This window comes from Stegodyphus dumicola, chromosome 3 (assembly GCF_044657685.1).
Source record: "Stegodyphus dumicola isolate Sdum_Otavi_A_Nest chromosome 3, ASM4465768v1".
NCBI classification, from domain to species: domain Eukaryota; kingdom Metazoa; phylum Arthropoda; class Arachnida; order Araneae; family Eresidae; genus Stegodyphus; species Stegodyphus dumicola.
Window position 1 is genome coordinate 252,923,414 of NC_140770.1, and position 144,179 is coordinate 253,067,592.

Consider the following 144,179-nt stretch of genomic DNA (forward strand, 5'->3'; position numbering starts at 1 on the left):
GTGTGAAGAACTTTTAAGTTAGTATTACGCAAGTTAGAATCCTGCAAAGCTCCACATGTGGATAACCAGCATCATCTCTAAAATAAGCGGATAGCCAGCAATGAATATTGTCACATATAAAGATTTTGCCTTTTCTAAATGCATCGATGATTCTTAGCAGTTATCTTCTAAGAGCCAAAATTCTGCCGTAATTCTAACCATATCGCTAAGAAAATGCTGACAGATGAGTTCTGTTTGTTCCTTTTGCATTAATTGAGGATACAAGAGAGAATATTATTTTGACAAAGTATTTCTAAATGAAATTATTTGATACATAAAAGAAATGGCAGAACAGGACTTTTCAACCATCAAGTACTGGTGGTGACGAATTATCGTCAACCACCTTTTTAGTTCGGGCGCTACTCTAGATTTGTTAGAAGTTTTTCGATGTCATGAAATTGAAGAAATTCGCTGTGCACTTCCACGGGATTCGAACTCCGAACTTCCCAGATACGCGTAGAGCCTGCTTCCAGTTACACCACGCATGTCTGCAAAAACGAGGGAGAAAGTGCCTTATAAATTCATACGGTGAATCCTTTCAACTTATTTTTAAAATAAGTAACTATAATCCGAAGTTTTTTTCCCTAGAAAACCGTTGAATTTCAGTAATTTAAGAAGTAATTCGTACTATCTCATTGAGCTACACAGAGGTAAAATGATAACCCGCTTAGTAGAATTGAACTTAATGACCTTCACTGAATTAACGAGACTTTTATATCAAGGATTACAATTTCAAAAACACTGAGTCATGATGTCTAGTCTATAAATTTCCTTATCTGGTTTTGGTGGAAAATCTTAATGCATTTGTGTTTTAATGATAAAAGAATATTCATCTGATGCCAATGATACTTCAGATGAATAATGGACATTCTGTTGCTCTGCTGAAGTAAAGAGAAACTGACCTGAAACGGTATTTTATAAAGAAATTTCCATTATAAAATAATTTCGCTGCCAAGTCAGCAAGAGGAACTTGAATACTTAAAAACTGAAATATAAATATAAGTATTTTATATATAATAAAGGAAGAAAATGCATTAATGAGAAGGAGAGTTTGAAAAATGATCCATGCAGGTATAGCGTCGTGTATGCTTGACTATCATAAAATGTATTCAACAGCTGTTTGGTGAATCATAACCAAGTCCTTAAAGTACTACAAAGTCAGGAGAAGGGTATAAATTTTAACTCAAATAAAGTTCATAGTCGGCACTAACATGTGCTTACAAAAGCCAACACTTTTGGCTTAACTCAAAAGGTAATGAATAACCTAAAAGTAATGAAATTAAGCATAGCTTAACGACTGCACAGGTTAACTATCGATCAAATTGGCTGTGACTCTTGAAGTCGGCGTAAACAAGCTTAATGGCATGAATAGCTCAATGCCACAGAATTCTAATCTCTAGAAAATCGAAATTAGAAACGTGTCCTTCAGGCAGAACACGCTCTAATTTCACCTTCCCAAACCTTCCCTTAAATATTAATCTCTTCCTGCCTAATTTGAGCACACGGATGCTAGTCAATTTGCCTTCTGGCAAGAAAATTTGAATTGGAAGCAAGAGTGATAAGAAAGCTGCTTAAACATAAAATAACTGTTAAGTAAATTAAATATATCTCAGCTTAGTAATTTTTCATATTATGATTAGATAATTTATAAGGTATTTCTTTCACTTTCCTAGCGTACCTTCGTGGTGTAACTGTAGCACGCTGGGCCGGTATTCCAGAGGTTCGTGGTTCAATTCCCGGCGAAGGCCGGTTTCTAATTTTCTAATTTTTCATCTGTCCGGCCTCCAACAAAATCCTAATGACTCTACAAGTGGCGCCCGAACTAAAAGGGTTGTGGATGATGATTTTCCGCACCCAGGATTTGGCGACTAGGCCTCCTAAAACCCTAGTCGCCCTTTAAAAAGGGGAGTATATAAGATATTTCTCCCACTTTCCTAGCGTACCTTCGTGGTGTAACGGTAGCACGCTGAGCCGGTATTCCAGAGGTCTGTGGTTCGATTCCCGGCGAAGAATTTTTCATTTTTTTGCGAATTTTTTGCTAATTTTTCATCTCTCCGGTCTCCAACAAAATCTTAATGACTCTACAAATTTACTGGGAAATAATATCTAAATTTCTGTAATATTATTTATTGTATGCATATCAGTTAGAAGTCAGATGTTTGATGCCAAAATGTACCGAAATTCACAACACTTAGAAACTTGACAGTGAGTGTTATTATCTATATTGTTGCAGGAATATGTCTGTTATCGAGAATACTGCCGAATGTTTCTAGAACGGGGGCTTGAAAAACTACAAATACGAAAGTCGCAGTAACTAAAAATTTAACTTTTTGAAGATAAATTATAATCGACTTGAGTATTGCATGCTTTGAAATAAAACAATCATTTCTGTGAACTTTGAACTGTAGATTGCTTTGAGGTAAATCAATCGTTTCTATCAGTTTAAGATTATATTGTTTAGACGTTATATGATTCCTGGGAAAAAGAATCTACAGTAAAAAATAATAACTCAGATTTCGAACATAAGGTGAATAGATGGCGCGTAAGGACCAGGAAACACAACTAGGAATCATAAAACTCTATTTATTCACACCATTGGTTCTATATCTATTTCATCTGCGTCAATCTCATGTCCAAAATGCGCTATAGCATATTCAACAGTAGAAAGAAGGTTTTTAATAGTGCTGCAGCAAAACGGTGCGTTATGCTTACTTTCAATTTAGGGAAAGTCTGCATGCTTCCTCCATAAACACTATCTTCTAGAAATCACTACAACTTGAAATTACAGGGATTCAGCTCCCGAGAACGAAGAAGACAGGCAATTGGAAAACTTCTCTAAATTACCCGATCTTCAAGATGAGCGGAAAACAATTCCTTAGCTTTTTGACCAATATGGAGTGTTGCACCATCTTTCATGAAGACAGTAGTCTCTACAAGATAATATTCTCATTCTTGTAAGACAGGAATGACTTGATGTTGTAGTAGCTCACAGTTACGGGCACTCGCGATGGTGTACCTTTTAAGGTTTCATTTTAAATATTTATTTGCGTCCCCTTCCTGGAGCATGTGAAACTGTCCAGCCTCTTCAAATTTAGCAGAGGCGTAGCTAGAGGGGGTCAAGAGGGGGTATCTGTCCCCGGGCGCAGAATTCAAGGGGCGCCAAACTGATGTTACGACATTTTAGAATTAAATGTTGTCCATCCTTGGCAAGCAGTAGGGGCGCTAAATCTTCAGTTGTCCCTGGGCGCTGAAAACCCTAGCTACGACTCTGAAATTTAGAAATCATCTTTTTCAAACCATCCTCCCACATTAGGCTCTTTTCGCAAGCCTTGCAAACGTCGATGTTCTCGCAGTGCAGCTAAATTTATTGCAGCTCTGTTGAAACAACTTAACTTGTGAAGATGATTCTTTCTTTTCTAGTGGCGTGGTTGAAGAATGATTTTATGCATTGACTGCTACCGTTTTCAAGAGTTATTAATAACATAGTGTTCTTTCTACACCGCCTGCAAAGCGCCATCTGGGGATTGAAATTTGAATCATTATTACAGTTTTCTTTTTTCCATGATCTGTATAACGTATACACCAAGTTTCAACTATATACGTGCCAGAACGGGTTCTGTTTATGTCTGAGCAAGCTCGTTTTAATTATAACCACGCTGTTCGACTCTCTAACTTTGAGAATTTGTTGTCTCATTATTTACATATTATGAGACAATATTAATTCATTTCCAGTTTTTGAAATTCAAAATGTGTTTAGTAAATATTACATACGATAAGAATTGCTATTATTGAAATATCATTTGATAATGCTTACATAGCAAAATCAATTATTCTTTAAAATATCTAAATTTGGTATTCCATCTGTAATGCTAAATTTTAGGAACAATATATTGCAAAATGCATTTTGTCTAAAACTGGATGCAAACTATTTGAAATACATTTTATTACACATTTTATGCAACAAAACATTTCAAATACTGGAATATTTTTATATGAAATTTACAAATGAACAATCTTAGTTCAAAACTACTTTCAAAAGAAAACAAATCCTGGAAAAAAGGAAGATATGTCAACATTTCAGTCTAATTTTAGAATAAGAAACAACTTTGCCATGCAAGTTTTTATTAATTCTCTCAAAGGGTAAGAAAGGTCTTTCTTATGAAAATTGTCGTTGGAAAATATATATAAGATAAGGAATGCAAAATCTTTCCATCTTGTGGTGAATTCGAAAATGCAGACAAGCAATTTAGGACTCAAAAGGTTTATATTAATGTTTCTTTAAACATTCCTTGAAATTTTCATGTATTTCAAAACTCAGAATTAATTCCTATAAGAAATTTGTAAGAATCTGTTGAAGAATCTCTGGATGACATGCTTCTAATCTTCAAACAAATTTTTGCCAATTTTATTAAAGGAAGCATTCTTTTTAATGCTCATGAAATGGCATTGTAGTTTTGACTGGAATAGGTATCGTATCGGCAAACAGGCACCTCCCCTTCATTTCAAAAAAAAAAAAAAAAAAAAAAAAAAAAAAAAAAAAAAAAAAGACAGTTATCCATAAGTCCCAAAGGCTAATATTTCTATAACATGGTATTTGTTTTTCAAAGAATCAGTGTTTTCGTACAGAAAGTTTCATGGCCTCTTTGCCAGAACTAGAAATTTGAAAGGAAAAGTAGAAATTTTGGAAAGTTTTTCAGAAGATGATACTGAACGGAACCATTTACCAACAAAAACATTTGTTGCCATGAAAAAGAAATTGTTTGCCAAGAATTGTTTTGTGAAAATAAAAAATAAATCAATGATATTAATTCTGGATGAAAGATTTCTTTTTTTAATTCTCCTTCCTCATTTTGAAGATCACTGTAATAGTTTTCCCATTCTAATAAATAGTAGTTCAAATATACACCGGATTAAACGTCATATTCGATAAGTAACTATTTTTTCTAAACTTATTATTCTTTGATTTTTCAATGAGAAATCCGCAACAAATGATCAATCATTTTATTATTATGTATCTGTGTTTTTTATTATGTCTCTGTGGAGGAATTGGCTTTAAAAATTCTGAAAATGTATTGTAAAATTATGAGAAGACATATGTAATATAGAGCATAATATGTTGTTCATTAAGCTTTCGTTTAATAGTTATTATTGAAAATATTAAATAATTAAAATGTGAATTAAATCATAACAATTTTTTAAGTAAATTCAAGATATAAATTCTTGTTATAAGATATAAATTCCTATTAAATTCATTAAAAAATTAGATATTATAACATAATCTCTCTCTCTCTCTATATATATATATATGTATATATTGCAATATAGAAAATACAACTAGCAATTTTCGCTGCCAACTGCCTAAAAAATGCAATAGGTTTTATAAAAAAGAGAAAATATATAATAAATTTAATGAATCCAGCTACTGCAATTTCACAAGTTCAATTAATAATAAGAGACAAAGAACTGAGTTTATTGGCTTTAAATCGTTCATTTGGTAATTAGTAATAGAATAAATTTGAAAGACAAACTAATTATATTACGCTTTCCTGAACGGCAACATATATATTTCGTTCCGTAAAGATGTAAGAAGGAGAAGATGAAAATATTTAAATTTAGGCGCGAGTATATATCGCTGAGTATCTATAATAATAAAAGCAAGTGTAATGTGTCTGTCTGTCTGTCTGACCGAGCTCTCCAGCCAAATCTATCGCACGCAGGGACCTGGAATTTTTTATACGGAAGCACAAAGGGGCTGGCCACCAGACCTCGAAGCCCGATTTTCGATTTTTGAATTAGAAAAATTTTAAAAAAATTATTTATAATTAATTAATCACGGTTTTTTTGACTCACTGATATTATTATTTGTTTTCAAATAACGTTCGATTGTAATAATTGATTTCTTTATTCTAGCGTTAGTTTGCTGTTTTGACGATACATTAAATCGATTAATTACAATTCATTTCTTTTTTGTAGCTTGTGGGGGGGGGAAGAGAGAGAGAGACAGTCTACATGTCCTACACTACTATTCCTGCATTTTCACACTTACCTGCATTTTCTAAATGCACGGGCAACGCCGGGCGGGTACAGCTAGTCCTAAATAAATTTGAAACACAACTATTTTACGCTGAGGGACAACGTCTTTTATATCGCTGAGTTTTCTGATTAAATTTGAAACACGTATCTTACATTTTGTAAAGTGGCAACACAAAGCCGATGATATTGCTGATTTTTTTAATCAAAATTCCTCAAATCGGCCTAAAATACGAAATAAATAAAAACAAATTTGAAATTTAAAATTCCATATTTGATGTGCAATTATTCTGGTGAAGAATTACTTGTTTTCAAAATTTGTTGGCTCCGTGCCGCTGTTTTTTCGCAATGTGAGGAACATACACACACACACACATATATATATATATATAGATTCTTCATTAGTTATTAACAGAGGTAATAGCTTTATTAATGATTGAAATAACAAATCAGTTTTAAAATAGAAATGGATTATTGAAATCTTAATGAAATAAGTCAATAAATGATAACATATTTCTTAACAAATGCTAATGTCGTTAAGTTTAAATATTTGCTCTCTTTGTGGCACGACAGTTCTCTAAACGAGATATGCCGATAGCCTGGATCTGTTTTTTACTTAGATGGATCTGTTCTTCACTTTTTAGGATCTTTTTCTCATACACAGTGTAGCAATCATTGTTACAACTTTAAAATAAAGCTGCTTTAGTAGACTAAGTAAGATATGTTTCCCAGGTCAGGTGACCTGAATTGGCAACACTTTCGATCCAGGCGCTAGAGGTCTGCTATATATTTCAACCCACCATCAGCCGAAACCTATGTTATTCTGCCACATTTTAGTATTTGAACCTTTTGAACCGGTATAATAGTTTTTAAATAATATGTTTCTGTGGTCTTGGCTTTTTATATGACTTGCTATCTTTCATTCTTGGAATTAGAATAAAGCATAAAATTATCTTTTCTAAGCTACAGGGAATCTACTTACTGAACCTGGGGAGTCGTTAGGTTGTTTTGAAGCAGGAGAGGTGAAAAATGAGCATTGCTCTCACCAAGATCGAGCCTGGACATCTTGGATACGCTCCGAGTGTGCTGGCCATTACACCACGAAGGCATGCTGAAATGGGGGGAGAAAATACCTTATAAACTAAACTTGGGTTTTCTTGTCAGACTATCCAGTAAGACTTATTTCCCCGTCTATTAAAACAACTTCAACTAAGAAGAAAGTTTAAACAAACATTTTATTAAAACTTTAAGCTGAATAATTTGCACAGCTGACGCTTGCAATTCAATCTCCGCTACCTTCGAAATGTTATAACAAATGTAAATTAAAATTTAAAGTAATTAACTCTGAACATCAAAATTTAAACTCCTAGCAAGCTTTGGCTCAAGATTCTACAAGCGCGAGCAAACATGGCTCTGAAAAGGCTAACGTCTCTCAAAGTATGAAGCGAACGCCAACATCGCTGCCAAAGCTTTCTCTTTAACTTTCAAGAGGAGCTCTGTTCTTGTATACAAACAGCTAATTTACACCCTGGAGAAATCTGACGAAAGCAGAACTTATATTATAGATAAAATAATAAGATAATAGGCTCATGAGCATAAATCTTACAAAGTAACCAGTTTTAGGATTGCTATATTTCTCAATCTCACTGTCTCTGGAAAAACCTCAAGATAAAGATCGATTGTTTCTCTAAAGCAGTTAGTCGATTCCAAAGCAGACATCCAGGCTGTAGTTATAAATCATGACACAGATACCCAGATTATCTCAGAAATAAGACAAACTTTGTTTTTGACAACACAAGAACACTATTGTTTTTCAATGGATCGCTTTACACGTAGCTATCGACGATAACGAAAAGGCAGACTCACTAGCCAAGACAGGAACACTTGAGCCACAAGACAGAAAACCACTTCCTCCAGAGTCACTTAAAAAGCATATTGAGAAATTAATGGATACTCTTAAATCTGACCAGGCAGTAAAATCAACAGGCAAATCCTGAGTTAACATTCAAGACACATGGAAAAGTTTTGTTAAAAATCCCGTGAAGAGGCTGTAGCAAACTTAGACTGCAAATAGACCACGATTGCATGGCACATCATCTTAATAAAATTGGCATCCTCCCATCTGGTTATATAAAAAATTTGTCATTCGGGCAGCATGAATACAGAGCATCTTCTTATATGCCCAGAAGTAGATAAAGAGTCTCAGAAACGTGGTGAGATAAGTAAACTATACTGGAATGCCAGAGCTTTCAAGAACTCCTTGTAAAGACTACATCTCTTATGTTCTTTTCCATGCTGTTTAAATGCTTAACTTTTTACTTTTGTTTCTGTGTTCATTTATTCTGATTCTTACTTTAAATGCTTGTTCTTTTTTATATATATGTAATTGTTTTTGTATGATACTTGAGCTGTTCATACGTTTGAATTGATCTTTCCAATAAAGCCATATGTAACAACAACAGGATTACGATATTTCAGGCATAATTAACAAGTATGGGTCCACATGTGGAGCTTATTTTAAAAGTATAGGGTTTGAAAACAATTTACAGAAAATTGTTATTATCGTCCTTCTCCTTTCGAATAAAACAGTTGTAGAGTTGCGCGCCTCCAACTTGCACGCAACCAAGAGGTGACTGTTGAAACTGGAAAACAGACAGAGTCTTGCTAAGGGTTTAAGTCCCTTTTTATTCAACTTTAAGAAATTACAATTGCGTGCTCTTGACGCTCACAAACTACGCCGACCCGGCGGTAAAATAAAAATAAGAACCTGAAAAGAAAATAATAACAAGACTCTAACTACGAGGCTCTCTAAAAGTAACTAACCTCACCGCGTTTTACAATACCGCTGCTAATTCAGCAAACTTTGAATATCACGTTGAACGATTAACAATTCTCCGAGTCAAGCACACAGGCCGAAACGCGGGGTTCTTCAATTTCTGTCTAACTACCTCCGCGCTCGTGAAGTAAGAACGGCACACCTCGAACTCGTTTCCTTTCTATTTAACTCAGAATACTTCCGCTGATAATTTGAATCCTTGCGCGTTCTACTAAAATTTACATACTCTGGCATTGGCAGTTCCAGGGGAAAGTAAGGCTTGACAGGAAAGATAGTTTAAACTTAAAATAAATGTTAGTTAAAATAAATATAAGCCCTACACAGTAATTGAATCAAACACCTAAACTTTAATAAATCAAGAAAGAAAAAAAAATCTACGTAAACATAAAAGACAATTTTTGCTTATGAGGAGGAAAAATCAAATTATTATTTAAATGGTAAATTTTTTTTTAAATTAAAGTTAAATGCAGACTAAATTTATCGAGGAAATAAATTTCAAACGGAAATGTAATTCTTGCATCTGTTATTGCGAAAATAACTTATGACATATTTATCTTACTCTTTTTTTTATTTTCTGTATTAAACTTTGATTCTGAAACTTTGAGAAAATACATAGTTTTCTTATGTTTAAAAGAGTTTTGGAACATTATTTATTGGAAGTATTTCTTGTTGAAATGAAAGATAAAAAAATAGATCATTCTTCGTTTTTGTGGCACGTTAGAAGCAGAGAATAAATAGATTAGATTTAGAAAAAATAATAATCTTCCCCAACCCCAGAGAAGCGCAACTTATGTACATATTGAAATATTGAATAAAAATAAAACGAAAAATAAAACGTCTATATTCGTTCCGGTAACCATGGTAACTACAAGATGATTTTCTTTGAATGTTAGAAGAACAGGCTCTCCCGAAAAATCATAAAAAAAGGCAACAAAAACTATCTATTCATAAAAACAGTTTTTTATTCGATAGAACTTTCCTTTTTTTATCATTCTTTTCCCTTTGACGGATGATGTGATGGTCATTTGGGAAATGGAAAATAGAAAAGTAAATATTGATTGAAAAAGTATGAAATCTTTGGGGACCCCAAAGTAGCATCCTGAAATTCCAGTGGGATTTGGATCAATGGTTAAGAAATCTGCTTTCCAGGACGTATGGTATAAGTCAATAATGTTGTATTGCTTTTCCAGTTGTTAGGAGCTCAAGATTCGTTTAACCATAAAAGGGATTTTCTGCAGTTGCTTTGAATTATAAAACAAACTGGACATTATTGTAATACCCAAAAAAAAAAAAAAAAAAAAAAAAAAAAAAAAAAAAAAAAAAAAAAAAAATGCTATGACTCAAAAAGATATTAAAAATATTTAAAAATATTTATAAATTTCCAGTTAATTTACGTGTTTTGGATATTAGAACTTTTATGGAAGTTTCTAGTGACTATTCGCTGGTCTTCCTACAACAGGAAAGCCTCCACCTGGGCTTAAGATCGAAAATAAGAAACTAATCTACTTCTAACTAGCTAAATTTTACCCGGAGGCGTATAAATGTGATAACTGATTTAGCCCGTAAGTGAACCTCTAACTAACAGACTACGACCGTACGTAATAAGCAACGATGTGACCCGAAGGCAGAACAAGCTGTACTGAGAACTTAGCTCTTCTCAGGAAGTTACTGAACTTCCCGATAAATACTGGTTCTACTTCATTTACATACAAAGCGATACTGAAATCTCATTCCAGTAGGGAGCTGTAGGTGGAAAACAAGAATTTAAAGGAAAGGGTTTCAAAATTAAAAATAACTATTAAAAAATTAAAATAATCCTTACATTATTAAATTAAAGTTTTTACTGTTTGGCAATCACAAAGCATCAGGCAGCTATTGTTCTAAGAATGAGGTAGAATAAGTGGTTAAAACTCACTCATAATAATAATTTGGCAAGGATTAGAGTGAAAATATATCAGACTAACTAGATGAAAATGTTCATGCTTTGTTGTGTATTTAATGCAAAGAGAAGATAGTTAAAATAATTTTCAAAGTAGTTTTCTGCCGGCTACAAATCGTGGTCCTAACTAACGTTGGGAAATGAGCATTTGTGTTGACATGTCTACAAGAATATGACTTTGCATACGTACCCTCGGATACTACTATCCAAGAAAATGCCAATTATACATACATATAAATATTTCAGAGGTTAAACTATACTTTTGAACCTAATATTCTATTTTCATTCACTACTACGAAGATAATGGCCCAATGTGAGAGTTGAAGGTTTTTCTTGGATTATACCAAAACGTGCGAGGGATATCTGCCTAAGAAAAAAGAGACCATAGGGAAGTTTTCCACTGTAGTCCAGTTGATCAATGTTAACGAATGCGTATTGCATGTGCTTCCGTTTCATTTCCTTCTGGTTTATTTTGTTCATAAACATTACATTTAATATCAGTTATTTGACTTCAATTCAGTAATTTAAACTGAATTTATTCCTTAATTTGTGAAAGTATATACGAATGAAACGTATGGTAAATACGAATTGCTTTTATTCCTCAGAAGTATAATCAATAAACATTTAGCTAAAATATCTTGTAGCATTTCCTCTTTTGTAATCCTTCTTAAATGAAAGTTTGCGTAGTTTACAATCGATATTTACACTGTATGTAATGAAGCAAATTACAACCTAACAAATTTTAAAATCCCGAACTGCTTACGCCCAGATAACACATTATCAACAATATTTCGTATTTATCTTCTGTTAAAACTGCGCCAAAGTTGTAATTGCGCTAAATTCTATTCTGGGCATGCACAGTAAACGAAATTCGTAATACATTGATCAACTCAATGTGCGGTTTGCCATTACGCATCCAAGGTCGAAGTACAGCGAAGGGTACTGGGTCGAAGTTCGGCGATTTTGATGTTCGATCGGTGATGGATCTTTATGGTCAATTTTGAAGTTAATTACTAATAGTTAGTATATGGAATTAAGCAATTTATTTCATCTTCAGAATTATTTTTCGTTTAATATCAGCCTTTGCTCCAAAGTGTTATTGAAAAATGCTCAAAATTTACTGCAATAAAAAGAATGACTGGCATGGTATTTTTAATTTTAAGAACGTGTTGTAGAGTCATTAATTACTTGTACAGCTATTAGTTTAAGCATAGGGGAATAATTTAGTTTGGAGCAGGAAACATGAAAAATCAGCAATTCCGCAGCAGGGACTCATACTCCGAATCTCCCGATGACTAGACGGATATGATTTCCAATTATATGATTTACTTAAGACAACTTTATATAGACTTACTTTCTGGAAGTCACCTAGCTTTTTGTAAGCAGTAATTTTTTAATAATAAAATTTTGTAGTTAATTAAATCTAAATACCAAAAGTGAATAATAATCGACAAAAGCGTTCAGTATCAAATAACTCTTTCGTTCAATTTAAAATTTCATTAAAAGTTTGTTACTAGGTGGCAGGAATTGTTCTTGAAATACGTATGTGTAAATCTGATAGCTATTGATAAATCATACAACTAGTTTTGGTAAGTGCTTTTTAAGCAAACAAGACTAGATAAAAAATTTCATACAAATGCACTGTGCAGAAAAGAGTTAATTGCTTGATAACTTTTAATTGACTGAATGATTAGATAGAATCCAATTCGTCTCTTTCTTTAGTCTGTAGTGTATCATATTTTGAACACTTATACAATTTTGGGGCTGTGAAATCATACTCAAACGGGTTAGTATGCAACATAAAAGCTTACGCAAGTAACAGCAGTGCTTTCAGCAGTGGCTAGGATACTTCCCCTACGTTTTCAGCTTTTAGAGAACCATCAGTTGTTCTCTCATATGCCTTATATTTAGCAATACTTGCAACATGAACGACTGACTAAGAAACCTAAGTTCAACCTATGGGTTCCTCGCTTATGGCAGCAAAAATATGATCAAAGTCATTGGGCTTTTATCAATGAAAAATACTAGTAACTGACTGTAACAAAAGAATGATCGGCATGGCATTTAAAATTTTAAGAACATCTTGTGTAGTTACATGGCAAAGATGTATTCTTGGCTTATCGTATTCCAAGATAAAAATATCCTTAACAAATTCATGTAAATACTCCTTAAATGATAATGCTTCTTTCACTCACTTATACATCTGTAATGTTATCTTATCTAATTCCTGTAATCTCTTGTTAATGTTACAGCAAACCGATGGGAAACTAGAATTAATGAGACTTGACGACATATTTCTAATCTCATATGATTCAGGTGCAATTTGCTTTTGTGAACTACAAACTAAACTAAGAAAATGTAACTAATAAAAATGCACTCACTTAACTTTTATGTTTCCTTTCCGTACTGTTGGAGAATATGACATTTTTGTGTTTATTGAAAAGTAAACATATTCAAAATGACATTATTTTATCAAGAATTTTGGATTATGCGTATATTTAGATTCATATTAGAATTGTTTTTTTTTTTTTTTATGAAGATCAGGAAAACAGTATTTTCACATATCAGTATGTTAAAACTCGATTAGGCAATAACCCTTCATAATAAACAGCAGAAAACTTTTGAAATACTTCTGGGACATTTTTAGTTAATTGTGGTTTGAGCCTTTATTAAGAAGATTTCGAAAATCAGGAAGGTAGTTACGAGGAGTGATAAAATATTTTTTATATTGCAACCATTATTTCAAAATTAAATAACAAATTTTAAGTTACGGTGAAAATCACTCGTTTCAAAATTTAATCACAAGTGACGAACAGCAAATAGGCACGTAATTATGAATAGAAATATTAAAACCATGGATAAAATGTCAGATAAATAAATATACTTCTAAGCTTTAAAGGTCTGCGTTTGGATATTACTTTAAAAATGACTAGGTAATTAGTTGCTACTTACGAAATAAAATGCTTGTAATGCAGTTTTATTTCGTAGGTAACAAATAATTATTTAGTCATTTTTAAAGTAATATCCATACAAATATTTATCTCTTATCCCAGTGCTTCTGCCATTTCTAGAAGTATTAGAAGGATGCCTCTTTTAGTATCTGTTACAATCTGCATTTTATCACGTTTTGATATCTTGAATTATCGGAAAACGTTGATTCCACAGAATGATCTCCTTAAGACAGAACGGTATCAGACGACAGAAACCCGTCACATAAGGATGCTGTGGCATGGTAATGATCTGTTTCTGATTAAATAAAGTTTTATTGTTCAAGCTCAAATCGCTCAAAATAGAACGTTACGTGACGAATACTTGAAAGATGTTTTAAACGTGTTGGTGTTGCAATAAACTCTTTCTAAAAAACATATCACTTTGTGCATTTTTACATCATTGGTCGTACAGGTAGGGTCCCACTGCTTTAACTGAGCAGCTTTGTCCCAATTTTGATGGAGAATGGCTGTTATCTTACCTGCTGTGAATCGCGGACACTATATACTTAGAAATATTCATGCCTTCCACGGGATTTGAATCCAAGTCCATTGGATACGACAGCCAGCGTCACTAACCACTATACTGACTACGGAAGCTTCCGCTCCCAATAGGTACAGGTACAGGTAAAAGTATGGGGAACACCGGCGATGCACCACGAACCAACTGTTAAAGCCTTCCCATACTAACTTTAAAATAAATTTACAAGCTTTATAAAAATTTACAAAGAAATGTTGAGGAAATGAGCAACTGAAGCTTTCCAAAGGATCTAAAGGTTACCCGTTACGGTAATCTCTTTATGTCCTAAATTATTATTTTTAATAAATACTGGATGCGGGGTGTATGATGGGATTGCATGATATATCACAATAGGCAACCTCTAGATCATTTGGAAATCTTCAGTTGTTCATTTCCTCAACCTTTCTTTGTAAATTCTTATAAAATTTGCAAATGTTTTATAGTTAGTTAGTATGAGAGAACATTACCAGTTGACCTACGGTACATCGCTGGTGTTCCCTATGCTTCTACCTGTACCTGTACCTACTCGTAGCAGAAGCTGCCAAGGTCTAGTGGCTAGCGATGCTGGATGTCGTACCAGTGGCCTTGGGTTTAGATCTCAAAGAAGGTATGGATATTTGTAAGTACATAGTGTGCGTTAGGCATAAGGGCCAAGTACTTGCAAGCCAACTGTCCTCTCGAGTACTTTAGTAGTAGGCAGAAGGGATGGGAAACCCTACCTAGCTGTCTCCATCAAAACGAGGGTAAAGCTGTACAATTAATGGGGTAGGATCATATCTGTGCAACCAATGATGAAATTCTGATGTGTCATCCTTTTTTATCTATAATTATCGAAACCTTATATTATATAAGCTTATGTCGAAAGCTCATTTGAAAAACAAATTGAAGTATTGCAAATTTCATACACATGACATGACTTTTCGCGCGCGTTTTGAAAAAAGGAATATTTATACACTTGGAAGCTAATAGATTTGTGAAATTCTCCTAGAATATATATATATATGTACAGATATAATAAAACTTTGTAAGTATATACCAGACGAATCGGTTTTGACGGGAACTGTATCGGTATTGGTGATGTGGTCCCTGCGTTTCGGCCAGTATGGTATAATTTCTAAAAGTGCCGAATATACAATAAGTAAAAATAGTGCAACCTTAGGTCAAATGACGATTTTGGCTGCTAAAATATCCTTTCTGTTAGACTCACCGTTGCGAACTAGATATAAATAATTTTAATGTTTAGATAATTCAGTTGAAAGAATTAATGAAATTTTTACAAATAATGGAATAAAGATAAATAATCGTTTTGATGAAGTAGATAATTTTGATTTCAAAAACTCTTTGGTCAGTTAACTATGAAATTCGGAAATACAAAAGCTTTGAAGGAAAAGGGATATAACTTTTAAGTTATTTCAAAGGAAAAAACATTTTATTGCCCAGTCTTGTGCAAATTACAGAATACATATATTCAGGATGTCAGGAATATCTGTACCAATCAAAAAAGCATTCTCATTTATGAATGTCATACGGTCTGAAGAATTATAAATGCCATATTGTCTGCTTTCTTTTTGTTTGCTGAGCGAAGTGAGTGTTAATTTGTATTATATGTTTAAAACTTAGGATCTTTCTGTGACTAAACTTTTGACTAAAGGTCTTATTCCTAAAGAAATAAAACAACGATTCTATCATGTGTAGGAGGATTCATCTCTTTGTTATTCTACAATAAGAAAATGGATAAAACAGCTTTACCTAGACTGTGATTCCGTACAAGAATCTCGTGAAGGTCTATTATTAGAAGCACTAGAATAAAAAATGTTCGTGCCCAGGAGGAAATATTGAGTCCACCAAGACTGGATCTATTGGAAATCTGTTGGATCTACTAAATCTACTGGCTATATTTGGATGTATTGGATCTAAGGAAATTGCAGCAAAACCAGATCTATCCAAAACAATATCTAAAACAATTGTTTTGGCCGCTATATATGTACATCTTCACATGAAAAAAGTCTCTGCAAGATGTTCTCAGTTCCTTTCAGAAATTCAGAAACAGTTGCATGTCTCTGCCATTAGCAAGTCTCGCATCTTTACAGTACAAATCAGCGAAACTTTTACTGTCGATCGTAACTGGGAATCAAACAATGGTCTTATGATAAGATGGATTTTAGAAAATTGGGTGAAACACCTTCAAGAAAAGCAAAGGTGCGACAATCAAGATAAAGGGTCTCCAATTTTTGGGGACTGTCAAGAGATCTTTCTAATAGACTTTGCAGAAAGAAACATTATTATTAAGGGATAAAGTTATGAAAGACGTTTAGATAAAATGCACCATGAAATCAGACAGAAGAGGCGTGGAATGCTGAGAGAAGTTTTTCTCTCTATAATAATGCTCCTGTGCATCTAGCTGTCATTGCTAAAGAAGTAGTAAAGAAATGAGGTTTAAGAATCTTGACCAGACTTCCTTACAGCCCAGCTTTATAGCCAGGTGATTATTATGTGTTCTCTAAACTAAAATCTATCCTTCATAGAAGAAAATTTAATGATGATGATGACATGGAAACAATAGTTATGCAGCATTTTAAGGACAAACCTTCATATTATTTTTTCAAGGCACATAGTCGCTCATTAAACGACATGAAAAATTTTCGAAGTGCAAGGCGATCATATGGAAAGTAATTATTAAAATACTGTCTATTTGTTTTACATATATATCAGACCAGACATGTTTCGATGCACCGACGTACATCTGATAATTAATTTCTGTGTACATCAGATAATGCAGTAGAATATGTTATTCGAATCATCCAAGGAAAGAAAACAAAAGAATTTAGCCTGTTTTCAAGGAACTACCGAAAAATTTCATCTTCTATATTATTTCAAGATTTCGGGTCATATTAACCTACACCACTTTCGTTACAAACGGAAGATACCTATTTGTAGCTTTTTTATACCGTTGGTATCGAAGAGCAAGTGTGTAATAGAAAGAAGGAAAAAAATATATCTCCAAATCTCGATACTACACGCAATGCGTTATGTTCAAAAGCGCACCGAGAATACAGCTTTCTTTTCAAGAGAGTTTTCGTTTTTCAATAATTCTCTCGACCGTTCTTTTCCATCCCCCTCGAGTTTTCTATTTTGATTTTATCAGAATTCAATGGAACAGAGTTTCTTTTTTTTCAGCTTTGTTTTATTCTTTGTTTACAATCGTACGGAAATATCATTTTTCAAAAGGAAAGAACTAAAAAATCTTTTGTTACGACGGTCGTTTATTGTCGTGACTTATATGTTTTCTTTGTTTGCGAACAAATATTTGGGAAAATTTTTCTCAAGGGGTTTAAAGAAATGCGAATATTTCGCATTTTATTGATAGAACATTTACGCAGTTATTTAAAAAAATCAATGAATGCAAATATGAACAAGTCCTATTTTAAATATTGAATAAAAATCTTTCAACTGAATTTTTCGGAATGTTACTGTTTTAATTCAATTCACGCAGAGTATATTGTTTACATTGCTCTTGAGAGTTTCCATCTCCGGCTGTAACATAAGGTTTTGGCCGTGTTGTAAATATTCAAGCAACAGAGTCTCATTCTATGAAAAGACTAGAATTCTTTGAAAAGACTCTAGTTCTCTTTTAATATGATACTTATCATCATGCAAATTTATGAGTAAACAAATTCGATCAACAAGTTTTACATAATTGGAGAGGCAGTACTGGAATGAGATATTTATAGATTTTGGATATTAACTTTCTTTTTTAATAGGTATTTGCCGATGAATGATGATCAAGCTTTACTAACTGGCAATCTGATACAGACAGGAATGGGACTTATTCGCCGTGGCCGTTTCGCCGTTGGGACGTTTCGCCGTCAAGACATATTTTTCTTTACACGACTGTATAATATCTTGCCGCATTATATTAAGTTGATTTAAATTAATAACTATATTTAGTTTTATAATTTAATTTAATTTAATAAACATTTTATATAAAATAATATATAAAATGTTTTTGTGTTACAGTTTTATTCAAATACTCCTTTACACATATGAATTTTAAGAGAGTAACTTACTGACGAAATTCCAAAGTAATTCCGTTCTGTATTCAGATTTCACAAAAAATGTGAATTTCCTGCTTGTGTGAGTGATTTCTCTGAACTAGCTGATTAAAATTTCAAGAAAGTTTGGAAAATTAAGTAAACATTGTTTCCACATAATTTTAAAATCGATAATATATTTTCTGTTATATCAGAAGTTTAGCCCCAGTTCTCTTTGATACTGACATAATTTTCCAACTATGTGTAATTTCTTTGTATCTCATACTTGTAAATAACTATAGTTATTACAAGCAACCTTTATTAAGTATACATAAGGTAAACAGATTTATTAAACTAAATTTTAATACGTGTATAACACGGCAAGATATAATACAACCGAATGAAACAAACGAATGAAAAGATATAATACAACCGAATTCGGTGAAAAACCGAAATCTGGAGAATGTCGACTTTTACCGGCTGAATGCCAACATTCACATAGTCGCTTGGTGTATGGCCGAAATGTTTTCCAAATACTCTTATTTCTGACTTACACCGGTAAATGACGACATTCACCATGTACTAATGGCGAATGTTGAACATATAAGAATATTATATTTTCTTCTCCGTAATTCAGTTGCGAAAAAACGCACTGGAGACTTAAAATAAGAACTTAAGAACATAAGAACTTAAAACACACAGTCATTCAAAATGAGAAAGGAAAATAATAGAAGTTAAAAATTTACTAAATTATGTGATTCAAATCTTATTTATTGCAGCAACTTAAACTATTATGACACTTTAATTGCAAAAGATGCCTTTGCTTTTACAACTGCATTTATTTGTCGAAGACTTCCTTTTGCATTGAGAACGTGTACATATACTCCTCTCTTTTCGACCTACACCAGAGAATATCTGTGATTGTCGACATACACCGGTAAGAGTCCGAATGTACAAGAATGTAATGCAATATTCTATCTTTCACCGACGTATTTGGTGAATGTTGACATTCTCCGGTGAAAGTCGACATTCTCCAATTTCGGTCTTTCACGGTAACACAGTCATGTAAAGAAAAATATGTCTTGACGGCGAAACATCCCGACGGCGAAACTTCCCGACGGCGAAATATCTCGACAGCGAAACGTCTCGACGGCGAAACGGCCACGGTGAAATGGTGACGGCGAAAAGTCCTAGACCCGATGATGACTGTTAAAAATTCACTTCCTCCCCAATCGCTTGAAGTAAGGGAAGAATGTAAAATATTATTGCTCTCTCCCCATGCATGCTTTCATTGCGTAAGTGGCTGATGCGTCAAGCTAACAGTTGAAAGATCAGTGGTTGAAACACTGGTTTTGATTTCTCACATTTCCTTCAGAAATGAAAAGTAAATATTTGGCTCAGAGGAAAGTTATAGTATAAGGACACAATGGTTGAAACATTAAAACTTTATAATTTGTATTTCATGAACATATAAGAATAAAAATCAATTTAAATTAATTAAAAACACTTTAAATTTCCCAATGTTAAAAAAAATGCTGTTTGTTATTCCTGCTATCATTTTTGTTAATCTTTGTAAAGACAAATGAGTGGATAATGTATTTTAAATAATATTAGATTCTATATACACTGTTTAACAAGGATAAAATTTGCAAAAATAAAATAAAATAAAGGGAAAAAAGAAAACTGAAAACTTTCAGATTTTATAATTAGGCTCAAATGGGGGGGGGGGTTATTCATTTACACACACATACACATTTCGAGAGCATATGGGCTAAAAATGTTAAAAAACAGCATATCTTTAGAATTTCCGATAGATAGTCTGTCAAGCTAGAGATACAAACGTTTTTTTCCATACAGTGTTACCACTGATCGCTTTGAAATCGTTGAGTTTGTTAATCGAAAATTCGTTAATCAAAAAGGCGCACCTTCGAGACATGAAAAACGCAAGTTAAATTTCGTCAGGTATAGAACTGTCACTTTTTTTTTTGTGTGCAAGGTTTACATGTTTAACATGTACTCATTCACGGCATTTGATGCCATTTGCTCAAAGTTTTACCGGAACTCTTGTAGTTACGATGCATTCTTTAGATGGAGGGATTCTAAAGTTTGCTACTGCTTCCGAAATGCTGTGAGTCATCTCACAGACCTCCAACTTCTACCAGCACTGAAAATCGCTTGGATGGCTATAATCTCCCGACTTGAGCAATAATACTGAGCTAAAACTGTTCTAAAAGTTTCCACAGATAAGCTGTAACTTTATAAACGCAATGGCAGATGTAACCAATGACATGGATAAGTACATTATTACGCAATCTGCGTTAAACTAGCATTTTTCTGACATTTGAGAGCCCGTCATGTAAACAGTACAAACATTTATAAGTGTTGAAAAGTGCTGCAAATATATGTTTAATACGTAATTAATATTATATTATAAAATATGATGATAATAAAAATTAACCACTTTGCATATTTCCTCATATATTGTAATATCACATTTAGAAATGCGGAAATTTCTGGACAAATCTGAAGACTAACTATTTTGGGGGTTATGGATACCTCTGTTTGCAACCTTTTATCGAACTGTATGGTATCTATACCTTCTATCGATATGTCGCTTGTAACCAAGGTCTATAATTTTATGGAAAAAGTTGCATTATTATGTTTGAAACATTATGAAACTGAAATATGAATGGAATTTGTTTCCACTGAATTTTTAGCAAGAGTGTAGAGTTAAGTATCGGTTTTGTATTTTGAGTTTCAGTAAGCTTGGTTACATTTTAGATATATTCAAAGCTGTAATAAGATAATATCAAGTAAGTATGAGAGCCTTACGCATTTAACTGGACTTGATTCCAAAAGAAAAAGACGTAAAGCATTTCGAAATGCAAAAGATATTGCTTTTTGTTTTTTCCAAGAGCGGTAATATTATAAGATCTTGTCTTCTTAGTTATCATGCAAAGTGTCTAGATATAAAAGTTCAACCTGGCGACTGCCAAGCCTGAAGAACAACATAACAGATAAAAGATGTGAAAAGACCTTTTTATTTATCATAACTCTTTAACGGAAAGACACGGTCTTAGAATAACACTTACAATAACAGGAAAATAATAACATGAAATAGAGGATTCAGAAAAGATACCAAAATTAAAATAACTTGTTAGTGAACTAAGGGGAACTCTACAATATTTTCAGTTAAATTCCAGTGGGAAATAGGTGACTTTAAAGCTACGAATGGCAGTTCAAAACATAAAGTTGGTGCATTTAGAAGTATGTACTACTGTGGAAGGAGAATGTATCTTTTTATCCTTTGAAATGCTACATTTAACTCTTACATCACTTACTCAGTTAGTATCTTAAATTGATATCATGAATGTTCTGGATTGCGTGAGGAAGAAAGAATTTCGCTTTTTTAAACTTTACAATTGCTTTTTTACGGGCAGAAAAGAAATGAATTTTGAGTTAATTCTAGTTTCCATTTAGCTTCTCTTCTATTGAAGTATTCGACGCAGCGCATCTTTTAAATGCTTATGCTGTACCTTTCTATATTTTCAGCTTACTTCATTCTCTCATGTTCGCACTTCAATAAACTGGTTGTATAACAATAAGTAATAATAATATCTGCAACAAGACGGTGTGAGAACCACTCCTTATTAAACCTCTTGAGCCACTCCAGAAGTCTCAGTAAGAACTTGACCTTAGCTCTGGGAGTCGCACATGTCTTGCATGCAAGATATCAGTTTTCTGTTAAATGCGAATAGAAGATGAGTCAGTGAATGAAACGAGGTTTATATATATATATATATATATACGTATATATGTAAATACATATATGGCTGTAGTTGCTGAGAAATATATTCTTGTGTTTGATGCTTTCTTCAGAAAGTGCCATATGCCTGCCAGACTTCCCACAGATATTTTTATTCATAAAAATTTCATGCTATAATGTTTCGCTATTTTCTAAATGTTCGTACTAAACCTACCTCTTGTGGTAAGAAAAACAATATTCTTTTAACTAAACAAGTAAAGTAAAATATAAATTAAAGTAAAATATTTAAGTTTTCTATGTATTTTGAAGCTATAATTTTATATTGCTCTGTAACACATGTTTAGCATCCTAAATTGTTAATCCTGTGTTAAAAGTCGTTAACTTTGTCGTTGAGTCTGCTTTTGTATTTGTTATGACATTTTTTAATTTGGAGAAAAATCTCTTAGAATATTTTATACGCAGAGTGGCACAAAATGCTAAAGTTATTCTATACTTGGGTTTTATATCTACTTAAATATTTTAATTAAGAATGCACAAAGTCAAAATTAATTCTAAGAAGATTTTTTTTTTATTTATAAGAAAATGATTTCTAAGAATCTATTTTGATTTAAATTTTTTCTTCTTCTTTTTTTTTTTTTTTTTTCCTTTCTTTTTTTTTTATTTAAGAATTTATTTCATAAACACACATTTGAGTTTTACATAAACATTTTGAAAAAATTTCATAGCACTATAAATAATTAATTTTTAATATTTTTTTAATTAATTAACTTTTTTACCTAAGCACAGTTCGAAAATGATAGAAATTTGAGTAAACTACTTGTTACCTGCATTGAGAATTATTACTGTCATTTATTGGACAGTTTACACTAAAAGACGCGAAAGAAATAAATATGATTTATTAATTTAAATTTTATTTTCAGTTTCCTTTCCAATTTTTAAATGTGAGTTTGATACGCTATGGAAAATGAGATTGATAAGTAATAACGAAATTTTGATAAATTATAATTTTCAATGATAAATAATTATAAACAACAACTGAAACTTCAAGATATTTCGAGGCTCCAAATTTGCCGTTTCTAAATATTTAAAAATTTTTTCGAATAAAGATTTCTAAATATTTAATTGAATAATTATAAGGCATTCATCAAATATATTTGCCATCCTTGAGTGCTGACACTACATCAAATGAGAAAGATTTGATATTGAATGAGCGAATCAGCTGAAAGCGTAAGGCAACTTAGATGTTCAGCAAGTATATACTACTAATAATTCGGCGAGTACATAAAGCTCTAAATCTACAATGCATTAGAATCTGGAAAACAGTAGATGTTGCATTTCAAGAGTATTCTTCACAGGTAAATGAAACACTCGATTTTTGTTTAATTTTATGTAATATTTCTTACTTTATGTTTGGAAATTTCAAAAATAAAATCGTTTGAATTCAGGACAATCTTTGTGACTAATACTGTACTTGTAACCATGGAGGTTAGAATAGGTGGAATAAGTCTTCGCCGCATGTCCCGTACAATGAAATTGAAGCCATGAAACGTCACTTCTTATCATGGCCGCTGCCATAAGCTGACATTGTTTGCATTCTAATCGACGTTGTTTGCATGTTAGCTATTCAATACTGAACGTTTAAGTCTCTCGTTCTACTTTTAATATTTAACATAAAAGATTTTCTACTCAGTATATAGAAAAATCCTAAGGATTGACAAGGACGTTTTTAAGTATATTAAAATCTAAGTACATGAAAATGTGTAAATGGTAATGAAAATGTGTAAATGGTAATGAAAATGTGTAAATGGTAAATAAAACAAATGTATACATGGTAAAACCTGAAAGAACACTGGAAGTTTCAATGGTACAAGTATTTTATGCAAATTATGTCTAAAAACACTTTTTTGAACTTCCGGACGTTGATATTTTCTGTCAAAACCTAGTGTAATTTTTATTTAGCAGTATGTTTCGTAGTTTTACCCGTATGCTGCATGGCGGCCATGATAAGACTGACGTTACGCTGCTAACCCTTCCTTGGCTTGAATTTTGTGCCATTTTAGTCATGCTTATTCCGTCTATTCTAGCCTCCGTGGTTGTAATATTATCATGTATTACAGTTACGCTACATCCATTAATTTAAAAAGATTTTAACAAAGAAATTCTATAGTGGCAAAAATGCGTTCTGCATGAGAAAGAAAAGGTACAGTAATATTACTGCTAACTGCCACATAAGAAGTTGTGGTAACTCATGTTGTTTTTAAAGTAGATATTTAATATTCAGTTGCACATGTGATATGCAAAGAAAATCGAAATGCCATCTTGAGATATTTTAAAACTTTTGCTGTTGCTACCTACTCTTTTTTGAATAAATGTGCTGTAAATAATACTTCCGAAATCCATTTGAGAAGTCAAAACGAGGCAATCAAAATATCTCATTGGTCTAATTTACACAAATAGCAGATGTTTTGCATCGTAATTTAGTTTCGAAAATGTTCACAACTGAGGTATTTAATTATTTTACGATACACATATTAGATTAGAAAAAGAGCCCACACAAATAAAAGACAGAAGCTAATAAAAATACTCACCTGCGACACCTCATCTTATTTTTTCATCTCTCGTCGAAATATTCATTTAATGCTGAGTGATGCCGATTCTCTTTTCAGCTGTTACTGACACATCATTCCATCGTTAAGCCTGTCACGTGATGTCGTAAACATACTTATTAAGAAACTTGATTTTGACACCGAGATGGAAACCAAGTTTTCATTTCAGGTTTTGCAGTATGTCTGTAATTCTAGGGTTGTACTCGAAACGTTTTCATTCCTGAGTCGCTTGATGTCTTTATTGAATTTTTGTTTCTTGTGCTTGTTTTACTTTCAGTAGCCTTGCTGAAGGAAATACAAAGGTGTCAAACTCATTTGTTGCAATGAGATGTTCAGAGCGCTTTCCGTCATATGAGCTATATTATTCACCCTCTTATTTTCTCCTCAAATGCCAGATTACCGTATAATTTTTTTTCTACTTTGTAAAGTAACGCATGGCGTTAGTCACTTCCATGTTTACTATTCTACCCAACCGTACAGGAATGTCTATACTTAAGAGTTCTTGCATTGCTAAATTATCAGACAAAAGATCTTTTAGAAAAAAAGTGTCTTCGTTAGAAATAACCAAAAACTTCCTGCAGAGTTATGCGTCGCAGTTAAGCCAATACAGGCATGCGATATTCGTATGCTTGTCAGTATTGGAGAATGTTTTTCAGCTTCTTTCCCTTTGGAATTCTTTTACTATATTTTTACTAATATTGTAAAAACTTGGCACGATCTGGCAAGAAATAGCAGCTCATATACCAATGGCAAAGAAAGATGGGATAATTGGACATAAAGAGAGAAGAACAGCGCCAATCTACGAGACACTTAACGTCAACAGGGCATTTAGCCGACACGGACATTTAATCAACAAGACATTTAGGCGCAACGGACATTGAGTCAACAGCCCATTTAACCGACAATCCATTTAACCGACTGCACGTTTAGGTGACAACGCGTAAGACAAAAGATTTAGTAAAATTAAAAATTTTTTCATATTTATCAGGCAAAATGTCGCTTCCAGGTTACAGAACGTGATAGTTTATGGGCAACTGCCACCTTTTTGCCTTTATTTAATACTAGGAAAAGTATAGATTTTTAAAACAGACAGATGATTAAACTTAGATAAGCATAGACTTTAAAATTAATTTCTAGAACGACCAGACACAGATCTCTGTATTTCAGGAGGGAGCAAAACTTCTGCAGTGGGAGGAGAAAAACTATTTTATATGGAAAGCAATGGGAGGAGTAAAGTGAAAACGAAAGTAGCGTGAGATATGGAGGAAAATAGTAAAAATATATGAAGTTAAGATCTTAAAACTTTTAAAGAGTTGAAAAGATCTGGATTGGGAAATTAATGCCATTAAAAAGGAAGAAACATATTTGTTAATCTGAAGCGATTCTGTCATATTTGTTAATCTGTATTTGATAATCTGAAGTGAATCTGGGGTCAAAGAAATCTAGTTCACTAACTGAAGAGACTTTATCGATAATTTTTGAAGATCCAAAGTTAAAATTATGATTAAGAGTCCAGTTGTGATTAGCTATCAAATATTATTTTTTTATTTCTCTTTTTCGAACGAAAGATTTACGTTCTCTTCTCAGAAATTTCATCGCTCATTCTGTTTGGCTGATATTTGTTAAACCACACTGGCATGGTAAGCTAAAATTCTACAAGAGTTAAAAATCAGAGATGGGATCTTTAAGAACAGAAAAATAAATTTTACTGATAGGCGAGAAAATGACTTCAAAATTGTTGAAATATACTCGTTAACAGCTAAACGTGTTCTCGATTAAATGTTCTGTTGGCTTAATATCTATGTCGGCTGAATGAAAGTGGGAAGTAAATGCCCTATCGACTGGTCCCTGTCACGTAATGGAATAAGAGGGGATTCTTGACATCTCATTTGCATTAGGAATGAAGAATTAACAATGGCAACAGTTAATAAGAGCAAACAGTGAATAATCTGCATATGAGCTTCAGCAGTGTGAATTGATAGCATAATTCTGGCACCTAATCTACAGATAACACCTGCATTAAAATGAGTAGTAGATGAAGCAGATGGTTTGATTATTAAATCTCATGACAAACTTTGATTCTTATTGCCCATGTAATTGAAAATATTTTGTTGTAGTTTACATTACCCTTTTGCTAATCTCAAAAACATGGTATTTCCTAAAAAGCTCCTTCAGTTATGATCAGACTGAAATCACATTACAGTAAAATATAATTATTTGTTATTAAAAATTTGGATCGCGTTTTTTCGAAATTTGAAAGTAATTCAGCTATTAATTTATGTATTTTAAAATTTTCCTTTACTTCAATAATACAGAAGGTAAAACAACTTAATTTAAGTCATACGAATGCAAAAGAAATTCATAATATCTTGTGCAGTCATTAGGTTTTTAGTCCAAAGGGGCAATTTGCTCAGAAGGGATATTAATTTCGTTTAGGCATTTTATGTCGGTTCACTATCAAGGTCAGTTCACTTTTCAAATTCATACCACCAAATATTACAGCCTTGCATTATATTTAAAAAAATTAAATCATGAAGAATCTGTATGAATGTATGAATATTTCTCGCATTGTGTAAAAACAACAATACCTAGAGACATAAAATTTTGAATGACCTAGTCCTCCACTCGAATATGGGTATCTGGAAGCCCAAATTTAGAATTTGGAGTTTGTTTTATCATCTATTTTTTCACGTTTTATAAAACGTGAACGAAACGTTTAACGAATTTTTGATTAACGAAGTCAACGATTTCAAAGCGAACAATTGCAACAATGTAAGAGAGAGAGAAAAAAAAAAAAAAATTATCTCCAGCGCCCGAGATTCTGATCGGAAATTCTAAAGATGTGCTCTTTTAAATATTTTGTGATACTGCTGTTGAATTGAATTTTAATGGTTTAAATACGAAGAACATGATATTTAATAAAGGTAATATACAAAACGTTAAAACGTTCAAAAATGCCTCTTTCAGATTTTTATTTTACAAATATATTTTTTCTTTTCCCCGAAATGATATGCGAAGACATCTGCAATGATTTTTCAAGGAAAACATCATTGACGTTAAAATACTTGCACATCCATTGCAGTCCTAACAGATTTTGCATAATTACGCTGGCTGAATTGATTGCATTAAAAGCTGCACTTGTCTATGTACTGGAAAATAACTATTCCAGTATTTATTCAGACTCGGCCTCTAGCCTTCAGGCAATCCAAAGCATATGCAGTAAAAATCCACTTGTCATGGCCATACAAAAACACTCAATAAAGACACCAAAATATTATAGGCCCGAACTCCAATAAATATGTACTTGCCCACACCGGTATACTGGGTAATGAAATTGCACATGTAACTGTCAAAAGAGCAGCAACTGACCCCTACGTTCGCACACTTGTTGTGCCTCTCCTGGGCTTGTTCTTAAAAGTCGAGCTCGAGAGAGAATTATTAAAGCGTTGGCAACATCTGTGGGAGACAGAGACTACTGGAAGAAGAGTTCACACATTTTTGCCAAAAGTCTGCCGGCTTCTAAGAATTGGCTTGCCGCGCTTTACAGAATACCTAACAGGGCACGGTCCCTTCACGACTTATATTTCGGTATTATTTTTAATGTTTTGCCTTATTTTATTTATGCAATATTTCGCTTTTTAGTATTTTTAGTACTGCTATTTAGTATTTTACCTTATTTTATGTATTTTTACTGTTTTATCAGTCACTCTGTTAATTGTGTTAACTCTATTCATAATTAATGCACTATTCGGCTGATTATAACTCAGTATACCTGTATTTGACAATCCACAGTACTCATTTATTGCTCACCTTGTCGATGCCTATTGTAACCATCTATCTATAACTCTGTAAATGTGAAACTGAAATTGTTTTCCTCACCCACAATGCACCCTTCTTCCATCACTGTACCGTTGACTCGCCCAGCATTTGTTTGCACCGCTCCCAGCACTCGTCTTGAGCACAATATGTGTTATGTGGATTAAGTTAATCCCGTCAGCGGGACTATCTGGCCGATATACTAACTGACCCGTGGATCGGCTGCCTCGCTGTCGGTGGAAGGAAAGAAAGTAGTGCAACAATTGTAAGAAAAGATCAATTTATGCTCACGTTTATCCTAATGTGCTCGAAAATGCGTTGTTGTTGTCTTGTCCATGTACGAGGGCATTTCGAAAAGTAAAGATACAATGGCTCACATTCCTTAAAAAAACATTTATTTAAAAAACGTCAGTTACATCTTATTAACTGGATTATTTATTATTTTTCCACATAATCACTCCCGTTATCCAAACATTTGTTAAGTCGGTGCACAAGCTTTTGTATCCCACAGTCATAGAAGGTTGCCGCCTGTCGGAACCCAGTGCGCACACAATTTCCTGTACCCTAACTTGACAGTTACAACTTCATAAAGAGTTGTCATTGACACTTCCGGTAGGATCTGATGCAATTCTTTCAATTTGAGACATCTATTCGCACGAATTGCTTCCTCTGTTTTCTGAAGAAGGGCGTCAGAAGTGACAGATGGCCGACCTGTTCTTTGTTCGTCATGAACATCGGTCCTACCTTCAAAGAAATGACGACACCGCTTCGTTATATTTTGTCGATTCATAATGTTCCCATAAACAGAAACAATTTCTTTGTGAATATCCGCTGGTCGCTGACCTTTTGCATGAAGAAAACATATGACGGAACGCACTTCGCATTTGGCGGGATTCTGAATCGGCGCAGCCATTTTAAACAAGACCTACTCCAACCAGAATCAACGTTGAAATGCCGAACGACCGCGAGGAGAAAGCTAACGGTTAACACCTGTGTTGCCAACTTGCTCACCAAAACTTTTCTTTTCCTCTGGCGTACGGTGTATCTTTACTTTTCGAAATGCCCTCGTATTTCATCCTAGAATGGTTGCCAGAGCTTCAAGGAGGTTCAGCTTCAAGGATTCTGGACTTCAACTTCCACCCTAGTTTTGATAAACAGCACTCTGGGAGGACGTGTCCAAGGGTCTCCCATCCCTCTCCCTCAACCACCCAACCACACTAGAGGACTTTCGGTTCGCCATATATTTAGAGTACCACGAACATCTACGTTTTCTTCGGGATTCGAACCCGGCCCTGCGTTTAGGAGGCTTCCCTAAACGCTATACTGTTTGAGTAATACCAGCTACAACTCAACTCTGTTTTAGGTTTTATGTTTTAAAAATAAGCTCTATCGTTTCTGTAAGAATAACTGCTTTGTAAATATCTGCAATTAAAGTCTTTTTTCATATTAAATCCATAGTTATTTTCGAATCCTTTAAAACTATACCGTCTGGGTAGAAGAAAATGTATTGCGAGAGTGAAAACATTCAATGAATCTGTATATTAATAAAAAAAATTTAAACATGTTCTGAAAAGTTGCTTACATTGCTTGACTTATGAACCACCGCTATGAAAGTATTATTTCCCTTTTATCACGTGCATACAATTTGTTGTAATTTTGCTACATTTTTCTGATGTTTTTTATTAGTCAATACTCAAACACAGAAATTCTCAGATCATAGCATTTCACATTGTTATTTTATATAGTGCATAGTATTCCTTAATTCACAAGAAAACATTTGACTTTCGGAAACGGTACAAATGTAAGTCCATTATTTCATTAAGGAAACTTAATATTCATCGAACTTTCAACTGACCAGCAGGCTACATGGTTTAATCTCCATTAAATATTCGTGACCCTAAGTCACGCGTGGCAATGAGAGAGAAATATTAATTCACTAGTGATCGTTAATCGTGAGATAGGAATGCCCAAACATTTTTTATTTCGTTTTTTTATCTTTTCCCCATCTTTCATCTGATAACATAATAATTGCTAAAATGGAATCGGGAGTCCAGTTAAGACATTGCAAGAAAGATTTCATGAGCTGATAAATACTGGAGTGATGAGAAAATTACTCTGAGTTAGATATTTCTACTTCTGTCCATTTTTTATTTTTCTTCCCTCTCTTTGTGAGATAATGAATTTTCAGAGAAAATGAATTTTCTGCATGCTTGATATCAATTAAATTAGATGGGTTTAATTTTTTATTGGGTCAGCTAGAGATTCGTCATCACTTTAATTAAAAAAACACAAGGTTTTATTTTAATTTAGGCACTGACATCTGAATTAATAAAATTTTCTTTTAATTTAAAAAAAAAAAAAATCTTATTTTTTTGTCATACTGTATAAAACTTTTTCACCCTTTTTTTACGACATTTTCCTTTGCCATTACTCATTATTAACGATTTTCCAAGTAATTGTTTCAAAGAGAATTTTTAGCCCACAGGCGTTAGCCCAAAAAGGCTATTAAGCCTTTTTGGCAAGCTACCTTTCCGGCAAGCTACCTTTTAAAATCAGAGTCGGAGGGGACCAAAAAAAAAAAAAAAAAAAAAAAAAAAAAAAAAAAAAAAAAAAAAAAAAAAGTTAGGCAGTCTAATTAGGCCTAGAGTACACAAGTAAAATTTTGTGAAGATAGCACTTATCTTTTAATTCTGTGGGTGTGCCCAAAGTGGGTGCACTGATCGAATAGAGTTTCAAAAAGAGTGCTTAAATGAGCACTGTTGTCAATGAACTAACCGATGAGATGCGGAGAAACAAAGAATACAGACTCTCAGTTGTTCTAGATTATCGGTGAGCCCGGTTTGAGCACACCTAGGGTTCGCCGTTTGATTTTAGGCAAGATTTCAAGGTACAAATTTAAACTAATATAGAATAAGGAGATTAGCATACAGCGAAAATAAATAACGTAGAAATTTCTCTTGAAACAATTCCTTTTATACCCTAAAAAAATCTGAAAGATTTCTTTGAAAAACGACGGTCTTAAAAAACTAAACATGGCTAAAATATATGACTGGTTTGTGTTGAGCTGCCATCTACTATAAATAAAGAAGGTTCAGAGTAATCTATAGTAACCTATAAATCCTTTTACATTCAATTTTTCTGTGCGTACAGAAGGAAATTTTTAGGTGTGTCCAGACCGGACACACTGTGCCGCAAAGGGTTAATTTCGTTTTGGCATTTTGCGTCGGAAACTTTAAATGTCCATTTCACTTTTCAAGTTGTAGCCACCAAATATTATCGCCCTGTGTTATATAGAAAGAAATTAAATAATGAAGAATCTGCATAAATGTATGTATGTTTCTAGCATTGTGAAAAAACGACGGTACCTAGAGCCACCAAATTTTGAATAACGTAATCTTTCAACGAATATGGGCATGTGGAAGCCCTAATTTGGAATTTGTTTTATTGTAGTTTTCCTATTTTGTAACACTTTAACAAATTTTTGATTACCAAATTCAACGATTTCAAAGCGAGCCATGACAACACTGTGCGGAAAAGAAAAGAAAAAAAAAAAATATCTTTCAGCTCGCGAGACTGTATATCAGACATTCTACAGATATGATATTTTTAAAATTATTTTGCGATATTGCTGTTCTGTTGAATTTTATGTTTTAAGAGAGAAGAACATGATATTTAATAAATAAAGGTAACACACAAAACTTTAAAAAACGTCCTTTTGGACGCAATGTAAAATCTGAAAGCTCTCAGATTACCATTATTTTTTTATTTGTTGTTGTTTCTTAGTCTCATTTTAGGAAATCAATCCATTTACATCAGGTCAATGCCCCCCCCCCCGAAAAAAAAACATTAAATTCAAAATTACATCAGAAAAATATTAAAAAACACTGAAAAATTACAACACTGAAATTCCAATGAATTTATAATTGAACAATGGATTGTTTACAATACCAATGAACTAAGACATAAACATTTCACAATTAAAATCTTAAAACTCTTCACTGGTTAGGTGAGAAACAATCAAATGCTCAGAACATAAGATCCCTGTCTAACCAATACAGCAGGAGAACCTCAGTACTATGTTGTAACTTCGGGTCAATGTCCCTACAGACGAGCAAGTTCGGCTTATTCATAGTGTCTATTTTATAAATAGGGAATTGGTTATTAGTCAATATGCCTTTTCTGCTTGGGATATTCGGCTAAGCAGTCATACCCTGTACCCAGTCTGGTATTAGCCATAGCCTTTCCAAGTGGTTTGTGACTGAACTCGTTCATGTCATTCCTGATATTCTCTCAGAGTTGACCTTTCGATTTAATTGATAGCTCTGTATTGTAAGCTGACATAAGATTCTCTCGAATACTTCTTCCAAGGAAATCCAAAGGAATGGAACTCTGTTCAATAAATAATTTCGTAATCGTTTTTGCTAAGAGATCTGCTTTTTCATTACCATCCATATCTACATGAAATTGTATCCACTGAAAAAAGAGAGAGAGAAACTTTTAATATTTGTAACTTAGTTTCCAAAATATATTTAGAAGTAATATGGGCAAATATATAAAGGCATATATTAATTAACAGATTTATGAGAATAATGCACTTTTCAGTTCAGCTAAACAACTACCAATAGCGTTTCTTTCGCATTGAGAAAATGATAACCTATCAGCAACTCTTCTTGACTTTATTGTCCAGTCGGAGCAAGAAATCTATCACTTGCCAGATCCAACCAGTGCAAAGGAGATGGGATCCTTTATTGGTACCGGAGTCCAAAATTTACAGTAACATAGGAAAATTGCAACGTACCTCAAAAGGTATTTAGTGGATTTAAGTGCAGTTTGGAACATAGAGTGATCTCAAGCCATGAAAGCAATGCAAAATAGAAACAGAATAAATTAATTAGACATGCAAACTTGGGAAAGGTATTCAAAACAAAATGTAGCAGGTCTTTTAGAAAGATAACACTCGTAGCAAGTATGTTCTCCTAATGATGGTTATTGAGATGTATTTGTAGCAATTAATACCGCTCTTACCATCCGCTCAGAATTTAACTTTGAAGAGAGAGAGAGAGGCAGAACTGCTAAAGCAACTAGCAAAAAGCAATATGAATCACTGCAACGGGAGCAAATTTACAGGAATACATACAAATTGATTCATGTTGCGTATTATTTAATTGCTTTATAGTTCTTCAATGTGTTGTTTCGCAGACAGAAGAAACATCTTTGTATGTTCACTTGTTGGAGAATCTGAGGTGATTATGGTGTTCTAATGGCATTCTTTATCTACTCTAGTTTAAGATTTTGAATATATCTACTTTTATTTCGAATCTATATACTTGAGTCAGCTTTTCTATGTTTACAGTTCACATGACTAAACACTGTTTCACACTTATGGATTTCTATATTGAAGATTCATTCTCATTAGTTTGTCTGGATGCACATCAAATTATAAACTCTTGGTTGGTGACAGGCAGACGCAGATTTCTTATTAATGACAACATAACAAAATTAATAAAATTGACGCACAAAATGTTAAAAGAGAAAATCTGAAAGCTTTTAGGTTTTATAATTACGCCCAAAGGGGCTTCTTCTCATTTGCATACTCATACACGCTTCAACAGCATTTAGCATAATGCTCCTTAGGTTAAAAATATTTAAAAACAGCATATGACAGGCAGTTTCGTGCCCTGGAGATAATTTTTTTTTTCTGTACCGTGTTGTTACTCCTCGCTTTGAAATCCTTGAGTATGTTAATCAAAAATTCGTTAAATTTTTACAAAATATGAAACAGACAATAAAACAAATGCCAAATTTGGGTTTTCAGGTGCTCATATTCGGGTAGAGTACTACATTATTCAAAATCTGATGGCTCCAAGTCCCGTTGTTTTTTCCCAATGCGAGAAACATGCATACATTACTGCAGATTATTTATTATTTAATAACTTTAAATATAATATAGAGCGACAATATTTGGTAGCAACAATTTGAAAAGTGATACAGCGCTTTTAGTGATTCCACGCAAAATGCTGTTTCAAGATTAATTGTCCTTCTGGACTAAAAATTTATTCTGAATATATTTCTCTGGCTACTTTTCAATTCGTAAATATTATCAATAAAATATGTTGAGTTAATGCACTCTACCCAACTGTCACGTATTAAAACACAAGACATATGTTTGAGTATGTTAAATATGCTAAATATCAAATTTTAATAGGTAGATGTTACACATTTTTAAGAAAACAATCAATCCTATATATATAAAAAAATGGCGTTCTCTGCCCGGTGTCCTCCGAAAACATCGCGGCAAAACGTCGCAGACGAAACGACGTGGAAAAAACAGTGCAAGGCCGAAAACGTAGTCCTACAAAACATTGTGGAAAAAAGAAAACAAAAGGAAAATATCGCACTTCTAGAGCACCATGGTATAAAAAGTCGTTGTCGAAAATAATGCAATTAAAAATATAGCAATTTTGAAACATCGTGGTAAAAAAATATTTTGGTCAAAAATAAAGCACCTACAAATCATCGCGTGATGATAATATCGCAGACGTATATATTACAGTCTTTAAATGTTGTAAATGTATATTCACATAAAGATTTGTGAGCGACGCGCAAGAAGAAATGAATAATATTTTAACCTCTATATTTCATATTTTTGGATTACTCAATAACTTTTCACTAAATTGGCACAAAGGAAGCTTAAGTATTCAAAATTAAATTGAGTGGAAAATTAATACTACATATAGCTGCCAAGGGAATTTTAAATATATGTACTTAATTGTTAAATGGCAGTGTACTTAATTGTTAAATGGCATTATTTAATTAGTGTTTTTATGATTTTGTATTGGGAGTTTTTCATGAAAAATGCAGTAAAAAAAAAAAAAAAAAAAAAAAAAAAAACTAGAAAAGGGATGTTGATTAACTAAATGAGATTACCTACGATGCGGAGAAAGAGAATTTTCTATCAAAAGTTATGTTAAACGTGGCATATTTAATTTAGAAAACAGTTTATTAATTAAAAATTTCTTTCCTCCTTATTCATTTATAATTTTACAGGAAAAGAAAGTATATTTTTTTAAGGATGCCCCACCACCATGTCGAAATCTTTAACAATACGAACAGCAAAAAAAGTGAAGATATATTTCCTATCACCTTGGTAACTGTTATATTTCTTCTATTTTTATTGTAATTTAAAAGATAAAAGAAGGCATTGACATCTTCATCCACGCTCTTGCATCTTTTTAAATCACGATGAAGTCATTATAAACAGTCATAAAAACACCGCAATTATAATTGCAAACTAAATGGCTCAATTTTATTTTGCAATAATAATAATTTCCTCACCCTTCGGAATGGATTGTTTGAAGATGAAGGATCAGAGCAATAGTGGTGCGAAAGAAAGGCTTAACTGGAATCAGAGGCAAATTAAAAAAGGCCACTGCTCATTCAGCTATTCTTCATTTTGAATCATGCATTTATTAAATACTATATTTTACTTTTGCTAAGTTTATAAAAATACTCCTATGCGTAAATGTACCGTTTATAGGAGAAATATTTAAACCCTGCTGAAAATGTGATAAAAACAGTAAGGCATAGTATGATTTCTAATTATACATTTTTATGCTGCTTAAAAACTAGGAATCAGTACAAATAATTTCTTATAGTTTGGTATTAAGAAATAACAAGCTGTCCTGGCTTTAAGACATATTATGTGTAAGCTTTATCGTAATTAAATTTTTACCATAAAGAGACAATTATAATGTTCTAAATTTTCAACACCTAAAATTTGTTTCGAGGTACGCTGTCGGAGGTAGCTGTCGTTCTGGAAACTAAAGTTAAGTGTTGCAGTCCTACACAAAAAGTTAGAGAGTTAATGTAACGTCTGCGAAAGACAAAGTCCTGAGCGTAAGTATTAAGTATTCATACACCAGCCATATAAAAACGATAGTAGTAGTAATTAAAATAATTAAAAAAATCTGAAAGGTTTCAGATTTTAAATTACGTCCAAAGGGGCGTTTCTTTTTAAACTTTTTGTACTTTACCCTTATTTATTAAATATCACGTTCTTCGCACTTAAACCATAAAATTCATTTCAACAGCAATATCGCAAAATAATTTTAAAATGAACATATCTTTAAAACTTCGGATACACAGTCTCACGCGCTGGAGATAAAAATGTTTCTTCCGTACAACATTGCCATTGCTCGCTTTGAGATCCTTGAGTTTGTTAATCAAATATTCGTTAAAAGTTTACAAAATATGAAATAGTTAATAAAATAAACTATAATTAAAATATGGGCTACCAGATACCCATATTCGCAGGAGGATTACGTTATTCAAAATTCGATGGATATCACTTATTGCATTATAAGTATTATACTCCTTATTACAAAAGGATGAATATCACTGCTGGATTTAACAAGATTGTGCCAAATGTGATACAATAGATTCAATTTAAAATGCTAGTTAGAGAGGATTTTTGGCAACAAAATAATATTTAAAGACTATGACCACTGAGTTATTCAGGTTTTACAATTTATAAGTACAATTAAAGCGCACTGTGTTCATAAACAATACTCACATTTTGGAAGAATGGAAAATCTTACTGCTGCCATCTAGAGTACAGGGAATGAAAAATTTCATGATATCGTTAGGGATGTAGTAAAACGTATATACAAATGCATTGAAAAGGATATACTAGAAAATGTACAGAGATGTATTGAATTAGAACTTATAAAATTCCAACATAAGCTGTAAGCAAGGTATGGGTTATAAATATGCACACTTATTGTTTCGGCAACGTCCAGTTTTAAATTAAAGGAATAACAAAAAGAAAAATTCTTCTGCAATTTTAGTAATTAAGTTTCATAATCAACCCTTTAAATCGTCAACAAATACGGAAGAATTTTTCTTCTTTTAATTAGCCCAAAGGAGAGTTATCCCAGAAGGGGTGTAAGTCTCAAAACAGCACTTGCGTCGGTCACTATAAATGGCGTATCTCTTTTCAAATGGTTGCCACCAAATATTATCGCCTTGCATTGAATTTAAAGAAATTAAATTTCAAAGAATCTGCTTGAATGTATGCATGTTTCTAGCAGTGTGAAAAAAACAACGGTACCTAGAGACATCAAATTTTGAATAACGTAGTGGCACCCGAAGATGGGCACCTGAAAGCCAGATTTGGAATTTATAATTTGCTTTATTATCCACTTTATATTTTGTAAAATTTTAATGAGTTTCTGACTGATTAACAAGCTCAACGATTTCAAAGCGAAGACTGTACGGGGGAAAAATTATCTACAGCCCGCTAGAATGTCTGTCTGAAATTCTAAAGATATGCTGTTTTTCAAATATTTTGCGATATTGCTGTTGAATTAAATTTTAATAAATGTAACATATCAAAAAGTGAAAAAACTCCCCTTTGGGAGTAATATAAAATATGAAAGCTTTATGATTTTTTTAATTTTTTCCTTATTTTTTTAATTTCGGGGCATTTCAGGGATAGCATTTAATCCTATGATTTGATAATTAATAAATCCTGAATTTATTGTTTAAGTTAACGATTTCCAATTGATTTACATATTTATCTGATTCAAAGATTAGAAAAAAGGCTCCTTAAGATTAAGCCCAACCTCTTGAGAAAGAGCTTAGCTGAAAGAATCTTACATTGTTCCTTTACTTTTGGATTTATGCTTACCTATTGAAAACTTTTATTTTTATTGCTCTGTATAAAAATGTTCAAGTTAATTTTATTAAATTAATTCTTTTGTTAGTACCTTCAGATATTTGTTTTTTAGATGTATTAATGAAGTATTAAAAATTATAATTATTTGTAAAATTTTATATTGAGAATGCTGTTTACACTTGCGTAAAATTAAAGCATTTATTTTAGGAATTTCCTAAGAACTTTTATTTCTGTAATATGTGTATGTATATACAGGTTGTTCATAATTAAACTTGAAATTTGAGAGCAGTCTGTAGCAAAAACTATGCAGTGGAATTGCATGAAAATTGGGTAATGCAGAATGAAATGATTGGAGTTTTATCGCGGAAAAAAAAAAAAAAAAAAAAACAAGGAGTTTTAAAAGCCACTTCTAGGTGGCGTAGCATAGCCTTATTGAGAACATATAAATAATCTACAAAAGTTTACAAAACATGCTCGATAGGATGTCCACCATCGTCTGCCACCATCTGGAAGCGTAAAATCGCATGTTCGACTGTTGAAAGTAGCATTAACTGGGGAATGTTATGCACATGGCGTTCTATGCTTTCTTTAAGATCGGATAGAGACGTGATCGGATCACGGTAGACCATGACCTTGAGGTATTCCCACCGCCAAAAGTCACAAGGATTCAAGTCGGGGGATCTAGGAGGCCAAGCTGTAGGAAATTGTCGGCTGATTATTCTGTCGTCATCGAAATGGCTGCGAATGTTGTTTTCATACAACGGGCGATGTGTGGAGGAGCACCATCCTGCATAAACACTGTGGTTGTATCACATCGCCTTGTCTGAACAGCCGGAATAATGGATTGCTTCATTAATGAAGCGTATAGTTGATCGATGACAGTGCATGTTCCAGGCCCTGTGCTCTTCGGAAAAACACGGACCCACAATGAAAATTGCAATAAAGCCGCACCAAACCATTACATACGATGAGTGTAATGGAATTTGTAGAAACTGATGTGGGTTCGTAGCAGCCCAAATGCGGCAATTGTGCGTGTTAACCGCACCTTCCATCTGAAAATAGGCCTCGTTGGTCCACAAAAGTTCCATGGCCATTCATCTTGGAGCTCAACTCGCGCAATAAACCGCAACGCAAAAGTTTGTCGACTATCCAGATCAGCTGGTAATAGCTGCTGCACTCGCCACAGTTTATAGGGATAGAAAGCGTAAGACCGTTTGAAGAATCTTATGGTCAACAGATGTTGCAATACGCCAAACGCTAGTGATACCGATGGTTTGCGATCTGTCTTCCTCCACTTGCGTCGCTACATCATGCACTACCTGTGTTGTAACACACTTTCGTCCCCTTCCTGGCTGAATCATCAATGTTCCCGTTGCTTCGATTTCCTAATCATGTTTGTAAGCACTTGACTAGTGAGTGAAGCTATTCGTAATCGCTTCAAAGACCAAAATTTCCGCAAAGCTTCAGCAGCAGAGTCTCCGTTTTGGTAAAACAATTTCATCAGTAAAGCATATTCCTGGAGAGTCAACGTCTTTATAAGATAGCTGTGCTAGCACAGGATTGCTATGATTACGACATTTGCATATGACAATAGTTTACATTGCGCAACGCTATCTAGTGGTGGTTTTTGAAACTCATTTTTCTTTTTTTACCTCGATAAAATTACCATCATTTCATTCTGCCATTACCCAATTTTCATGCAATTCTGCTGCATAATTTTTGCTACAGACTGCTCGCAAATTTCAAGGTTAATTATGGATACCCTGTATATCGAGTTTTAACGAAAGTTTTCCGCCACCGCAAATATCGTCTGCGCAAAACAGTTCGCGTTTGCATGTTTTATCATATTTTTTCAAACAGTTTTTGGAATTTGAAAGAAAGGGACTTATGTTACAACACTGTATTGTGAAATTTGTAAAAAAAATATCGTTATCGTTAAGTACAAGGTGTCTGAAATGGAACTATCACGCTACCAAATTAAAACCATCATTGACTTACTATTCTGTTGCAAAAAGTCAGTTACAGAATGTTATCAAATCATGTGTACAGCTTTAGGTACTAATGCTGCTTCATATGACACTGTGAAGGTTTGGTACGAAAGTTCAAAAACAAGTACTATGACTTTCAAGAAGCTGAGCGCTCTGGCCAGCCTACTTATTGATGAGGCCCGCCTGCGAGAACTTGTGGAAGATCAGCATGCAACCATTCAAGAGCTTGCTTAGGAGTTAAACGTTAGTGCCATGCCCATGAGTCGTGCTATGCATCTCATAAACGTGATGTGCTAGTTCAATCGCTGGGTGCCGTATGACCTGACTCAAGCAGATAAGGATAGACGTGTTCAGGCTGCACTAATTTGCTCGAATTTCAACTCAAAGACAAAATTCTGGACGGATCATTTCTTGTGATGAAATGTGGATTTACTTCAATAACACAAACGGAAAAGGGGGTTGATCTGCTCCCATTCAGCCCGTCAGCAGTGTCGGAAAGCACAACTTGATTAACAAAAAGAACATGCTTTTATCTGGTGGACCTGCCATGGTATTATTCACGAAGAGTATCTGGAAAAGGATAAAACCCTCGACAGTAAGGTGCACAGTGAGATGATAATCCGTGCTGACGTTCTTATCAAGGAAAAACTTCGAACTGCGTTCCGGCGCAAAAAGGTAATGTTTCATCAAGGTAATGCAAGACCACATATGTCTGCATTCACCGGCTGGACTCTGTACTAACTAGAATGCCACACCAACAATATAGCCCTGACATCGCTCCTTCGGACTTCTACCTTTTTTCACACCTGCAGCTGCATCTTGCTGGTGCTATCTTCCATTCTGCCCAGGACGTCCGAAATGAGGTTGATCTGTTTTTGGACTTGCGACTACCAAGTTTCTAGGCTGAAGGGCTTGAAAAACTTACCAAAACATTCATAGATTTGAGTGGTGATTACTACTCTCACTAAAGGTACTGCTTTCATGTTTTTGTTTTTCTAACTTTATTAAGAACTTTTTTGGTGGAAAAACTTTGGGTTACAACCAGATATATTGGTATACACACATACACATAAAAAATGCATTACTTGTTCTTTTTTAGCAGAACAATTAGAAATACTTAGAGGTTATAGCACTAAGAGTTTGCAAGTCTAGGTCAAAATAAAAGCACACTTTTAGAATAAATGATGATACAATATACTTAGATACAGAATACTCCACACTAAGATTTTTTTATCTAGGTCTTCAAAATGACAGACGGCGAAAGATAGATAATAAACCAATGGTGAAAAGATAATTTAAAATTTCGAATACGTTATTCCACTGGAGAAAATTTCATTGATAAGCAACAAATTTGCTGTTTTTTGCTTCACAAGAGACTTGGGATAATAAACATAGTATAGTAAAATATTACAAGCTGCTGAAGCCTAAGATTAAATTATCAAGATATATTTTCTAGCTTAAAGAAAATTTTTCAGCAGCTTCTCAGACTTAAATACCGAAATTACGAAGCGCTTTAAAGTTTCAGTGGATTTATCTTTTCTAGCATGATTTCAACAATATCATTAAGTATTAGGAGGAAACATATTCAAATTTGAGAATTTAACTCTGAAAGTACGAACTATTTTTACAAAGACTATTTCAAATATATTGAAGTAACAAGTACCTACTTTATAAGACGAGAGAAATCTTCGATATTAATCATTCCGCTTTTGGCATTATTTCATCCTTATTTTTTTCTTCACTGTTTTATATTTTGAATACTAAAGTAGCAATTTATTGTCTCAAACTGTGAAACAGCCTAAACTCTATTCAGATATGTTTTAAATGCTATTATTATTGTCTGAAATATGACATTACATTTTAGAAGTTTAAAGTTTTTATGTGACACATAAAGTAGTCTTAAATATTCTCAGAAAATATAAAAATATTTTTATGCTGTTAGATCTAGAGATGAGCTAATTAATTTACACTGTGTTGTAAACCTCATTCAAAGATTTTCAGATACAAATTTAATTAAATTGTATTGGTACTTGTCAAAAGATAAATATTTCAAGTTACGAATTTTTACAATAAATATACTGGATTTGTTTTTTAGCTGCATTGACATGAGAACAGTTTCTTTTTCATTGCAAAAAATTACTAAGTCTACGAAAATAACTAGACTGCCGATGAATATCTACAATTTGTAATGATACTTTTTAGTAATTTCCCTCCAAGATTAGAAAATTAATGAAATTCGAAACTTCATGAGGTGGTGCAGTTAGAAGGTGTAGTAAAAAACAAAGAGGTTTACAATATTTTACATACAGATATTATTTTTCCTATTTTGTGTCATAGAAAAATCTAATAAATAAACGAAAGAGAATAGGTTGTCATTATTTATTCTTAAGTTTTGTCCCTCTTCGGAAGCTTTTGTATATTTTAGTTTAAATTAAAAGTAAGTTACTTATTATTTCAATATATTACAATCAGTTGAATAAATGACGATCTGAAAATTTTAGTATTTAGCTGTCTGTTTGAATTAAAATTGGGAACAACGGAAATTTTTGCAGCTACCAAATTTTAGATTTCAGGAAAAATAAAAGTAAATTTGATATTTAGCTTTGCGTTATTTTCATCGTATGTTTTTACAAATATGTAGTAAAACGTTTTTAATTTGATGAAAAAATGTTGCTTTGTTAAAAAAAATTTCTCCTTTTTATTAGCCCAAAGGAGCGTTAGCTCAGAAGCTGTCTATTAATTTCGTTTTATGCCGATTCATTATAGACGGCGGCCCACCAGCGGCCGAGCGGTAAAGTCGCTGAACACTGGTAGTTCGGTCCGAGGTTCGAATCCCGCGAACGGGCTGGCTGCATGGGCGTTTTCGTGGTTTTCCCCATGCGTAACGTGTATACGAGCCAGTTTCCCTTAGAAAGTCCTCCACGAAGGCATCCCTCTCCTTAAGCAGATAGCCCTCGAGGCTTTGTCATAATCACACACACACATTATAAACGGGGAATCATTTTTAAATCGTTGCCACCAAATATTATCACCCTGTATTATATTTAAAGAAATTAAATAATGAAGAATCTGTAAAAATGTACAAATATTTCTCCCATTGGGATAAAACAACGGTACCTAGAGTCACCCAGATTTGAATGACGTAATACAACTGCGAATATGGGCATCTGGAAGTCCAAATTTAAAATTTGGAATTCGTTTTATTATCGATTTCGTATTTCGTAAGACTACGAATTTTTGATTAGCAAACTCAAGAATTTCAAAGCGATCAATGGCAACAGTGTACAGAGAAAACATTTTTATCTCCAGTGCGTGAGACTGTGTATCGATATTCTAAAGATATACTCAATTTAAAGTCATTTTGCAATATTGATCTTGAACTGAATTTTATGCTTTAAGTGCGAAGAACGTGATATTTAATAAATAAAGGTAACACACAAAATGTTAAAAAACGCCCCTTTGGACGTAATTTAAAATCTGAAACCTTTCAGATTTTCTTTTTTTACTGAACTTAATTTTTGTTTTGTTTTGTTTTTAAATGCTATTGTATGAACTGCTACAGTATATTTATAAGGTTAAATTAAAGAATGCATACTCTGAAATTTTCTCAGTTTCATTTGAAATTGAAACTGAGCCAATCGAGTGGGCAAACAAATTTCTTTTATTTGTTTGCCCACTCGATTATACTACACGTTAGCTACTTTCAAATTATGCCTTGGCCCCTGTGCAATGTAAGTTTGAGACCACTCTTGTATGCTTTATGTAATATGCTTTCTTGCGTTCTACCAAAGAGCCATAAAATTCATAGAAGTGACAAAGTTAGTGATATTGTATTTCATATTTTTCCAAAGAACAATTTGCTTTTACCTTTCTTTAATAGAAATTAAATTTTTTATGGAAATAAAACGATTAATTGAACTGCATCACGAGAAAATTTTCCGCGGGCTGCGAAAGTTCGAATTTGATTGTTATATAATTGTAAATTAAATAATTATAAATATCTACCTAAAACTACGTATTGATTTCACGTCTTTTACTAAATACAGTAAATATATTATTTATCCTACAAAAAAAGACAACCTAATTATTCGAATTTTTAGAATATCCGAATAGGCTGTAGGGCCTTATTATTCCCGATATTTGGAGCTGTACAGTAATTCTTAGAAATGACTCAATTCTGATGACAATTACAAATCAGCAAAAATCCCGTTCGTCAGAACCCAAAAATTAAACGGCTGCTGGGGTTATTACTCTGTCTGTATGAATGATTGAAATGATTTTAATTTTTCATTTTTGTTCTGAAAAGCGCAGCGATGATGGAAATTGAATGAGCTCTTTTGATTACCTCCCATTTTTAAGATTTGAAATCACAACATGATTAAGGAATGATTGATAACTACGATAATCATTTTCCTGTTGATGATGACAACGGAAGTTCTGCTCAGCTGTGGAAGTTGAATTATTTGTTATCGCTTATTTTCTCAAGCAATCTTTTTTTTTGTTTTTTTTTGTAATATAAAATAGAATTTGATAAGACGAGATAGGGTTCTAATATTTAGTGGTATTTTATCTGATTTATTTCCGCACCTTTGGTTCCAAGAAAAGTTCTCAAAAAATAAAAAAATAAAAACAATAAAATAATTATAGAAAAAGAATATTGCCTTAAAATCCTACAAATCCCCCCCTCCTAATGTTTTCACGATGCGTAAAATTTATCTTATACTGAAGACAATACCTGAGAACGGAAAAGTTTAACAATGCGAGAAGCATTTATGGATTCATGCAGATTATTCAATATTTAGTTTCTTTAAATATAATATAAGGCGATAATATTCGGCGGCAACAATTTGCAAAGTGAACCAGCGCAGAAAGTGAAATGAGGTAAAATGCTGTTTTGAAACTAATAGCTCTTTGGATGTTATGCCCCTTTGGGCAAAAAATAATTTGTGCAGCAATTTATAGCGGTGTGGTTGAAATATGTTCTAAATAAACCTGTATTTAATTTACTCTAGGCAAATAATTTTAAGTTTAGATGATGCAAGTAGTATGTTTTTAACAACTTGCAAAATCAAAATCAAAAATTATATTTCGATATACAGTTTTGATTTTGCAGCTAGTGAAACGTTTTACGCTTTGTAGCTAATTTATTTATTGGTAAAATTATTCCGTTAAAAAATAATTAATCCTTTCAAGCCAAGAATATTTAACTTCCAAAAAAATTATGATGAAGGTATATTGTAAGGTATTTTCTCCCTCCCTTCCGTATGCCTTCGTGGTGTAATAGGAAGCATATTCAACGAGTTTTCGAGAGGTTCAGGGTTCGAGTCCGAGCGAGGGCACTGCACATATTTCCGTTTTCCTGCTTTTAAAAAAAACCTAATGATTCTACATCTCGCACCTGAACTAAAAGGGGCTAGACTATAATTTGTTACCACCAAGGTTTGGCAACTAGGTCAGCTAATCCTCAGTCGACCTTTAAAAGGGGGAGTATATAAGGTATTTTCTTCCTCCTTTCCTCTTGACCCCTGAGGAGGGCATTCAAGTCTTCAGCATTAAAAAAAAAAAAAAAAAAAAAAAAAAAAAATCCTAATGACTCTACAATATTTTTGAACGATTTTAAATCTACTTGATCTACTACTTTAAATCTACTCGAATTTAAATCTTTTTTTAACTAAGAACTTTACATAATTCTGTCTTTATTTTAAGAAGTTAACTTAGAAAATTTTAAGAAGTTAGTTTTCAGTATTGTAAAATAGAATACATTTTTCTTATGCTTTCCCCGGTTATTTAAACACTGCTCGTAGTTGCCATTTGCCAAGCTTCAGCTTGCCTAAGATATAAAAATAGTGCTTTTATTTATGAACTGCTACAGTATATTTATAAGGTTAAATTAAAGAATGCATACTCTGAAATTTTCTCAGTTTCATTTGAAATTGAAACTGAGCCAATCGAGTGGGCAAACAAATTTCTTTTATTAGAAATTCAATACATGTTATTCAGTAAATAATTCTATGTAAAAAAAAAAAAAAAAAAAAAAAAAAAAATCATTATGTTCATATTTAAACTTTAAGAATTATGGCATAGTCTAAATGATGTTCTTAATTCAGATCTAAGGAGTGGATGAAATTATTTTCTAATCATTTATGGCATATGAAGAATAATTATTCGATAAAAAAATCGGTCTACGAAGACTCTTTCTTCTTCACTTCTGACGACATTGCAAAAGAAAGAATGTCAAGAGATTTCTAGGTAAAGTTCTTCCGTATAAACTGTTTTTGAAAATTTTAATAATTAGTTGATTAAGTCTAAATCTAACTTAAATCTTTTATACATGTCTAATCTCGAAGTATCCGTAGCATTCTTAGACTGCGCAGTTTTGTACAGTCTAAGAAACAATGATCACCAGTAAGTTTTGATTAATTTCAAATGTTGTTAAAATGCAAATCTGGAATAAATTAAAAGAGAAATGTATTAAAATGGAAACATTCCACATAAATTGCGCCCCTTTTTTTCACTTTAAAGAACAAAATAACCGATGACTTTATGGTTATGAATTCTGTTCTTCCAAATTAGAAGCCTTCGAAAGGTATGTTATTAGTGACATCATTAACAATCCCAAAAATTTCTTATTATTATTCTTTTCAGAATACCGTGTTTGCGAAATAAATTTCGATCATTTTAATTCCTAAGGGGGAATTAAAAGTCAAGATTAAATTTTCATATGTTATTATACCTTTTTCATATGTTGAATTGCTTGTATTTAACATGGTTCGTATCTTGGACTCGGTCTGCCCAAAATAAAAAATTTTTAAAAACAACTTTTTAAACTCTTTTAAGCTTGTATATGATTTTGATGTTATAATTTTGCAATTTTTTGTACCACTTACTACAGCCTGTAGGGCTTGGGCTGATAAAGAAACAGACTACTTTAATTAAAAATTTCTGAAATTATTTTAAATATTAAACTTTGTGTCTTTTTTGGTTCAGAAACAGGCTGATGTCTGATTAACAATGCAGCGAAAGTTGTAAATTTCTCTTTTTCCTTTTGGTTTTGCGACTATTATGCAGTTTGCGACTGAATTTCCATTTTTTGTGTGTGTGTGTGGGGGGGGGCATATGTTATGACCGGTTCGATAACCAAGCGAACGGGGTGCCTACATGGTTGGTTTCATGGTTTCAGTTGTTTTCTACTACGTAACTACGCACGTAGTTTAGGTAAATACGAGACAATTTCCCCTAGAAACTATTCTAAGAAGGCATTCCTTCCCTTAGACAGAGAGCCTTCGTGAGCTTTGTCATATTCAACTGACCTAATCAAATCACACATATCGTGCTCATAAAAGTTCTTTTTTGGGGGGCACAATGTTAGTAGTATTTAAATACTTCCAATTACCAAAATGGTTTGAATAAGGAAAACATTCACTATTACAGTGTTTTTAAATTAAACGAATCAGTTTGTTAAAATTACGAAATCAACCGCTTCATACGGTACCCCAGTCCGTACATTTACATATAGCAAAATTTTATAACTATTCTAAAAAATAAAACGGAGAAAGTTTGACCGAGATATTTAATTTTAAAGATTATGTTTTTGAAATTGGTATATAAATCAACTGAGGTATGAAATTTAAATTTTAAATTTATACCAAACTAAAAATAAAACATCAGTTTAGATAAAGGCAGATAATAATAGATTAAATGACTAGTGCTAGTATGCAGACTGTCGGGAAACTTATGATCAATAAATTTAAAAAAAAGCAGAATTTATAACCTCATATAATTCATGCGTAGAAAATTGTGGCAGGCTTTAGTAGTGACTCATTGAGAATTCCTAATATTATTTGTATAAATTTAAGGTGAAAAATATTTCTAGTCGGATTTTTTTTAATGGCTTTTATAGATTATAATTGCAAAGTAAGAAAAAGCCCACCAGCGGCCCAGCGTGTATAAAGCCGCTGAATACTGGTAGTTCGGCCCAGGCTTCGAGTCCCGGCGAACGGACTGGCTACATGGGTGCTTTCGTGGTTTTCCCCATGTGTAACGTGGATGCGAGCCAGTTTCCCTTAAGAAAACCTCCTAGAGGCATCCCTCCCTTTCCGTATAGTACCTAAGGGACAGCACGTAATAAGTACAAAAATGTAATAAAAAAATCGGAAAGGTTTCAGATTTTAAATTACGTCGAAAGGGCCCCTTTTTTAACGTTTTGTATGCTACCTTTATTTATTAAATATCATGTTCTTTGCTCTTAAACCATAAAATTCAGTTCAACAGCAATGTCGCAAAATAATTTTAAAATGAGCATATCTTTAGAATTTACGATACACAGTTCCGCGCGCTGGAGACAGATTTTTTTCCCCGTAGAGTGTTGCTATTGCTCGCTTTTAAATCGTTGAGTCTGTTAATCAAAAATTCGTTCAAGTTTTACAAAATATGAAATCGATAATAAAACAAATTTCAGATTTCAGCTTCCAGATGCCCATATTCGCAGGAAGATTCCGTTATTCAAAATTTGATGACTCTAGGTGCCGTTGTTTTATCACAATGCGAGAAACATACATACGTTCATGCAGATTCTTCATTATTTAATTTCTTCAAATATAATGCAGGACTCTAACATTTGGTGGCAACAATTTGAAAAGTAATACGCCGTTTATAGTGATTTCACGCAAAATCGCAAAACGAAAACACTAATCCTTCAAGGACAAAGCCCTTTTGGACTAAAAATTGCCTCCGAATAGTATTTATGAAATTTTGGCATTTAAAAATTTAGAAAATATTTGCATGAAAATATTGCATTTTGGACTTATGAAATGCTTAAAGACAGTTACGTGTTAGGAAATCGCAAAAGAATGTCATTAAACGATATCAAAGGGAGAAAAAATCGGCCTCGAATTATTGTAATTTATTTTTGTAAGTGATTCATCAAGGGAAAAAATATAAGATGTAATCTTAGATTCTGAAATTAAATATATCGATCAATTTTCGGCGAACGATAATCAAACGTTTTGTATTTTATTTCTTGAAGAAAATATGAAGTTTTACTTGATGTAACTTAATGTAATATTTTAAAATACCATAACTTTAATTTTTTTGCTATTTAAAACACTTTTGAAAAACAGGGATTACGAAAGTGAAAGCCGCAGAAGAGTTTTACGAATTCAGTGTGTAAATGTAGGTATATAGATAAATTTACAACACATATTTCGTAACATTTACTAGAAACTGAACCTTAAGATTAGTAGCCTAGAAATTTAGTATGTAAAATTAAATATGATTTTGTTAATTGTTTTAAAATGATATAACTGCTTCTAACTGCCTGGGGGGGGAGAGAAATTTATCCGAAAACTTTGTACAAGTCTTTTTCGAAAATGAAGAGCACTTGTTTTCTTTCTATGAATAGATTTGAGCGTATTCTAAGGAGCTTCGTTGAATTGTTTAAAAATGACTGGTATAACAATTCCCATGTTGCCACCCATATGGTATAGTGGTAAGAGGAGTAAACTGCATGAAATGGTAAGAGGAGTAAACTGAGTTGGCTTCTGACCCAGGTATAGATATATCCATGCAGAATTGGTTACCAATTCAGCGCGAGTTAACCACTAGCTGCTAGGCCGCAGCCCTGGGCAGCTCTGGTTGAGCAGACGACATTTATAAAATGCAAAAAAGAAATATACATGCTCATACAAGGCACTTGAAGAAGAGTACAATCAAAATATATGTATATACATATAAATACCAACTCAGATACAGATATATACACACTTACATACATATATATTCCGAAGCAAATAAAAGTATACATACTCTCACTCATATTCTCATATTCATATATGCATCTATACATATACGTCTATACATATACATGCTTCAAAATATCGCAATGGTTCTACAACAGTTCAGTGACAGCATAATTTATATTTCATATTTCTCTCAACGAAAAGACAGACGACGAAAAGTATACAAAATACAATAATCAACTAATGAATTAAAAAATGACTCTTTCATAATATCTGAAACAGATAAATAAATATCAGATGTTAGTTTAGCCAATGATCAAACACTTGTCATAGCGGGTGACCAGTTTTTGTATACCATCGTCAAAGAAACTTCCCGCCAGTTTCAATAACCACGACTCCACAGCATTTTTCGTGTCATCGTCAAATCCAAACTCCTTCATGTGCAGGAACAAGTGATAGTCGGACGTCGCCAAGTCCGGGTTGTACGGCGGGTGATCGAACTGCTCCCAATTTAACTGTCGAATTAACGATTGAGTGACACCAGCAGTATGGGGCCGAGCATTGTCATGGAGCAACACAATTCCTTTACTGAGCATTCCTTCTTCGTTTGTTTTGAATGGCACGCCTTAGTTTTGTTAAAGTCTCACAATATCGTGCCGCATTAATGGTTTCACCTCTGGGAAGAAATTCAGTAAGCAAAACTTCTGGCTTTCCTATGCCAGAAGACAGTGCACATGATTTTTTGTGATGACATTGTCACTTTGAGCTTTTGTTTTTTCGGAGAAGGAGTGTGTCTCTACTCCATCGATTGTTGTTTCGATTCTGGTGTGAAATGACACACCCAAGTTTCATCACCTATCACAATTTGGTTTAAAAAGTTTTCTCCCTCATCACTGTACCGCGTGAGAAATGTCAGGGCACTACCAAGTCGCTTTGTTTTGTGAACATCAGTGAGCATTTTTGGAACCCTTCGGGAACACAGTTTGCGATAATTCAAGCGGTCAGACACAATTTCGAACAAAACAGTACGTGGAATTTCTGGAAATGCCTCTGAAAGAGTTGTCATTGTGAAGCGTCTGTTCTAATGAATTGCTTCATCAACTTTCCTTACCAAATCATCGATGACAACAGAAAGCCGACCACTCCGAGCCTCGGCGTGGACATTTGTTCGACCTGCATTAAACATTCTTACCCACTTTCTCACCATTCCATCACTTATCGCGTATTCACCGTAAACTTCTGTCACTTGACGATAAATTTCGGCCGGTTTAACATTCCTCGCGTTCAAGAATTTAATCACGGCACGAATCTCACAGTAAGCGGGAGAACTAATTGTCTTAAACATTTTGAATGTGCACAGCAAACTGAACACACAACATAGAGCAACCAAAATGGCGACAATTGAAAGTCAGTGAACAAGAAAGACTAGTGCGCATGCGCGGGATGCCTACCACAGCGCTGCGACGGCGCTAGAATGAAACGGTACTTAGTTTCCGAGTACGCTACGTATAATTAAGTTAAACTTATGCTTTTGCATCTGTTTCTCTTATAATTATTTTGCATAAAAAAGGGTGATCCTTGATGAACGAGGTAGCGAACCGGTTAATTGAAGATACATAAGCATGAACATAAGCTGTTCTACTATACATGTTATAAATAAATGGGAATTTTCTACGAACCACAGAGTTCTGAAAATGATACTAAATTATTTTTTATGACCATAAACTCATAGTTAGTCTTATAAATAAATAACGTTTACGAACTTTGTGTCTATGTCTCCTGAATGTGGATTATATCTATTTATAATATATGAGAAATATTTTAATTTGACTTCATGGGTTCAGATAAAACTGGACCAGGTTTCTTTTAGGTTCAGGATTTAACCCAAGTTTTCAGCAAATAAATATATATGCTGCCTAACTCTGCATAATATATTTCATGCATAATATCAAGATTTGCTATTAAACTTTTGATGTGATTTTGAACATGAATAAATATGCCAAAATGGAATTCCCCCTTAAGGAAAATGCGTAATGATTAGTTACCTTTGAGAGGTGAAGTTAATAATTTTGCCTTTTTATCAGGAAGATATTTCCATGTAATGATAAAATTGTAACTTAATAAACAATCAAAAATGACTTGCTTCATTGTGGATCGAAAATTAAGGTCCATTTCCACCCAATTCAATTCATTACCTTTCATCGCGTTAACTGCTTCATCATGACTGCAAATTATATGCACCCAAGATGCTTTTAAGAGATCGTTCGCCCGCTTTCGCATTTAATTGAGAGCCACAGTGAGATGCGTACGTAGAACCCGTGGTCGAGCGCTCTTGATGAAGGGGTCTGATAAGTGAAATAATTATGTTTTCTTTGCAGGCAGAATGATTTATAAGTACATCTGTTTGTTTTGTTTAATGACCAATAACAATGGAAGTCTAAAACTGATGTGTATCTTTTTAGTTTTACGTGTTCGGAAAAGATAAGAATTGACTAGACATTTTTGCACATCGTAACATAAAGCAAATCTGTATATTTAGAACATGAAAAGTTATGATGAATATCACGTACGAGTAAAATACAATACATCTACGCGTGCTTTTCCCTCATCTATGTCATCGGTCTTTCTTTATATTAATCACATCTGATTTTATTTTCTGATTTCGTTCGTTAATATTAATCAAACTAAGTCTGAATTCCTATCAGCACGTATTAATCCTTTGTTCGCTCATTAATTTAATGAGTCGGAGTTCATCTATTATGTTTAATAGTTACCTGATTTATATCTCAACATTAATGCACTGGATATGCAAGCGTGTCTAATTACCTATCTGCCTACGAGTGTTTTCATCATCATGTCAAATATTCTATTTATATATATTTACGTTTATTGTCATATAATCATTAAACTCTGTATATACTCATTTCTATTTGTTCTCTGTACCTATTTTAACTAGTTCTCTAAATGTGTCAACCTAATCAAATGATTTCAGTGTTACTTATCACTTCAGTATCTGCATTTAGCAACAGTTAACTGCATGTGACGTAGGCTTTCCAGAGGACGATAGGATATCCTTTTTTATTTCTAATTCGCATGTTAGAGACAAAACTCTAAGATAAAGGAAATAAATTCAGATAGAGTCATAAATTAAATTTACGTTATAATTACTGCAATTAATTACTAAGTTACATACAAATGTTTACAAAAATATGAGTCTGCAATCCATTAAAGTTCCATAAAGCAGCCATTTCTTTCGAAACATGTTTTAATCAAATCAAAATAATAAATATATAGTAATACCCTACGGGTAAGCTGTAATATTGCCCCACAGGAGTTTCATAACAAAAGTGGCTTTGAGTGCGATCATTGGTCAGTTCACAAAAACATACGCCTGTACAGTTTGATAGTTGTTCAATGACTGCTGAATACAGCAATCATATTGTTACGAAATGCTCAACTGCGTCATAAAATCTTTCCCGCTAAGCGGTACTAGGATTTCCGGAAAGTGGCAAAGAAAGACAAGGTTGCCAGATTTGGCGCGAAATTGCGCATTCGGTGATATTTGGCAACAAGATTGGCGATATGTCATACACGGAGCGAGAACATTCTAAAACGAATTCTTACCGGTTTTTCGGAGAATTTTCTTGAAGGCGGGTCAAAAGCTATATATACTGTTACGAATTTGGTATTTAAAAAACTAATGTTAGTTCAATTATAAATTAAATAGTTTTATTTCTCGCGCAGTGCAGCGCGTGACGAATATTAAAGGAAAGCTAAGCCGGAAAATTGAAAATACAAGAGCGCGTGCATTAAATAAATAAATAACTCTTTTTTCATTTCGAGAAAGTACTGGAAAATTCTAGCGCGTGATTTTAAAATGTTATAAAAGGAGGAAAACATCTCAGTTTGTAGTAGTTGCTTAGTTTGTTGTTTAGAAAACTGCTCTTGTTGATTGTAGCGAATTCGCGGATTAGCGTTCTTTAGCTGTTTTGAATTACGTTCTATTGGACATTTGAGTAGTTAAAAGATAACTACTGTGAGATATTGTAATACTGCATGATAATTTGAGAAAATTTAAGCATTTTTGTTGTGATAATAATAAATTTTTGTTCATTTTTCATCGGACTTGTGCATTCATTTCATAACGAACCCGTACGCACGCAACAATTTTTGGTGTCAGAAGTGGGATTTGAATGCCAATAACAAGTGCGTTGGAAGAGCAATTAAGGCAGTTGATCTCAGCCTTTGCCTCGTTGAAAGAAGATATGAAATCTAATCAGGGCAAGGATAATGAAACGTATGAGTTGACAAGACCAGTGAATGCTTTAAGACGGAATAGTGGTGAAACAAAACCGACCCTAAAGTGCTGGAATTGCGGTGTTGAAGGCCACCTACGAAGGAACTGCAGAACTCCCCAGAGCACGGAAAATAAGGCATACGATTTAAACAGACAATTAAATGCCACGGGAAGGAAAAGGACTGACAAGAAACCAAAGTGCTGGAACTGTGGAGCTGAAGGCCACGTACGAAAGAATTGCAGAACACCCCAGGGTACGGAAATTGAGACAATTTCTGAGCAACGACGCAGGAAACAAATTAATGACCATATCAAGGAACGGAGGTTGCCAGATAATGAAAAACCCTGTTTTAAAGCGCTTAAGATCTCTATAGTGAGTGGCAACAATAACGGACTGTCCATCAATGGGAATATCGATGGAGTTCCTTGCAATATGATCATTGACACAGGAGCTAATGTTACCATCATTAGGAAAGATTTAGCTGAACAGTTTAAAGATAAACTTATTTGGACGCCATCCTGTGTTACCCTTCAGACTGCGTCTGGTGACAAGATCGACATAACTGGGAAGTTAAACGTAAACATCACGTTTGGAAGTGCCGCCTACCATCACACGGCATATGTGGCGGATATTACAGATCCATGCATACTCGGATTGGACTTTTTAAAGAAATACAATTTTTCCTTAGATTTCAAAAACAATAAGCTGCTTTCAGCATCTGATGGCATAACTATCCATCGTCAAAAGGGATCCTTGCCTGGAAATGTCGATGCCTTGTCCGAAAGATCGAGCTCGGGAAGCTGCCGAAATCATACCAGGGTCGAAAAGAAACTCAAGACTACCAGCTATTCTCCATCCCAGAAGCTCTTCGGTCGAGACCTTCGTCTGCCTTGTGACCGCCTGTTTAGTCGCCCTACGGATGCGCCTTCATCGCCTGAGGAACACATCCAAGATGCCCAGGCCCGGTTTGAGGGAATGCACCGTTCTGCACGAAAGCGAGTCAACTTGGCGACGGAGAAAATGAAGACCAGATGCGACACAAGAGCTACTAGACAGAGATCCAACAAAGGAGACAAGGTGTGGTTGTGGAACCCAATTCAACGAAAAGGACTGAGTCCTAAATTACAGTCATCTTCTGATGGTCCATATACAGTGCTGAACACGAATGACGTCGTGGTTCGGATCCGTGAGTCTTCGAACTCTTACGGCAGGTTAGCTTATTACTATGGCCATAGTACATAATGTAAATAATTGTAAATAGTATCAGACCATGGTCCTTTTTTGTTTTTAAATGTGTATTTGATTTGTTTTGTATTTAGTATTTGATAGTATTTGATTTGTTTAAGTTAGTTATTGCATTTATTGTTCATGTTGTTTGATATTGTAATGTAATGTTTATGCCACAGTCGTAAGTTTAGCTTCCTGTCCAAGGATTGTACTGCCCGGGACGTGCAGTCCTTGGGAAGGGGGCAGTGTTACGAATTTGGTATTTAAAAAGCTAATGTTAGTTCAATTATAAATTAAATGGTTTTATTTCTCGCGCAGTGCAGCGTGTGACGAATATTAAAAGAAAGCTAAGCCGGAAAATTGAAAATACAAGAGCGTGTGCATTAAATAAATAAACAACTCTTTTTTCATTTCGAGAAAGTACTGGAAAATTCTAGCGCGTGATTTTAAAATGTTATAAAAGGGGGAAAACATCTCAGTTTGTAGTAGTTGCTTAGTTTGTTGTTGTTTAGAAAACTGCTCTTGTTGATTGTAGCGAATTCGCGGATTAGAGTTCTTTAGCTGTTTTGAATTACGTTCTATTGGACATTTGAGTAGTTAAAAGATAACTACTGTGAGATATTGTAATACTGCATGATAATTTGAGAAAATTTAAGCATTTTTGTTGTGATAATAATAAATTTTTGTTCATTTTTCATCGGACTTGTGCATTCATTTCATAACGAACCCGTACGCACGCAACAATACCCTGACTGTACGCGTAGTATCTTGAGTATGTTGAGTTAAGTAGTAATGTCTTGAATTTAGAGATCAGCTTGAGAGCGATCGATCGAGTCGGAAGCTGTGCTTTGGCGTGAAGCTGTCTTTACAGTTATAGCCGGATAACCTGAAGGCTATGTTGCTGATTATTTTAGAGGGTTTCTTGTAGTTTTTCGACGACTGTAACGTGTCTGGAATTGTCCTGAGTAATACTGACGAATAAATTGCGTTTTGATTTTTCATCCAGTGTTGTCATAAGTCACTCCAAATCCACGAACCCGTAGAACGCAACAATATTTTTACGATGAAGAAATTTAAAATATAATTAACCCACAATGAATCTCATTCGAGTAGTTAATGGGTCTTTAACTCCTCAGCTCTTCACCACACAAAATACAGAATAATCCAACATATGGAAAAACATTACATTCTAAAAGACTGTGTTTAATATTTATTCGCGGTGAGTAATTTCTCCAAGATTTTTTTCATTTCCCCTTGTCCCTTAATTTAACTCTTAGTACGATTCAGTAATACCGTATTTTGAGTTTAGCATACGATTTAGAGCATGGGATTTGAGTTTTCGTTTTGTTGTTGCTGTTTGCTTCAAATATATACACATACTATTTACCATGAAAAATATATCTCTGTTGTTGTATTTGTCTGAGATGAGCACTGATATAATTATTAACTTCATAGCTTCGAAAAGAACAATTTCCAATTTTCAAGTTGTTAAAAATGTTTGTTTATATACAGTTCGTTAAATAATTCATCGTCAGGTAATTGAAATTTATCAAATTAATTTTAGTAACAATTAATTTCTTCTTCAAGTAATTTTATTCTACTATATTTTTCATTATGATCCGTTTGAAATTCAGATTTTTATTTCTTTTCCAATTTCAAAACATTACTTCCCCCCGAAAAGAATAAAAACCAAACTTATTCGATTATAGAAAATCCTGCGGATTCTGTTTTCTAAGAAATATTTCTATCTTCATATGGATCAGTACTGGCAAAATTAACACCTAAATTATGGATTATTTTATTAGTAGGATCATTTACAGAATATGGAGCATAAAATGATACAAGTCTAAATCTTTTAAAATTTAATCTAAATTATATTAGGGATTTGTTGGAAAGATAAATATATTCAGCAGAACTGGTGAATATGTTTCACTACTAACGGCAGCTAAAAAATATTTTTGTACCAGATTCAAATCTGATTATGTACAAAAATTACATTAAGCACTTTTATATGGTCTCAGCAGGCACTCATATTCCTTTTTGTTCTATGAAAAATAATATCATACCATATAATTTTGTAACTTTTTAATTACATTTGATTCAGAGGACACAAACCAATACATATGCTATTAAAATATGCTTAAAATAATATCGCATTCATACAGTTAAGCATTTCACAATGGAATGTTTTGAGAAATAATTAATCCCATTCTAACTCAACCAGTGGGTTAACGATTAAATCAAAGAATTCTTCGATTAAAATGCACTAAATTACTAAATTTAGAGGACTATAAATTTTGTACTTCGTTACGCCGCTTTATGCATTTAATATATTTGAATTCTAAATGTAGGTTCTAATGTGTCGAGCTATCTTTCATGGAATACGCAAGCATTAAATGTCATAAACTGCAATTTTTAATTTTTTAAAGTTTCGTCAAAACGAGTCGATATACTTCCGAACACATTTCTCCCAACGTTTTTGACTCCTGCGTCAATTCATCTACATAAGGAAACTGTTAGAATAACATTTAAATTTAAAATTTACTTCTCGCAGCCACAATAACTCATTAATAGAAACAAATTCCGAAAGCTTTCAGATTTTATATTACGCTCAAAGGGGCGTTTTTTTAACGTTTTGTGTGTTATCTTTATTTATTAAATATCATGCTCTTCTCACATAAACCATAAAATTCATTTCAAGAGCAATATCGCAAAATATTTAAAAGAGCATAGCTTTAAAATTTTCGATACACAATCTCACGCGCTGGAGATGAATTGCCTTGTACAGTGTTGTCATATCTCTCTTTGAAATTGTTGAGTTTCCTAATTAAAAACTCATAAATGCTTTACAAAATATGAAATAGATAATAAAACAAATTCCACATTCCAAATTGGAGCTTCCAGATGCCCATAATCGGGTGTATATGTACATTATTCAAAATTTGATGGCTCTAGGTACCGTTGTTTAATCCCAATGCGATAAACATACATGCATTTATGAAGATCCTTCATTATTTAATTTAAGTATAATATAGGGCTCTAATAGTATTTGGTGACAACAATTTAAGAAGTGATTCGCCATTTATAGTGAATCAACGCAAAATGCCAAATCGAAATTAACAGCCTTTCTAGGCTAACGCCCTTTATGCTAAAAATGATAAACGAGGAATTAATTTTTATTTATATCGTATGCCAACAGAAAGAATAATATTTAATATGAAATGAAACTATTAGCCACTAATCTCTCGGCTAATTTTACACGCAAGGGTATAGAACATTTTTGTTTACTTCATTGAAGCATAATGAATGCTTTACTGATTGGTTTTTTGTCTCTTTCCCCTAACAGAACAGTACAAAAAGCTAAATGTATTATTTACAAAATCCTCATATGCTCAGTGTCTGAAGCTGTCGTCAACTGAAATCTCTATATTATTTGAAGAAGCAATTATTATCAGAGTATGTTCACATTGAATATTTAATTTAAGAAATCCTTTTTTTTTTTTTTTTTTTTTTTTTTGGTATAAACATATATATCACAAATTCGTGTAATTATTTGAAGAAGCAATTATTATCAGAATATGTTCACATTGAATATTTAATTTAAGAAATCCTTTTTTTTTGTATAAATATATATATCACAAATTCGTTTGAAAGACCTACCAAAACAAATACCTAATTAAACTATAAAATACCATGTTGTAATATATACATGCATGTGTCTTATTTTTTTTAGTTTGCAGAGAATTTTAGGAACAAGGTGCTGGCTAGAACAATTTTTTTCTCTTAAAACTGACAGAAAAGAATAAAAAAAGTTTCATTCCTTTCTGCATAAGTAAAATATAAAAAATACTTTGCTTCTACGGATTAAATCTAATAAAATATATTGCGAGCAAGAAAAAATGTAAATCAAGTCACAAATCCCATTTATAAACTTGAAGGAACATTAGAAAGACAGCATTTTCACACCCTAAAAGATCGTTTGGCACGTTGTAAGGCTACTACTAGAATCCAAACGACGGCTAAATTCCAATTTATTTCTTACCAGAGTATAGATATGTATTAAAATACTGAGTTGCTAAATTAGGTGCAACAAATCGCTTAACTCAGGTGTCGCTGTAGATCATGCCGTGCCCCTGTCGAGAGGGAAGTCTAATAATTGGCCTTTTCGGGGATGGTAATCCTCAACTGCATTATCGCTTTTTTGGCGAAATTGTCTTTCACTGTTTAATAGAGTTTTACTAGCAACTGTTCAGAGAAACACACGCTTTAAATTAAGGTAAAGATTCAACCTTAGATTAAGGATGTTTTTATAGTAAAACTTGCCCTACTTGGACGGAAATATGAGCTCCGTCAAGGAGAAATAAAAATTTCTGATTATAATAATTCTTCTTTAATAAAAAAGTGGAATAATATTCCTTAAACGACAGTTGCAAAATTCTTTCCCCTCCCCTCCCATCCACAGTGACTCGACACTTGCTCCAAACAATGCGCTAGGAATGGCAGAACCTGTCAATCAGTTACCCTGTTATGACTGAGAACGTTACTCGGGAGATACCACAGTGAGAAACCGATATTGCATTCGCAAGAGGAGGAAGGCTATACTGTCAAGCTGTAAGAAAGGAAGTTAAGCTCCCGCTCTTGATTTTGAGCTAGCTATTAACTGTTTCGAATTGGTGTACACCTAGAGTGGCATAATTGCAACAATGCTACCTGGAGAATACTGTATAATGTCAGAGCCTTATATATATATAAGGTAAAAAATATGTGAATCAAAATTATAATTTAAACTAACGGTAACTCTTTAATTCTTTCTCTCTGTTTTAAAAATCGTAATAACTTCTGTGGATTGCGTCTTTTCTAGATCATTCCGTTTTGTATGACCTGCGCTGCGCTGATGACGTAATAATTGGAGACTGAAACTTTTAACTCAAACCAAAACCTTTCTCTTCGTATGCTTCCATCTTGCATAACTATGCACTCTTCGCTCTCTATCCTGCTAGGATGTAATTTCGCTGTCTTGCTTGCTATCGCAAAAGTATTAAAAATGTAAACGTTCTTGAATAGTCACTACTAGAGTGCCAAGGGAATTGTGGCCACAAGCATCAACTGGAAAATAAAAATGGAATTAAAATTGCGACGACTACCAAGTTTCTTAGATATTACGATCTCAACACTACTACGCAATCGGAGTTCTTCCTCTTCAATATGGATCTACGTACGCATCAACACTGCTCGTTCTTTTCCTTGCTATTATTACATATACATACTGACATGTATGATCTGCGCAAGGGCATTTTTATAAAGAGAATATTTCCACATAGAGTTATTATGGATGAGTGGAATTCGTGGACTTTGTAAGCGCAAGTAAATATGTCCCAGGCAAGTAAGTGCTTGATTTTGACTGACAGGAAATTTTCCGAGGAGCCGGCGGCCATTGGTCCACTTATCATCTGATATCGAGGGTTAAAAAGCATGAAATATTAATTATAATTTCAAGATTCAGAAAAAATATATAATAAAAATATAAACGCACGGGAAGGAAAATATTTAATGACATTATTTCCTTCCCGGAAAAAAAAAAAGAATCAAAATGATACCCGCATTAAACTCATCTTTTTAATGTCGCGGCTGTTGGCTAATCCCAAATTCAGAACTGTTGGATCTAATTCCTTACTTCATAACATAAATATGGGAAATTTCATGTCCATATTTTCATTGTTATGAATATGATTTCATAACAATGCGGACACATTTATGCATGTTGGCAATTATTAACTAAAATAAAGATTTTTACATCGGTGTCTTGGCATCTTGAATCCTGCATTTTTCGTGGTATAAAATGAATTTTATAAAGGTGCCGGAACCTTTGCGTCTTTAAGCCGGATCATCACTGTGTCCGGGTGAGCAAAGACTAGCTTGCAAAAGGGTACCATTTTGTAAGTAAGTTGGCTGCTCCAATCATTTCCACCCGCCCTTTGTCTCAGGATAAACATTCGGAAAGTTGTAAGTAACAGGCATCTCAAATAAAATTGATAAAACTGAAAACAATTCATTTCAGAGGAAAAAAAGGAGATTTCCTTAGTGAGAATTACAGTGAAACTGATAGTTCGTTAGAAGATAACTAAGAAACAAGAATTACTTGCGCTGTTGTAGCGCATGTGCTACCATCAGATTTCAAAAGCCGTTAGTGTCCGCATTACCTAATATCTATAACTCTAATCTATAAGGTATTTTCTGCCTTCTTTTCAGCATGCTTTCGTTGTAAATTGGAAGTATACTTGACATGTATTCGACAGGTCCAGGGTTCGCGTCTCGGCGAAGGCAATGCTTTTTCACTTCTGCTTCAAAAATACCATTGACTTTACAAATCTACAGATTATCTGATTTGTTCCATTAAGGTGCAGAATCAGCCGCAAACAAAGATTTTCTGCGCTTTACAACAAGGTATTCCAAGCCGCTAAAAGGCAAAATATCGTACCTGCCTTTTCATTTCCCTCCTCTTGTTTAATAAAACAATCCCTTGATATTAGAGAAGATTTCAGGAAGCGAGATTGCAAACGTAAATGTTCTTCAATAAGTGTGCTTGTTGCAAAAGTCAGTGGCTTCGAAATTCAAACTGTCTCCAGTCATTAGCTTATACCAATGAATAAACATTTTTATCATTTTCTTTCTGCAAATTCATTTTCTTAATAATTATAATACTTTTTAATCGTTTAATTGAGTTTTTTGCATTTCGTTTTGTTTGCTGATAGTTTCTATCAACTATTCTGTTGTTGACTGGATGAATCTACTACCAAACTACATATGCACTACTCCTATTATCAAACTGGCTCTTGATATATCAAACACTAAAAAAAAATAACTTTAAGCACCTTTCAGTATTTTTTACTTAACACTACGCTAATTATTTCATCAAATTAATCAGCAACTTTCGAAATTTTTTACATGACAATATGCTGATTATTTCGCGAAAATAATAGTAATATTATTATATTTAAAATAGAAGTAAATAAAGTAAGTAAGAAGTAAATAAATATTATTATATTTAAAAAATTATCATTTTATTTCATTTATAATCTGCGGATTAATATATTAAACTGCTTAAAACTTTATGCAATAAAACTATATCATGTTTTTTAATTAGTTGTACTTGGTATAACTGAAACGTTTCTGTTGACTATTAATTTGAACGTACAAAAACGGCGCTATTTTTTGACCAAAAATCTTACTTTGATTTAACAAGTGCCTAGTAGGTAATGTATAGATTATTTAAACGAGCGTCGTAAGGTACATATTATCTAGGTAATTTGCAAATTACCTAATTTATGTACTTCAGCGTTAACAAATACGTTAAACAATCTGTTTGTGTTTTCTTTTGTCATGACAAAAAAAAAAAAAAAAAAAAAAAAAAAAATGTTTTAGATATAGTAATTAAATAGTTTTAAAAAAGTGCTGCGGAACGTATAAATTTTATTGCTCATTTTGAAGAAAGTAACTCAAAGCTAGATAGGTATATCTACAGGGTGTCTGTAACTAAACTTACAGACATCTTGTATATGTAAGAAATCTGTGTTGGGTTCAGAATAGGGGGCCGTGACCCCTATTCTGACTCCTAGGGAAGTTGTAACTAAAATGCGGACTGATTGGAAAATTTATGAATGGACAATTGAAAGGTGTGCTGAAAGATTCTGAAAAAAAAAAAAAAAAAAAGAATAATTAAAACATTTTTCGTTAGTATGCTCATTATTTCGAAATTCAAACAAGCTACAAATTCGAATACAAACATCGTTTATTTGTTACAGAATGTTAAGCAATGTTTTATCATCGTTTATTTGTTACCGACTAAGAATATTGTTCAATGTAGGTGCGCTCATTAAAATCTTGTTGTTGTTGTTGACTGACGTTGTTGACTGACGTTGTCTTGACTGACGTCTAGTCAGCCTAAGCTCACGATAGTCCCCGTGGCAAGGATAGCAAGATTACGCCCGCCGTTGGCAACAGCCTTGAGAACCTTACAGGTGACAGTGCGATTTAGTTCAGTTCCGCCCCCCAATTTTCATAGAGAGCATCTCGGGCGGGAGACTAGTCTGACGGTCTCGCACCCCTCTCTCCCTACCGCTAACCTCTCGAGAGGACATTCGCCTAGCCGCATATTTAGAGTGCAATCATACCGCACGGACACTACACATTTGCAAATATCCATATATAGTGGATATTTGCAAATGTGTAGTGTCCATAAAAGTATGTGTAGTGCATAAAAATTTATATTGCTATTTATTTAATTATTTTTATAGCTTAGTTCAGGTTAGTTTCATAAAATTCTCTAACTTTAATTATTTTTAGTAATTTTAGCAGATCAAAATATCATTTTTGCACTCTTTTGATAAGATTTAATTTAATTAAATAATTATAATAATTGTTTGATTCTCTCTTTCTCCGTGTGTATATGTATATATAGAGAGAGAGGAGAAGCAAACGGGATTTATATTTTGCTATATAAAGCTTTTAATTATCAGTATTTTAATGTCTTGTTTTACACATTTTCACCAAAAACATTCATAACGCTCATGACCCTTCATAAGTTATAATAGGATAAAGTGGGAAAATAAATGCAAATTGTCACACTTATAAATTAAATTAATCGTGCATGTCCACACCTGGAAACTCGCGATTTCCTTTTAAAGAGCTTATTTACGCGTATTTGTGAGGGAATAGCAATACTTTCTTTCTCTCCGCTTTATGTTTTACCCAAAGGAGGCATTTGCCCAGAAGGGCTATTAATTTCATTTTGACATTTTGCGTTGTCCACTATATTTGTTGTCTTCTTCGGGATTCGAACCCCTTCAGCACAGCAGTCAGCGACGCTAACTACTATACCGGGTGGACGATCATTAAAATGTAAAGTATGCAGCAAATGAACACAGCTCTCTGACGGCAGCTGATCGTCAGTGATATTTCGCATTTTAACCTTATTTGGTTCTTCATGTCTGTCAAAGTTGCAAAATTTACCGATAATAACCTACGTTCTTTCAATGATCCCATTACCAAAAATCGCAATGATTGAGAACGGGCAAGCCAAAGAGTGGGAAATAAACGACTAATCACCGTGTCATTGAGTAAAAGTTTGCCGCAAAACCTCTGCACATAGAATCCGTTATGTGGAGGGGCACCATCCTTCATAAAAATAGTAGACGCAAGGTGAAGCAAAACTGTTGAGCATGTTACGGTATCTGTGGGTCATTACAGAACATTTACAGTACGATTACTGGCCGACAATTCTGGGTGTTCACAGTTCTACTGAGATAAAAATGTGCCTCGTCACTCCAGAGGATGTTCCACAATCAGAAGTTATCGACTTCCATTCGTGGAAGAAAAGTCAGTGCAAAAGATAAGCGTCGGTCGATTTCGGTAACCAGCAAATACTGGTTGTGACTGATCTTAAACGGAAAAAATTGCACTGTTTTTCTCAGCATCTTCCACACTGTTGCATATAATATGTTTAACTGTCAAAACACTACACGTACACTACTGATGTCATGATCATTCATCAGGAACTGCTCGAGAACTGTTTTGTTGCTGCCCATGAAATGACTTCTGCACTAGTAAGTTTCCGTCCTCTACCACGTTGAACGCATAAGGATCCAGTTTTTCCAAATCGAGATATGTTTGTCACTTCTTGTAGAGACGTTCGTCTCCGTTGCAACTTCATTAGACTTCGAAATTCACGAAATGCTGCTACAACATTTCCCTAGCTTTTGTAAAACATTTTTACGTTTAACACATGTTCTGGCAAAATAATTGTCATCATAATTGAAATAATGCTACTCGCTCAATTTCAGAAATGTTAAAATAGCCCACAGTTATTTATTGCATGTCTTTTCAAACATATTATCTGTAATGGTCTCCTAGCGGAAATCTTTTAACTAATTTTATTTTTGCGGAATCTTTCAGCGCAACCTTTGAACTGTCTCTTTACAAATTTTCGAATCAGTCCGCATTTTAATTATAGCAACAGAATGCTCTGAGTAGGCCAAATTTAATTACAATTAGCCTGTATATACGAGTACATAGCGAATCTAATTTTACTACCTGAGACATGTTAAGACTAACACCTACTGGGCATGTACCTACACGGACTTAGCCTGCTGAGCATGTCGAAAAATTCTTTCATTTCAAACAAATATTGCTCTAATGTTACAGACTTAAGAACTAACTCTTCTTTTTACCTTCTTTACATTTGTTCAATGGTTGTTGGTATCAAATTTTCATATATTGTTATTTTTTTTCATGTGTTGGATTACTTGCGTTTACATATTTTGTTTTTTAAATTGAGTATTCAAAAATGTTTTAGATTTTTAAGCTTAGGTATGGTTTTAATACTATAAATTTGCAGTTTTCTGCACTACTTAGGACGGCCTATAGGGACTGGACTGATATAAGCACAAATTATTTTGATTAATTTTCTGAGATTATTTTAAGTATTTAATTAACTTTATTTTTTAATTTGTATCATTGTTTGTTCGGGAACAGGCTAATAATATTTCTTTCGTTGCGCCAAACCCTGATTACAATGTAAATAAAACCGAGTCGGTCTGATTACGATGCAAAAGATTTAAATTACCTTTTACCTGTTTGGTTTTAATATTTTTTGCACCCTTCATGCAATGTAACACTGTGCTTCTTGGTATTTTGTTAGTGCATATGCTTTGTTCTGAATTGTAAATGAGACGGATTTTAAACGTGTTAATTTAATTTGTTTTTCATTAGATATATTGACAAAATGATGTAAATAGCACTTTCAAAAGAATATCCTGCGCAAAACTGCTAAGGTTATAAGACTGACATAAAATAATTATTTAATTAAATTAAATTATAACTAAGCACGCTGAAAGTGATGCTCTAATTTGATCAAATAATTAAATATAATTAAATTGTAAGGATTATGTTAATTTTATTAACAGTTAAATTTTAAGTCCCTTTCCTGTCAAATTCTTAACTTCAACTTACTATTTCCGGCTAGAACGTAGTTTTGGAATTTGCTGAATATTTAATGAGGAGGAGCGGTATTTAAACCACGAAGTTACTTACCGTGTGAGAGAGAATCAGAGTTTCTCAATTACGCGCGTCTGCCTTTTTGGCCACTCTCTCTCTCTCAAAGCTGTTATTACGCTCGGCCGTACTCAGGCCCTTGCTAAGCTTCGTAGTCAAATAAGTTAAGGGGCCAACTCGATTTGAACCTTGATAGCTTCGGCTATATTTCTTTAGTTAATCTTAGTTTTAGTTAAATCTTAGTCTTTTAGTTCAAGCCCAAGTGCGGGCTTTGTTTGTACACTCCCAGGCGGAGTTTTGTTAAATCTTATTGGAATAATAAAGGGTTAGCTATCTTTTTGTTTCTTGTCACCGAACTTAAGCGATTATTCACTTATCAGTTCTTAGATTCTTCACTTCCAATATTAACTTAGATTTCCGAAGTGAGGAACTCTACAAAGTAAATTTACTGGATTCTATGAAATTAGCCTGAATTGACTTAAAAAAGTAATTAAATAAATACATAAAAATTTATATTGCTATTTATTTAATTATTTTTATAGCTTAGTTCAGGTTAGTTTCATAAAATTCTCTAACTTTAATTATTTTTAGTAATTTTAGCAGATCAAAATATCATTTTTGCACTCTTTTGATAAGATTTAATTTAATTAAATAATTATAATAATTGTTTGATTCTCTCTTTCTCCGTGTGTATATGTATATATAGAGAGAGAGGAGAAGCAAACGGGATTTATATTTTGCTATATAAAGCTTTTAATTATCAGTATTTTAATGTCTTGTTTTACACATTTTCACCAAAAACATTCATAACGCTCATGACCCTTCATAAGTTATAATAGGATAAAGTGGGAAAATAAATGCAAATTGTCACACTTATAAATTAAATTAATCGTGCATGTCCACACCTGGAAACTCGCGATTTCCTTTTAAAGAGCTTATTTACGCGTATTTGTGAGGGAATAGCAATACTTTCTTTCTCTCCGCTTTATGTTTTACCCAAAGGAGGCATTTGCCCAGAAGGGCTATTAATTTCATTTTGACATTTTGCGTTGTCCACTATAAAACGGCGTTTCACTTTTCAAAATATTGCTCTCAAATATAAGAGCCCTGCATTGTATTTAAAGAAATTCAATAATGAAGAATCTGCATGAATGTATGCATGTTTCTGGCATTGTGGAAAAACAATGGCACCTAGAGACAGAAAATTTTGAGTAACGCAGTCTTCCTCTCGAATATGGGCATATGGAAGTCTAAATTTTAAATCTGGTGTTTGTTTTATTAGCTATTTCATATTTTGTAAAATTGTAACGAATTTTTGATTAATAAACCCAACGATTTCAAAGCGAGGAATGGCAACACTGTACGGAAAAAGAAACATTTTTATCTCCAGCGCGAGAGACTGTGTATCGGAAATTCTAAAGATATGCTCTTTCTAAATATTTTGTGATACTGCTGTCGAATTTAATTTTATGGTTTAAATGCGAAGAATGTGATAAGGGTAACACACAAAACGTTAACAAACGCCCCTTTGTTCGTAATATTTTTAAAGCTTAATGGAAACTCTTCAGAGACGATTGTTGTTTTCACTTCGCAGATTTAGTTTCTACCGAAATATAAATTATTGCCACCTGAGGAGAATATTTTCTGCCAGCCTCGTGCATAAGTGATCCAATGTAATATTAGTAATCAGGCATCAATAAATCGAAAACTTTTTTTTTTCCTTTTTTAAGGGAAACAAGGTAGTGCCCAGTCTACTCACAGCTTTTCTCCGGATGAATAAACTAAGTGATCATTGTTGGCGTAAGCATCAGTCTAACTTTCAGATGTAAATTATGTGCAATGATGAATAAAGGATTTTTGAAAAGACATTGAAAAATAATTATATCGTTAGCAATATATTGGTGTTCTTGGAAGTGTGTAACTGAGGACAGTGAAAATGTTTAAGTATCTTGAATCTTTATATTCAGCCCACTACATTTAATCTATATGCATTGTCAATGGCAATTTTAAAATATTTATGTAGTGTAATCAAATAAAAGGTTTGTATGAAAATCTTACCGTTCTTAAAGTAAAATTGTATTGTACTTACTAAAAATGTGTTAAAGACAGCAAGTATTGTTAACTTTAGGAAGCTAAATGTATTTTTTATGATATATGTAATGTTACTTTTTTTATACTTTTTTTGCCTGCTACTTATAGCGTATCTATTTTTATCAGCACGTTTTAAATACGAGGTTTTACAATCTTAACCATACGAAAATTAGATAGTAGTTATTAAACGCTCATGATTTCTATCATAAATATCGTCCTAGGTTTTAAAAGTTAATGATTTTTTTTTATCATTTTACAGTTTTTACTTAAAAAAAGTGAAGGCGGTAATTGGTAATTCTGAATCTTAATGGTAAGTTCTTCGAGGTGACATTAACTAATCTGAAATTTTTAGACTTTAATTTTATATTTACACTTTTTGTCTTTATTTGTTGCCACTAAAAGGACCATTTTTGTGTTTCCATTAAAAGGAATTTTTTTTTTCTTAAAAAAACTTGTAATTTAATTTTTACATTCCCCCACTCATTTCTGTTTTCATTAAAAGATTCTCTTTTAAATATAAAAGTGTTTAAACAATTTCTGGAAATAAAATTGCCTTTATCCTACACTGAAACTCTCTTTGATCGCACTCAGAACTTTACTGAATGGTTCACATACGTTTTTATTCGTGGCTAAACGAATACTCTTAATTTCGTGTTATTTCTTTTGAGGGTTGTTTTCCCGACCTTCACTGGTCTGCAATGCCCCGTTATGGCAAGTGTATTTATATCTCCAAAAATACTAAAACTAAACAAAAATAATTCCATGTTTTGAGGACTGAGATGTGAAATCAAAATAAATATCAGTGTACTACAAGATGATGCAATTTTTTAACTCAGCCTACCAGAAACCGAGAAGACCACTAAACAGTGACATTTTGATAGTAAACTAATCTACACTATCAAAATCTGTACGCGTCTGTCTGTTCGTTTGTTTGTGGCACCATCTTCTCCGGAACGGCGGGGAGTTGAGTTTTGAGGGAGGTACCCCAAAATTCCAGATATTCGTGGGAAGCCATTCTGAGCATTCTAATGTTCGTACGACTTCAACCAGCCGAGATATTAATTAAAAACTCTAATTTTCGCGCTCATTTTTGAATGGCAAGTCAAAAATGACAGTCTCGTGCCCTGGAGATAAAAATTTGCTTTATTTCGTAAGGTGTTGCCACTGCTCGCTTTCAAATCATAGAATTTGTTAGTACAAAATTTGTAAGTTTTAAAATATATAAAATAAAAACAACATTGCCAAAAATTAAATGTATTATTATTGTACAAGGTCATACTCTGACGTTCAAGAAAGCACGTCATCATGTCACTGTGTGTCGAAAATGCTTCGTGAATGTCAGCATTTTAAATAAATAGCTGCTATTGGTAACTTTTTTGTTTCAGGTTAGAATAATTGATACAATTTATTATTTAAGTTAATTCTTTTGTTTCCCGGTTTGGCAACAAAAATTATTTACGGATTGGTTGTTGCTTGGAAAGAATGAACTGATTTCATTCAAACAAAAATGTTTTATGCATTTTCTTTCCGGGTGTACATATAAATTATAAATTTTGCTTTGGCCTTAGCCCGCTAGTTAGATTTAAATTTTAATCTTGGCGAAAGGGTAGGCTGCATGAATCATTTTCGTGTTTTTTCCTTTGTGTAATATGAGTCAGTATCCTTTCGACAGTCCTTTGGGCAGATAATCTTATTGTGCTTTACTATAATCCAATAAATCCATTACAAAATTTTGAAATTTTTTACAAAAATTTTGAAAAGCGAAACCACACAGACTAATGAACACAGTAATGCTAACGAAAATACAAGAATGCGATTTCATTACCAGAACATACAAGTTTTAATACTTTAGCTTATAACTGGGAGATTTACAATCCCTGCCAAAAAAACCGCCAAATGAGACCCGTTTCTCGCCAACGTACCCATCCACTTTCCCCCCAGGTGACATTCCTCTTCTAAATTTATATCATATTTTTCATCGGTTTTTCTAATCCCCCATTTTCATGAGTTTGCCCAGCGCAATGTTTCCTTTTTCATTACTCTCTTCTAACAAGCTAAAGATATAATTCTCACTCCCGAGTGTCAAGTTGCGTTCGTAAAATAGCAATGAATTGATTTCTGAGAGGTAATATAATTAAGGATAAATATGTAGTTTTATTTTTCTTATCTCGCACGTAACAAGGATAAGGAAAGGAAACACACTGCCTTTTTTTTTATGACATTGTAGCTTAATAAAGACACTTTGTGTTTCAATAAACATTGCTGAGAAATTTACAGCATCCATTGCAAATGAGATGGAAGCTTGATAAAAGTGTCTGATATATTAAACGACTTTCCGCATAATTATGCAAAGAAAAGCAACAGAAAGTTTAAAATTTCAAGCTGTATTGCTTAAATGAGCAAGTCTGATATTTTGAGGGGCGAGAAGATAATCCATGAGTTAGAATTTCGAAATAGGCTAAAGCGAAACGATACTCAAACTTTTAAAATAATTTGACTGATAAATTTCATGTTTAAACAAAGTAAGTTGTATGAAATATTGTTTAAATGAAAAGAAATCAAACATCCATTTCATCCAAACTAGTATGTTTATTGCATTTCCAAATCTTACTTCAGAATTTTAACTACGGTGCTTTTTAAGTGATGTATAGCCCTTTGTTTGCAAAGTAATGATAAAGTCTATAACAAAATGGCAGAGGCAAGTGCTTTAAGTTGTAGCGTATCAGCTTTCTGTCTGAAGCACGAGATGTGAAAAATGGGCATTGCCCTCGTCAGGACCCGAACCCTAGACCTCACGAATGTGCGCCAAGTGTGTTACCGTTACACTACGAAGGCATGCTGGAAGTAGGAAGAAGATAGCTTATACACTCCCCCCTTTTTAAGGGAGACTGGGGATTAGAAGACCTAGTCGCCAAATCCTGGTGGTGACAAATTATTGTCCATCACCTTATAGTTCAGGCGCCACTGTAGAGTATTAGTTTTTTTTTTTTTTTCCCTCAAACACAAGGCGTGAAAAATGTGCTTTGCCCTCGCCGGGACTCGAGCCCTGGACCTCTCGAATACGTATCGAGTGTGCTATTGTTACACCACGAAGGCATGCCCCATTTAAAGGGCGACTGGGGATTATGTGACCCAATCGCCCAAATTCTGGTAATGACGAATGATTGTCCACCACCTTTTAATTCGGACGCCATAGAAAGTAGTCATTCAGATGTTTGATGCTGATACGCAAAAATGTGCAATGCCCTCGCCGGGAATCGAACCCTGGACCTCACGAATACGCGTCGAATGTGCTTCCGTTTAGCACGAAGGCATGCTGGAAGTAGGGAGAAAATACTTTATAACACCACTAACTAAATATCATTAAAAATGGAGTTATAAGTAAATATCATTAAAATATTTAGTTATAAGTTAATACGCTCGCTTCTCTAAAAACCGTGAGTTTAAGAAATGGCTTTGCAATTAAATATAAAGCATTTTCTGTTTAGGCGTACTCTGTTACGCGTGCTATATATTGCGACTTCAAAATTGTTGTAAAAATGAGAATTTCTCGAACGGGGAAAAGCATTTTATCGTTATTAGTTACAAAAAATTACTTAATAATGCCCTTTTCTTGTGTAAATAAATATTCATTATTTTTTCTAAAAAACCGTTAATCTCAGAGAAACTATGACTATGTAAATTATCAGAAGTGATATTTGGTGATTTCTGCACTTTCTGTTTAACTGTTTCAACGCTTGATCGAGCTGCCGTGTTTTCGGTGTACTTTAGAGTTACAAGATGTAATTAATCAACTACTGTTGATAAACGGTGTCAGATTCCATTGAAAAAATGAAAGTTTTTGTTACAGTTTTAATTTTTGCTAAGAGATAAGACAATAACTTCATTGCCTTTTCTTGTTTGCAGAAATTGCTGAGTAACTGGTGGTTATTTAGCTGGAAAAAAGTCTTGTTTTAGAGGAAGCACAGCTTATTTTGCCGGCACTTTACATCTTAACGTACACATCACATAAGACTATTGAAAGAAAAGTCTTTATTTGCTATTTCGTGACTAGTACAGCTAACTGTTTATTCTTTATTTGTGGCTGTAAAAATAAACAGATGGGTGAAAAGACCTAACGTTACATTTTCTACGTGCTTCTATTAGAAGAAAGTAGTAATACAACTAGCAAATACAACAAGCATGCCAACAGCAAAGTTAAATTTCTTTTACTAGTGGAATTCCTGGCGCCTTCTAGTGATTGAAGTACTACTTCAAGCCGGATTTCTAACACAAAGCGATATAAACCAACCTACGCATGCGTGCAGAAGAATTTATTCAGCTAAAGATTGAGCAAAAGAAATTAAGAAGTTGTTGCTAAGCAGTATCCACTAGCTGTAAAAATGCAAAATAGGTCGTACAAACTATTGCTTTTTCCTGGTAAGATTTCATGTTTCTTATAAATTATTCCTTTTTTTTATGAAAGGAACACTACTTATGAGCTGTAAAGGTAGCCAAACGAACGGTTTTCGATAATTCGCAACGAGACCAGTGAGCTAGCGACTTCTCGTGGGAGGCGCGGATAACTATAAATTACCAATATTTCCTACTGGGGTACAACGATTACAAAATTCAGTTCAACGATAATTCAGTTGTTCTTAGCCAATTCGACTGCAATATGGAGAATGTAGACCAGAGAAGATTTTTATCATTTAGTGCATGTCCGTACCAACGTGTGAAACAGCGCGCCTAACCCTCTGACCGGCACGGTGTTTCCCTAAGTAAGCCCAAATTTCCTAAAACTGCCACAAGAAACTAACTGTTTTAATGCCAAAATATCCCTGGTACTTTATACCTGCATTTATGCACTTAATTGCCCTAATTTGTTTGGACATATTTCAAGATGCACATATATATACGTTCTTGCAGACTTCGCAAAAGTATTCTAGGCCGTATATATATACGGACTTGCCGGTTAGAGGGAATAATAATCGTATACTTCAATAAAAATGAGCTTGAAGTTGTAAAAGTAATCATAATAATTATTAGTCATTTAGTATAAGAATCACTTCATCCACGTCTTCCCCATGATCACTTCTTCCACATACCCAAAAATGAGTCGGCTGTAGCGTTAGCTTTGAGGCAAGAAAAGTGCCATTCGTTTCCTTATGACACAGTACTTAGAACGAATTGAGGAACTCTCGCTGCTGTATATTTCAAACGGTACTTTCTCCTCCTGTGATGCCATCTTGGAAATTAGTCTTTAAAGCAGAATTATTAGTAAACTTGGACAACTACCTCTACTGATGATGTGTTCGTGTACATATAAGCTGAAAAACAAATTTATTATTAACTTTGAAATCTGCATCATTCTTAGTATATCTTCCATATTTAGAAAGTCTTCTAATTGCCAGTGTTGAAACTGTGTTAATAAAATTTTGTACCTGATTTCGAAAACGTCTGTAACTCGAACTGAATATTTAGGATCAATATTTTAGGAAATACAGGCCACCTTTTTCGAACATCGTGCACAGCAAATTTCCTAACTTTCCATATTAAGTAATTAATACCTCACTATAGAATCTAGAAATGGTTAATTTAGATAACTATAAAAAAATAGTCACCCATCAGTAGCTTCTTTAGCTTTCAACTTTCTTCTGCGGATAATTATATTTTAAACGACTATTGTATCTGCAAAACTCTATTAAATCTTTCAGACAAGTGCGTATTTGACAAAAGCTGCAAAAAATCTACTCTGCATTGTGACAAATACTTTATTACTGGTAATTTTTCATGTTAGGTACAACTCAGAATTATAATGAAATATGGAATACATTATGTTCGAATGAAGCCTCAAGGCCCGAACTTATTAAACATCGCGCTCCATAGGTGTGGCCCGCAATGACAAGTGAGATTTCAATGATTCTATGTTTTTAACCGGTTGAAATAAATTTAGCGATAATAACTCTTTGAATTTAGCTAGTGATGTGAATACAAAGCAAAAGAAATTGCTTCAACTGCTGTCTGATTACTAGCATAACATTAATAAAAAGAGCTTTATATCTATAATTTCAGTATAATTAATGAGTATGAATTAAAATTTTGAAAAGATTTATATGCGTACTAAGTGAAATTAAAAATTTCGAAAGTAATCTCTCTTTCTTTTCCCTTGTTTCGGTTCTCTAAAATGAAATTTGAAACTAGCGTTTTGAAAACGTACTTATGTTCTCATATATATAAAAAAAAGACGCTTATGTATTCCTATACCATTTAATTCACACACATGTACACCTATACCATTTAATTCAGCCACACATATACACCTATACCATTTAATTCAGGCACACCAGCGGTAGAGCGGTAAAGTCGCTCAACACTGGTTGCTCGGTCTGAGGTTCGAATCCTGCAAACGAGCAGCCTGCATGGGCGTTTTCGTGGTTTTCCCCATGTGTAACGTGTATACCAGTCAGTTTCCTTTAGCAAGTCCTGCACGAAGACATCTCTTAGGCATGATAACCCTCGAGTGCTTTGCCGTAATTAATTAAACCAAACCAAAAACAGTAGACAAGATCTTGAGCGAATTTCCAACGAAAGAAGATCAAAAGTAGGATACGTGTACGTGTGGAGAGATGCGATGTAGGCCCACAGTTTATGATTTTTGGAGTAATTCTGCTGAAATCAATTTTAAGCCTATGTTGAATTGAAACAATTTTATTTTAAAAAATATTCAGCATTCTAGTTAAACTTTACGGAGGAAACTCCCTCGGAGTGTTTATCATTAGTTTATTACTCAATAACCTTACAGATTAAATTTGAAAGTATCTTATCTTTTACTGAATGGTAACACGCTTGCGTGTGGAAGATAGAAGTATTTTATTTTCAGCCACGGCAACACATTGCTTTCAGTTTTTAAAATTAAAATTAAAGGATAAATATGTTATATTTTTTCGAATAGCAACAGTCTCGCGTTTTGGAGATGTTTTATTTCGAACAGTGTTGCCTCTGCTTGCTTTCAAATCGTTGATCTTGTTAATCAAAATTGATTAAAAGTTTACAAAGTGTAAAATAAATTCGAAAAAAAAAAAAAAAAAAAAAAAAAAAAAAAAAAAAAAAAAACTAATTCGAAATTGAAAAATTCGAGCTTTTAGGAGCTCGGATAGAGGACTACGTTATTCAAAATTTCAACACTCTAGGTACAGTCGCTTTTTTCACATTGCAAGGAACATACAAAGAAGCATGCAAATTATTCATTATTTAATTCCTTAAAAAATAATTCAGAGCGAAAACACTTGGTAGCAACAATTTGAAAAGTGAAAAATCCACGATATTTATAGTGATAACATTGATAGCTATTGAATAGCTCTAGGAAATTCAAAACTAAGAACATAAAAAAAAAATCTGCTATTATATGAATTCAATAAAATAAGATAATTGTTCACATGAAATTCGCAATAAGAATAAAATAAAAGGCATGTTTTAATTTAATAATTTCTTGTGAACTATAATAATAGTCCTATAGGTTATTTGAGGGTTTTACTTACTGGATTTCCTTTTGCGAGTTTCAGGGATGTTTTATTTATAACCATTTTAATACTGTACAATAAATATCAAGGAGAATTTTTTCGCAATTTAAATTCTTAACATTTGGACGCCAAATGATCTATACCAATCTGCGTAATACACATTGAAAACATCCGTTACTAATTACAAGAATGGTGTGAATGCTCATTACTATCGATTGAATACAGTACAGCTTAAATGCATGAAGTAGATATGATACAAGAAATATAATACAAATTAAAATTAATAAGTACTTTTGATTTATTTAATTATGGCAAAGAACTCGAGGGCTGTCTGCCTTAAGAGGATTCTAAGAGAAAATAGCTCTCATATATGTTACACATGGGGAAAGCTATGAAAACGTCCATGTAGCTGCACGTTCGCCGGTATTTGAACGCCGAGCCGAACTACCAGTGTTCAGCAACTTTACCATTTGACTGCTGGTTGGCTATTGCTTTGAATCTCTCATTTTATTAAGCCGCATAGTAATAATTTTAAAAATAAAGATCTTACATTACGTTAGATGAGAGCACTTTGGAAATAGTTATTTGCTAAGCTTCGTGTAAGATGGTATGTTTTATGCAACAGTACAATATAAGGAATAAATAACATTGTTAATTAACTTAATGTAAAGCAGTGCAGCATTATGATGCCTAAAATTATGAAATACTCTGTTTCTAGACTTTCTAGTATCTAAAACTTCTGAAGACTTTTCCAATGTCAAAAGAACGAAAACATTCAACATTTCTTAAAGATGTTATAGCAACAAGAATCCGTGTAAATTTCTTATTGCGCTCCTGCAAGTAGGACTATATATAACTTTTGATATTAGGCTTGCAAATTTAGAGAACTTACGTTGATTCTTGTTGGTATAATATCTTTAAGCATTCGTTCGTCAGAGTGTTGTTGTTGTTATTGTATTGTCCATGTATTTCATGGAGGAACGGTAGCCAGAGCCTCAAAGAGGTTGAACTTCTTATTGCAACCCAATTTTGAGGAAGAGCTGTCTGGGGGTGCGAGGGTCTCCCACTCCCTTCCCTACCACCAAACTACACGAGAGGAATTTCGTCTTGCCATATATTTAAAGTGCGTCATACCGCAAAGACATTATACATTTGCAAAAATCTGTGCATTCTCTGGGACCACTTCGATACCGTAGTAAGCTTCCCTAACCACTATACTGTCTGGGCTGCTCGTCAGAGTATTATTTTAGTTAATAATCAGCATTGCTTCCCAGAAATCATTTTTGCATGGATCCACAAATTTGATAATTTTATTAAGGAAAGGTAAATAAGCACTCCAAGATTTACAAAGTTAAATGTAAACGTCTGGACTATTTTAAGTTATAATGAAGGCATGAAAAGTTGTCAAAAAGTGCATTTAATCACTACTAAAATATGGAAAAGCGAAACACTGTAGTTCTTGAAGTAAAATTTTGTTCGTTCTTCACTTATATTTTACTCAACACTACATCACGTATATTGAAGCACGAACCGCGTATTAAAATCAAACGTTATATACATACCCTCGTTTAAAATCAACAAGATATTTTAATAATTGTGCAGAATTACAAATATCTGGATAGATAATATCGTAGAAAATCAATTAACCGGAGAAATCAATTAACTGAAGCTGCTATAAAGGTGATAAAAAAATTAGTTGAACGCGAACCATATGGTTTAGAACAATCAGTAAATGTGTGTGTTCACGTGCTTTAAAAGGTTCCCAGTAATATTTCATAAACTGACAGGAAACCGGATCGGGAATCTTAATTTTTGAAGCAATGTGCAAACAAAATTACTCATGCAAAAGGACTCATCGACAATTTTACGTACTTTATGGCCGATATACCATTTACCTCTCCCAGCCACCTTCTGTTCGTCACTTACTTAGATAACCGCTCTACCGCCGCAGAACTAAATTCCTTGGATACGTAATGAGGCGAGAATAATCGGCGTACTACCGGCTTAATCGACCAGATCGACATCGACCGCCCTTCTATCTCTTAAACACCCTCCCATAAAAAAAGTACCACCTTTACGGCAATAGATGTTTGGCAAAGAAGGAAAAAAATGACAAAGGAAACTCGGTAAAATGATTTACTCACCAAAATATTCACATCTGTTCGGAAATACGTCAGTGGGATCATAAAAAGGTAGTTAAAAATCACCCTAGAGAAGGGGGGGGTTGGGCTAGAGATTATTCTTTTCCCCGAACGCCATCGAATTGATACAAGGAAGAAAGAAAAAGAATAATAATAATAAAAAAGGTTCACAGTTTGTTAACAGCAACCGACTAAACCGGGCAAATTAAAAAAAAAAAAAAAAAAAAAAAAAAAGGAGGGAAACCTGTATTCTTTTTAGTTTAATTTATTATTATTCGTTGCCAGATTAATTATTCGTTGCCAAACGAACCGCAGGAAAGGGGGAAAACCCTTTCCTGCGGTTCGTTTGGCAACGATCCTTTTATTTTATACGCATCATATACTCGAGCTATGATCCCGAACTGAAAATATTTCTGCCGAGTAGACGACATCTGCAGCCCCCAAGAACAGTGTAGTAATCTGCAGAACGAAACGGGGGAAAAAAAAAGTGGTGCTCTTTTATGTCAGCAAAATAAATTTTTCATTCGGTAATCTAAAATTTGTGTTATAATTTTATTAATTTATATTTATATTTCTGTGGCAAGAAAATTCAGATATATTACATTCGGTCAAATATAATAAACTACAGGTCCTCAGTAGTCCTTAACGGATCTTTATTTCTGGAACCGTTGGTTGTACACACATACTCCCAGAAATATAAACGTTTGAAACGATGCAAATATTCATATTTCAGCATTTTTAAACTTAAAAAAAATGAGTTTTATAAAAATTGTGGAATCTAACTTTTATATGGCCTTCCGGTGCCTGTACGTTTGTGAAAATTTAATACTCATTATGTCAAATCAAAAACAAATGTTTGACTCGCGTGAGACCAAAATTCACTAAAACATTTAGTTTAAAAATCTTGGATTTTTTATTTTCAGCTTGTTTTGGGTCTTGCTTCTATTTAAAATCATTAGTGGTATTCGTTTGTGATTTAGCAGTGCATAACATTCTTTAATTTATTCATAGCTGTAATATTATTATAATATTATTCTTTATATACCTTCTTATATAAAAATTAAAATATCTAAATAATTTTCACATGAGCAATTTTTAAGTTCTCAGACGCTCTAAATACAATATTAACATTCTGTTGTCTATTTTAAACATCGGGTATTTAGAATTCCCGATGCGGTGTTAATCCCGTCATGCTGCATTTAAAATTTTTATGATTTTGCCGTAGAATTGTATACAATATTAATATTCTGTTGTCTATTTTAAACATAGTGTATTTAGAATTCCCGATGCAGTGTTAATCCCGCCATGCTGCATTTAAAATTCTTATGATTTTTTCCGTAGAATTGTATATTGCGTAAGATATTATTGTATATTGCGTACTTAATAAAGCTAAGAAGACCAAATAGAAATGAGGTTAAGAGGATTGTGTGCAACAGCAGGCTGATAGAGTGGGAGCTTAGCGAAAGCGTAGAAAATCTTAACAAACCCTTCTGTGCGACCTTTAAAACCTGAACCCTCTCAGACGTTTTTCTTCAAATATCCGAATGACAAAGATAACTTTTTCAGAATTTGAGAATTCGAGTAGCTCATCCTAATTCAAAAGAAAAAGGCTTTCATTCGGATAAATAACACTTTTTTAGAAATCAGCTTCTTACTAAAACAACACGTTATTAATCGCCTTGCTTATATATATATATATATATATATATATATATATATTCATAAGTTCAACTGTATTTCAGTATGACTGACACTAAACTGTAATTTTTCTCTTCAACATGCTTCTTTCTCACGCATTTTCAACGCTTTTTCTTCGGTTCATAAATCTGAATTCCTGTCCATCTTCTCCATGCATTCAACTATCTTGATTAAAACAAAGCCATATGTCCACCAGAGATCATCTATGATACGGTTACGAAAATAAAATAGCCTTTGCTTCCCATTAATGCAGAACGAATCGCAATAGATACTATTTTTTGCTCTTGCTATGCGCCGGAGCTTATCCTTACCTTTTGCAGTCTTCCGTGAATTAAAGGACGCGGACATATCTAATCCCACCCACTTAGGTACGGGAATCAAAGGATCCATTGCATAATTCCGAATCGCATCAACGTCCCCGGAACCTCCCGGGATCAGAGCGCGAGGGGATAGAAAGGTCAGTGATTACTGATCCTTTTTCCTGGTGACGTGCGGATGGGGAGTTGGCTGCTTGAAACAGATAATTCATCTTTGGGTCTTCGTTCGAATAAAGGTTTTATTCATGAATGCTTTTAATATTATTTGTTTCATGGTGTTTTGGCTACCAAGTTTTATAGCAAGCAAATTTAAACGGGGCTCAGATCCAATACTACACAAAGTAACTATACCTATCACAACTCCGTAATTTCTCTGCAAGAAAAGGCACCATATAGAATTATACAGAATGTTGTTTCTAGGGATGGGAAGACAAATAAAAACCTCATTGTCGGTGACACATAATTTCGAGTAAATGTAAACTGTAATATACTGTTACGTTTTTATATTCTTCTGACACCAGTTGTTACGTTATTTTCTTTTCCTTCACGTTCGTATGGGGTTAGTATGGATTTGGAGTGAATAATGACGACACTACTTGATAAAGTATCGAAACACACTTTTATTAGCCAATATTAATCAGGACAGTTCCAATAACACTTTTTACAGTCGTCGAAGATCTACTATAAACACGCTGGAACGATCAGCGACACAGCCTCCACAGTGTCAGGCAATAACGGTGAAAACAGCTTCACTGCAAAGCTCCCGACTCTGCTCGGTCGTTCTCGGAACTTCACGTACTCTCGAGACTCTCCACGCTACAACTCGCGATGCACTCGACGACACACGAGCACAGCTCCCGACTCTTCGGTTCAGTCGTTCCCGGAACTCAGCACGCTCTCTCGACGATGCACTAACACCGATATACGACGAGATTCTTGCGGTGCACTCGACGACCCACTCGGCACTCGCTGCCCGGCTGTCAACTCGATCCACTCCGCAGGGACTGACTCGCTAGACGAGACACACACACACTGACTGCGGACCAGTAGGGTTTATATAGCTTTCGGCTTGTTTTCGAGAACATTCTGTGCTAAACCGGTAAGAATTCGTTCCAAAAGGTTCTCCATGCGTCCATGGCATATCGCCAATTTTGTCGCCAAATGGGCGATTTCTTGCCAACTGTGGCAACTCTGCCTTCTCTTGCAATTTTATGGCAACCCTAAAACTGCTTTGCGGGGAAGCCATCTTACCGCGCCTGTACATTTCGTAACAATACATTTATAACTATAAAATATTCTCCTCAAATGCTTACAAGTGTTTTGTTAAACAAGGGCATTAAAAGTTAGATTTTATTTTCTTGTACGAGGTATTGTATTCGCGAAAATTTCGGGTATCATATTTCAACAAAAGCATCCATTTCAATCGCTCTCGAAATCATTTGAACGATGTTTTTGCGTGACATCTGACGGATGGACAGAAATAAGGACTATTTTTGCCAAAAGGATTATAAGACGGATTTAAAATGGATTCAAAAGAGAATTTTTCTTGACATCTATACCTATGTATGTACCTCTAACTCAAGCACGAGTAGCTATAGAATGTTGAAATTTTGTATATAGGTTCAAAAACCTTAGATTTGTATATAGGTTCAAATCTTTAGATTCAAAAAAAAAAAAAAAAAAAAAAAAAAAAAAAAAAAAAAAAGTAAAAGTAAGTATCCCTTTCAGTTTAATTCTGCTCTTAGAAATTTTAATTTAAAAGATTATTTGCTGTTTATTTTGTTTAACAGCATTCTTTTGGCTTAATGTACTAATCTCTTTATTTGGATTGAGTAATAATTGTACTTATGATTTGGATCTAGCAAATAAATTGATGCTTTCTTGGAAGTGAGATGAAACACTCTCTCGTATTTTAGTTGTTAATTGATGGTAGATTGATTTATTCCCTTGATAAGTCGATTAATCTACGATCAATGATAATAGCTACTTTTCCAATGCTTAAAATACTTACTTTTGTTTTGTTATTTTTTCGATTAAAGATTTTTCATAGCAAATTTTTATGTTTCTAAGCAAGCAGCTCTTATACCATATTACTTGACACTTTTTTTCTTATATGTTGGTAAATTATGCATTTTTGCTTTAAAAGTGATTGAATTATGCAGTTTTTATGTTGCGGTTAAGATTTTTGTCATTTCGATTTTAAGACTGTCAAAAAGCTATTTCAGATATTTCAGAATAATAATCAAAAGAACCATCGCCTTGCTATTATGCGTTATATCAAACTATTATTGAGCTCATTACTTAAAAGTGTTGTATGCTTATTTAATTTCTCAAGCAAAGTGCATCTCAGAAATGCATAAGTTTGTGTTTACAACACAAGAAGTTGCTTTAACAGCAGCCACCAAACGCAATCTGACAATAATATAAACTAACTATCTGTAAATTTTAGTAAGCTTTCCCTATCATTTTATTTTAATTTACAGTTCCCAAATTTTTTCAATTTTATAATGTAGGTTTGAGTGGAATTTAAATGTTTTTGATACTTTTACAAAATTTGTTTTATTTGCTCTTAGCCAAAATAGCAAAACTTGTTACGTAAAAAGTTTTCGTAAATTTAAATTTTTACTTTTAAATTGACTATTGTTTTTTCTTTGTTCACAGACGTGTTATTTTGCAATTTTAATTTGTTTAAAAAAGTTTCGTATTTTTATTTTGTTTATTTGTTGTCGAGACTCAAACCGCGTCGGCATAATCACTTGATTCTTTAAGAGTGAGTGTAATTGTTTTTTGTATAGGATTTTCTTTCTAATTTTTACATTAGTTTTGCTCAAAAAGTCGAGTGGAATGAAACGTGAATTCAGTACGCCTTAACTGTTCAGGTTTTAACGTTTCCAATTATTACCCTCTTCAAGAGTCGGTTTTGAAGCATTTAAATATGAATAACTTATTTGGACATTCACATTTAATTTTTTAAAAAAAAATTCAATTTTTTTTCACTTTTCGATTTGTTTCTTTGCTTTAAAATTTAATAATTTCTCTATATTCCAAATTCAATTTAAGGACTTTTCCCAGAACAGTATAATCTTTTTCTTCCTACTAAAAATTTTAAACGTTGTTTATATATGAGTATATATATATAAATATCATGTTCGCAAATGTCCTTATCTGGTCTTTATTTTCGAAACTGCTTGTCGTAGACAATACTTCCAGTTACAAAAATGTTCCAAATGACGCAAATATTTGTTTTTGCATTTTTAAATTAAAAAAGATAAAATTTATTTTGTGAAAATTACGAAATTTAACTTTTTATATCTTGTTTTTATACTGATCTGGTACTGTACTTACATTTAGAAGAATTTTTTTACTCGATATAATAAATGCAATACGAAACATATATTATTTTTAAAATTATACTCAGTATAAAAGAATACGGAAAATATAATTAGGAAATTTAATACTCATCATAAAAAATAAAACACAAAGCGTTTGACTCACAATGCGAGAAGAACTAACCAAGATAGTTCATTTTAAATTTGTAAATCACATCTATGGACTGTACACAAATTGAAGAAAGAAATGTGTACATTTATGTGTAACAGCGAGCATTTCTGTGCAGATTGTCGTAAAACGTATTGATCAGTATACATTTTTTTCAAAATAGGTATTTTATACACAGAACGTTATAGAATCTTATACCTGTAACACAGATATTTTATAAACAGAATCTTGTAGAATGGAATAGAATCTTATAGAATTTACACTGGTTGGCTACAACATTGGCACACAGTCAAATCGTAACATTATTTCCAGGGATTAAAAGTTGTAAATTTTTTGTATGCTTGTTAGGTAGTGATTCTAAAACAATAAAATTTAATGAGAATATTAATAACGTATTTTTAGCATTTGAAATTGATACATTGCTTCTGTGAAAATCTTTATCGCATACAAATAATAAGAAAATTACAAACTAAGCAATGTTACACACTAGCAAATCTTAAAAGAATACCATGGAATGGTATTTAAGGGGAAAAAATCAACCTGAAATTATTCTAATTTTATTTATTAAACCGATCCACCGAGACAAGTTGAAAATGACATATACAGGGGTTGGACAAAAATATGGAAACACCTTTAAAAAAACATGTTTCTTTGCTTAATATGGTGTAGGAAACCCGTTGGCATCCAAAAGAGCTTGCAGTCTTCTCGGAATGGATAAATACAGTTCCTGTATGTTTGCCAAGGGAATATTATACCATTCTTCCTGCAAAACGGTGGCAAGTTCAGATAACGATGTTGGCGGTGGATAACGAGAACGCACTTTCCGTTCCAATGTAGACCACAAAGGTTCGATAATATTCAGGTCTGGTGACTGTGGTGGCCAGGGGAGATGGGACAACTCATCCTCGTGCTCAGAAAACCAGTCCTGGACAATGTGAGCTGTGTGAACAAGGGCTTTGTCGTCTTGGAAGACACCATCACCATCGGGGAACAAAGTTTGTACCATGGGATGAACTTGATCGGCCAAAATGTTCACATAAGTCTTGGCAGTCATGTGCCCTGACACAGTTATCATGGGGCTAGCAGAGAACCACGATATGGCTGCCCAAACCATAACAGAACCCCCGCCATGTTTCACTCTTGGCAACAAGCAGTCTGTATTATAGGCTTGAGATGGCGTTCTCCAGACGTAAACTCGGCCAGAAGTGGGAAACAATGTGAAAGAAGACTCGTCAGACCATATTACTCGCTTCCACTGCTCTATAGTCCAGGCTTTATGACTTAAACACCACCTTTTCCTGTTACGGGCATTAGCATCACTGATAAGTGGCTTCTCAATTGCAGCACGGCCAGCAATTCCCTGTTTATCAAGCTCCCTTCTAATTGTTTTGGTACTCACAGGGTTCGGTAACACAACATTCATTTCAGCAGTAACTTTTGCAGCTGTGGTCTTCTTATTTTTCGTCACAATTGCCCTTAATGATCGTCTGTCACGATCACTTAGGACACAATTTCGTCCGCTCTGTGATTTAGCAGATGATGTTTTTCCGCTTTTCAAATATGCGGAATAAATCTTCGATACAGTACCTCTTGAAACACTAAACACCTCGGCTACCTTGCTTACGGAAGCACCTACCATACGTGCTCCAACAATTTGCCTACGTTCGAAGTCTGTTAACTCTGACATAATGCAATGACAATCTCACATAACAGTACTCCGACAACAACTGAACTGTTTAGCACATTTACGAAGTTGTATAGGTGGCGTCAATAGTCAAAAACGCCAGCGCCACCTACATATTTCATTAAAATCAATCTTTCTTTTCAAACGTGCATTTCACAAGGTGTTTCCATATTTTTGTCCATCCACTGTATATATATATATATATATATATATATATATATATATATATATCAGATATTTTCGGAATTTAAATATCTTGGTCAATTTTTGGCAAAAATTTTGTGTTTTAGTTATAACGTATATAAAATTTTCCAGAAATCTATCGCAAAAATAAAAACAAGGTAATGACTTTAGTGTACACGGTGCGTGTATATGTATCTATATATTCAATACCTAGTCGTTGTTATTGAGGATTCCCCGAGTATTTTTATTTTCACTATAATTCGTACTTTTTTTTAATCACAGAACTCATTTTCATATTTTATGGAAGAGGGCCTCAACATCGCTTTAAATCATCGTTCCCTTCAGAGAGGAAGATAAAACATATTGTTACGAAATGTACAGGAGCGGTGAGATAGCTTCCCCGCAAAGCAGTTTTAGGGTTGTCATAAAATGGCAAGGGCAAAAAGTTTGCCACATTTGGCGAGAAATAGCCTGTTTGGCGACATTTGGCGACAAAATTGGCGATATGCCACGGACTGATGGAGAACCTTCTGGAACGAATTCTTACCGGTTTAGCCCAGAATGTTCTCGAACACAAGCCCTGCTGGTCCGCAGTCAGTCAGTAGTATTGAGTATGTGTGCCTTGTCTAGCGAGCTGATAGTCAGTCATTGAGCGAGTGTCTCGAAGTCTAGCGCCGAGTTGGTCGTCGAGTGCATCGAGAGAGTCGTTTAGTGCATCGCGAATTAGTGCATAGCCGAGTTTTGTCTTAGACTGCTGAGTCGAGAGCTATACTCTTGTGCATCGTCGAGTGCATCGTGAGTTGTAGCGTGGAGAGTCTCGAGAGTACGTGGGGTTCCGAGAACGACCAAGCAGAGTCGAGAGCTGTACTCTAGCGCTTTGCCGTGAAGCTGTCTCCACCGTGATAGCTTGATAACCTGAAGGCTGTGTCGCTGATCGTCTCAGCTTGTTTATAGTAGTTCATGGACAACGACTGTAAAACGTGTTTTGGAGCTGTCCTGACAATACTGGTAAATAAAGTATGTTTCGATACTTCATCAAGTGTCATCATTACTCACTCCAAATCTACGAACTCCGTACCAACGTGAAGGAAGAAAATAACGTAACAATATTATGCATTATATTGCTATATGTTAGTTATTAAATGAATGTAATCAACTTTTGTGTTAACTGTAACCATAATTCCATCCTCTTATTTGTTTCCATAAATCTCGAGAAGCAGAAAATTCTAGAACATTCTCGTGCGGCCTGTTAAAATCTATTTAAAGCCGGAGAGATACATCTCAGTTGACAGTTGTTTAGTTACTGTTATTGCGAATTGTTCAGTTATCTGCTGTTGTTACTTCTGCGAGTCCAGTTAGCTTTCTCTTTGCATTGCGTTGTATTCTAACGTTTTTAGTAGTTTGGAGTATAACTACTGATTATATTGTATGATACTGTGAACTTGTACGACTATTTCTGAGGAAAATTCCAGCGTTCTGTTATATTTCTTTTGATAAGAATAAATTCTATTAACCTTTTATCGGACTTATGCATTCAATCTATTACGAACCCCGTACGCACGTAACAATATTGATTTACGAACAAAACTATTCAGCCATTTTTGGCAGTATACCGGTATTACAAGCCTATATTTAATCAAAAGCCAAAAGCGTGTCTTGTCTGGTATTCTCCCTACTTTTAAAAGCTGCTGAATCCTCCAGCAGAAATTTAAAATTTAAATGGAAAGAAAAGAAACAAGGTGAAGAAAATGACGCATAAATACTATTTTATTTCATTCGAAGCAATAATTACTATAATTTCTGTTTCTGTTTTTCCCCAGATTCTGGAATAATAAGTTTTCAGTTGTAGCTAGGTGCATTTGAAGTTAAAACAAGCAGCGTTACGTTTTCCCACCATTGTTATTAAATCAAAAAAAAACAAAATAAAATAGTTCAACGCAATTCTTATTTCACAGTAATACAAACGTTGAACTGCGAAGAATATTATTATAGGTGGCTATGAGTGCTGTCGTGTCACTCCAAACGTCTTGTAGTGTCACCGTTGACTCATATGTCATAGTTTCCAGTCATTGTTCTAAGGCTAGAAATTCTAGAAAGTAAAAGAGAGAAAAGATATCAACGATTCACAACAGTACCATATTAAAATGTGACATATACAACGCAGATATTCTTGGAACAATAAATGAAGAATATTAAGTCATGCAAAGACAAATTATGCACCTACACGAGTAAATGGACCCGAATCCTACAGCTAAGAATGCTGTTTAGATAAAGGAATTACATTATTCACTTCTCACATGACTCGTTGCCGAAGGCAATGCAAGCCTGAGAGTTCTTAACCTTACTGTGAATAAAATTCGTTATAAAAGATTGGAACAATGAATCCCATTTTGAAGAAAAGAGAAAATTACAGTCCAGAACGGTTAGGTGAGTGATGATCAGCAATTCCATGACTTATCCATAACCCTTCGGCAGACATGATAGAATTCAGGTCAGGCGAACACTGATAACTCCATTCGGGTTATATTCAGGTTGCATGAAATCTTGTGACAACTATATTGTCATCTTTGAGAGAAAGTTCAGAATCTTTAACATTACTAAGGCAATTAAATGGGCAGAAGATCTCATACATATGTGCAAATATTATGGCATTAGAAATTTATAATACCAATGAATGAAAAAATTTCCCAATCCAAATCCTCATGGATCGATCAGCTGAATTATGGTTCATTGATGAAAAATTTAATAACCCTTTGAAACTAGTTGAAAGTTAACATCGTAGCAATACCATCCTCTTAGGACTGAAAATAAAGGTAATGCTAAAAGCTAAAAAGTCATGTTGCGCAATATTACATAAAGTGTTCACCCGAATATTTGCATTCAGTTTGCATTAGCTGGCACGTCAAATAAAAATTCACGAAGTCAAAGCGCTTAACGTTGTATAAAATATGACTTCATCGTACTTCAAATACTGCGTATAGTTAAGCCCAATATTTAAATTTAGTTTGCATTAGCTCTACGTCAAATAATGATCATGCAATATTTTGCCCTTACATTTCTTTTCATATACCATCAAAAAATACCAGTAATATGTTGGAATTACTTTTTCACAAATGTAGCATTTAAAGAATTTAAATTTGATAATTTTGTTCTAATTACCAATAGAAGATGCGTAATTTGGCTCACATCTAATTGGTAAATAAAAAGTATCAATAATTTTTAGGTTAGAAATGATGTAGTTTCTATTCTTTTCAAATAATTATTGCCTTTTAACAAGGCAATAATTATTGCAAGAAAGAATTTAGAAGTGCAAGAAAACTGTAAGGGAAGCTATTATACATCGTAAATATATATCGTATTGTAAAAAAGTGGTAGATTTTTAATTTTGACACGAATAGTGTATAAAAATACTTTTTAACATAAAAGCCTTACTTTTCCTATGTTTTTTTTGGCTGAATTTTGTCTCAGTGTGTCTGGGGGGGGGGGAAGCTTCCGAGACTTTAAATGTTTTCATTACTTTCATGCTGCCAATAGGAAAATGCTTTAAGATTTTGCTAATCTCAGCAAATCTCGGTGAGGCTCAACACCTGTTCTTGTTCCTTTTTATCTTCGTCTTCCATACATCCTTATGCAAAGTGGAAACTAACCCTGAACTAAGCTAAAAAATTAAAAGGAAAAAACTATTTTTATAAAAAAAAACTGAAAGCTTTTTAGATTTTATGTTACGCTCGATATTAGGCATTCTTTTCATTTACACACACATACATGTTTCAATAACATTTGCTTGCGTTAACACCCCTTTGGGCTAAAAATGTATTTAAAACAACACATCTTTAGAATTCTTGATGAAAATGGTTTATTCCATACAGTGTTGCCACTTCTCGCTTTCAAATCAATAAGTTTCTTAATGAAAAATTCGTTAATGTTTTATAAAATATGAAATAGATAATAAACCAAATTCGAAATTCAAAATTGGGACTTTCAGGTGCACATATTCGGGTAGAGAAGTAAGTTAAATGTAAGATCTCTGTAGGTGTGTGGTGTATTTAATTATGGCAAAGCACACGAGGGCTATCTGCCTAAAGGGAGGGATGCCTTTCGTGGAGGACTTTCTAAGGGAAACTGGCTCGTATACACGTTACACATGGGGAAAACCACGAAAACGCCCATGCAGCCAGCCCGTTCGCGGGATTCGAACCTCAGACCGAACTACCAGTGTTCAGCGTCTTTACCGCTCGGCCGCTGGTGGGCGATCTCTGTAGGTACCGATGCTTCTTCACAATACGAAAACATACATACATTCATATAGATTCTTCCTTATTTAATTTCTTTAAATGTAATACAGGGGGATAATATTTGGTGGCAACAATTTGAAAAGTGATGCAACGCTTTTAGTGATTCAACGCAAATGCCGTTTCGAGATTAATAGCCATTTTAGGCCAACGTCCCTTTGGGCTAATAAACATATTGCAACTTGTAATGAAACAGAGTTCGAATCTGAGACTTGAGGAATGCACTGTATTTCTGTGTTTCCAAATTTATAATCTACAAAAAGCATAATAAAAATAGTAAATCCCCATTTCATTTCTAATTCATGGTCTCCGAATGATGCTCGTGGGAAATCATGCACTATTGACAGAATTAATAAACAATTGTGGTAATAAGACGTTAGGTTGAGCAATGATTTGCATGTAGGAATAAATAATGTCGGTTTTAAAGATGTTCAGTCAAAAGCAAAAATAGTGAATGATACCCGTTGGAAAATGATTCTTCAGATAACGATAATTAGAGGTCCTTAGTTTCTTTTGTAATTAAAGCCAAGGGCTCTAGCTGATCAATAATTAAACACATAGCTGGAATTTCAGGTACGTCTTCCAAGAACTTCATAGGTCTTCTTCTTAAAGGCGATTCCACAATGCAGACCACGACTGATTGTGAAAATTGAAATACATTTTCAAAATTAGTCGCGGTTTGAAATACTTTTTATAAACCTCTAATTAAAGCTAATTTTACGCCTGAAATACATCATTTGATATAACGCATGAAATGTATCTGAATATAAACTGAACATATATTTCAGTTAATGAGTATTACAAGCAAAAGTTTCTTACAAAATTTTGTTTAACTTGCTTTGCTACATGTTTGCATTGATGAAACCTTGAAACTAATTTTTGATTCTTTCTTTGATCCCATTTATTTTATATATTTTATACATACACACACACATATATATATATATGCGATGAAAATACATTACTCAAGGATTTATTTATTTATTTATTTTTTTTTTTTTTCAAAATTCGATGAAGATTTTCTTTTGTTAATCGGTGATTTTTTTTCACAAATTCATGTTTAGCGACTGATCTAATCATCGCATAATTTGAATATCAATATTCTGTGATGATCATACAGTTTTTTATATACCAAATGAAGATTTGTTGAAATTTCCAAGGTAATTTGCCGAATTTTAGCAGATTTACAAAAATCACTCGATTTTTTAGCTACCATGCAACAGGATTAATAACCGGATTAGTTATAACTATTATAACTAATATGTTATAAAAATTAGTTATATATTACCTATAACTAGTTATAACTAAACATAGGCTAGTGTATAACAACAGGACTAGTTGAAATCATTACAACTAGTTTATTACATTATTATTACATTATTATTATCATCATTATTATTACATCATTACAACTAGTTATTATGGCTAGTTATCCCTGGCAATAAATTGGTTATGCTGTTAGTTAATTAACTAATTATAGCTAGTTATAACTAATAATTATATTAAATGAATATTATAAATATTAAATGGAATATTAATGTAGCTATGACTAACTTCAGTATAACTTATAGTTAATATCCATTTGCTTTAGTTGTTGAAGTCATATTGAAGTTTTCTGATCTTTGTGCCAATTCGAGTGAGATGTATATATGCACTAAAAGATAGAATTTTCAGTAGCAGATATTCTTATTAGCATTGTAAGTATTTTGGACTACCAAATAAATATACACTTGATCTTCAAAGAAATTCGAGTTTCAGAAGTACGTCCACTTATATGGGTAATTCTTTTGAGTAAATAATGTAATGGATTCTGAAAATTCCCACGGATTCAAAAGCCTAGAAATTAAAAATTAATAATAATTATAAGGTATTTCTCCCTCTTTCCTAGCGTGCTTTCGGGCTGTAATGGCCAGCACACTAGACTGGTATTCCAGAGGTGCGTGGTTCGATTCCCGTCGAAGGCGGTTCCTAATTTTTCATCTTGCTTGCTTCCAAAAATACTGTCTCTACAGTGGCGCCCGAACTAAAAGGGTGTAGGATGATGATTCTCCTCATCTAGGATTTGGCGATTTGGTCCCCTAAAAACCCCAGTCGTTCTTTAAAAGGGGGAGTATATAAGGTATTTCCCCACCTTCCTAGCGTGCCTTCATGGTGTAGAGCTTCTGCACGCTGGGTCGGTGTTCCAGAGGTCTGTGGTTCGATTCCCGTGGAAGGCGGTTGCTAATTTTTCATCTCTCCGGCCTCCGAAAAATCCTAATGTCTCTACAAAATAATAAAAAATCTAAAAGGTTTATTATTATTATTATTATTATTATTATTATTATTATTTTAAATTACGTCCAAAGGGGCTTTTTTTTTAACATTTGGGGAGTTACCTTTATTTATTAAATATCATGTTCTTCGCACTTAAACCATAAAATTCGGTTCAAGAGCAATATCGCAAAATAATTTTAAAATGAGCATATCTTTAGAATTTCCGATACACAGTCTCGCGCTCAGGAGATAAAAATGTTTGTTCTGTACAACGTTGCCATTGCTCGCTTTGAAATCCTTGAGTTTATTAATAAAAAATTCGTTAAAGTTTTAGAAAATATAAAATCGATAATAAAACAAATTCCAAATTTCAAATTTGGGCTTTCAGAAGCCCATATCCGCAGGAGGATTACGTTATTCAAAATTTGATTGGTCTAGGTTGCTTTATAACAGTGGGAGAAACATACATACATTTATGCAGATTCTTCATTATTTTATTTCTTTACATATAATGCAGGGCAATAATATTTGGTGGCAACAATTTGAAAAGTGAAACAACGCTTCTAGTGAATGAACGTAAAATGCGCCAAAACGAAATTAATAGTCCTGTGAAAATTGCCTCATTGGACGGAAAAAAAAAAAAAAAAAAAAAAAAAAAAAAAAACCAGCGCAAAATGTATATTGGAAATAATCCAGTTTTATCAGTTACTAGTATAAAATGTCCACAAATATATCTATTGCTAGTTATGCGTCTCGAAAACGAAAATTAAAGGTGTAACAGATGATTCATCTCTCAAAATGTGTACAGAAACATAAATATTCGTAAAAGTATTGATAAATGCGCTACTTTAAGTCAATTGTCTCTCCTCTGTAATTTTCTTGGTAACATTTTCTTTTCTATAACATTTTTAGAGGGGGCGAAGAGAAGAAATTAGTATATAACTGCCAACAAAGGTATTAAGCGATTATATTACGTTATTGTTAAGACATCCAACCAACAATAGGTTTTCGGTAGAGAGCAAAGAATTATTGCTTATAATTGCTAATTATTGCTTATAAGAGCCCACCAACGGCCGAACGGTAAAGTCCCTGAACACTGGTAGTTCGATCCGAGGTTCAAATCCTGCATACGGGCTGGCTGCATGGGCGTCTTCGTGGTTTTCCTCATGTGTAATGTGTTAATACGAGCCAATTTCCCTTAGAAAGTCCTCCACGAAGGCATCTCTCTCTTCTGTGTAGCACCTTAGGACGGAACACGTAAATAATAATAATGAATTTTCGCTTTTGAAAGGATTTAGCGTCCACATCATCGCCTTGTTTAAGGATCAGGTGTCTAATTATGATATCAGGCTAATCAATTTCCAGATTAATAATGTTTTAAACCCAGTTTCTACTTTTGCTTTCGTAGCCATGCAAACGTAGAGGTGGTAACTGTGCTTTATTTAAATGCTGACAGAACAGTAGGCTGCTGAATTTTACCCCATCAAAAGGATTTTATTAGCATAAGATGACATCGAGAACATTTGCTGTACTAGAGCTTGAGACAACTTGTATATCTCGTCGACACACCTAAGGTGAAAAGCAATTCTCTTTAATCACCTGCGATTACCTGAAGGCGGCTAGTGGAATCACCTACGTGAGGAGATGCTGCCACCATCTCCATTCTAAACGGTGAAAGGGAACCCTAAGAGTCATGTCCATAATTGAATAAACCCTGGGAGCTCAGTGTCCGTTTTTGAAACTAACCCCCTCATTATTTTCACCGTGGGGTACCGGTTCTATTTGCACAGGGACCGGTTCCTCTAACCGGCGATTAGGGAGTGGTCGGTAATCACACGGTTGCTAACTGGTGACCCCTTATTGACGATAGTTGTATCCTTAGAAGGCTTGCCTTGGAGTCATATAGTTCTCGCATATGTAATTGAGACGGATGAAAAACATACAACAGAGAATTTTTTTAACCTTAAATGAGTTTTTTGCTGACACAATGCTTCTAGTAATACTAAAAGAGATATATGAATTTCCGAATGCCGTTAGTGATGTGGTGGTGAGTTTGAAGATACAAATATCTTTGCTTTAGAAGCAAGCACTCAGACGCTTTTTTTAAGAATGTAGAAAGCGGGAAGGAGGGGGGAAATCGAAAAATTTAAGATTGTAGTCTAAAACCTCGAAGAAGAGTTTAGAACTAAAAATTTAGAGAAATAAATGACATAATAAAATGTATAAAAAAAGTTTAAAAAGGAACGCTATAACTATTTCGCCTCCTTTCTTAAGTAATAACAATGTATCCCATTGCAGGTTTATGAAATTAAATCTGAACCGTTCAGTTGCATTAAAACTCAGCTGAAAAGGGAATTTCAATTTCAAACTCTTAAAAACGAAATTTATATCGAGACTTGTAATCAATATGTTATTGCAAATCTATATCGTAAGAATCATACTTTATGCGAATACAGGTAAAGTAGTGCCTGGAAAAAGAAGAGTGAAATAGTATAAACAAGGAGGGTAGTTGAAAATTCTGCAATCAAGTAGTAGAAACCAGAGCTGTGGAGTCGGAATCAGAGTCGGGGAGATTTTGGGGTAAAAGGAGTCGGAGTTGGAGTCGCTAAAAACAGGTCGACTCCGACTCCAATTTTCGTTGGACAGTTTGAATTTGAAATAAAATTAAAATGAATTGAAAAACATTAATGACAAGCTGAGTTAATATTTTTATTTATGAACTATATACATTAATAAATAGTTATTTTCTATTTTATTGACCTATTAATAAATAAATATAAGGGAGGAGGATGGATGTGATATTTGCCATTAGTGATTAAACTGATTCATTTAGTTACAAATCTCATTGGTGAATTTAGGTAAGCAGCAATAGCAGCAAGAACTCCCAAAATTGATGCCATTCTTAGGAAGCGAGCAGGAAAAGGAGCAATTATTGATCAAGCAATGCTATAAGAAACTACATATTTGATAATAAAGAGGTTTTTAGAATTAAGAACTTTTTAGGAGATGTAGATGACTCTAATGTTTAATTAACAGAAAGACTGTGGAATGATCTTGCAGAATTTGAAACTCTTTTTTTCTATACCGTATATAGCCACAAAAAAGCTGAAATTTGAAGAATTGACAAAAGGTGAGAATGGGATGTTTGTTCATTCTGAAATGGAGGGTTTATTGCAGAAGGAATCATTTCTTCAATGAAGAAAAGAGAAACTAGTTTGCTAGATAATGAGATCTTGCTGGATTCAATATACGGAGATCCGAAACACTGAATTTTCTTGGATGACAAGCAAATTAAAAAGGCACAGAACGTCATCAATGAACTTTCATTAAGAATGAAATTATTCTCAGAACAATTGGAGAATTCGAATCAAGACAGTCAAACTGCAGACATTGCAAATGAGTCTCTATCATCCTTTTCCATTGATGAATTAGATTTTGAGAAATATTTTCGGATAATATTCAAAAGGCTAAGGCAAAGCGAATGAAAATAAAAAAAAACAAGAGCCTTTAAATATAAAATTGAAAAAATACAAACAAGATTTCTACACGGTCTTTGAAAAAATAGAGAAATTGTGGAAAGTTCTCAGCCCTGAAATTTATCCAATCGGATCTATGGCCCTCCAACAAAGAAAATCTTGCCGAAGCTGTACTGCTTCTTAGAAATAACTAATGCCAGTTTTTCCATTCCATAATAAATGCTAATTAATATCAATAATTTGCTATGCCATCAATTTTTTTCTGTAGCATCTATTACGTCTTTTATATTAAAAAATAAGCTGTAGCCCATGTGTATATATTTATATATTTATATATATATATAGTATATATATATATGAGGGAGACGGAGTCGGTCATTTTTCCTACCGACTCCACAGCCCTGGTAGAAACCTATTTTATTTATTACGTTCATGGTATAAAGTTAAAAGAAATTTTTTTTGAAGAATGCACGAAGCCCAAATCAAATTACTATTTAAATAATTGACTTAATGTATAAGGTTTTATGTTAATTAAACCAATTATCTTAGTAGCAGTTTTGCCTTTACATTCACATCTATGTTTGTCAACTCTTATTGGAATGCAAAACAGTTAAATTAATAAATTTGTCTGTACATGTAAATTGACAGTGAGAGTGATTTATATATATCTATTTGCGGAGTGATTTATATATAGTAATTTATATATAGCTATTTGCTATAGCTGATTCTATATAGCTATTGTTATAGTGTTCGCCGAAAAATCTCAGCAAATACATCGTATACGAAAACATCACAGAAAAACTACGCAAGGCGAAAATGTCGTCGCACATAATATCGTAGGAGAAAAGAAAGCACGGAGAAAAACATCACAGTTCTAAAGGGTCAAAACAGAAAACATCGTCATCGAAAATAAAGTGATCCAAAAACTTCGTAACTAAAAATGTCATCAAGTCTTTAAAAATTCGTGTATTCGCATAAGGATTTGTGAGCGCAAGAATGAATAAAGAATATTTTTACTTTTTATATTTCATATTTTTGGATTATAAATTTTTGCTGAAAAATGATAAAGAAAATTTAAGCATTTAGAAACTGAGTAGAAAAATAATTCTATGATAGTAGTTAATAGAATGTTAAACTTATATAGTTAAATAATAAAGGTCATTAATTAATTACTCTTTTATAATGTTTTACTGGTAGTTTTTCATGAAAAATATGATCTAAAAAGATTCGGAAAAGAAAAATTAGTAAGTGCATATACTAATTGCATAACCTGTACTAAAATTGTTTAATTAATTATCAGATTATAAAATTATGTTAACTTCTATAAGTAGCACGACTTTTCAACTCATTTTCAGTTTTTGAATGCTTAAGTCTATCAGGTTCAATGTTCCGTCTTACTTTCTTCGGGAACATGCAAGGACCTGACTCGGAACAGAGAGCTTACTAAAGCTATGTTCAATCACTGTGGGAAGTAGACAGGATACACAAGAAGGGTATACAAAACCCTTTATTTTTCTCTATTTACAATAACTTCCGTACTTCGGAATACACAGACCCACTGCTTGTGGTCTAAACGTAAAAATATAAAAATAAAACTAAACTCTAATTTAACTTTAAAATAATAAACGTGGAAGATTGGCCTTATATTAACAGGAAACCGTATGTAGTACAGAGAACTGTGAACACTAACTACAATACGTTTAAAAATTATCAAGAGGATTAAAACCTCTGGCCTGGAAGGCAACCAGCAACTGAGTAAAACTTCTAAGGTAAGCGGCTGCTTCGACTAACTGCTTCCTCTCTCTCGCTTGGCAAAAAGCCACCACTTAAATACTTGGCGTTCGCCAGACAAACTTTGCATAAATACATTAACGCTTATAATTCTGGCCGGAAGTAGAAAATAAGAAGTGATAGTAAAGATTTAAAATAAAATAAACGTTAGTAAAACTTAAGATCCTTACATACTTCCCGCCAGAGCTGATTAGTTTGAAACTGAGGTCTAAAACGACCTTGTTGAAAACTTTTAGCTCTAGAATCTAACGCGAGGCCAATCTTTTACAAACATTTTTCGCTAGAAACTAGAAATTTAAAAGAAAGAAATTTGTTTTTACAATAGCAGCTCCCAGGACACACAATTTTTTTCATCTGTACTGCATCTAAACAGGAGCTTTTATTCAAATCTGGTTCCTTCCAGAGATCTGGAAGGAAAACTAGTTTAATGAAATGTTACACAATGAAATGGCAAGTAACATGTATAATTATATTTCTCTTAACATTCTTATTTCATTCATAACTATTTTAGTTATCTCTCCCCGTGCTCTCTGACATGTGTTGTAAAAGAACACCAAACACGAATGTGTTTATGTCTATGTGTTCAACACTTCCTCCTACAATCAAAACACTAACGTGTTAAAATTCAACATACCAAAGACCTCGTAACACACTCTAATTTCAACTCTAAATCCTGAGGTACTATTATGAAAGTGGCTAACTCTGAAGTGTAGCGTCAGAGAGCCTAACTACATCATTCAACCTTTAACACATATTCACCATGATTTAGTCTTTTTACAGTCACACGAATAAAAAAAAAAATTTTAACATTACTTTCACTTTTACCATATCACGGTATTTCTTAACATTTAAAATAACAGTTCACTTTGCATATAAGAACATATCAACATGCCGTTAATTTTACACATTTGAAAACATACATTAGTAGTACATTGTTAACTTCTATTCTTTTCAAAGCAAGTGCCAATTTTTCTACATTGAAATACTACATTTCAAAAAGTCTTTCAGACTAAAACTTCTTTCTTTCCAGAATGTTTTAAATAATATTTATACAATAACTTTTTACAATATTTAAGTCTTTACACAACGCTATTATACATCAACTTTAGTTTTACGCGCGAGTAATTGAAAAACAATACCAAAATCGGTAACAACTCATTTCTCGCTCTTTTGGCGATAAAGGTAGACCTCGCATGAGGTAAAACTTCTTGAAATCTGCCACTTGCAGTAAGAATGAAAGATTAACTTAAGTTTGCAAAGTAACATAAAATTTTACTTATCTTTGTGATATTCGGACATTCTTTTCTGGGCCCAGTCCTGAAAGGTAGTGCAGATTGTTGTTTGATTTATCCTCCTTCTTGTACGGGCTCGCCCTTCAGTGCCTTCCTCTAGATGCTTTCTTTTTTCTCCAGTTCGGTCACCCTTGAATACCTTCTTTTTCGCCTCTGCCTGTGGTCTTGGCCGTTTGATGGCAGCTGGTCTTGGCGGAACCGGGAAACTTCTTTCGTGTTCCTGCTTGGACCTCGTTGCTGGCCATTCAAATTTTCCTTGTAACTTTTCCTCCGCCGCTGGTGGCCCTTCCGCAGTACGGCGACATTTGCTGCGGAGAGTCCTGTCGGATGAGTAGATCTTCCGTTTTAGAGGCAGGTTATAGTTATTTCTCCTGGCTCTCTTTGCATACGTCGTCCTTCTCCCTTCTTCATTCTGGGGGTGTTCGTGAGCTCTCTTTTCTGGACGGTGGAACGGCTTCTTTTTCTTGCTACCTTCAATTTTTCCGCGGGGAAACTTTCTTTTCACTTGCTCCTGCCTCTTAATGGCTTGCCCTTGTACTTGTCGTTTTTCCACCTCTGGAGGTTGTGCCTGCGGTGTCTGCCGTGCCGGATCCTGCAAAAGATCTTTGAAAATTTTCATTTTATTACGATCATAGTAGGGTTTGATTTGATCAATGTTTGCGGAGTAGGTTTCACCATTTCTAGCTTTTAACACTACTACAGCGTGAGTTATTTTTTCTATGACATATGGTCCTTCAAATCGTGGAAAAAATTTGGCAGTTTTATCTTCTGGTGCTGAAGAAAGTGAATGCTTAATTTTTAAACCTTCATCCCCTACTTTATAAGTTACTCCCCGTCGTTTCAAGTCATAATATAATTTTTGTTTTCTCTGTGCTACTTCAGTATTCTTCTTTGCTTCCTTAATTAGTTTTTCTATATCACCCATTTTAAATTCTGGGGCTCTTTGTTGCACATAAAATAATTTATCTAACGGCGTTATAATCTTTCTGCCTAAAAATAACTCAGCAGGAGTTTTGCCCGTTGTATCATGTTTTGCGGTCCTAAGGGCGAAAGCAAATTCATTGACATAGTTATCCCAGCTTTTATGAAAATTTTTAACATAACTACGGATAATTTTCACTATATTTCTATTGACCCGTTCCGCTATATTTGATTGCGGCCGATACGGGACCATTTTTAAATGACGTATGCCCAGTTTTTGGCACATGTCTTCAAATACATTACTTACAAATTGAGGACCATTATCCGATATAACGTTTAGGGGCGCCCCGTATTTTAAAATATATTTATTTAAAATAGAATCAGTAACTAATTTCGCGGAGGCTCGTTTTAAGGGAACAATTTCGGTCCATTTACTAAAATGATCAACCATAACAAGGAGATAGCGACTTTTATTTAACTGACTTTTTGGGAAAGGGCCCAATAAATCGATGCCAATTATTTAATTTGGAAATTCGGATTTAATACTATTTAGAAACCCGGCCGGGCGGAAATTAATATAATTAACTGCTTGACATGTTGGGCAGGACTGGACATACGCCCTTCTTAACTTTTGCAGTTCAGGAAAGTAGACTGCCTCGCGTACGCGTTGGATAGTTTTTCGAATACCAGCATGAGAAGCTAAAGGGCTGTCATGAAGCTCCTGCAGGATATTTAATCTAAGACTAGCTGGGATAACAGGTCGAAATTCGTTGTTGGAATTCGTAGTTTTTGTATAGAATAATAGACCATCTATTAGTTCGTAATGGGCCGCCCTATTTCTTATCGCCACAATATCTTGGTGGCTAAAATTTTCAGGATCCTTTAAATACTCATAAATGCTTCCAAACTCAGGATCCTTACCCAGTTCGGTTATTACAGTTTCTCGGGAATTTATTGTACATACTGTGAGCATTGCCACCTTTACGGTATTACCTTCTTCATCTATTTTAATTCTGGATAGGGCATCTGCTACGATATTTTCCTTTCCGGGGGTATGCTTGATTACCAGATTATATTCTTGTAGCTTGAGTGCCCATCTTATTAACCTTGGGGATAAGTTTTTCCCTGAGTACAATATAGTTACCGCCGCATGATCAGAGTACACTGTTATTGGCGCCTTTCCAAAATAGACTCGGAACTTTTGCACTGCTAACAGAACTGCAAGTGCCTCTCTCTCGGTCGCGGAATAGTTTCTTTGTGTTTGATTTAAAGTTCGGCTAAAAAATGCCACGGGCTGCTGATTTTGCGAAAGTACCGCTCCTACCGCATAATCCGAAGCATCCGCTGAAATTTCTAAATTCTCATCCTTTTCAGGAAATTTCAACACAGGGGCTTGCGTTAATGCTTGTTTTAATTTTTCGAAAGCACTATTGGCTTCGGCCGTCTACGAGAATCTTGCCTTTTTCCTTCTTAATTTTAACAATGGTTCAGCAATAGCTGCAAAATTTTTTATAAAGGACCTATAATATGAACAAAGTCCTAGAAAAGAAGAGAGCTTCTTCGCCGTGTTTGGAGTCGGATACTTTTGTACAGCGATTATTTTTGATTCGTCTGTCTCTATTCCTTTCTGAGATATCTTGTAACCTAAACATTTTAATTCAGGGGCTGCAAATTTGCACTTTTCGACATTAACTTTTAGACCGGCCTCATTTAATAAAGAAAACACCTGTCTTAAATCCTGTACATGTTGGTCGAGATTATCACTAGTAATAATGATATCGTCTAAATAGATAAATGTGGACTTTCCAAGAACAGGTCTTAACACAATGTCCATACATCGCTGAAATGTTGCCGGCTCCCCTGAACGGCCAAACGGCATACGCAAAAATGCATAAGTGCCAGACTTGGTTATAAAAGCAGTCTTGGGCACGTCCTCAGGCCTAATCCCTATTTGAAAATAACCAGTCGTTAAGTCTAAAGTCGTCATATATTTGGTGGATGTTATGTTCCTTAGAATTTCTTCAATAATAGGTAACGGATATACCGGATATTTAGTTATGGAGTTTAATTTACGGTAATCAATTGCGAATGTCCACCTTTTTGGATGTGTCAAAGGACAGTCATTATTTTTCTTACATAAAACCACCGGGCTAGCATAACTACTTGAGATGGGCGTTATGATCTTTTTACGTAGCATATCGGTGATATGCCATTCTATAATTTTTTCCTTATTCTTATCATACCGGTATGCTTTGTGGCGAACTGGCATTGAATCTCCGGTGTCAATACTATGGTTAGTAACCTGAGTAAATCCTGGAATATCACTAAATAACGAAGCAAATTCACTTACCACTTCTCGGATTCTTCCTTGCTCGTCATTAGGCAGGTGGTCAAGATTTAACATCGGCGGTTCAGCCTTTTCTGCACGAACTGGTTTCATCGTCAGCTTAAGGGACGCTTCATTAAAATCCAGCGTTGCTTGTGCCTCTGAAAGAAAATCTATTCCTAAAATTATATGTGCTTGCAGATTCTTTACTATAAAAAACATCACCTTTACTTGTTCGTCTTTGATACGGACATACAGCGGTACTTTACCTATACACTTACATTTTTCTCCTTGCGCCGCTAACACTGTCGTATTATCTGAATTACATATGCGGTATTTCCGAAAATACTTCCTAAAAAAATCTTCTGCCACACAGGAACACTGCGCGCCTGTATCCAGGAGTGCGGTGGCTGGGATATTATTCACCAACACTTCAATCTTCGGAAGAGTCAAATTTTTCACCATTACTGTATTTAACTTGAAGGAAGAGGGGTTTTCTTGGCCTTCGGATTTCCGCACCCTCCCGTCAGCAGAAATCCGTTTTAGTTTAAACTAAAACGGATTTCTGCTGACTTTCATTTCCGTGCTTTCCTTCTTTTTCCCCTGGCCTTGAGACTTTTTTCCTGGATTGCTATTGAACTGTCGACGTTCGCCGGCTGTTTTTGAATGCTCGGGTTTCCTTGCCCACTGATTCGCTTTGCTTCCGTAGCCGTGTGCTTGAGTTTGCTGTAGTCTTGGCGCACCAAATTGGTTTCGCTGTTGATATTGGCGTCTTCTTTCGACGTCCGCCGTTCTTCTACTTTCAAACTGGATTGCTAGCTCAAATAACTTTTCCAGTGTAGTCGGATTTCTTAATTCAATAAAGTCTTGCACTTGGGGCAGTAACCTCGGCAAAATCACTTGAATTATCTCAGGATCCGGACGGTTTCCATACAAGAGTTTGAAGACGTGAATGTTTCTTAAAATAAAGCTTGAGAGGTTTTCGATTCTTTGTTGATATATACTAAAAAGTTCCGTTTCTAATTTCGCACGATCCCTTACGACAGGGAAGGCTTTTAGTAGGGCAGTCTTGAAATTCTTGTAAGTATAGGTGGGACTTCCTGCTTGACCCAAGAGACTTCTGCCTATACATTTGAACCAGTTAAGCGCTTGGCCCCTCAAAGCGCTGGTAGCTAAGGTAACTTTTTGAAATTCGTGCACGGGGTAGAGCATGAAGTGGTCATCCAATTTTTCCAAAAAACTGGTTACCGGTGAGTTTCCATTAAATGTTGCTTCTGGTTTCATCGAAGCGCGCATGGTCTGGACGATGTAACCAAATCCTTCCAGGGCGACAGCTGGCATTTCTAGATTCTGAGCCGCTTCTGCAGGCAGCACAGGTTCTTCTTGAAACTCGGCCATGGTTATTCTTCTTCGTTGGGCGCCACTATCAGGTTCAATGTTCCGTCTTACTTTCTTCGGGAACATGCAAGGACCTGGCTCGGAACAGAGAGCTTACTAAAGCTATGTTCAATCACTGTGGGAAGTAGACAGGATACACAAGAAGGGTATACAAAACCCTTTATTTTTCTCTATTTACAATAACTTCCGTACTTCCGAATACACAGACCCACTACTTGTGGTCTAAACGTAAAAATATAAAAATAAAACTAAACTCTAATTTAACTTTAAAATAATAAACGTGGAAGATTGGCCTTATATTAACAGGAAGCCGTATGTAGTACAGAGAACTGTGAACACTACAATACGTTTAAAAATTATCAAGAGGATTAAAACCTCTGGCCTGGAAGGCAACCAGCAACTGAGTAAAACTTCTAAGGTAAGCGGCCTGCTTCGACTAACTGCTTCCTCTCTTTCGCTTGGCAAAAAGCCACAACTTAAATACTTGGCGTTCGCCAGAGAAACTTTGCATAAATACATTAACGCTTATAATTCTGGCCGGAAGTAGAAAATAAGAAGTGATAGTAAAGATTTAAAATAAAATAAACGTTAGTAAAACTTAAGATCCTTACAAGTTTCCTTCTTAATTTTTCAACAAAAAATTACCATTTAATTTAAAATATAAAAGTAAAAATATTCCTCATTCTTTCATGCGCTCACAAATCATTATGCGAATATGCATTTACAACTTTTAAAGCTTAAAAAGCTCTTGTCTGCGATGTTACCGTCATGCGGTGGCGATGTTATCGTCATGCTTGATTTGTTATGTGCTTTATTTTTTTACCTGGATATTTTCGACCACGATGTTTTTAAAACGCGAAGTTTCTAAACAGCTTTATTTCCGATGGCGATGTTTTGTAATACGATGTCTAAGAATTTCGATGTTTTCTCCTTGCTTTTTTTTTTCTTCCGCTATGTTTTTGTCTTACTTTGTTTTCTCCGCGATGTTTTCGCTTGAAACCCCATCTGATAAGAGTGGAAATTTTTTAAAATTAAATTTGTATTAAATTTTTCAAGTCATTTCAGAAATTTTTTTGTTTTTCGAATTTTGGAAAATCGCGCAATTTTTTCAACTGTTTGACATTTATGATAATAAAATTTCATTATCTAAAAATGTATTAATTACAAAATTAAAATATTTTCACACTTTATAAAACAAACTTTTCGCAATCTTTTAAATGATTAAAAGAACAATTATAAACAAAAAATTAATTGGACGATTTTCTGTATTTCTTAAAAACTATGCTACATTATCGTAGACATATCAAAAACATTTATCATACTAAAGTTATCAACGAAACACTGCTGGAGAGCTAAACAAATTGTTGATCTAAAGAATTTGATACAGAGTAGTAATGTTTTCAAAACTGATCTCAAATTAGTAAAAGCTATAGTATACACAACTGTGTATTGATGATAACGCAATGGGGTGAACCGATATTTTTAAAATTTGCTTTAGAATTTTCTTTTTTTTTTTCTTTTTTTTCTTTTTTTTTTTTTTTAATTCGATGCAAAAGGATTTTACTGCTTATCTCCATTTAACGAACAAACTAATATTCTCATAACTTTACTATTTACAGCATAGAATAGAGCGGAAAGGAAAATCTTTTAAATGACATTTATAAGAGATTTTAAACGCAAATTTTGATTTTTTGGCAAAATCTGAGGAGAAAAATCATTTATCACGTAATATAACTGGAAAAGAGGTTAAACAGTTCTCTTTACAAAATTCGTCTACAATTTCATATTACAAATTGTAAAAATGGGGTAGCCTAAATAACAAAGCTTAATAATCGAATATAATTCTTAAAAGTATAACCCATTCATACATTTATCAAGAACGACTCACGAGTGTTCGAACTATTCGAAACATAAAATTGTATTTTGTAAAGAGAGTGAATTTTGTAAACAGAATTATTTAGTCTCTTTCTTTTATAAAACTATAGGATAAATTATTGTTCTACTTTTAGTTCATTTGTTATTTTATAAGTTTTTAATAAAAAATTGTTTTATAAAATGCCTTTTCCCTCTTTCTCTGTTTACTTCATATTCTTTCCGCACAAAATAATTTCTTTCGAAAGTATGTTTCATTCGAAAGCAATTTATAAAAAAGAGATTAAACACTAATAGAGAAATCGTTCATGCAAAATGGATATTAATCATCATTAACAGCTGTTTAATATAAATATTCATCGAATGAACACAAATTTAATCTCCGAAAAAAATATTATTCTTAGCTGTTGTTTTATTCATTCCTATGCCGCTCTATATTACTCTATATCGCTTTGTAATCAGTAATTCTTTTTCATTGAAAGGTACTTATTACTATTTTTTAACTCTAATTGCAAGTTTGAGAACTCCAACGACGTTTTTGAACACATAGCATATGAACAAATGTTGCATTCTATAAGATAAAAACTTCTAATTATCACTTGTTTGATAATATGTCATCTAAAACTTATTAATCAAAGAAGAGATCTTTCTAAACTTAACTCTTTTGGAGGTATCCTTCAGTATCATTTGAAATGTTTTACATCGGTTTGTATTTCACTAACCATTATCTAATATGTTTCCTTCAAAAACGTTGGTGGTCACAAAAGACATTATAATTTTGAAGTAAGAATAGCGTAGCGTAACATGTGCTTTGTGGTTATGTATGAGTATATAATGTTTGCTTAATATGAAATCTATCAATTAATTGACATTGACAACATTCTTCCTGTAGTTTTTTGTGACAAGAAAATCTGCGGCTTGAATTCGCAGAAATGTCTTTCCTGTTCAAACTCATTTATCAAGTTAAATGGAACGAATGAAATGTTTTCTGTAACTTTCATTTTTTTTTTTTTTTTCATTAGACTTAGTTGGAAAGAACTTGTTGTAGTATAACGTTCATGCAATCCATATTACGTATCCAAACAGTAAAAAGAATTTATAACAACAGTCCTATTTACTATAGAAAAAACTAGGAAGTTAAAGTAATATATAACGTGCATATTTATAAAAGATTTGAAACTTCTGCTAGCATTCAGAACATTAACGTAAAGTTCAATATGAACATTATACAGTGTCTATAGTAAAGGTTGCAACAAACTTCTAGGGGAGGTAGGGCACATCATAAAGATTAAGAATTGCATAGGAACCTATAACCCGGTGATATAATGGGTAAGTGGTAGCAGAGGTAGAAGATGGGAAAAGAAACAAGAGTGATTAATTTGAAACATTTATTGGACATATATAGAAATGGTGTACGACAGCTTGAATGTTACAATAGATGCTCAAAGTTTGCACCATCAGACGCCAAACATGCCTGATACCGAAGCACCATTTGAATGCCTCGAATTATTTGATCTTTCTGGAGCAGGTTCTTCCCGATTTGCATGAACGATGTTTCACCAAATGTGAGGCGCAACATGTGATTCCAAAATGATGCGACCCCTGCTCATTTTGGACTGGATGTTCGTAGCCATTTGAACAGATCATTCCCGCATCGATGGATTGGGCGTGATGGACCAGTTCCCTGACCTCCAAGCTCACCAGATTTATGGAGCCTTGATTTCTTTTTGTGGGAGGCCATCAAAAGTGTCGTGTATCACGATTCTGTTGTGTCTGAAATGGATCTCCTGGCAAGACTCGCATGCGCAGCTGCTGCAATTAAAGAAACTCCCGATGTGTTTGAACACGTTCGGCAATCAATGGTATGTCGGTGTCAGGCATGTCTGGCGTCTGATGGTAGAAACTTCGAGTATCTGTTGTAACATTCAAGCTGTTGAAACACCATTTGTATGCATGTCCAATAAATGTTTAAATTTAATCACTCTCTTGTTTCCTTTCCCATCTTCTACTTCTGCTACCACTCAACCTTGACATTTCCGAGTATAGGTTTCTATACAATTCTTAATCCTTATGATTTGCCCTACCTCCCCTAGAAGTTTGTCGTAACATTTACGTACACCCTGTATATTTTCCTATATATTAAATGCAGCAATTAATTTGAATTAAATGCCTCGATGAAAACCTCTTCGCAGTTTTTATTGCTTTAAAACTAAAAGTATTACTACTTGAGCAATATACGAGTATTTGTCAAAATTCACAACAGCAACGGACCTGTTTTTTTTTTTTTTTTTTTTTTTTTTTTAGTGAATCAGTGCACAGACCCCTCGTGGAATTAATTTACCACGAAATAATATACCATATTTTCTCGCGAATTTTTTTAACTAGTTTTATCGTCCAAAAATTGGGAGGGGAATATTATGCGAGTAATTTAATTTTGAACAACTCGGTTACAATAAGACGTTTTGAAACCAATGAAAAGTAATCTTGGATAAATTTGTGGTAACTATCACAATATTATTTTTTTAAAAAAGGAAAGCTACATTCCAATAAGAATACATAGTAATATTAGTATTGCAATACCTCTGACAACAACCGAGGCGGATACATCGCGCATCCAGCTCAGTTATCTTGTAAATTCCCAGGGGCACCTAACATGAATGAGTCTCGACCGCAATTCTAGGTAAGACGGCACGGAAAACCTGTATTTGGATCGAACAAGTCAGCAGTAGGATCGAACAAGTCAGCAGTAGATAATGTTACAATGAGCTGGAACGCAAATAATGGAAGTAAGGTGAAATCAAATTATTATCATGTGATTTCACTTTCAAGATTTTTTAATTGGAGAACACCTACCGCATCCGGGTAGCTTAATGAAGAATCTGCATAAAATACGCTTCAAAATAATAAACAGGGGGAAAAATAGATGAAATACTTATATAAAAATACAACTGCAAATCGAATACATAATGAAAATAAAAATAATCAAATCAGTTCACGAATAAACTAGTCTTCAGAGAGGAAAACTATCTATAATAGAGGAAGGAGAAAGTTATGCGAATATATTTAAATAACGCTAAAAAGCTGGGGGGCGGAATATATGCGAGGAAGTAGGGTAATAGCAATTTTTTTTTTCCTTCTGCAATTTTGAACAACCATCCCCCTTTCGAGGATTTTTTTTCCCAACACCCTTCGAATTTGAAAAGTGTCACCTTAAAACTTGCAACAGTGATGTAATATAAGTCTCCTAAAGGCAATTTGTGGACGCTTACTTAAAATGCTCGAAAGGTCTTAGAAATTTAATATATTTTCCCTTTGCAAAATTATTAATTAAAACTCATCGTAGACAGGGACAGGGAAAAGTGGGCGGAGCACCAGAACTTCGTCAGTGACTTTTACAGGTATTGCTCCGCCGTACTACTGTACCCGCTGGGAGTTCGGTTGGCCCGCATCGGATGCCAGCCTAACAAGACATTTACAAAGAAACTTTACATTAATTTTAGACTTAGGTATTGAATATACAATTTCGAAGACACGGTGTACAATTATTATAAAAAATTAACCGATTAACAAAAGTTGGATTATGGCAAATTAATATAACATAATTACTTCGAACATACATCATACAAACATTCATTGTACACTGTAAGTTCATACAGACAATATATTTACATTACTATGTCTAATTACATCGAATTACGTTAAACATCTTTTTAAGGAACTAATTTGTGAGAATTTTTTGTGCATCTCCTAGTACTTTGTCGTATTCCTAAGGCAAATTATCTTGTTAATACATTTCCTTTCATTTTTTTAACATGCTACACACAATTGCATCAGCACTAAAGTCTTACATTATTTTTGTAAATTAATGTATCATAAATATAAAAAATACACATTAGAAAATCACATAATACTTACATTTACATACCTAATTAAGTCGTATATTAATTTATTTTTTTGAATTAATGATGTAATTATTACAAAACTTTTCCCCCTCTTCTCCTAATACAGTACAAATTCTTAATGTAATTATTTTGTAAAAACAATTCGTACCATATTTAGCCTGTTTCAGGCATTTGTAATATTTCTGAAATCTTGCATTATTTTTGTAAGTTATGGAATAAGAGGTATTTATACAGACGTGATATCATCTTGACATATGTCTTCTCTTTTATATGAGAAAAGTTTCTTCATAATCATGAAAACCTTTTGTTTTAATTGACCGGTCGTTAGTAAGCATTTAATGTACTCAGGCGTAATTTGTGACCTTTCTTTGCAACCTAGCTCTTATGTGAGAATATAGTGCTTTGAGTCTCCCTTTTCCCCACATATGCACTTGTCTGAATCGCTCAAATTTGTGCAAAACTCATCGCACAGAAGTAAAGACAGACAGTAAAGACTTTTACATTAACGAAACTTAACAACACATACGCAAGTTATGTATTGAAAGAATATGCTGTTTGGCGTATGGAATATCACTGCAAGTATAGTCATATTTTTAGAATGTTATACAGATAGTTTTTATAAGTTCACTTCCTTGGAATAGAAAATTGGTCTCATATATAACTGAGACCAACATATGTAAAGGATTTACTGACGTAGTTTGGTATGTTTCTTGCAAAGGTGAATGACTGTATTGTTTGGATAATCATGAGAAGGTTTATAGTCTGCCGCCCAACCGCGATAGTGGTTAATGACTGCCGTATCGAAGGGCTCGGGTTTGAATCCCGGAGAAAGCATGAATGTTTGTAAACGTATAGTATCTGTGCAGCATGGGGGGCACTCTAAATATGCGGGCAGCCAAACGTCCTTTGGAGAGGTTGAGGGTAGGGGAAAAGGGGTGATAAACCCTCGGACCCGCACCCATGGAGGTAGGAAGTTAGATGGAGTGGCCCTAAACCGGTTTTCCCATACCCTGGTTTGAAGCACTGGTGATCCCTACTTTGGTGACCAAAACATTGGGTAATTTACCATTGAGTTCAATGGGTTTTGACACAATCGGATTTAAATATTTTGTAATTACGTCGTAAATATGCATATAAATGTATATATTTTCTTTTTCTGCAATACTTCAGAGGCCTAAGTATATGAAAAAAATACATTTTTAAACAACATTTCGTTCTGAACGGAATTAAACGCTATACTTTTCACAGAACAGTTTGCTCAGAATGGTTTAATTTGAAATATTTTCATAAGTTTTCGTTAATTACATTAGAAAAAAAATTTAAGGTAATTCGATTTGATTCGGTTAAGGATTACAAAAATTAAGATAAAAGTTTATTGTATAAATTAAAATTATGAATTATTTCTTTTCTATTTATAGAGCTTCTTTCTAAAATACTTTCTCAAATATGGCATGATTTTTCAGCTTCTGAGGCATCTTTTAAATCGAAAACTATAAGTCAGTTTATAATTAATGCTGTATTCGGTTCATTTCAAATTAGAGCACCTTTTAATTTAATAGCGATATACTTTAAATAGTACTTAACTTTCTCTGAATATTTCTGAAAAGGAATAAAATAAGGATTATTTTTTTAAATATTTATTTAAAACTTGTAACTGACTTATATAAGGGGAATATATGACTGATAAGGGGAATAATTCTTTTAATTACACTTATTAGATTTTTTTACCCTTAATTTCAACAATACATTTCTAAAAAAATCTTCTTTATTACTTTCTTAAGTACGCATCTCATAGAAATTGCTTTACAATACCTTTTAACAGATTGCTTTCCAGTACGAACAATTCTTGCTTAAACAGTTTTATAACGTATTTGTCAACAGGATGTCAATTTATGTTTACAATTCAATGTTAAAGTTATTATATATTTAGATAATATTTATAATCATTATAAATTTAGATGCATTTAATAATTAGATTTCTTCACAGTACCTTTCACAGTTATTTATGAATGAATAAATCCTCCATTTCAAATACATTTATAAATAATTAAATAAATATTTACGTATTTTGTTAAAGGCAGATACACGCTTTTTGGAAGCACATGCATAAATACCCATACATATTTCATATTTTTCATTTCCGGCATGTGGAAATCTTTAATTTCTCTGCATTCACTATATTTTTCGAGTAAAGTAATTTACACTAATTTTAAAAAGTACATGTTACAATAATATGTGAATGTGAAAAAAATTATTTTATTTAAAACATTTTGGCGTTTGGAACATAAAATAAAAGTATCGAATACTTTATTAAGGGTATCGAAAAATGTATACAATCTTAAAGGTACGGTGAGGTATTTTTCATTCTCTAAGCATAACTCTTTTGCTAAAATCTATATTTTTGTAGTTCAACAGCTTAGAATTTTATAAAACAAATTCATAATCAATATCGCTGTTGTTAGTTATCGAAAAATAACCAAGATGTGATTTTTGCGTAAATGTCCCTAAACTATACAAATTGCTATTATCCACCATACTAGGAATGTTTCTTTTATGCGGAAGTGTCCCGTTTTCGATTTGTATAGAACTGTCGTGTGCCAAAATACTATCAGAGCGCTGTCAAGCGAGCTTCTGAATGTAAACAAAAAACACCCCATCTGGTGACCGAAGCTTCGAAGCAGTGCTTCACTTCGAGTACCGGTTTGGCCACTCCTTCCTTTTTTACCTCCATGCCCGCACCTTCCCAGGTACTGTACATCAAAATTGGGGGTGGAACTGAGCAAAGTCGGACTGTCATTTGTATGATGACAACGACGAGCGCAATCTTGTACTCCTTGTCACGAGGAATTTCCTGGGCTTATTATGATGTTGCTGTCATACAGAAGAGACAAGTTACAACAGCAACATGTTTAAATTCTTGCTTTAAAAGCTTTTAGGAAATGAAATTTTCCAAATGCACTTTTACTGCCTCCTGGCTCTCAGTACCTTTTAGTACCCCTTGAATAATTAACATCATAATTAACAAGCATTTTTATCTCCAGCGCACGGAACTGTGTATCGGAAATTCTAAAGATAGGCTCATTTTAAAATTATTTTGCAACATTGCTATTGATCTGAACTTTACAGTTTAAGTGCAAAGAGCATAATATTTAATAAATAAAGGTAACACACAAAACGTTAAAATTAGCCTCTTTGGAAGTAATTTGAAATCTGTAACCTTTCAGATTGTTTACTTTATTATTTTATTGTTTTACTTTTTTCTAAAAGTTATTTTTAAATTCCTATTATTAGCTTACACTCTCCCTATATACTGTTCAAATTTTTAATAAAATAATTTAATTCTTTATTACTTTTATTCTTATTTATTATTATTATATTATATTTATTATTTATTTTATTAATTAATAAAATACTTTTTATTCATCACTCAAGTTCAGATACATTTTTTTTAAACTTGTAGTGGATGGCGATGTTGATACAGTTTTTTCTCATATCAAAGTCAATTCCTACTTATTTATTCCAGTTTAAATATACTATAAGACTTACAAATAATGACCATTTATTAGGAATTCTCACGTACTGTAAAAATTAATTTTATAACAACTTATAAATAACAGTACATGACTGTGATAAATGGGATTGTAATATTTAACTAAAATAAGTGGCAACAGTAAGACAAAGTTCTAAAGATTTTTAAAGTGTATGGAATTAAAGAATTGTAAGGTTCCTTGCAATAATGAAGTATTACAAGAGATGGATAGAATGAGAAATTATAGGCCACCATCAGCTTCATAAATTAGAAACGAAAAAATGGTAATAATGTTAATAAAAAATAACTAAAATGAAGTTTTTCTTTATTGACCTAAGTAGGAATTTACTTTATATATATATATTTTCATTACTTGTTATTTTAAAAATAGCTTTGCTTTACTTCCTCATCTTCCTGCCAGAATGAGTTTTCAGTTTTAAGCTTCATGCAAATAAGGAAGAAACTACTATTTAAGCTGAGGTCTGAGATATTTCAGGCAGAGAGAGCGTGTTCTGCTTTCTTCCACGTTTTTGTTACGAGTTAAAGTGTGCTAGTGTGCAGTAGTGCTTATTCGGTACAGGTCAGTTCGACGCCAACGTTTCGATGCCAACGGTTCGACGCCAGCGTTTCGACACCAACGGTTCGACGCCAGCGTTTCGACGCGTGGTCAGTTCGACACGAGGTCGTTTCGACGCGGGGTCAGTTCGACGCCATACGTTTTTGCTTTTCTTTGACGCTATACTTTTCGTATTTTTATTTATTTTTAGAATAATTTTGCATCTTCATTTAAATAAATTTGGTGTCATCATCATTTGGTGTTTCACACCCCACATTATGGGAATTTATAGATGATCTCAGGCGTGTTCAAAAATCAATTGATCAATGTTATGAACAATTTGTACGAGGAGATGAACCGCCGCACAAGCGGAATAGGTATCTGCGAGCTGATATGAGAATTAAGGTGATAGTTGAAGATTTTGAAAATCGAGAAATAATGGAATACCTGAAATGTGTGGCTCATAACTTTGCAATGGATTAGTAAAATAAAAGTTGTGTGATGTAATCTTATTTATCTCTAATCTTATTTATGTGTAATCTTATTTATCTGTAATCTTATTTATGTGTAATCTTATTTATCTGTAATCTTATTTATGTGTAATCTTATTTATCTCTAATCTTATTTATGTGTAATCTTATTTATCTCTAATCTTATTTATGTGTAATCTTATTTATCTCTAATCTTATTTATATGTAATCTTATTTATCTCTAATCTTATTTATGTGTAATCTTATTTATCTGTTCTCACTAATCTGGGACGCAAACCAAAATCTTGAACACTTTCACACATATACACACATATATTTATTTCCAATATGCATGCAAACAATCGCTAATTCAATAAATAAAAATCAGTCATATTACTTATTTATATTACTTCATATTTATTCTAAAAATAAATAAAAATACGAAAAAAAATATGGCGTCGAACTGCCCCTGCGTCGAAACGTACGGCGTCGAACTGTCCCGGCTATTACGTAATTGGTAGTTTACACCGCTGATTTTTAGCGAGAGGCAACTATGCAGTAAATAACTCTGTGCAACTTAGGCTGATTATTCTACTTAGCATTAGTTTAATTTTACATTTTCCTTTTTAAATTCAAGCCAAAAGTGTTGGCTCTTTGTAAATCCAAGAGGGGCCGTCTGGGAATATTTTAGTTAAAATAAAAGGGTATTTAACACTTAACCGGACTTGTTATTGACGTAGCAAGAACATAGCGAATATCCCTTACACAATTCTACAAGGTTCTAGCAATCAAATTGCTTTATTTAAGCATTATAAGTAAAAAAAATCCCAGTTTACTCAAATGGTCCTAAAAGTTTCAGATTTTAAAAGTGTTCTACAATGAGAAAAATTTGAGAAACACTGCGCTAGACTGTAAACAGATTGCATTTTTTTTTTTTTTTTTTTTTAAATTTCGTTTTTATTTAAGGTAGAACGTGTCGAAAAGAATTGGTAACTCCTTCCCTTATTTCCTCATCGCTTGAGGGATGTGATAGTATGAGTACATACTTACATACTTATGATATTCATGTATACTCAGCATGTTGAAGAAAAGTGGCTGCAAACTTAATTCTCTTAGATATTGATTTTAGGCATGCATTTACATTCACGAAATAACTCAAAAAAAGATACAAAATTTTATGCAAGAACTATAAAGTTTTAGCTCCCTAACAAGAAAAACCTGTGTCATGATCACTCTCAAAATTCATACAACTTTAATCAAGATCTACTCGAAATTAAAAGTGCTTTTTTGTTTAATAATTATCAATAATTAATAATTTTATGATTACTGAAAATATACTTACTCATGTTTACAAAACTAGATTTGAATAAAAAACAATGGAAAGCTTTTAGATTTTATATTACGCCCAAAGAAGCGTTTATTATGTTTACATACACATATACGTTTCGAGAGTATTTGGGCTTATGTTCATATAGGCTAAATATATTTAAAAGAAACCTGTCTTTGAAATTTTCGATAGATAGTCTCGCGCGCTGGAGATAGTTTTTTTTTTTCTTTCCGTACAGTGTTGCCGTTGCTTGCTTTGAAATTGTTGAGTTTGTTAATCAAAAATTCGTTAAAATTTTAGAAAATATGAAAATAAAACAAATTCGAAATTCAAGATTCGGGCTTCCAAGTGTCCATATTCGGGTAGAGGACTATGTTATTCAAAATTTGACAGCTCTAGGTAAGTGTTTTCACAATGCAAAAAACATGCATATATTCATGCAAATTCATCATTTTTTAATTTCTTTAAATATAATGCAAGGCGATAATATTTGGTGGTAACAATTTGAAAAATGATTCAGACTTTTATAGTGATTTAACGCAAAATCCAGTTTTGAGACTAATGGCCCTTCTGGGCTAATTCTCCTTTCGGCTAGTAATTATATTTTTATGATGGCACACATAAGCATTACTTCATATATTCAGACAATATTATTATTTCAAAATTAAACCATTGTTTTTTCACTTAATTTGTGTGCCTTATTTCCAATACAATTATTAGCAATTTTAAGCTATAAAAATTCATTAGCTGGTCGTCCGAAATTAATTTTCTCGAAAATTTTGGGTGAAAAGAAAAGGCTCGTACTTGCCCCATAGCCTTAACCCCTATTCTGAACTTCATCTCATTCCGCGACTTGCAACGTACAATTTCCAACCACTTAATTCCACACCACGTTGCTTCTCGATCATAACTCGTCACCGATAGGATGCGTGTCCATTTTAATATTCATCTTTTCATCAGTTCCTGATCATTTCCGATGATAAACCCATCCTTGTTATAACAAGAATAGGGGAAGGCCGTTGTAATAAAATTCCCCTAATTCCCTCCCCCCGTACCTGAACACTTTTTTGGGGCGTTATTACCGAGCTACGCCCAAATGTTTAATGTATAAACTGCATTCCACGTTTGAGTAATCATCTATCGTACCTGAAAATTTGAACAAGTGATAAAACTAACAACTATTCAACACTTTGTTGTGATTTTTTTAAACCTTTCTTCGCTCTTCGAGATGTTGTTAGCTTTAGTTTAGCTTTATTTTTCAGTAATTTTCTTATTGGGAGTTAATAATAACTGCCGCGCGATGGATGTTTTTTATTATTTGCCCAACAACAGGGAGTGTGAGGGTCATTTGTAAAATAAATAGAAAATCCTAAATGTAGCCAGTATAAGCGCGCATTACGTCATTACAGGCCGAGTGAAGAGTATTATTATAATCAACGGACGATTTATCAGCAGTTTGATCAAAGCTTTATTATACTAAGCAAATATTTCCCCAGCGAAATTAGACACCTTTGTAGCGAAAGTCATCTATAATAAATAATGCGTGCATGAAAAACATTAAAAAGATCCAAAAGTTACCTATAATTGGAACGTAATCTTAGGTTACCTATAACAGCTAATGGGAGAAGTCTATGTGTGTAAGTGACTGATTTGTATTTGCCTATTAACGTTGTTCTGGTTTAAAAAATGAGCTGAATTTATTACTCAAACATTTCATTTTCTTCAAATTTTTAATAATGGCTGTTGAGGAAAGGACAAGAGATGAAAGCGCTGTAATAATTATTATAGGAAATATATATAGAGAGAAAGATAGAGAGAGCTCAAATGGTATTTTAATATTAAAAAAATTAATTACTTATTATGCATTTGTTTCTGAAAATGAGTTTCATATAACTTGAATAACTTGAATTGCGAAGTATATTTCAGTTATTTATGGGTAAAGGAATGTTTGATTTCCACAATAAGAAGTGCCGAAGTCCGATAGAAATCTACTATCAGATGAAGTGAAGATAAATATATATATAAAGAAGAAAATCTGTGTGTTTGGTTGTCCTCTAATAACTCAGTCGCTACTGTAGCAATTTTCAGCAAACTTTCTGCAATTCTTTTCCGGATCCTGGAAATCGTCCACTGGATCGACGTCCACTTTTTTCAAAAAAATAAATAAACAAACAAATAAATAAATAAATAAAGAAAAGAAAAAAAAAAAGCAAGCTAAAATCAGAAATATTAATTGAAAACTCGGAAAAATGATCATTTTCGCCCTCATTTCTCCCAGTGGCAACAGTCTCACAAGCTGGCGATGAAAATCTGCTTTGTTTCGAAAGTTGTTGCCACTGCTCGCTTTCAAATTATAGATTTTGTTAATAAAAATTTAGAATTTTTAAGATGAAATAAAAATAACATTGCCAACCATTAAATACATTATTCCCGATTCCAAAAATTCTCGGGAAGCCATTTAGACTATTCCCGTTTTCGTACGATTTTAATCAGCCCGAATATTTATTAAAAGCTCTGAAAGCGCTAATTTTCGCACTCATTTTTCCGAGTGGCAACAGAGTTGCGCGTTGGAGATAAAAATGCTTTATTTCGAAAAGTGTTGCTACTGCTCGCTTTCAAATCGTAGAGTTTGTGAAACAAAAATTTGTAGGTTTTACAAAATCTATACATATGACGAAGAATGTCCATTTGTGTGTTTGTTTGTTTGTTTGCGTTATTGATTTCTGATCCATTATGATCAATGTTATGTCACATTTCATCGATTAAAATTGAATATAGGTGGATGGAACTTGAGCTTTTACGACCATTTGATTAGAAAGACGAAAATCGTTAAAAACTGCGTGCCATTGTTGCTGATATAATGAGAGAGAATTAACTTATTTTTCTATGGAAATTCTTTATGTGGGTTACATATCTCATCAGGATGAAAAATGTATGACTATAAATCGTATTTTTTGCACCGTTATTAGAGCGGTATCGTTCTCTTTGTTGATAGATGCATTGCTCTCAATCTAACTTAACTGGCATCGGGTACTTCCGCTAGTAAGTGAATAAAATAATTAATAATTTAGTAAATGGAAATAGATAAGTGAATAATCAATAAATTAAGTTAAATTTGTGACATATCTTTAAATAATAAATTTAGACATTAGAACTCATTTTATTTGGGGTTTTGGCAGAAATTTCAGATTTACTCAACTACTGAGAAGTACTGGAGCTGGGTCCATCTGAATTTAACCCTTAGGATAAAGTACGATATATTTTAAAGATACAGAGCTATAAGGATTTATCAATTACCCAAAATGTATTGCATGCATAAGAGTTCTAAACATACGGTATGCAGAATAGCTGAAATCACTTACAAAGATAATCAAAAAGTTCGGATAGCATTTATACACATTTCTTTTCTTCTAGTCCTATGACGTCACTTTCGCCGAGGCAAAGGAGCACCCATGATACAGTCGCGCTTTCTCGGAGGACACAATTTTACACACAAAGGCACGTTGAGCTTGAAGGCCTGCAAATGTGGACAGTCCCTAACTGTGCGGGAAAACGAACGAACACCGTTTAAGCGCAAGGGCTTCGAGAAAAACGCATTCACGTCTGTCGATACCTATGATTTAGGTACAAAAGCACGGTCAAGTGATAATCAGCTTGTATTCACAGAAGAATTTCTGTGAGTACAACGTTAATGAAAGGCATAAGGATAATAGACAACAGACCCCTCGACAAACACTCAACGAACTCAGCTGAGTGACATTTAGACAACAGAAATATTAGACAATAGATTACTCAGCAAGTGTATTCAAGGAAAGATGAAATATGTGTTACGTTACTACAATAGCCATTTCTTTACATTATTGAATGGACAAACGACAGTACGTACGTAACTTATCTCATTTTCCTCACAGTAACATTAGAACATGCCCGTGAACTCCATCGTGGCAAGGGGTGCATCCATCGTGCCTGTCGTTTGCAAGAGTCTTGAGCACCACACAGGTGACAGTACGACTTCTCTCAGTTCCGCTGCCAGTGTTGTTTTATTTTAGTCCCCCTCGGAATGCTCTCCGTTATTTTTGATGGAGAGCATCCCAGAGGGCTGGTCCGAGGATCTCCAATCTCTCTTCCTCTACCATTAACCCCTCGAGAGAACTTTCAGCTTGCCGGCATATTTAAAGTGTCCCCCATGCAGGTTAAACACTATATATTTACAAACATCCAGGCCTTCTCTGAGATTCGAAACCAGTCTCTTCAGTACGGCAGTCAGCGTCGCTAACCCTTATCCTAGTTGAGCGATGCAACAGTGCGTACCCTCAAATCGAAGCAGGTCGTTTCGACGCCAACGGTTCGAAGCCAACGTTTCGACGCCGTATGTTTCGACACGATATTTTTTCGTATTTTTATTTATTTTTAGAATAAATATGAAGTAATATAAATAAGTAATATGACTGATTTTTATTTATTGAATTAGAAATTGTTTGCATGCATATTTGAAATAAATATATGTGTATATATGTGTGAAAATGTTCTAGATTTTTTTTTGTCCCGGATGAGTGAGAAGCCCCCTCGCCAACGTCAAGGCCCCGGGACATGAGGGAGGGTTTTTTTTTTATTTATTTATTTCACAAAACAGCACAAAAAAGGCAAAATACACAAATGGTAAATAAACATATGGTTACAAAGTAGTTATATTGCAGGCAAATATAATTACAGATAAATAAGATTACAGATAAATAAGATTACAGATAAATAAGATTTCAAATAAGTAAGATTAGAGATAAATAAGATTACATCACAGAACTGTTATTATACCAATCCATTGCAAAATTATGCGCCACACCTTTCAGGTATTCCATTATTTCTCGATTTTCAAAATCATCAACTATTACTTTAATTCTCATATCAGCTCGCAGATACCTATTCTGCTTGTGCGGCGGTTCATCTCCACGTACAAATTGTTCATAACATTGATCAATTGATTTTTGAACACGCCTGAGACCATCTATGAATTCCCATAATGTGGGGTGTGAAACACCAAATGATGATGACACCAAATTTATTTGAATGATGATGCAAACTTATTCTAAAATTAAATAAAAATCGGAAAAGTATGGCGTCAAACAAAAGCAAAAAAAGTATGGCGTCGAACTGACCCCGCATCGAAACGACCTCGTGTCGAAACGCTGACGTCGAACTGACCGGTACCGCCCTCGAATATCGTGTACTGTGTCCCGCGTGTGTAGAAATTCCCTATTCAGTCATTGTTCTCCTGTCTAAGACATACCCCCTTCCTCGGGTTGACTCAGGAAAATTCCTGGGGAGTACTGGCTAGGATCTGTACTTAGGCAGCTTCAACCACGGGGGTACATAATCAGTCTTCATAGGAATAGAACCCCCGTTCATTAGGAGTTTGGTTCGGGCTTGGCAGGGACCGTACTGGTATTGTGTTCGTTCCTTCGGCTGTTGTGGAGCTGGATCAGAGATCACCGACCAAGTTCTTGGGGGTTTGACTCCATTTAATTCTCGTGACGGGGACGGACAGAGCATGGAGGTAAGAAAGGGAGGAGGGGCCATTCCGCGCTAGAAGTGAAGCACTGCTTTGAAGCTTGGGTCACCAGACGGGGTGTTGTTTGTTTACATTCAGAAGCTCGCTTGACAATATTCTGATAGTATTTCGACACACGACAGTTCCATAGAAATCGAAAAAGGGACACTCTCGCATGAAAGAAACATTCATAGTGTAATGGATAATAGCAATTTGTATAGTTTACTGACATTTACGCAAAAATCACATCTTGGTTATTTTTCGATAACTAACAACAGCGATTTTGATTATGAATTCGTTTTATAAAATTCTAAGTTGTTGCACTACAAAAATATAGATTTTAAGAAAATTGCTAAAAGAGATCTGCCAAAATTTATTTTCTAGAAGATTTGAAAAGTTTGAAACTTGGCGGCTAAATGTAAATATAAAATTATGTATGTTAAAATATTTGTAATTAGGCACATAGGTCAGATTAAGTTTTTATTAAATAGAGTAACGCATGCAAGGGCTATCTGCCTAAAGAGAGAGATGCCATCGTGGAGGAATTTTGAAGAAAAACTGACCTTTGAGTGGGTATTAAAAATAATACTTAGAATTTTCATTCAAATTATATTCATATATATTTTTTATGTAAAACTTTCGGGTGTATGCTAAATTAGTGTAAATTACTTTACACGAAAAATATAGTGAATGCACAGAAATTAAAGATTTGCACATGCCGGAAATGATAAATAGGAAATATGTATGGGTATTTATGCATGTGCTTGCAAAAAGCATGTATCTGCCTTTGACAAAATACTTAAATATTCATTAAATTATTTATAAATGTATTTGAAATGAAGAATTTATTCACTTATAAACAACTCTGAAAGTACTGTTAAGAAATCTAATGATTAAATGTATCTAATTTATAATGATTATAAATGTTATCTAAATATATAATAACCTTAATATTGAATTGTAAACATAAATTGAAATCCTGTTGACAAATACGTTATAAAACTATTTAAGCAAGAATTGTTCGTATTTGAAAGCAATCTGTTTAACGGTAAAGCAAATGCTATGAGATGCGCACTTAAGAACGTAATAAAGAGTTTTGGAATATGTATTGTTGAAATGAAGGGTAAAAAAAAAAAAAAAAAAAAAAAAAAATCTGATAAGTATAATTAAAAGAATTATTCCCTTTACATTTTATAATAACTCAGTTACAAGTTTTAAATAATACTTAAAAAAAAAAAAAACTTATTTTATTCCCTTTCAGAAATGTTCAGAGAAAGTCAAATACTATTTAATACCTATTTAATTATTAGGAATTAACGAAATACTTATTTAAAGTATTTCGCTAATTCCTAATATTTCTCTAATTTAAAATGAACTGAATAGAGCATTAATTATAAATTGACTTACATTTTTCGATTTAAAAGAAGCCAAAAAATCATGTCATATTTAAGAAAGTATTTTAGGAAGAAGCTCTATAAATAGAAAAGAAATAATGCATAATTTTAATATTAATAATACAATAAACTTTGATCTTAATTTTTGTACCTTAACCGAATAAAATTGAATTATCTTAATTTTTTTTCTAATGTAATTAACGAAAACTTGTGAAAATATTTCATTCAAATTAAACCATTCTGAGAAAACTGTCCTGTGAAAAGTATAGCATTTAATTCCGTTCAGAATGAAATGTTGTTTAAAAATATAATTGTTTTCACATACTTAGGACTCTGAAGTGTTGTAGAAAAAGAAAGTGTATACATTTATATGTATATTTGCGACGTAATTACAAAATATTTACACCCGAACGCGTCAAATCCCATAGAACTCAATGGTAAATGACCCAATGTTTTGGTCACTACGTAGGGATCGCCGTTGCTTCAGAGCAGGGTACGGAGAAACTTGTTTAGGGCGACTCCATCTTACTTCCTACCTCCATGGACAGAGTAGACAGAGCACCTATTTGACAACACTGATGCCGATGGAGTGGTGCCCGAAGGCAAAATGAGCATAATTTTCTGACTTCGTTTTATTGCTTTGCCCTTTGCTTTGTATAAAGCCGGGCGTGAACTGCGGGGGTTGCGCAGCTTGGATGAAGGTCACTGGACTGTAGATATGCAATACCAAGATGCTTTGCTAGTCAGATCCAGGACAGGGATCTATGTTCGTCTACAGTTCTGTCTAAGATGTTCATAAATGTCTGGTATTGTCCGAATGCTGTCGAAGAATAACTGAATGTATGCAGTGAGCTCATCTACAACATCGAACAGTTCTTCGTATACAAGTGATTGCATAGTTATCCAACATCAATAGAAGCTATCGTCCATCAATAGAAGCTAACGAGTTTAACTTTGGTGATCTGCAGATAGAGAGAATATTATTACCGGGAATAAACAATGGCTGTCCCTTTAGTTCACCCATTTGGATGTGACGCTATAGGACATATGTGATATCGCATATCTCCTGAACGTAGCGTTGAAAAGAAGCTATCTGATTGGCAATGCTTTTTCTTTCCTAGCTTTCCGACCACGCCATGTAACGTCGCACTTTTTATAGGACACTGTGAATTTTGTATTCGATTATTAAATAAAGATTTTTTATAATATTTACTGACTTTTGTCATCGTGCATTGCTGCACTAATTGAATGCTCTTTTTGTGTTATCTTTATGTCTATTTGGATTCTAATCTCCTTAGGATAAGAGATATAACGACTATTTCGTTAATGAAATAAGTATAGCTTATGATAAAATCTTAGAAAGACTAATGCAGTTAATATTTCTTGAATATGAAGTTTCAGTTCTTGGAAAAGCAAAGCACAAAATTAAACAAGTAAAAAGATAAGCATACCATAAGACGTTTAGTTATTCAGGAGGCGATTTCTTATATTAGTAAACAGTTTCAGAACATATATTTTTGTTAAATAGTTGTCATACTAAGTTTGAAAGACAAATTTTGCCTGGAGACACAGGAAGAAAAATAGTTTGACAGAACTTGAAAAATAATATGAACTGAGTGCTATTGGAAGTACTCAGTTCATATTATTTTTCAAGACACCCGACACAATCGGGTGAGAAATGCGGATGTTGAGATATTATTATAAATAACCTAGGGTTCCCAAGAAAACGACTGATGGTATTTTCTACCCCAAAGCTGATCAATCAGATTTTATGTTAAAAGGTAAGAAGAAATCCATTTTGTATCTTAGACTTCCTGACTTAACCTTCAAAGGAACAAAAGGTGTTAGAACCACTACTGCTTCCTTCGGAGGGGGGAGAGAACACTTTATAACTTTTCCGACAAAGCTCATGACTTCAGTATTTCTTAATGAGCATAAAAAAGATTACAAGTCGTCGTTTTCATAAAAAAATCACCATATGAACTCTTAAAATAATCTCTGTTGTTAAAAACTGAGACGTTTATTTCAATTCTGAAGTAAACTGCGAAGAAACTATAAAACAAAATCCTGAGATTTTGTAAATTTATTCCATTCGAAAAGCTGCAGTGCAGGTTGGGCTGACCGCTACGTCTTTCAAATGAGCAACGATAATGAGGTGATTGATCATCGTATAATAAAAAGGATATAATTATTAGTTTCATAATTTTAGCGTCCAAGTTTCTCAAACCAAAACCTCCAGAATCGAGTTTAATAAATAGAATATCTGTTACCTTGGAGTGTGTTCTAAAATCCCTAATATCAGCTGGATGTAACGAAAGAGTAGCAGTATAGAAGATTAAACAGAGAAAAGATTAACAAAATATGCTTAATACTTCTAAATTCTATAGTAACCCAAACTGAATTTTTTGAAACAGCATATTACATTTTCTCCCTTGTCATGTATCTGGCTGCGGTGAGCTAATCAACTGCCTGCCAGAGCCCAACAAGTGAGAGAGAAGACAGTTGCATGTTAGCCTCAGAGGAGGAAGGTGGTAGATTAAGCTATGTTGTAGGAGCGAGGTACTGCTCCGAGTTTACTATTATTCTTTGAACGTTAATTTTAATAAATGTTTGTTTCGTTTTTTTTAATGTTGCCTTATTGAACCGTGAAGCCATTACATCCCTCTTTCCAGCATGCCTCCGTGGTGCAGCGGTTAGCACACTCGGTGCGTATTCGAGAAGACCGGATTCAGTTCAATAGCAGTGTCACAAAATAATTTTAAAATAAGCATATATTTAGAATTTCCGATACACAGTTCAGCGCGCTGGAGATAAAAAAGTTTCTTTCCCCGTAGAGTGTTGCTATTTCTCGCTTTTAAATCGTTGAGTTTGCTACTCAAAAATACAAAATAGGAAATCGATAACAAAACAAATTCCAAAATTTCAAATTTGGTCTTCCACATGTGCATATTCGTAGGAGGATTAGGTCCTTCAAAATTCGATGGCTCTATGTACCGTTGTTTCATCACAATGCGAGAAATATACATACATTTATGCAGATTTTTCATTAACCAGAATTTGGCTACAGTCTTCCCTAATCCCCAGTCGCCTTTTAAAAGGATATTATATGGGGTATTTTCTCCCTCCTTTCTGTATGCCTTCGTGCTGTAACGGTTACCACACTCGGCGAGTATTCGAGAGGTACAGGTTCGAGTCCCGGCGAAGACATTGCTAATTTTCCCCTTCTCCTGTTTCAAAAATCCTATTAACTCTACAATACTAGTGCCCCCCCCCCTCTTAAGGAAAGCAAATCTACAATTCTTGGAGTGGAAGAAAGTTTGAAATTTTCAATTAAACTTAAAATTGTTTCTGAAATTTTAAATTTTGGAATCGAAAGTTAAAATTTTTGAAATAGTTCGGAGAAAACTGCGGAATGAACTAAAAGTAAAGAAATTGGTACTGATAAGTGAAAGCAAAGCGTAAGTGATGTCACGCTTTGAAGGTGTAAATTTGTGTCCTTCAAACGCGTCATTCTACACCTCACAGAACATACTTCGCAAGAAACTGGAAAAAAAATAATAAACTAAGTTACTTCTTCCAAAACATAGTTGAAACTACATAACTTACAGAAGAACAAGAAAACACTGTAACTGAAATCACAAAAAGTCTGATCAGTTACAAGAAGTATAAAATATGTCTTTGAAAGAAAACGTCATGTGAATAATTCTTCCTCTGTCGTGTTTGTTACTATTTTAAGTGTATTTTCACTTCTGTTAACTTGATTTCAGTCTAGTGCAAATATTTTATTTTTTATATTAATCTCCAATTCAGTTACATTATTTTAAAGTGTCTAAATACAATTCTTTTAATTTTTTAAGCCTTACTTTTGAGCTAAGTTTGAAATAATTCTCGTTGTAAATTTATTAGCTTAATTGCTTTTTAAGAATTTGTGCTACACATTTAAGTAATTTATGTTGCTCATTATATATATTTCAGTAAGTACGTTAGTAGCAATTATCTGTAACAATGGTCAACATTCCAGTAAATATTAGAGAAGAAGGTTGATTGCATAAAACCCACGCTATTGGTAAGTTTTCTGCCAAACGTTTCCAGGTGGTTGAAAGTAACAAAGAGAATGAACAATATGTACACGTAATTGCAATTAAATAATAAAACTAGATAGTTAAAATGCCAAAATAAAAAGATGCAGATAAAATGCTATTAAAATAATAAAACTCTCGTTAACTATTACTCAGTAATATATTGCCTGTATTAAGATGTGCTAATAAATAATAGTACAAAATAATGAGAATTAGAAAAAAGTAATGTGAAAAATCAAATAAAAGGGCCGAAAAAAAGGACAAAATGGCCAATCAACGCACACAATAAAATAAATTTTGAAAGTTCATACATTTTGAACTGAAGATTTATTTGTGCCAACTTACTGAAATTTTGATTTTTTTATGTGCTTTTAAATCGCAATTTCGAGAGTTTTATTCTTAACAATTACTCTTTTAGGGTGATAAGAGGAAATAACCAAACTGAAAAGAAAGCCAAGGAAATAACCAAATTGAAAAGAAAGCCTAGGAACTATTGTTAAATTATAGTATTTTGATTTAGATTTTTTTATCTTACACACACACGCGCGATTATATATGTGACATAAAAATATAAATCAATATTATAGCTTAAATTACCTATAGCCCCGTAGTTCTTCATTTTAATTTGGGCATTTCCCCTCTCTGTTCTAAAATATAGTAATAGCTTACGATAATTTTCTCTAGTTCACATAATGCTTTGACGTAATAATACTCTAACATAATTGCTTACATAACGCTCTGACGAAAACAACTTAATAAATCCTTTAGCTAGTGATAATTTTAGAGCTTTATTAAAATTCCAATCAAATGATACTGAAATCGAAACTAACCACTTCTGAATAAAGATTTTGTCTCGAACATATCACTGCTCGCTTCTGCTACTCCGTCAGCCAGACTGTTGCTGCGCTACTTTCATCTGTTTCCCCAAAATATCTAAAACGTAAATATTATGTTCTGGAACAGGCACGATTAGCGTAGCAATTTGTTTGTGGACGTAGACTGTTTTAACTAAAAAAAAAAAATTAGTATTATTTAAATTTGTTATGACTGCTCCTGGTCAGATCTGTGTCCGTGGTTTGATTCCCGGCGAAGGCGATTGCTCATGTTTCATCTCTCCGGCTTTTCCAATTAACCTAATTTCTCTACAACACAATACAGTAAATGTTTCAGGACATCATTAGTTATAGTAAACCTCAAACCCCAAAAAGTAATAAATATAACAGTGTTGTATTATACAGGATGAACTTAAACAAGTGGGGCTGATATAAGGCAGCTTTACGAGCAATATTCGTCAACAATGTATGGTCGGAACGCAAACGGTGAGAAGTTAAAGGGTAGTTTTCCACTGTCACATTTAAAGAATTAACACATGAAGGAGAGGAGACATGTTTTTAACAGAAATGCAACTGATGTACATGCTCAAAGAAATTGTTCAAAAGACGTTCCGCCAGCTGTAACACACAGCTTCCTCCCCCGGGGTTGACTCAGGCGAACGCCTGGGAAGTACTGGTTAGGATCTGTACCTAGGCAGTCTCAACCACGGAGGTACAATAACAGACTTCATAGAAGGCCTGAGGCCTTTGGGACAGAGTAAGGCTCGGCAGGAACCGTACTGGTACTGCCTTGTCTGCCCTTGCTCTGTGGGGTCGCAACGTGGTAGATTGTTTACATGACGGGACGGCCCTTACTTCTGATTGGCGCCTTCTGGGCACCCTTGGGACAGAAGCGGTAGAGTTCATCAGAGTTGTAACACACAGCTACGGGATACAGATTGACACACGTTAGCGAAGACACCAGACATTTCCCAAATATCGCCTGCAACAATGGCGATCCTGGTGACTAGATTCATATCGGTTTCGATGGGGCAGTCGTATATTAGGCTTTCCATATGGCCCCAGAGGAAAAAGTCCAAAGATCTGGTGATCTTGGTGGCCAAACTATGGGACCATCTCCACCAATCCATAGCTCTGGAGAATTCGTAGTTCGTATAACCAGCCATCCTCTTGGAAATCTACGGTAGAAAATGAAGTTACGTTTCTCGTTCCTTTGGGAGGACGGACCACTTTATACCATTTATAATGCTATCTAGCAACTCGCCGTTTGTGTTCCGACTATAAATTCTATAACGAACGTTGCCCGCATAACTGCCTTCTATTCCCCCTTAAATTTTTGCCCACTTGCTCAGAATCACCTTGCATATAGATATAAATATCGACAGAGTATAAATTTAGCTCTTCTCAGCTTACGTTCTAACAAAATGCCTTCCTTACCTGAAGATACCTATCTCAAGGCAAATAGCACTTCTGTACTTTGTGTTTACTTACTATTTTATACTGATTTGATGCTAAGATATGTGAAATTAGCTCCTGAGAGTTATGAGCACTAACCCATGAGCCTTTACTTTTTTAAATTAATGTTGGGCCGACAGCAACTACTACTATATAACGAGTGTGGCTTCAGTATCAGGATACCTTCCTTGTAAGAAAATATTCCTGAAAGAATATGTGAGGTTTTTGATTTTGAGAAATACACGAGAATAGTAACAGATAGAGAAAGCAAAGGCAATCAAAAGCACTCGATAATTTCTTTTTCCTGTCGAAGAAAATGAAAAGATAGTTAAATTATTTTAACAAAGCTTACTCTCGGAAATGTAACCCAAGAATTTTTTCACACACCCTTGGCGATAAATATAATCCAACCACGTCGCCAAGCTGTCAGCTAATACATACATAACAACACCAAGAGGGATAAAATTTTAATTAATCTTCAGGTTAGGTTCAAGTCCCCTTCATAGATCTACGCTCCGCTGCCACTGCAGATGGGGGGAAGGGGACAGCAAAGTATGGAAAAAGGTGTTTCAATTCATCCTATTGCACTCAAAAAGAAGACATCTCGGAAAATAGGTTTTGGTCGACCCTCCTGACCTCACTTTCATTGCTCGCTTTCGGTGAGCATCGTCTGGTGAACCGTGTGTGATATCTGTATTACTTGAAAGAAACAGAGGTCAAAAAACAAACAAAGCCTTCTTATATTCTTGAGTTATTCATTCGCGCCTCGGTATATGCTCAGTTCCGCCCCTCAAGAGGTGATTTAGATGGATGCTTCGTAACACTTCTTTTCGGATTTTTAAGTAGATGTTTTCCGTCATTTCATTCTGTTTTCCTTTAATGAATACAAGGCGATAAAAATTTTCGCGCAGTTATTTTTTGCTTTAGCAAATTTTTAAAGTTTTTATTTTATTCATTCATTCTTAATAATAATTATTATACCCAAAGAGGCTATTTTCCTAGAAGGATAATTAATTTCGTTTTGGCATTTGCGTTGGTTCACTATAAACGGTGTTTCACTTTTCGCATTGTAGCCCCCAAATATTAAAGCCCTTCATTTATTTAAAGAAATTAAATAATGAAGAATCTGCATGAAAATATTTATGTTTATCGCACTGTGAAAAAACAATGGTACCTAGAGACATCAAGTTTTCAATAACGTAGTCCTTCGCTTAAATATGGATTCTGAAAGCCGACTTGGAATTTGTTTTATTATTTATTTCATATTTTGTAAAAAATTTAACGAATTTTTGATTAACGAACTCAACGATTTCAAAGCAAGCAATGGCAATATTGTGCAACAACAACAACGACAAAAATGTATATCCAGCATGCGAGACTGGTGTACCAGAAATTCTAAAGATATGCTCTTTTTAAGTTATTTTGTGATATTGCTGTTGAATTTTACAGTTTGAGTGCGAAGAGCATATTTAATAAACAAAGGGTTTTTTAATTCAGTTTTTAATTTTATTTTTTATTATTTTTTTTACAGTGGTGCCAAAAGAAAGTTATATAAATTACCATTTTGATCTTTTCTTCTTCGGAGTTAATGATTTATCCCACTAATGGGTATTCCACATAAATGTCTTGTATTTAAAAAGAAGCTTTTCAATGTAATGTTGCCACCGCACCAAAACTATCATTCCTTTAACGCGAGAAAAATGAGTTTCAATTTTTTCTGAGCTTTCGGATTTCAGAAAAATCGAGTTATGTTTTCCATGTAGTAATTCTCATGTATTGATTCAATAGAACATACATTTTCCCTCCTCTTACTATCATTCTCTTTCGGAAAAAGGTTCTATAAAACGGATTTTAAATGCTTTCATATTACAAAGATGATCCAAACGTCAATGCCTAACCCGAGTTCATATCCCAATCTAAGTTTTGACGAAGTGCATTGATAAATTGCCTAATACATAAGTCTGAAGATATTTAAAACTTGTTAATGAATCTCTTGTAAATTCTTTTCTTTTCAACACTTCAATTTATCTGTTTGTGGAGACTGTTAATTTTTATTTGTGTTCTATTTGTGTTAAGCAAATTCTCTAACTTATTAAATAAAGATTTCATAGTTATCCTAAATTAGAATTCTTTAAATAATAAAACTGTACTAAATAGAGGTACTGAAACGCCTTAATTGTGTTAAATGCACGACATATCAGAAAGAAAGCGAAGATAACTCATTTCTTTACAGGATTAAGAAAAAGGGGAAATGGAGTGGTATTTCTAGTTTCAATTGCAAAATTACGAAAATTCTTAAATAAGTAACTTATGAACTTCTTTCACACTGTTTAACTACCGTTACTGTCATTCATGTTAATCTTTCGATCTTATGCTGCGTTGTGTTTGCAATCAGAATCGATTATAGTCAAAACGTACACCTCCCTTTCTGCTCGACCGATTGATTGTTGAAATTAACTTGAGTTTTCTAGGTCTTGAAAGCGCGACTTAGGATATATATTTGATTTATATATAGCATTGATCTAACGTAGATATTTTGACACAAAATCGGACTTTTGTTTTTAAATAACGTACCAATTTTTTCCCATATTTCGCTTCTACGACTCGTACTAAATTTTATAATTTTGGGTGAGAAATTAAAAAATTTATCTTGGCGCATTTTTTCGGTTTCCGCCAAAAATAATTCACTTGTGGAACTTCTTAATTTTTAGCAATCTATTTTCCTTTCCTTTTTTTCATTGTATACGATCGGAAAAAATGTCATCGTTCATACTTCCAAATAATTTTTAACAAAGTGCGTAAACCGCATTTGGCGTTATTTTCGCTTATAACAAATATGCATATGTAAATTCACGTATATCTTCGGAAAATTTGAATAAAAAACTCTATTTTTTTGCAGGTATTCTTAGAAATACATCTACTTTAAGACGATGTTAAAAATGTTATATGTTATGATACAAAATGTTTTTCGAAAAATATATAAAAAGTATTTTAAAATACAAATTTAAAAAATAAATCGTAAAAATGTGCGAATTATATTTGAATTAAGCCTAAATTTCGAATTATGGAAGAAGGAATCAATTAAGTTTAATAAAAAATGTAGATATTAATAAATATATACCATATTCAATTAACATGGAGGAGCTAAAATTTTAAGAGCTAATTTTTTTAAAAACTACTCGTGCATTTTTTACAAAACTTGGCACTTTGGTATAATTCGAGTCGTAGAACTGAAATATGGAAAAAAATTGGTATATAATTTCAGAAAAAATCCGATTTTGTGTCAGAATACCTATGTTAGAACAATGCTATATTTAAATCTAATATATATCTTAAGTCGCACTTTCGAGCCATAAAAAACACAAGTTCAGTTTCATCAATCGGTCCAGTAAAACGGGAAATATAGAACTGCCCCCCCTTTTTATTTTGTGCAAGGTTTATATCTACAGAATTTTAGTCACTTCTTCGCACATACATATATTCTTCCTTTATAAGATACCAATTTAATTCTTATACATTCCGTCTGTTTAACTTACGAATAATGTATCCTTGAACTTCAGAAACAGAGTCAAGTTTAAATTAATTCACGAAAGTTATTTTATTTACGCACTTTCCGATCGTAAATCTCTCCACTCTTGGTATCAATCCAGAATAAGTTTAACCCTTTCCGGTACGCTACCTTTTAAAGTCGGAGATTTGATTTAAAAAAAAAAAAAAAAAAAAAAAAAAAAAAAAAAAAAAAAAGTAGGCAGTCTAATTGGGCCTAGAGGAGTACACAAGTAAAATTTTGGGAAGATAGCACTTATATTCTAATTCTGTGGGTGTGCCTAAAGTGGGCACACTGATTGAATAGAGCTTCGAACAGAGTGCTGAAACGAGCATTGTTGTCAATGAACTGACCGATGAGATGCGGAGAAACAAAGAATAGAAACTCTTGAGTTGTCCTAGATTATTGGCGAGCCCGGTCTCTGGGCCCACCTAGGGTTCGCCCTTTGATTTTAGGCAAGATTTCAAGGTAAAAATTTAAAACTAGTATAGAATAAAGAGATTAGCATACAGCCAAAAAAAAAAAAAAACATAGAAATTTCTTTTCAAACAATTCCTTTTATACCCTTAAAAAAATCTGGAAGATTTCTTCGAAAAATGAGGGTCTTAAAAAACTAAACATAGCTAAAATATATGGACTGGTTTGTGGTGAGCTGCCATCTACTAGAAATAAAGAAGATTCAGAGTAACCTATAGTAACCTATAAATCCTTTTTCATTCAATTTTTCTGTGCGTACAGAAGGAAATTTTTACGTGTATCCAGACCGGACAGACTGTGCCGCAAAGGGTTAAAGAAACAGATGGCTTGTTTTTCACTTGGATAATCAATAGCTACATGTTACGGATACAGCATGTGAAAAAAATATGAGCCAAATCTTTTATTTTCACATTATGAAAGTTCCTCACCCTTCCGAAAAACGGCGATACCCAGAGCTATCTAATTGTGAGTACAAATAGTCTTTCACCTAAACATGTGCACACTGAGGACCAAATTTTTAATTATAAATTTCTTAAAATTTTAAAAATTTACTTTATTTATTTATTTTTTACTTCATGTTTTATGTGAACTTAATGAAATTCTGATTATTAAGAACTGGGCTATTTTAAAGCAATATGATACCACTCGGCAAAGCCAGATATTTATATTTTAAATTAATGGGATATTATTATTTTAATGAACCGGTTATTACGCTTTAGACTTTTACTATAACTTCTTCTTTTCCGTTTTTGGTAAACGAGTTAAAAGTATTTAAGCTGAGGGTTTTGGACTGTAATGCAAAATACAAACAACTGTAACACTGTAAGAAAAACAGCCGAATGTAAATTTGCAACCAAAGAACTTCGCTATAAGATAGATCTTAAGCAATAAGATATCTCAAAAGGACATAGGGACGGAAAATAAAATACTATTATCTTCCACCAAATACAGCAAAAAAATTGACCTTAGTTTTGGGTTTGTGTTCCGATTATTGGACGTTTATCAAAGATTTTGCCCATACAGTAGAACCGTTATTAAACTTAAAAAGAAATCCAGGTTTACCTGCCAGGTCGAAGGAAATAAATTAATTTAGCAAATTAATTTTAAATAAAAGCTAGCGCTGTGAATGTAGCTAAACTTTCTAGTCAGCACTAAAGTTTAGTGAAATTATAAGCATAGAACATTAAGTACAACCTCAAAATTAGAGTATTCCTCGAGGTCTAGTGTGACTAAGTGTAGGATTTTGGTCAGGTAGTAGTGTTGAAATAACTTATACAATTCACGCACGCTCTTACAAACATTACATGCTTAGAGAGAAGAAGGTGAAAAATTAGTTTCAGAGTTTATGAAAGATTTTGATAAAGTTAGATTGGCAAGCAAAATTTAAGAAATGTTAAAGTTAAGCGTCTTGCTATAATACTTTTCAATCCAGTTGCCTGGAAGGAGATGAGATTCCAGTGAGAATGTCTTTCTAGATGTCTTAAAATGATGCCCAAGATTTCTATCGTCTATAAAACTTAAATTTAGTTGGAATTGTAATTTTAAGTTTTTAAGGAATTATGTTTAAAATTTAAAATCTTAGTAAGGTATTTTCTCCCTCCTTTCTGCATGCCTTCGGGATGTAACGTTTAGCGCAATCGGCGCTTATTCGAGAGGTCCAAGTTCGAGTCCCGGCGAAGACATTGCTCATATTTCACTTCTGCTTCAAAAAAACTCAGCCTTCAAATAACCTAATGACTAAAGTAATTAAAGATCTTCATTGCGATAGCTTAAATTCTGGTGAGAAAAGTAAGAGTTACTATTGTTTTGCATTAACTAGTTATTTATTATTCAACCATAACTTCTCCTTTCCCCTTCTTCGCCAGAAATGTAAACGAGTTAGAGAGTATTTAAGCTGATGCTTTTGGATTGCAATACAGAGAGTGTTTCTGCACGTCGAGGCCACGTTACTTAGTTTTGCCAGTTCTGATAATATTGTAATTATTCGGTTATAGCTGCCGTAAGTTTTAATTGTTACGCTAGTTGAATTTCTGAGCCTTTTTCTTTAATTGTGTAGTAGTAATATTAGCTTATACTTTAAATTTTGAATTCAATGTTACTTTAATGTGCATTGCACAAAATATGGTTTATTGTGTGACGTGTATTTTATGTTCAATGTCTTATTTAAATAAAAAGGTTTGTTTTAAACCTTTTCAAGACTCTGTAGATACAGAGATAATTCGCTTTATGTCTGTTAGGAGTTTCATGCTAGTTTACACTCCCAAAAAAAAACACCCTATAAAATTTAATAAAAAAAAAAGAAAACTCAAGTGGTGACGTAAAGAAATGTGTTGTCACTTGGTAAAAGCACAAGATGCTTCTCTTTCAAATGTAATAATAGTAGAAGTAGTAATGACTATAATAGCAATAACAGCAATAATAAAGTACAATGATTTAAAATAAATTTGTTGCCACTGCTCAAAATAAAATTTTTTTATGTTTCCCGGGGATCCAGTGTGTTGCCTTTCGCCTAAGAATAATATATTTAATTTTCTTCGAAATTAATTATATTATTAACTTATAAACTCTTCTATTAAAAGACAATAAACGCAAATCGTATTTCTAATTACTAGCTGAAATAACATTAGCTGAATTTTTTAAATCATTACTATTACTTTAATAACTATTTTAAACGTATAGTAGTAATAAGTAATCATAAAACAGAGAAACAGAAGTTAACCTGCATCTTTCTTTAGAAAAATTTAACTCCGTAATTGAGGACTAACTGGGGTTATGTAACATGAAGACGAAGATCTTATGAGTGAGTTGGAATGTAAAATTTAACCATTTTCGGAGCTAAATCACTGTGTTTGGCGATATTTTGTCAAAAAAGATGGACAGGAAAGTATCTAAATAATAAATACTAAAATTACTAAAATTTTCAGTAATGAAGCTTTAAATCTTTCTATATTCAGTACGAAAAATCGTTCAGTTTAGAAATAAAATATATATATGTGTGTGTGTGTGCTTAAATGACAAAAAAATGGGATAAATCGAAGAGTATAATTATGAAAATATTTGCTTTAGAATTGAAATATTTGATAGTAAGACAAGATATACCAATGAATAATAATAATAAATAATAATAATAATAATAATAATAATAATAATAATAATAATAATAATAATAATCAGTTTTTACTAGGTAATTTTAATTTTCTTAGAATTATCTTATCTGAAGTAAATGTTGCATGAAAATTGCTGACAAATGCAAACTTTTTTCACTTATACAGTACTTTGAAACAATATTACTTGTGTAATTTCAGTTTTATTTCAGCTAAATGTACATTGTTGTTCAAAATCATGTATGCTTCGTCATTTACTTGTAAGGATATTTTGAAGAAGGAGACGTGAAAATTGAGCAATGCCCTAGCCGGGTCTCGAACCTGGACCACCCGAATACGTAGCGAGTGTGCTGCCTTTACATCACGATGGCATACTATGAAGGGAGAAAATACGGAAGACTGGGGATAAGGGGACCCAATCGCCAAATCTTGGTGGTGAAGAATCATCCTCCACCACTTTTTTTTTTAGTTCAGGTGCCACTGTAGAGTCATTAGGATTTTTTAAAGCAGGAGACGTGAAAAATGTGCAATGCTCTCGACGAGACTCGAATCTGGACCTCTCGAATAGACATCGCATGTGCTGCCGTTACACCACGAAGGTATGCTGAAAGAAGGGAGAAAATACCTTATATACTTCCCCTTTTGAAGGACGACTGGGGATTAGGGGACCCAGTCGCCAGACCCTGGTGAGGAAGAATCATCATCCACCACCTGTTTAGTTCGGGCGTCACTGTAGAATCGCTAGATTATTTTGAAGCATGAGATATGAAAAACGGGCAATGCCCTCGCCGGAACTCGAACCTGGGCCTCTCGAATACGTGCCGAGTGTGCTACCGTTAAAGCACAAAGGCGTGCAGAAAGGAAGGAGAAAATACCTTATAACTTTAAAAAAGATAATTAAAAAGTAATTTCCGGTGAAATTCTTTCAAAGCTTATACTTATCTAGGTTCATTTTCAGGATCGGAATTCCTAATTCTCCGTTTTGCCACTGGTGGTGTTACAAAACATTTTGAACAGACAGCGCAAATTTTTACTTTTAGATGCACATTCTGCAGCTGTAGACTATATCAAACAAAAGTTAGATGCACCCATAAGAGCTTAAATGGGAAACCTTTACACTCGACCTTTAAAAAAATTACTCGAAAATTATGAGATCGAACAAGACAAATTTTCGAACTGAACGAAAGACTGCTTAAGAACTAATTTTCTCAGAGGTAATACAGTTGATGGAATTTATTAGAAATATCGTTACAAAATAATTGATGTCCAATGCATAGTAGAACACCCATCATAAATTTTAAAAGTTTCCTAAGTTAAAACAAAACAAAAAAGGAAAACATTTCTACCTGTTCAGAAGTAATTGACGTGTTAGACGGAGGGGACGTGTTTGACGCGGCCACTGAAAACGCTGAACAACATAGCAGAAAAAAATGGCAAATTTATGTCTTTACAACTGCTTGCCATTGTAATCTAAATTTTAATTTTGGCGATCTTTCTAAACTACTAAATAGCGCAGGAGAAACGTGACCACAGTAATTACATACTTTAATGGCAGTTGACTACTTATAAGCGACAATTTATCACGTTTTAATTACATTATATTATTGTGAAAGGAAATTAACATTTGTACGTGATAATTTATTAATTGGAGAATAAATTATTTGTTGTTCTAATATAAAAAGGATCATGAAGAATTTGCTAAATTATTAATTATCAAGTCAATGTTTTTCATGAATGTGTAGAGCTGTATCAAATAAACTACACTAGTGTCCAAAATTAAGGTTACAAACACAAAATGCGTGATTTCTTGAAAAATAAATGGCTTGCCGTAATGAAATCTTATGTACAAGTTCCCAATACTATGAGATAAAACCAATGTAAACAAATTAAAAAGGAGGTAAATGTTTTTGCGATATGCAAATGAAACCAAAAACGGAATGAAACTGGCATCTTATACTTCCAGAATTGTCAGATTAATACGTATTGTGGCCATCTTCACAATTTTACATGCCATAAAAACTTTCGAATTTTAAATGGGATTGTTGATCATAACTTATGGCAACAAATTTCTTTTCAAAGCGAGAATTTTAATGCCTGTAGTGTCTTAGGAGGTGGTTCGTGTCTATTTCTCTAATACATACCAAACAAGGATTTAAGTCTGACGACTTACTAGCCACGTCATATGGCGAACATCCTCTTTTTCCAAAAACTCGGTTTCCAAAAATACCAAAATTAAAATGAATAATTAAGGGGATATTGCACATTTAAGTTATAATTTTAACTTACATATATATATGTAAGGTATTAAAAAGTACGATAGCTGTTTAAAAAACATTGGCGACCTCAAAATTAACGATTCTAGATTTGGTAATCTCCCCCTAAATTCATCCGTTCACCCAAATTCCTGATTTTTCTATGTTACGTAACGTTTCAATGCAAAAACTTCTTGTCCAATCAAATTAATTGTAAACCCAAACGCAAATTAATTGTAAACCAAACCTCTAACGCAAACTGAAACTATTGACTCCCTCCCTTCTTCCTCTGTGTTGCAACGTTCTTTTTCGCGTACGCTTCCCTGCTGGCAAGACGCTGCTGCTTATTTGCCTAAGATGACGTCATACTTTAAAATGGAACTTACTGTATTCGACTATAATTAAGAAATACCTTGTCTGCAAAAGAATGATTTGATACGCGTAAAAGATAAAGACTGTGATTCTTCAAGCTCATTTGTGCTAAATGCGTCAGCATGCTTTTCCACTCAGCCCTACCTTCAGTCGCTACGGTCTTCTCACTCATCTACGCAATACTGAAAGCTGTTAAAAGTTCCAGTGCCTTCATCTACGCATTTAAAAATCATGACACACACACACACATATATATATATATAATTAAATTTGTATTTAAATTTAATTTATTTAATTAAATTCAATTTTTTCTTAAATATATAGCTTCTTACTTTTTTCATTTATAAATCTCAGGTAACAGAAAATTCAAATATTGCAACGAAGCGAAATTTCCAAAAGGCTAAAAAAAATTAATGCAGTAGTTATGTTATCCTATTCGTCTGAATAATAGAAGAAGCTGTTTCTTGCGATCTACCACTTCCATGCAAAAGAAGTTGCAAAGAATTTTAATAATTCTATGCTCAGAAACCACAAAATCTTAAACTTCCGTGTCGCCTAAAATTCTCATCAACAGCAACCATTTTAATTTACCTTCATTAATAATTACCCGTGAAAATCGCTTAACGGAGAAAAGAAATATTTATACCTCAAATTCTGACAGCTATGAAACGCCTATATCCCTAAAAAAATCTATTCTTTTCTTATATTCCTCCTCTGCCTATGATGCACGCTCTGAAACATGTTGATTAAAAAAACTGCTTTCGGGTATAGTGTAAAAATCATTTTTTTTAATTATATATTATTGAAAACGTTTTTGGTCATGCATTAATTCGCTATGCGCAGTGTAATTAATTGTTCTTGTGTCAGATATAATCAGGTCTAGGAGGAATATTTTTCACGGTAAATTTGTGGCAACGAAGAAAAGAAATGCGCCATCATAAAGTTATTTCCTTTTATTCGGAGTAGTTTATTTCTCAAATTCCTTTCTTATTAGTCTTCGAAAGAAGAGACTTAGTAAATTAAAGTTTGATTCAACCCATAAAAAAGTAACAAAAAATTTAAATTATTATATTAAAAAATTATGAGCTGTTATTTAAAATTCATGATATTAAAAAGTTGCTTACATGCGGTATTCGATTTATGAATAAAACTGGTCTGTTAATCATCAGAAACTCTGAGGAGCTTGTAATGCTCTTGATGAGTGTGTATTCTTTCCTCGACTAACTACTCTACATTTTTTAACCAGGAAGTATTTTAAAAGTTAATTAACCCAAAGATTCATTAGACCAGAAGGGCTATTAGGCTCAAAACGAGATTTTGCGTTGAATAACTCTAAAAGTCTGAATCACTTTTCAAACTGCTGCCAACAATTATTATCGCCCTGTGTTATATTTGAAAAAAAATTAAAAAATGAAGAATTTGCATGAATTTATGCATGTTTTCGTACTGTGAAAAAACAACGGTCAAAAAACACTCCAGAGCCATCAAATTTTAAATGACATTGTTTTCCACCCGAATATGGACACTTGGAAAGCCCGAATTTTGAATTTCGGATTTGTTTTATTGAGTATTTCCTATTTTGTAAAACTTTAAAGATTTTTTGAATAAAAAAACTTAATGATTTCAAAGCGAGCAATGGCAACACTTTACAAGAAAAAAACATTTTTATCTCCAGCTTTCGAGACTGTCTATCAGACATTCTAAAGATATGCTGTTTTAAAATATTTATTGCATATTTCAAATTTTGTAAAACTTTAACGAATTTCTGATTAACATACTCAAGAATTTTAAAGCGAGCAGTGGCAACACTGCGCGGAAGAAAAAACATTTTCTTCTATAGTGCGCGAGACTGTCTATCGGAAATTCTTAATATGTTTTTAAATATCTTTAGCCCAAATGCTCTCGAAACGTGTGTGTGTATGTAAATGGAAAAAGAAAAAAAAAAAAAAAAAAAAAAAAAAAAAAAGGCCCTTTGGGCGTAATATAAAATCTGAAAGCTTTAGGTTATATATATATATATATAACGTAAATTCGAGTAAATGTTTTTGACTAGCATCATATGAACAAAATAATCAGATCACAAATTAGTCTCCGAATTTGGAATAAAATATATTGAACATATACTAGTTAGACTTCCGTTTATATAATAAACCACAGCTATTCGATAGCAATATTATGTAGGGTAAGGCTACGCTAGTCCTACCATTGCTTAAGTTGGCACTTTAAATTCACTGAGAACTGTTTTATGAAATCGATGTCAATTTATTTTTTAGTGAGATTATTCAATTGCCGTTATCCTTATTCTCTATCCTTATGGAATGCTTTCAGATATGGCGTGTTAAGGACTTTATTCTCTTTGATGGAAGATTTGATATCTGTTCCTTCAAGCACAGTTTGAGAAGGAAGCTTCTCGCTAGACTGTAAAGCTAGAAAGTTAGATTCATAATATTAGACATGTCAATTCGTCTGAGACTGAGCTATCCTTGAGCAAAAACTTCTAGAAACTGACTGATGACTGCAGCATTTTTGGACCAAAAAAGTCCTAAGCAAGGTAAGAAATTACAAGCTCAAAGACTAGCCGAGCCCAGGTCTTTAAGCTACCTTCTTTCTTGAGATTTAAGGCAGGTAAAATTTTCCTGTTATGTAAGGTGTCGAGATTCCAAAAAATTATAAAATTTACCTATTTTGATTGTCAAGTTTTAGAAAAGAACAAAAGCGGATTAGCAAAAGCATGCACGGATTTTCTCAAAACTGCAGTAACATCTAAGCTGTACTGGAAAACGTTTACAATGAATAAAATATCTGCTGAAAAAGTCCATGTCTGAAGCAGTGACAGATGGATTATTGAAATGCCTGCTAGACATGTACGTTTAATTTTTTTCCCTTGTGCTCGAATCTCTCGAAGGAATAGAAAAAAATGTTATTGCCCATTTTACGCAAATAACTTATGGTGATAAAATTAGACAAAGAGTCAACGCTTCGATTTGGTTCGTCAGATCCTGCACATGGTGACAGCTGACGATATGTTGTCAACCTCTAAACAGATAATACGAATTTTAACTCTATGAGGTGATGGATGCGCAGAAATGTTACAAATTCGACATCTCTCATTTCCATGCTCTACAGGAACAGCCGCCACGGTCTGTAATATAATTCTGCGGATTCAGGATCCATTAGAATGAAAAGATCCATTAAGACTTAGTATGATAGCCATTATGAGTAAATATTACATACAACCTCTTGTAAAGTATTTGATTCTCACCTCTCAGTAATGAGAATCCTTGGAAACCATTATCATTATACATAATTAAGAATGTATTAAGAAATAATGTATGAAAAAATTCAAATATATAAACTGTCTTAAATTAAGGTCATTATAATGCAACATGTCACTAACATTTCCACCTCCCAAATTATTACAATGTACGGCGAATGTGCTATAATACCCTTCCACCAGGGTAATCGACTCAAGTGGCTTGCATATTGAACGCATGTTGTAACTTTAAAGTATGTTTCTGACTTAGTGAATTCTTGCTCTTGAAGTACCGCATTTTCTTATGATAATCAAAATCTGAACTAATTTTTCCAGGAAATCTCATTTTCAAGATCTGAAAAGCTTATGCACAGCCGAGTCAAACTAATGTGACCATTTATTTGTTCCCATGTACAAAGAAGGAGCGGGTAACCTTTTGCCAGTCTGTGGAGGTCCACTATTGGTTGTGTCATGCTCATTCTGGCCTCATTTGACAATGCATAGTGCTTAACACAGGTGCTGCCGCAATTCATCTTCCACGAATAGCCACACGCAACAAGGTTCTCTAAGCTATCATTTTGGATATTTTTATCATTTTGCTCTGGTTCATATGGGCAGTAAATTCATCCTCTGCAGTATTTCGTTTGCCCGAACAGAGACACAACTCTCGTTTTGGATACAATTGCAATAGCCTTTCTTTTTTCATATTACCCGTAAATTACTCTACTGTAGGATTTTTATCGGCCTGAACGTGTCGCCACAACCGCCGTTCACTTCTTTCATCTAAAGCACGTGGTACTTCGCAGTTTCCCCACCGCATATTTTGTATAGTGCCTTTTGTCATTCGTACACATTCACAAAAACAACATGTGCCAAGACTTCGTAAACTGATCCCCCAGTTTCTTAAATGTTCCTACCCTTGATGCCAAAGCCAATAATCAATTCCATTCTATAAGTTTAATAAACCGCTCCGTTTATTTACGGTAACAAAAAGGAAAATGCTTCTCGAATTGCTTGTAACATACTTTATACCCATCAAACCTGTTGCTGATTCATACCTTATATCACCAGTTATTTAGCGCTGGCGTCAAATGTAGAAGATCATCACATTCATGTGACTCGTTGTAACAAGATTTAACGTAGGTCGATTAAAAGCGCCTCCAGAGATTTTTGGATCATTTTAATTATAACCACTTTCCATCACTATAAATTTATATATTTCCACTCTTTATAAATTTCATCTTGTGGGGATTTATTTAACAGTTAATTTTATTTTGAAGCAGCCTTTCCTCTTACTGTTGTTTTTAACTTCCGCTGTATTTCCAAAATGAGATTTCAGTTTCGCATGTTATGCAAAGTAGGGTAGAAAGCTACTATTTAAGCTGGTGTCTGAGTTTCTTCAGACAGAGCTGTAAGCTTTTAGCTGTAATTAATTGTGCATCCATTAAATTCTAAGCACCATTTTAGTAGGTATTTGCAGAATGATGTAAACTTTTCATTGATCTTAATAAGTATTTTGTAGTAGTGTGAATTAAAATTTATTAGTAGTAAATATTAAAAGAGTTGCTGAATAAATGAACTTGTTCATTGTAATTTTTCATTAATGTTTCATAGATGGTTACTAAAGCATTAGGCATTTTTTCCGTTAAAGCCATGTCTGCATTTCGGTGGCAGACTGCCATATTTTTCCTTCTTTCTTTCCACAGGCATTTAGTTCAATATTAGGTGTGTTTTTTTCCCAAAATTTGTAGAAAATTTAGGAAGAAAAACCACCTAATATTGTAATTATTATTTATTTGAATTTTCTCTTCTTTTTTTATAAATTTCTGTTGGTCTATTCTTCCCAATTGATTTCTGTTGGTTTCATCACTCAAACCATCTTTAAAAAAGGAGAAGCTTGAAATAAAAGCAAATACAGAAGGGAAAAAACTGTATTTATTGCTTCTTAAATGACTAAATAAAATAACCTAAGCTGAAATAAAAAGTTTATAATTAATAAGCATGTCAATAAAAAAAGTCCTATAAGATTAAAATCAGCTTAAAATTACAAATAAACATGATTTCGGAAGCAATATTGATAAAGAAATATTTTATATTGCTTGTAAAAGTAAAGCCAAACTCATACTGACATTGCAAAATATATGCAAGGCAGTATAGCTTTGACAGAAAAGTACTGAAAATTTTATGTATATTCTAAGCTGCATTCTAGTTTGCAAATTTTATTTTTCCTTATATCCAGTAATCATGATATCAGGCAAAATATTTTCAAGATATACTATTCTGTCTTATTTATTTATATGTATAGTAGTTACTTTTGGTGTATATTTACTTTGATATTTAAATTATTCTCTATAATTTTTGTTCTTTAATTGGTATTATTAGTTTATTATTGGTATTTATTAGTTTTTTATTTGATATTTTGTATTGTTGACAAAATCAGCAAAAATTATGTATATTGGGATAAATATTAAATATAAATGTCTTCTGTTTGCGTAACAAAGATACATACTGTATTCTAGAGAAAACATGTTGTTTTTTAACTGTAAACCTTTACGTGTTCTGCCTTTCTGCCATGTTGTTTCTTTGTTATTTGAGCTTGCTATTTTACGGCCCTGCATATTAATTGCCGGTTAGTCTACGTCGGTGATCGGGCCAACAGCCAACGAAGTGGATCTGGACTGCCAACTGCAAATACGTTTCATTCATTCATTCATTATCTCTATTGCTGGGATATTGCTGCTGGGAAGCAAAGTGTCCAGCTCAATGAATGATACATATGCCTGAAGGGCGCATGACAGTGCAGT